Source organism: Triturus cristatus, chromosome 10 (genome assembly GCF_964204655.1).
Source record: "Triturus cristatus chromosome 10, aTriCri1.1, whole genome shotgun sequence".
Lineage (NCBI taxonomy): Eukaryota > Metazoa > Chordata > Amphibia > Caudata > Salamandridae > Triturus > Triturus cristatus.
This window is the reverse complement of record NC_140593.1, coordinates 967,944,815-968,088,993: the sequence shown is the minus strand read 5'-3', so window position 1 is coordinate 968,088,993 and position 144,179 is coordinate 967,944,815. Positions and strand designations below refer to the sequence as shown.

Sequence of the window (144,179 nt, the reverse complement as noted above, 5' to 3'; positions counted from 1 at the left end):
CCAACAGAGAAGCTCAAGATTTCAAATCTGAGGGCAATTGTGTGTTTTTCTTGTTTTAAGGAAATATGCAAAATTAGGCTTTTTTAATGCTCGGTTTAGCTTGAGCCGAATAGACATGGAATGTGCTGTCTGTTGCAAGATATATTGTGGCCCACAAAGAACAGAGGGACTTGGAGCAAACCCATTGCTTGCCACTGGTTGGCATTCCTGTCACTCTCAAATGACTGTCCCAGCTACTCAATCTTGTGTTTGTCCCTCCCATAGAGCATTGCTCCTTTATCATCTTTGATTGGCTGGCATCTCTGCTTCCAATGCTTGCTTTTCAAGAACTACTTTTTGTGTGTGCAAAGCACTCCATGAGAGTGCATGTGTTTTTGAACTGTCTCCCCCAAGTACTTTTCTCTGCCCACACTGGTCTTGCTCTCTGTCACCAGTGTGCTTCTCCCTACCCCTCCGTTGCACTCACCCGTGTGCTTGTCAGCATTGCTTGCCCACACTGTCCGTGTTGCTTAGTCCTACCAGTGCCCCCCCTTTTCTCTCTCCCGGTTGTTCCTTTATCCCACCCACGATGTCAGTGTTGCTTTCTCCAACCTCTATGTTGCATCCGCATACCTATCACCTGTCCGTGTGTGGCTTTTGCATTCACTCGCCATCCCCATAATGTTTAGGCACCACCACCCTCCATGTTACTTAGGAGTTTCGTTTTGCTTCCGCATCCGCCCGCCTACTCCCATGTTGCATTGGCTTCCACCTCCTGCTTAAAAAAAAAAAAAAAACACAAAATGCTTTTGCCCATTTTATTTAAAAAAACAGTGTAATTTTGTAAGCACTCCCATGTACAAAATAATGTGAAGAGCCACATCAAAATAAAAAAATTTAAAAAAAACATTTGGGGAGCGCAACGCGGGTAAAAACCATTGGTAATTCCAATAGGTCACAAAGACGAGACCTATTGTCTTTGCCAATGCTTGTTGAAAAGTGCTGCTACCTCTTCTATCAAGAGCCATTCATACCCCTGTGCTTGGTTTGCATATTTCCCCTTAAGTTAAAAATTGTACTCAGCAATCTGTAGTTAGGTATAAGTTCACAAATAAGCATAAAAGCGTACATGCATTTGGAGCAGTAACTGTTTCAGGTATTTTATTACATCCATTCATCTGAGGTTATTTGGTGTTATTATTGGTGCTACAGCTTAAGCTTTTTCTCAGGGATCGCTTGGATGGGGGATGCAGACATTATCACAGTTTGGAAGAACTGGAATAATCGGAGTTCTGGTCTTGCCCATGTCCTTTGGCACCACTAGACAAATGCTGCGAAGGTGAGTGGATTTGGGTGGGTCATGTCTGTAAGTAATCTCTGTTAATGGGCATACCTTTGTTGTTCCTAAGCCTGCACACTTAAATCTGCACCTTCAGAGATAGTTCCTATGCAGGAATCTTTAACTAAGAGATGCTGTAACAACAAACAATTTATCACTTGTCTGCTGACAATATTTGCTGCATAAGGTGTAGGTATTGGATTTGAACCTCTGCAAATGACTGGTGACAACTTCTTCTTATGCTCCTCTGGGATATGCTGCAACAAGGCCTTTGTATATACCTAAGCCTGGTGTTATGACTGATACAGAGGACATAATGCCTCGTGATAACTCCGGGCCATCTCAAACAACCAGTCCCTCGCCAGGGTATCCTTTACTATGCTGCGTCCCCTCTCTGACTCTACTCAATGGAATCCTGCTCTGTGTTCTTCTTCTGGATTCTTAACTTTGGTGGCTTTTGTGCATCCCGCCGTTTTTTTTTCGAGATGGTCTCCTTCTATACCAATGACCCGGATCCACCATATTGTCTGACTTTTGTTCCGTTCCTTTTTCCCTCACGACTCCTCCTGATGACCCTTGATAATTTTTCTCTTTTTGCTGGACTGATATATATATATATATTCCAACGTATCGATCGGCACACCAAAGCCACTTCGACGGCGGGCAACACGGCCAGGATGCCACTCCCAACAATTTCCAACGCAATCCAGTTTACAGTTATAAAGAAAACTCACTGGTGCCGTGGCCTCGATTTCAAGACGTGCTTTATTCAACGAATATCCCTACGCGTTTCGGAGTTTCAATCACTCTTTGATCACGGGCGGGGATACATTTAAAGGTGCAGCCTCCATTTTTCGTCAACATTTAGTAAACATAGAAAACATTTTGTCTGCTACATTGTTGCAATAAAGTTATAGTTCAACCTCATCGTAGTCAGTATATAAACAAAGCAGAAAATGCAATTCGCTTATCAATATTGACACCAAACATAAATATATGTGTCAACTTCATTTGTATGAAAGAAATGACACTGCAACCCAAGTGGGTATTTATATAAAATACAAAAAAAAAAAAAAAAAAAAAAATCCCGCGTGGGCTCCGCATCTACATTATTCCTACTTTTCAGAATCCTGATCCTGAAATGATTGATGAATGGATGAATAATAATCACGAATGTTCGTCAAACATGCTGAAAATATTGATAAAATACGCTGAAAAAGAGTGTAACAAGCTAAATGAAGAAAGTGAGGATATCGTTAAGAAATTAAAAGAACTGTATGATTCGGAGGATTTTGAACGAGAAATGGCTAAAATGAATAAAAGGTTAGAAAAAATAGAAGAGACTAAAACAAAGAAACTAATTAAGTTTGAAAGAGATGAAATGGATTATAGTAAAGGACAAATCCTGACGTTCAGTAAAAAATGTGATCATTTGAGAAAAGGAACCACTGAAACAATCAATCAAGAACAGGCGACCACCTCCAAAACAGTGACCGCAATTGTGGAGAAAGCGATGAATATATCTGAAACTGTGGACAGTGACGATGGTGATCCTCCAGAACCAAATGTGGTAAAAGATCGAATTTTAATGGAATTTACACTCATGGCGAAAGGAAGAGCACAGAATATACAAGCAAACAGCGAAAGCCCGGGCAGAGGTCGAGGGCGCGGAGGATGAGGAGGAAACAAAGCAAGGCTCGTCAACAGCAGTCTTCAAGACAACCCAGTGGGAATGCTAACAAGGGGTGAAGAAGGCCAAAAAATGAAGGAGAAAATGACTGTGGTAAACCTTTCTGATTACACTTTGTCTAAAACTGAACTTGAAGTATTGTCGTTGGGGGTTGTCCTTTTGTCCATCTTCCAAGTTCAATTACACAGAAACACGTATTGATTTATTTAATTTTGTTAGGAAGTTAAAGTTAAAAAAATGGTTTGCGTGGAACTTCTCAGACTGCTGTGTTTCTAGGGGGCCCCGGTGGTGTCGCCGGGCCTGGCCGTTCTGCCCTGCCCCGCCGCCATTTTGTCCCCGAGGGATCGATGTTGTTGGCCTTCACCGGAGCCTTTGCGGGCGGATGTATGTGCCCGCCACCGCTGCTGGGCTGACTCTCTGAGGGACGTGCTGATAAGGAGCCCCCTACTATAGCTTTCCATTGCTGTCTCGGATGGGCGCCCGCGGCTGGCGGTGCCCGGACTGCACCGCCATCTTGTCGCCTGCGACGCAGCGACTCTGCTTGCAAGGGGATCCCCACGTCGAGCGCTTGCCAGCGGCTGGGCATTCCTGAGGCGGCTGGACCTGTGCCCACTCATCGACTGCAGCGTTTGCGATGACTGGAAGAGGCGGCTCGAGGAAGGGGGACCGCACCCTGCCGGACATGCTTGGCAGGGCCCAGCAACTGCGGGACAGAACACAACCCTCGCCGGGGTCTTCCCGGGCCTTGGCGGATGTGACTGGGGGGGAGCCACCGGTCACGAGGTCCTTTATGGAAGAACTGTTTAGCTCCCTCAAAGAGGACTTCCAGACGCTGAAGAGGGAAGTGGCCAGCGAGGTCCGGGAAGTGCGTAGAGAAGTGGAGGGCCTTGGCGAGCGAGTTGAGACGGTGGAGACGGAGTCCCAACGTCGGGACGAGGAGATGGTCCATCTTCAACAGGACGTTCTCCGCCTCCGGGAGCAGTGTGTTGAGCTCCAGGCCCACTCTGAGGACCTTGAGAACAGGTCACGGAGGAACAACATCCGAGTGCGTGGTGTGCCGTCCACGGACGAAGGGACCGACTTGGAGGGCTATCTGCAAGACCTGTTCCGGGAGATCCTGGGGGAAGCTGCAGACTTCCCTATTCGCATTGATAGGGCACACAGGGTTGGCCGGCAGCGCCAGTCATCGGCACCCCCACCGGACATTTTGGCTTTCCTGCCCGACTTCCCGCTGAAGGAACGCATCATGACTGAGGCCCGCAGGAAACAACCCCTGACTTTCCGGGAGCGGCCTGTAGCGCTTTATCAGGACCTATCCGCCATCACGCTGCAGAAACGCAGGTCCTTCAGGATTGCCACTGACTTTCTGCGCGAACATGAGACGCCGTACTCTTGGGGACATCCCTTCCGCCTGATCTTCCGGTGGAATGGGGTGCTGCATCAGCTACGCTCCTTGCAGGACATTTGTGGGGTCCTGGGGCTTACGGCGGCGGAGGAGGAAGGGGCTACACCGTCGTGGAGGCGCTCAGAGAGACGGAGCCGGCGGAGGTCGACGAGGAGACAATCGGCGGCCAGCGCAGGGCGTCCCGATTCCCCTACTATCAGGGCGGACATGGCCGACGCTTTGAGGGCGGCGGCCAGGGACTCGGCCGGCTCCACCGGCGTGGCCATGACGGCCTAACACTCACTCCGGGGGGAGATGCTCTCAGCTTCTTTAATGCTGGGTATGGGGCGGGGGGGGTCGGGAGGGAGCGGATGGAGGTGAGTGGCTGAACGTCCACTTTGCTTTTTTCTACGGCCTTGCCCGTTTGGGGCTTGACTGGGACAATGGGGTGTTTAAGTTTGCATTTGGCTAGTTGCCATGGTTGTGTTTTGGGTGGGTGTAGGGGTTGTTCTGGGGTTGGGGAAGTCCCGTCCGATGTCGTCCATGCCCACGCTTGGTCTGTTTTGGCTTGTCCCGCGCAACTGCCCCGCGCGCCCCACCCGCTGATCCCTTGCCCATTGCACAGCGTTCCTGACCCCCGGGAGGAATGTCGGCCCTAAAGGTAGTGACCCTTAATGTTAAGGATCTGAATAACCCTGTGAAGCGCAGAGCGATCTTATCTTTGCTGGAGGGGACGCAGGCGGACATTTGCCTCTTGCAGGAGACCCACTTATTGTCCCGGGATTGCCATAGGCTGCGCTCTGCTAAGTTCCCCACCCAGTTCTTCTCCTCGGCAGCGAACAAGACTGCGGGGGTAGCCATTCTTCTAGCGAGCTCCTTTAGGGGGGAGGTTTTGTATAAGTATGCTGAACAGAAGGGGAGGCTTCTTGCGTATCGCATGCGCCTAGGAGGCAGAACGTTCACGGTCGGCTCCGTTTATAGCCCAAATGACCACCAAGAGCGTTTCTTGGACTCCGTGTTGGTGGATGTCACTGCTTCTCCCGACCGCCATGTCATCTTGGGGGGAGATCTTAATATTGTCTTCGATTCTGTGATGGACAGGTCGGCGCAGTGCTCCCCGCAGACGGGGGAACTGTCCCAGGCTGTGAAGGCCCAGATTGCGGAAATGGACTTACACGACCTTTGGCGCTCCATGCACCCCACTGATAGGGACTACTCTTACTTTTCACACGCACACCGAACCTACTCACGGCTGGACTATCTTCTGGTGAGTGGACCGATGCGCGCCGCCGCCACAGCGGCGGACATTGGGGTCCTGACCCTGTCTGACCATGCACCAGTCGCCGGCGTTTTCAAGTGGCCGGCGGCCTCTCCCGCTAGGGGGGTGTGGCGCCTTCGAGATACCCTTTTACACAAAAAGTCTGTAGTGAAACGCATTGGGGAGGTCATACAGGATTACTTAACTCACAATAGCAACACCGACACTTCACAAGCGACACAGTGGGCGGCATTGAAGGCAGTCCTCCGGGGGGAATTTATTTCCATCTCCTCAGCCGAAAATAGGGAGCGGCAACGGAAAAGGGACGAGCTGACCGTTCAGGTCCGGGAGCTTGAGCAGGTCCACCGTCGTACGGGGGCCCCAAGGGTGTGGAGGCAGTTGAAGGCTGCGAGGAAACTCCTGTCGGCACTGGATCTTGATAGGGCGGAGTATGCCGCCTTGCGCTTGAAGCATGCCTTCTACACTGGGGGGGACAAATGTGGTAAGCTCCTGGCGCACCGGCTTCGGGTCACGCGGCAGCGTAGCGTCGTGAAGGAACTGGTGGGTACGGACGGGGGGGTCGTTTCTGGGGACGCAGAGGTAGCGGAATCTTTCCGCAGCTTCTACGAGGCGCTGTATGCTGAGGAGCCCTCCTCGTCGCGGGACGCCGAAGACTATTTGGAGTCAGTGGCCCTTCCGGTGCTGGATCCTGCTCAGGCGGACCATCTGGAGCGGGATATCCATGTTGAGGAAGTGATTTCCGCTATAGCGCGGCTGAAGCATGGTAAGGCCCCGGGTCCAGACGGGTACACGTCTCTGTTTTATAAGGTTTTTTGCACGGCTGTGGCCCCTGTCCTTGCTCGGCTATTTAATTCCTTCTCCGAACCGGGAGCCATCCCACCGGATCTCCTGAATGCGACGGTCTCCGTAATCTCGAAACCTGGGAAAGACCGGGCCTTCTGCGGTTCGTATCGACCCATTTCGCTTTTAAATGTCGACCTCAAGTTGTATACGGGGATTCTAGCGTCCAGGCTGGGCCCGCACCTCCCCGGACTGGTGGAGGCGGACCAGGCTGGCTTTGTACCCGGCAGACAGACGGTTGACAATACCAAGCGGGTGACGCATGTTCTGGAGAAGGCCTCGCGGGTCCCGGGGGAGCGGATGCTGCTGTCCGTTGATGCGGAGAAGGCCTTCGACAGAGTTCATTGGCCATATCTCGAGCTGGTTCTCAGGAAACTGGGAATCGGTGATAAGTTCCGCACAATGGTATTCAACTGTTATAAGCATCCTTCAGCGTCGGTGCGGGTCAATGGGTGTAGCTCCGGTGGATTTGCTATCGAACGCGGCACGAGGCAGGGCTGCCCCCTCTCGACGCTTTTGTTTGCCCTCTACATGGAGCCGTTTGCTCAGAGGATTCGCAACAACCCGGATGCTATTGGGGTCCAGATGGGCCAGTATGTCCACATGGTTAGCCTGTATGCGGACGATGTCCTGTTGACCTTGGACGACCCTAGGAGGTCGCTGCCTGCTTGCATCCAGGAACTGGACACCTTTGCACGTGTGGCCGGCTTCAAAATGAATATGAGCAAGTCGGTGGCGTTAGATGTGTCCCTGGTTGCGGATACCAGGAGGGACCTTCAGCGGCTCTTCCCCATGCAGTGGTCCTCGTCCACGGTGCCATACCTGGGGATTCTGCTGGCGCCCACATTACCGGAGATGGTTGCGGCCAATTATACCTCCCTCAGCAGGAAGATCAAGGAGGAGCTTGGCCGCTGGAGCAAGGGCCTACTGTCCTGGTTGGGGCGAATCGCGGCGGTCAAGATGACGGTGTTGCCCCAGATACTGTATCTTTTTCGGGCCCTACCTCTCCAGCCCCCGGTGGGCTGGATACGACAAACGCAGGCTGACATCTCCCGCTTTGTCTGGCAGGGCCGAAAGCCGCGGATGAAGAGGGTCCTCTCCACGCTTGCCCCGGAGGCGGGGGGTCTCGGTATCCCGGACCTCCGTAAGTACTTTCAGGCGGCGCAGCTGCGATATCTGGTGGAGTGGAGCAGGTGGGAGTCCGACAAACACTGGCTTTTTCAAGACCAGGCAGTGGCGGGCCGCACCTTACAAGAGGTTCCATTCTTGCGCCGCGCGCATCGCCCCCCTAACCTTTACGCCTCTTTTGTTACGCGGGTCCCCCTGAGGGTGTGGGATGCAGTCTGCGAGGTTCGGGGCCTTACCACCTTCCCTTCGCCGTTCACACCCATAGTGGGTAACCCGGACTTCCCCCCAGGGATGGAGCCGGGAGCTTTTTCCCATTGGGTGCACGCGGGCTGCAGGGTGCTCTTCCAGATCTATGGACCGGAGGGCGCGATTCCTTTTCAGCAACTTCGGCGGGAATTCGGCCTGACGGAGCTGGACAGATTGCGCTACATGCAGGTTCGGCATTGGGCCCTCCAGCCCCAGGTGCGTGACACCGCTGCTCGTCAAATTACACCGTATGAGAGGTGGTTGGTTACCCGGACCTCCGATGCTAAGCTAATTACCGATTTGTACAAGTTCCTACAACCCCCGCCGTTTCACTATTATAACCCAGGGAGGGAGCGCTGGCACAGAGAATTGGGTAGGACACTCAGCCACAAGGAATGGGACAAAATTGCGTATCGGGCGCGGCACTCTGCTTATCATACGGGCCTTACGGAGACCTTTACTAAGGTGTCCACTTATTGGTACTACACCCCGGAGAGACTGTATGAAATGCATAGACACACTGACAGGGGGTGCTGGCGGGGCTGCGGGCAGGAGGGTACCCTCTCACACATTCTTTGGGATTGCCCCGTGCTGACCGCTTACTGGGAGGAAGTTTTGGACGAGGTGGATAAGCACTTTGAGATAGAGCTGCCGCGCTTTCCGGCGTATGTCTTGCTGGGCCTCCCCAATGACCTAATGTACCCACTGAAGTCCCGCAGGGGTAGGCAGATCGCGATTGCGCTGGGGTCTGCGGTCCAGAACATCCTTATCCACTGGCGCACCACCACTGTTCCCTCCATTACGGGTTGGTTGCATAGGCTCTGGCATGTGCTGGGAATGGAGAAGTTGTCGCTTACGGTGGCGGGGGAGACAGACCAATTTGAAGAGCTGTGGCAACCCTTCCTAGCGCTGCTGTCCACCGAATTCCGGGAGCTCACCTGCCCGAGGTATCTTAGGCTTCTTAGGCTGACGCCACCGGTGATACCGGCGGACTAGACTAAATGTGAGACGGGATCCTCCGGGGAAGGGGGTGCGGGCTTTTTGGGGCGGATAAACCTAGTGCGGAGCCATTGGACGGGGGAGTTGGGGTATTGTTTCTTTTCTTTTCCCTTTATTGGGGGGATGGGGGGGGTTGGATTGTGCTTTGTTGAGTTGCTACTGGCTTTCATTGCTCAGATTTGGGGTGTTAGATATGCACGCGGGGATTCAATAGATTGTATTTTTTGCCTTCATTTTTTGTGCTTTTCCTCTGGACCACCGAACTACCCTTCGCCAACCCTCCTGAGTTGCACCTTTTTCTTTTACTGTATTGTATGTAACCCTAACCTCCTATCCCCCTCCCCCATGTTTTGTTTTGTCTTAATAAAAATGCTTTAAACCTAAAAAAAATGGTTTGCAAATAGCAAGACACCTAATATTGAGAATGTAAGAGCTGATCCCTCAATATTAACAACACATGATATTGATACTTTGCACACGGTTTATGAACTTGGGAATGTTGAATCTTTTATTGATGATCCATTTTTAAACCTAATCAATACAGGTATTGATATTGGGACAAGTGCTGGGACGCATTTTAAACCAAAATCTATTTTTACACCCTGTATCAACAATGATGCTATTAATTGTTTTGAGAGAGGGATGATCAATGATTTGAAAAGAATTCAAAAGAAAAATTCAAATGTTGCACAAAATATGGATAAAAAACATAGAGAAGCATTACAGAATCTAGAAGACCGGAGAGATATTGTAATTAAAAAATCTGACAAGGGAGGAAATGTGGTCATCTGGTCTCTCCAGATGTATTTAAAGGAAGGTGAAACTCAATTGGCAGATAGTAAAAAATACTGTCTTACAACTAAAAATGCATATGATGTTGCTAATAAACAAGTGACAGACAGGTTAACTGACTGGCGAGATCAAGGCATATTAGAATGGGATGAATTCCTATTCTTATTATGCAAAGATCCAAAAATTCCAATATTGTATCTATTGCCTAAAATTCATAAAAATTTAAGATGTCCACCAGGCAGACCCATTGTGTCCTCAAGAGGTAGTTCCCTTGAGAATATATCAAAGTACGTTGACTATTTTTTGCAGCCTCTAGTGCAAGGATTACCCTCTTACATTAAAGATACAGGGGATTTTTTGAAAATCATTAATGACATTATGTGGGAAGACAATTACCTATTAATGAGTATGGATGTATACAGTTTATATACTAGCATTCCCCAGAATCAAGGTATAGATGCATGTAGATACTTCCTTAAGGGAAGATCTTTGTCTTTTTTGTTACATACAGAAATGATTATAGAAATGATCTCAATGTGTCTCAAAAACAATTTTTTTCTGTTTAACAAACTGCTATACAGACAGACCCAGGGGACGGCGATGGGAAGCTGCTTCGCCCCCAGCTTTGCAGGTTTATATCTCGGCTGGTGGGAGGAGCAGATTGTCAGAAACACCAGACAATATCATGACCACGTCGTCCTCTGGGTTAGATACATCGACGATATCTTCTGCGTCTGGAAGGGCACGGAAACTCAGGCACAGAATTGTGTTTCGGATTTGAATAACACGTTGAATTTACAATTCACCAGAGAAACTAACAAAAGCTTTATTGAGTTTCTGGATTTACGACTGGAAATTCATGATAAAAAGATATGTAGTAAATTATTCAGAAAAACAACAGCTGGTAACAGTTTGCTACATGCCACGAGTTGCCATCCTAAAAATTTGATAAATAGCATTCCATTTGGTGAATTGTTACGCGCTAAAAGAAATTGCAGCACAGAAGAGAATTATGTACTGGAAGAAAAGGTGATGAATCAAAGATTTATAGAACGTGGCTATAGCAAAGCTACCATTAATTCAGCTATTGAAAGAGTAGCTAAAATAAAAAGAGAAGACATGTTCATAAGAAAAGAAAGGGTGGAAACTAATGAACAGTTACGATTCATCACAACCTATCACAACAAAGCTTGGGATGTAAGAAAAAGTCTGAACAAATTTTGGGAAATTTTAAAAACTGATATCGATCTCAAAGAAAAGATAGGTAAACATCCCTCCATCACGTTTGGGAAAGATAAATCCCTAAGAGATGTATTGATGACCAGTGCAATAAAAGAAACTAAGAAACTAAATGTTATACAAGGTTTCTTTACTTGCAATAAGTGCAAAGCATGCAAATTCAGTCAAAGCTGTAAGACTGTGAAATTAAATAATGAAAGACCAGCGTATAAAATTTCGAAGCATTTGACATGTGATACTGAATATGCAATCTATGCACTTAAATGTCCATGTAACCAATTTTATATTGGAAGTACCATCCACAAAGTAAAGAAAAGGATTCTTGAATATTTTAGGGCTGTAAAGAATAATGACGAACAATACCCGGTAGCCCGCCATTTCTGTTTGAAACACAATCAAAATGTCAATCTTCTGAAATTCATGGTGTTGGACTGTGTTCCCCTTAGGGAAAGGGGGGGCAATCGAACATTGGAATTGAGGAAGATGGAATCGAAAATGATTATTAAATATGACACCACGTGCCCCATAGGTTTGAATCAGGATGAGGAAATGTCGATACATTTAAGATGAATTTTTGTCCAAATACTGCAATTGTCTTAACATGTTTTTAAGGGTTTTTAAAGTTTTATTAATTTTGACACATAGCAGTCTTCCTAGTTAACAGTAATTTTTGGTTTGTTGCAGGATTGAAGAAGATAAAAACAAGCAGTTGTAGCATTCTGAATAGATGTAAAGAAGACACCACACTAAAATGATTATCACTCACTGGAGTTATAACAATTTATGTATTTTTTTTTTTTTGTATTTTATATAAATACTCACTTGGGTTGCAATGTCATTTCTTTCATACAAATGAAGTTGACACATATATTTATGTTTGGTGTCAATATTGATATGCGAATTGCATTTTCTGCTTTGTTTATATACTGACTACGATGAGGTTGAACTATAACTTTATTGCAACAATGTAGCAGACAAAATGTTTTCTATGTTTACTAAATGTTGACGAAAAATGGAGGCTGCACCTTTAAATGTATCACTTGCACTTTGAATCCCCGCCCGTGATCAAGGAGTGATTGAAACTCCGAAACGCGTAGGGATATCCGTTGAATAAAGCACGTCTTGAAATCGAGGCCACGGCACCAGTGAGTTTTCTTTATAACTGTAAACTGGATTGCGTTGGAAAATATATATATATATATGTATTATATAATTGTCCAAGCCTAATTGCTGTTAAAATGTAATCCTGTGTCAATTTTCTATTTGTATATATAGAACTCTAACCACTAGTATATGTAGTAGACCTTTGTACTTACTACCATTCCTATGTGATTTTAGAGTTTTTCTGTTTGTATCTCTTCCTTGAGTGACTTTACAACTTGTACATGTGCAATTTTTTCCTGTTTTTATCTCTTCCTTGAGTGACTTTACACCTTGTACATTTGCATTTTTGTTTCTGTTTGTATCTCTCATGCAACTCATGTAATCCAAAGACCTTATGTAACGCAACTGGTTCTTTTGTAAAGCGCTCGACACTTTCGGGTAATGTTCGCGCTATATAAAATCGCATTAAATAAAAAAAATAAAGGAATTTGGCAGCAGGTTGGTGATCAGTGTTGCTGCCCTGGGGAGTCCCTTAGTAAAGAGGCTTTACCTTTCAAATTACGGTATGCAGGAGTTTGTATGCGGCGTACACCACCTTGTTGGCGAAGAGTGGACGACTACCCAGCCATGGAGCCACGTGATTAAGATGATTCTTTTATAACTCATTTCTAGACTGCTGGTATTCTATTGAGCCTGATGACAAGTGTCTGAGATGTATTTCCTAATGGCCAAAGTCTTAAAATATGTGCCCCGCATCAGGATTTATTGAGATGGCTTTGAACACAGATGGAGTGACGTCAAAAAGGAAGGCCAGAGCAGAGCTGCCTGAAGATACACACGTATCATTGTTATGACAACACGTACGTGACACTATGGCAAGTAACTACGCCATCTTTATTTGGGAAGCATTGCAACGTCAGAAAGCACCATTGCGCAATAAGAACAACCACACCAAATATTTGCACTTAGCATAAAAGGTCACTTTATTAGGCCAGGCAACATAAATTAGAATCTTGGGTACAATAAACATTCTTGGAACAAAAACCCCATTGTCATTACTCTTGAAACTTTTTGCTATCCAACCAAATATTCCCCACAAGACTTCTCATCAAAAATACCCCATGAAATGCACAATCCCAATCAACCTTTCCAACGCCCCTCCCCCACCCCAGAGGGAAGGATAAGCTTGTTCCAGACCATCCAACCCCCAAGAAAAAACGCCACCCAGGTAAACCAGAGAGTTTTTCTGGTCCCCCCCCCCTTAAACAAAAATTATGTTTGCTGCCACAACCTTAGTGGATATTAAAGGAACACCAAAGATTCTCGCACCAAATATCCGCCAATAGATCTCTCAACTCCATTAAATAGTATGCCTGGCCCATTTGTGACAAGTGCACCCAGTCTTCCCAGAAAAGATGATATTCCGCACCCGTGATATTAACATGAGCTAAAAACTTTATCCCCATTGCAGAACAAAAAAATTCCAGTTCCCGATTGAGTTTCCTGCGAGCCCTTTCCATCGCCGTGTGGTTGCGAGCTCCTCTCCAATGGGGCCTGTAAATAAATTCAGTCCAAGCCAGAATTGTACCTACCCAGTTATTCTTGAGCACCACCAAGTCCACTTTCATTTTCTTCAAAAGGGATAAACCGGACAATGCCACAAGATCATTTTTCCCCAAATGGATTATTAATAAATCAGGGAAACCTCTAGCAGAAGACAGCTGAGAGAGCATAGGAAATAAATCATCCCACTTCATCCCCCCTTTCCCCCGCCATACAACTTCATGTCCCTTGCTAGGCAAACTAAGAGCTCGGCCATAAATCTGCTGTTGGGCGAAGCTGGCTGACCACTTTACAAACGAATGGCCCACTATCCATGTCCGCCTCTTTGATGATAATGAACTTTTAACACGACCTAGCGGGAAAAAAACAAAATTAGTCCACATAGTAAATAACATCTCATTTCCTTACATAACGCGTGCAGCAATCAGATTTCCATCTCCCAAACTTTTTAATGTTATCCAAACCCCAACCCAATCTGTAGGCTTCAGTCGCTGCCCCTATCCGAAAAGGGTGAGTCCCAAAAAGTGCGGGTTTTTTTCCCCAACAATGACAAAGTTTTACATAAAACTGCCAATAGTTGTCCACTAGTAATTTTACTCCCATTCTTGTGAATGAATATGTCCCCACGTTGTAGGCCTAAGGAAACAAAAAATGACTCCCATTACTTCACTGGACAACAATCCTGCACTCCGCTACCCTTTAAAAAGATACAAGTGCCTCTATCCAGCTGATCAGTTTTTGACTTCCTCAAAAGAATCCTAACCTTCCCACCTTGCACTTGAATATCCTCTACCTGCATGCCCTTCTGATCCCGAAGACCTAACAACTCGGAAACTCTAAAAGCGCCAAAAAACAGCCAAATCATACAAAGTCTAAAACGTGGAACCTCCCACAAATCATAACAGCACACTGTTAACTGTTTTAAAATGTGTTGCAAAATGTGAAAAGTGATTGGCTCACGTAAGAAAAGGAACGTTCCCTCCCCAGACCCTTCAACATACGCCTTAATAAAACATCCCCCGTAAACTCCTGTCCCCACCACAACTGACTATGAAACGAAATGCCGGCCAATTTTCCTGAGATTGTTGTATGAGATAACCCCAAATTGACCAAATGCAAAACAAACCGTAACATAACCTCTCTGATACCCTCTGTAAAAAGAACCATTTTGTGAAACTTAACATAACTTAAAAACTCCAACCAGTGCTGACGATAACTGCGTCCAGTAGAAGGGGCTATAGAAATTTCCACCAGATCAACGATTCTCATTCCCCCAGCGCCCAGATGTCTTTCGGGATCGAAGTTTTGCAGCCATCCGCCCCCGGCGCCAAACTGCGAAATTTCTGCCAATTGAATCGAGACAGAGCATCCGTAATTGAGTTATTAACACATGGAATGTGTCTCGCTCGAAACACAATGTTTAATCTGAGATTTTGCAGCATAAAAACACGCAACAGGTGTAATACACGCACATCTTTTGCCTTTTGCTTGTTAATTAGCTCCACAACAGCCATATTGTCAGTATGAAAAAGAACATTCCTGTCCTTAAATTCCTCCCCCCAAACTAAAACAGCCACTATGAGAGGGATCAATTCAAGAAAGGCTATGCTTCGGCCCTATTGTAGCCAATGTGGAGGCCATTTTTCCGCACACCAACGACCCTCCCAAAAAATGCCGAAGCCATGCGCTCCGGAAGAGTCTGAAAAAATCTGAAAATGCAAGATGGTATCATCCTCCACAAAATATAGAGACACTCCATTAAAATCCTTCAAAAATTGCAGCCAAATTAGTAAATCCTCCTTAATCTGTTTAGTGAGCCTAATCCTGTGATGAGGAAGAAATGGCCCAGACATCGCCATCCCCAAGTGTCTACAGAAGGACCTGCCAGCACGCACCACGCGGCAAGTGAAATTCAAATAGCCCAAAAGATGCTGAACCTGCCTGAGCTGAACTTTTTCCTTGTCAATGATCTCCAATAAAAATTACCTAATCTCAGTCACTTTAGACGCTGGCAACCTAGCCATCATAAATTCTGTGTCAATTTCAATACCTAAGAATGTAAGTTTGGTACCTGGAGCCTCAGTTTTTTTCCGAGCTAAAGGAACGCTGAACTCCTCAGCCAATTGTTGGAAAATGTTCAGGCATCTGTGGCACTGATGTGACTGAGCTTTGCCAATAAACAAGAAATCATCTAAATAGTGACATACCTGTTGTGACCACTTTTTTCCAAAAAACACCACTGAAGAAAAGTACCGAAAATTTCGAAGAGTGCACATTACACCGAACAACCCATTGGGAGGACTCGGTCTATGTAAAAAGAATCATTGAAAAACATGCCCAACAGCTCAAAATCTGATGGGTGAATGGGCAGTAAACGAAACGCTGACTGGATATCACCTTTAGCCAGTCCCGCACCACTCCTAGCTGTGCGTACCATCCTCAAGGCATCATCAACAGATGTATAAGACACATTGGAGTCTGACGGGGAAATGAAGTCATTAATAGACTGGATAAATAGTATGGATAGAGAAAAAGCAGCAGAAGACTTATTCGACAGCCTAGCCAGAGGTGACACAGTGGGGCACTCTTTGACAGTTGGTGACATTTCACACACCAAGGAAGGCTTGAGAGATAAATTTATCAGATTAGAAAAACTGAAGAAAGCAGAAAATTCCAAATGGTGGGACGGAGCTACACTTAGACAATATCTTAAACTTGGTAGAATACCCAGGGGTCTACACTCCCAGATCCTACCGACTTAACGATGATTTGGAGGATGACTTACTCCAATGTTGGGAGAAGGAACTAACTTCCAACTCCAATAAACTAATGGAAATTCTAATCGAAAACGCAGATCGTAAAGTCAAAAAATTGCAAATGGAAATCAGTAAATTGCAATTGGAAATTGATGAACTACAACTAAAAGAAGCTACTGAAAAAAATGATATTCTAAATGACATTATACATAAACATCAGGATGAGATCAAACAGAGAAAAGCTAGGAAATTAAAAAGGGATGAGATTGACTACAAACAGGGGCGCATATTTACATTCGCCAGGAAATATGATCATTTGGTCGAATCAGACAACAGAGATAAGAACATGGCCCATAAACCAACTACCTTAGCCAGCTCAAGTTCCACCACCTCTTTAAATACTATCCCCTCCAGTGAGAGTGAAGCAGAACTGATATCATCCATTAATAACACTGAAAACCTTTTTTTAAGGGAAGTCAGGCGAATCAAAAGAGGCAACAGGGATTTGCCTCGGCGTCAGGAGGTCACACAAAAAAGACCAGGAGGGGCAAGAGAGGAGGGACAACTAGAAGACAGCATGAAATTGAGATCAGCAGACAAAAAGACCTAACTAGTAGCCAAGGACATGGTGTGGAGGTCATTAATCTAAGTGACCTCACGCTTACAAGTGATATGATTTCTCTCCTTAAAAAGGGGATGGGTTTTTGTCCACATAGTCATGGTGAAATGTGTAACATAATGATTGATCTTTTCAAATTTGTTAGAAAGTTAAAATTAAAAAAACATTTTTCTCTTTTGCCAACCACCAATAAAGATGTAAGTACACACCCCCATGATGTCTTTCCTGATTCGACTACTATTCAAGATATTCGTGATGCAGAATTACTTTTGTCATTGACTGACGATGATCGTGATCACATGTCCATTGAGGAACTACTTATGGACCATGATATAATCACAGATCTCAATTTGTCTAGTGGTCTTAGACCAAAATCATGTTGGACCCCAACCCTTTCAAGTGACAATAATATTGAAGTCTTCTACAAATTGGTAATGAAGGATCTTTACCACCTTGTAGAATCGGGAAACTATATGTCGAATCGAAATAATCATAACCTTACTAGCAAAGAACGTCAAGCTCTATATGATTTATCACACAACTCCAACATAACGATCAGGGAAGCTGACAAGGGGGGCAAGATTGTAATCATGAATACCAGAGATTACAATCAAGAAATCCAATCACAATTAGATGATCCTATCTGTTACACCAAACTTAAAGAAAATCCTATTGCTGCACTCTCCAGTAAAATTAATACTCTTCTGGTGGAGTGGCGTAATAAAGGATTAATTGACCAAGATGAATTTTTATACCTGAAAGTCGAAAAACCCAGATTCCCTTGCATTTACACCTTACCGAAAATACATAAACATCAGACATTTCCACCAGGCCGACCTATTATTTCAAGGATTGGTGGACCAACAGAGAAAATATCACATTACGTGGATTTATTTCTTCAGCCATTAGTCAAAAATCTTCCGTCATACATACGTGATACCAAGCATATTCTAAGTATTCTGGCGGATGTAGTTTGGGAGGAGGGCATGATCCTGGCGACATTGGATGTTATATCGCTTTATACATGTATCAGACAAGATCTGGGCATTAGAGCCATTGAAAAATTCTTATACTCTAGACCAGCAAAACAATGGGCACATGTTCAGATGCTCTTAACCATGATCAAACTAATTCTTAACAACAATGTTTTTTTGTTCGATCAACAGTGGTATAGACAAACTCAAGGAGTTGCGATGGGCTCCAGGTTCTCTCCTTCGTATGCCAACCTTGTCATGGGTTGGTTTGAGGAGGAGTGGATCTGGGGCCCGAAGGGATCAACATGGTGCAACTCCATCATTTATTGGGGAAGATATATAGATGATTGTTTTTTGATTTGGTCAGGTACAAATGATTCCTTCAATGTTTTTTGTGAATTTTTAAATTCTAATGATATGGGAATTTGTTTTACACACAACAGCAGCACCAAATAAATAGAATTTCTTGATGTGATCTTATTTATTAAGAACAATCATATTCACAGTAAACTACATCGTAAATCCACCTCATGTAATTCACTGCTGCACGCACAGAGTGCTCATCCCAAACAGCAAAAAGACTCAATTCCTTATGGGGAATTAATCAGAGCGAGAAGGAACTGTAGTGATGAGGCTGATTTTAATCAATGTGTGGATGACATGAAAAATCGATTTGTTGAGAGAGGGTATGATAGCTATACAGTGGATAAAGCATTAAAGAGAATTCGGAAAATTAATAGAGCTGACACACTAACGGACAAACAGGCATGTAATAACAAATCAGAGGCGATCAGATTAATTACAGACTATAATGATCTCTCCGTAGGGCTTAAGAAAAGCATGAAACGACACTGGCACATACTCAAATCAGATAAACACTTTGAGCACCAATTAGGTGAAGTTCCACTAATCTCATATAGAAGAGGTCGTACCATCAGATCCCTTCTTAGTCCGAGTTATCCAATAAGCAGATCATCAGAAAACTGGTTATCATTAAGTTGTAAGGATTTCCACAAATGTGGAAGCTGCAAAGTATGTGACCTAGCAATGGACAAGACAAAAGAATTTAAATATCCTAGAGGCAAGCGATTTACGATCAGTCAAATGATTAATTGTAATAGCAAACTTGTTATTTACATGTTGCAATGTAAATGTAACAAATTCTACATAGGAAGCACCATCCGACCTTTAAAGGTACGCATCAGTGAACATTTAAGAGCGATTAGATATAAAGATACAAGATATTCCACTGCAGTACATATCAATGATTGCTCGATGCAGGATAGCCAGAAACCATTTACTTTCTGTGGGATTGATAAGATCGAGTATGATCCTAGAGGAGGCAACACAGAGCTAAAATGACGACCTCGAGAAGCTGTATGGATCATGAAAATGAGAGCTGTTGAGTATGGGCTCAATTTAGATCATGAGCTACATTATTTTTTGGGCGAATAGAATATAAAACTTTAATTACAGTAGCCCCATTTGTGCAACAAGAAATATAGATACAATTACTAGCTGTGAACAATGGTATAATTGTTGACTTTGTATATATTATCACAAAAAATGAATACATAATGTAATGGTCAAGAAGTAATCATTGATTGCATGACATTTCACACAGTTATCGCTCACTGGATGTTGTAGATGTTTTACATGTTCTACCAATGAATCGTACCAGTGATCGACTGTTTTAATATGGTACTTAGATGGCTGAACCAGTTGTTTGACAAAGTAAGATATTCACAAATGAATTGTATTAGTGAGGTATTCAGGTAATTATGTTACACAAATGGAGAAGAAATATGTCTCATACCTGTTGTGTGATCAACCTTTATCCCTTTCAAATCACAAAGAATTTTGTTTCCACGATGCTAACACAGGGTGACAACATTTTATTATGTAAATATTCCAGTGGATTCAATGTTATCTTGTTAGTTACTTTACATTGCATAGGGGTCAATTTGGCCTTTTGCACATATACAATTTCGAATTTATTCTCCGTAATTTACTCATGGCACATCGCTAACACTATTGAGGTTTGTAATATTGCCAACTGCATCATGGCCGCCTTATGAGGTGGGTGTTTAATACACAGTCATTCCGATGACGTAGACGTAGTACTGGTGTCTACACTTATATTGGGGTCTTATTACTCGCGGAATTTTCTAAATCGAGAGTCATGCGGATATTTTGTGACTTGGCATATTTAATATTTGTAATTCTCCATACATCCAGTTCACGGCACATTTCAAGATTGTTTCTGTATTTGAGCCACTTCATTGTGATCACTGCATCATGGCCGCTGCATTAGGCTGATGCGGAAATTTACTCATGTTTGACTTTACGTCATTGACGCTGCACCGGTTTTAAATACTTAGACTTCCGGGTCACGTTACTCCGCACAATACTTGAAACTAGGAGTCATGTCGATATTACGTGACCACACTATTTGGTAAGTTATCAAATAATTACTCGATCCGCATTATACAATTGTTTGATCTTCAAAGTACGGCATAGACCAAGGTCTGACTGTTTGCTAATTTTCATACGGTTTTAGAGCGTCTGCTATCTATGGCGAATTCTTTTTCCTGATAAGGTTTCCACCTAATATTTGACCACGTGAGTCTGGTTTACTTACATTTCTTGATGGTGAATCGATTATGCTCACGTAATTTCTAACGAGTGAGTTCTAAATGATTGCGAATTATGGCTTTGGGGAGTAAGTAAAGATGACGTTTTGGAATAATAGGTGTTCAGTTTACTAATTTTGGCACGCGGTCGTCCATGCAGATTATGCACCCCAGTACTGTTAGTATCCGATTACAATTGCAAATGTCAGGATAGCATTTCAAGTTCATGAGTCCTTGAGTTACCATGCTTATGATGCACTGTGGTACTCATATATATACATTTTGTGATATTTATTTATACATATTCATATACTTTTCAGAACGGATAATTTTGAGCCCATCCATTTAATGCAAAGGAGATAATTGGCTAACGAAAGGTAGATACACCCTTAAAGTCAGTGTGTCGTGGTTCTGGGTCCCTGTTCTCACCATTGATATAGTTAATACACTTTTCTGGGTGAACAACACGCCACATTATCTTGTCCATTAAGGGACATATCTCTTGATATCACTGTATGTTAGCATCGTGGGTGTCTCAAACCTATGTATATATGTGGTAACTCTCAGACCACTTGTAATATATGCCACTCAATTGATGTGCTCCTCACCTTGGGCTCCACCTTTCTCTCACTATATGAGTGAATATGGATTGAGAGATATATAGACAATGTCTACTATATAGATAAGTATATTATGTATATCTATTCATTTTCCAGCCCTGAGGAAGTCGTGGGTACTCCCAGGCGACGAAACACGTGTTGGCTGGCTCAAGAATCAATAAATGAAGACTTGATTTCACATCCCAAGAAACTGCATCATATTATTTTGAATATATTGGTGTATACATGTTTGGCGTGCTCAGCTTGTGTTATATCATTAATAGACTGGCCCTTCAGCCACGATAAGTGATGGATTAGTCTAAATTCACCTGCCAATGTTTTGGGAACCAAACCCAACGGAGATATCATCAAATTCTTCAAAGGACAGTGCTTAAATGGACCTGCTATCCTGCCCTCCTGCATCTCCAAATCCAATTTCTTCTGCACCACTTGAGGCAACTCCTTCGCTGATTTTAAATTGTCAGACCATCTATTATAACGGGGACCCTGATAACCTTCCTTTAAACCCTCCATGAAACCCCAATAGATTTTTGAAGCGGAGTCCATATCAGGATACCCTTCCAACCACTGTGTCATGACCGATAACTTAATTGGGGTATGAGCCCCTTGAGATAAACTGCAGAAAAGCTCCCCTACCTCTTGGTGATTTTCCCTGATCCTCAAACCTTTGGTTGGCAAAACACTGGATGATGGCATGTTTCCCACCACACTGTGAACATTCGTGCTTAAACCTGCAAAATTGCCTGATGCAGGAACCTCGATTAAAATTCCAACAGGATCCCGTAACTGGTAGTTGTCCTCTTTCCAAAACACCCGCCCCAAATTGGGCAGGGCGAGGCAGAAAGGGCCGATAAGTAATTGGGAGCCCGCTTGCAGTATGCGTTGTCGCAGGCGTCTGAGACGAGGACATCCACTGCAGCCACAGTTCCTGAGGCTTATCATGGAAAAGACTTACTCTAGCACTAAACTCCTCATCATAGTTGAGCCATGCGAACCCCCCGGACTGTATATGTGCTTTGCGTATGTTATCAATATACTTAAACATTGCAACAGCCCTGTTCTGATGTTTTTCACAATAGACGCTTGCATAAATTAAAAATGCTGCCGTCCAATTTTCGATATTTTTTGGAACCCTAGGACGCCTCGAAAGCTCTCACTCTTCTTCCTTGGACCCCTCCTTTGCTTGAATATCCCTATGAAGGAGCTCGAATAAGTCTACAAATTCGTGGTCCCAAATCCTCTTCTTAGTTTTCTCAGCCAAATGAGTACCCAGGGGCATGGACAAACCCATGTAAGGTAATTTTTTATGCATGGGGTGAACGGCACCTGAAACTTGCCCAGATGAGGATTCAGACCCATCCAAAACCTGTTTATCAGTGCTAACCTGTTTATCAATGCTTGGCACCTTATTTGATCCCACAGCATCTGAACCCACTCCCACCTGTTCTGCAGATTTACCCACTGCCTCCCCCACCCCGCAACCCGAACCTTCCTTCACTGAGTCATCACCCACCCCCACTGAACGTACACTGGGTTTGTCCGTCAAAGGTTGCGGCCACGAAGACTACCACTGAGGCCTACCTGATGTCAATTGTGTAGCCCGCTTCTGGAACTCCTGGGGATCCTCTCGCCGTTGTTGCCCCCGAAGCCGTTCCTGCTCCGCTGTCTTGCCCGCTCGTGACCTCTGAAAAATACTAGCAACAACAGTTGACCCCGACCCCTTTGTAACCGCTACTTGTTCTTGACCCATAGCTCTTGTATCAAAAATCCCTTCATCAAATAGAAAACCTTCATGTATATTTTCGTCCACCCAACCTTGACCAGCATATTCATCAGGTATGACCAAATCATTATTACTCCCACTCGGCATTTCCCCGTCTCCCACCCCACCATCATAACAATCCCAATTGGTCACAGCAAAATCCGCCTTTGATCCGCTCTGTGACACAACACCCTTACCAACAGCCGCACCATGCTTCGCCTTCTTGTACTTGGACACGCCCGCCGCCATCTGCGGGACCTTGTAAGATGAAGACTTCCACCCGCTCGTGCCAGACACCGCTACCAACTTACCACCATCCCGAAACTGCGTGGCACTGCCCGTTGCCGAAGATGAAGGGTGGACCACTCAGGCAATGGGTCTGAGTGGTCCACCCAGACCCATTGCCCTCAACTTGGCCCTAATGCAGAGTCAAAAGAAAACTGTGAGAAACAAGAACGAGATTCCGGAAAAATAGATTCAAATCCTGAAGAATAATCAGGAGGTTCAGAACGTGACGTAGGGTATATATTGTGAGACAGTGAGTCAGCACCATCAAATTCCTGAACCTCCTCAAACGCTCAGTCTGTTAAATCAACAGCTAAAGTATTGATATTGTCTTGTAAATAGGAGTTGACATACTCCCCAGGCGGGCCCCTAGGCACCTGGGCCAAAAGTACCTCAGGAACGGCTCCCTCCCCTGCAGTACCCTGCACCGGAGAAAAATTATCGTTCGGACTATTGTGCTTTCCCGCTGCCAAAATTTGCACCCCCTCACTGTCATCACCACTGTCACTAGAATAATCCACCAAAACAGCAGAGCGTCCCTCAAAAGACACAGGAGGCGCAATATTAATGGAAGACATTCCTTGAAAATTAGCAATGTTTGTGAGCACCTTGCCACCGACGTGCGCTCTCTTAAAAGCTGATGTAGGTGCCGGCAAAACCAAATTTTCCTTTACCCCAATGTCATAAGAACCCCCCCTCCCCTTGCTTGACAGGGAACTTGTTGTAGTAAGGCTTCTGGAGGTAGTACCACCCCTGCCCAGTACTCTCCTCCTAGCACGCCCCATGCGGAGAGAAGATACCGCCCTCAACTGACCTGAAGACTGTCAGGAAGCGAGTGACATCTGGTAGCCTGTGACCTGCAGACTCCACTGCGACGCGCCACACGACCTCTATGTTGCAGCGACGATGTTTCCACCTCAGCATGACCCACAGCCCCTTGCGACCGGCACTTCGCAGGTAAACAAGCTGCCACTGCTTCCGAAACTCCTTGAGCTGACATCCTCTTCGGGCGTCTCCCCACCGCCGCTAAAGCTGTTGAAACACCAGGCTGCAATAGGTCTTCACAACCTGCGTTATAAATCATGCGCAATGCCTCCTTCACAGCCTCTGACTCTGCCATCCTGAAGCAAAGCCTGAAGAAAAAACACACCAAAACTAGCAGAAAATGAGGAAAATTGGCAAGGCTTGTGTCACAAAAACGAGAGCCTCCCAATCTCCTCACAGAAAAAAAAACACAGTTTTCCCTAATTGCTGCCTGCTCTGCTCGCGCTGCTAAGCCCCGCCCCTTGCCTGCCTAGAGCCCTCACACGCTGTGTGGACTGTTCCACGGCGTGAAATTCCCCAAGGGGACAGCTGCTTGTGCAGCGATCCCCTTGGGACCCCACTGCAAGGTCGGAGCGGAACCGCTTGGAGACTCACATACCATTATGACAATGCGTAACCGTGACACTACAGCAGTTACCGACGCCATTTTTCTTTGGGATACATAACGCATGAAGTACATGACGAACCATCTGCAAATTATTCTACACATTACAGTGATGCACAAACCTGATTTGGATTTTTTTTTGTGAATATGCTTTCTTCAGTGCATCTCCTGCAGCGTGTCTACCGTGATGCGCACACCAGTATGCAATTCATTTGTACGTGCTACACTACTGTAAGTTCTTCTATTACTAATTAATTTTGAATCATCTTCCCTGACACTCAGTGCATCACGGAGATGTGCACACTATATAGAGACTATTCGGCGAATACTCTATGCAGCATGGTTATTTCATAATATCTGGTAGTGTACAGGCATAGTATCAATTTAGGGACACTCCAAATATACATTTAGTGTCACATTTTACATCCAGTGAGCGTTCCCAACCTGTAACTTGTTGGAGTTGTAAAATAAAAATAAAAAAGGGTCATTATACACCTGTATGTAAAAGTTAGGGATGTAAATACTTGGGGGTAGTTAGTGTTGTGAGTTGTGATGACACAAGGAATGAGGATTTGTGTGATGACCAGATTTTGTGTGGTCGATGAAGATGGTGGTGAGGAATCTCACAAATTGGATGAACAGCTGTTATCAGCAGTTATTGATTATGACAAAGAAAGGCAGCTGGGTGGGATAGGTCCTAAGTGTGTGTTTGAGATTGATGGTAAACCTCTCTCAATGTTGGTTGATTCAGAAGCTGGGTAAACCATCATTTCTGAAGATGATTTTGGAGAAAGGGGAGCCTTTAAAAACAAACAATTGTCAAACCGAATGTGTGGAATGACTGGAATTTATTATTGTCAAAATTTCGTACAAGAACAAGAAAATTTGGGTAGAGTGCATGTTGCCAAAAAAGGTGCACCTTTGTTTGGTCTCATCTATCAGATTGCCATGGGCATGCAGTTGCATCCGTGAGGTCGTGAACAAGTTGTTCTGGTGACTGCTACAATGCAAGGAGAGAATATTATACGGTTTCCCAGAGGTGTACACTAACAAATTGGGGGAAATTGAAAGGATTCAAGCATCAGATCATATTATGTCAGGGGTGTCAACCTATGGCCCACAACGTGTGATTGTTTTGCCATTGGCTGTGAGGGATTATGTCAAAATTGAGATTAAAATCCTAATGGATGCTGACATCTTTGAGGATATCGATTCGTCGTTGGCATCGCGGTCGCCGGGATGACGTTGCGGTAGCTACTTAGACGCCGCCCTCATGCGCGGACGTCAGTTCTGCACACGACTCATCACGCCAGAAACGCAGAGCCATGCAAGACACTGACCATTGGTGCACAAAACTAGGGCCCTGAAAGGAAGTCCTTAACCCTAGAAATCAGTTCGCAGAACGGGGAGGATGGGTGGGGCGGTAAGGAATCTATAACTAATCTATGTCTCTTACAGATATATCGTTATCGAAGGTAAGTAACTTATTCATCTGAAAGAGACAATTAGTTATAGATCCTTACCTTAGAATAGATACCCCAGCAATACCAACCCCGGAGGTGGGTCTGCGAACCAAGTTCACAGCAGAAAGTCCTGGAGAACAGAACGGCCAAAGAAGCTGTCTCTCCGGACTTGGCTGTCCAGGCAGTAGTGTTTTGTGAACGTGTGCAGGGATGCCCACGTAGATGCCTGACAGATGTCATTAAGGGGGACTCCACATCCCAAAGCAGTGGTAACTGCCGTCGCCCTGGTGGAATGGGCACGTAACCCCACTGGAGACTCCTCTGCCAAGGAATAACAAGCTTTGATGCACAAAACAACCCATCTAGAAATGGTCCGTTAGTGCACGGCCTGACCTTTTTTGGCACCCACGTAGCCAACAAAGAGCTGGTCATCCACCCGGAATTGTTTTGTGCGATCCAAATAAAATGAAAGCGCACGTTTTGGATCCAGACGGTGGAGCCTCTCTTCTTCTTTGGAAGGATGAAGAGGCGGAAAGAAGGTTTAGAAGAGCTTGGAGCTCACTCACCCTGCAGGCAGAGGTGATGGCCACCAGAAAGGCAGTTTTAAAGTCAGAAGCCTGAGAGGACAGTTATGCAGCGGCTCAAAGGAGCGCACATTAGATACATAAGAACTAAGTTCAAGTCTCACTGGGGCATTACGAAGGGAACAGGAGGAAAAAGATGAGTAATGCCCTTAAGGAAGCGATTTACAACAGGGGACTTGAAAAGAGAAGGCTGATCAGGAAGCCTAAGAAAGGCTGAAATGGCCGAGAGGTAACCCTTAAGAGTGCCCAGAGCAGAGCCCTGCTGGGCCATAAGAAGGAGGAACAAGAGAACCTCAGAAAGAGGGGCGGAAAGGGGACCCACAGCCTTTGCTGCGCACCATGCCACAAATTTGTTCCATCTGCAGGCGTATACCGTCTTAGTGGAGGGACGCATGGCTGCCAAGATAACATCACAGACTTCAGTAGGAAGTTCGAAAGCTGTTAACTCTCACCACTCAATCCCCACGCAAGGAGGTGGAGGCTGGGCAGGGTCGGAGGAGGACCTTCCCCAGCTGCTGCGGCAGAAGATCCTCCCGAAGAGGCAGTCGGAACAGAGAATTGATGGCCATGTGCAATAGCTCGGGATACCAGATTCTTCGTGCCCAATACGGAGCCACCAGAATGACTTGGGACCGGTGGCGCTTGATCTTCTTCAGCACTCTGGACAGAAGTGGTATAAGCGGAAAGGCGTATAGAAGACCACAACTCCACTTGCGATGAAAAGCGTCACAGAGCGAGTGCCACCTTCCCAACGCGCAGAACTGCTTACATTGCGCGTTCTGTTCATTAGGGAATAGATATAAGCAATGCTCTCCCCATCATTGAAAGAGACCTTGCACCACCTCCGAGAAGAAGACGCCATTCGTGATCCATCAAACACCTGCGGCTGAGTTTGTTCGACCTGGAATTCAGCAAACCTGCCAGGTGTTGAACCACCAGGGATATGCCCTGATGTTCCAGCCACGTCCAGAGGTGGAGGGCATCTTGACATAGGGTCCATGACCCCACCCTGCCTTGCTTGTTGCAGTACCACATGGTGGTGGTGTTGAACACCTGCACTACTCTTTCTCGGACAGAGGGAAGGAATGCTTTGAGTGCAAGATGAATCGCCCGAAGCTCCAGAAGGTTGATGTGGAGCCCGGACTCCGCCGGAGACCAGAGGCCTCTGATCTCCGTCCCCCCCATGTGGGTGCCCCATTCCAGAAGGGATGCATCGGTCACCACTGTGAACTCTGGTTGGGGAAGGGAGAGGGCTCTACCGTCGACTCAATCCTGGTTTGTCAGCCACCACTGCAGTTGGAGTGCAGTGCCCGCCGAGATCTGGACACAATCGGACAGGTTCCCCGGATGTTGTGCCCACTGAAACTTCAGGTCCCACTGCAGAGCCCGCATATGTCATCTGGCATGGTCCACCAGCAGGATGCAGGAGGTCATCAGGGCCAGTAGCCTGAGGGTCATCCCGACCGAAACCCAGGATAGAGGCTGAAAGATCAAAATCATAGCCCGAGTATCCCGGACTCGCTGTTTGGGAGGATAGACCTGAAACTGCATCATGTCCAGGGCTGCTCCGATGAAGAGGAGCTTTTGATAGGGAGTCGGTGCGACTTTGGCACGTTGATGGAGAACCACAGCAAATGCAGGAGGTCGGCCAGTCTGGAGGTGGAAGACGACAGCCTGGGGCGAGGCCACCTTCAACAGCCAGTCGTCTAGATAGGGGAAGACTGGAACCCCTGATCTGCCCAGATGAGCAGCGACCACCGCCATCACTTTTGTGAACACCCGAGGGGCGCTGGTAAGGCCAAAGGGGAGCACGGTGAACTGAAAGTGCTCGTGGCCTACCGTGAACCGCAGGTAACGCCGGTGGACCTGCAGGACGGGGATGTGAAAGTAAGCGTCCTGCAAGTCCAGTCTCCAGGGTAGACAGGACCGGTGTTAGCATCAACATTTTGAACTTCTCCTTGACGTTCCTGAGATCCAAGATTGGACACAGTCCTTTGTCCTTCTTGAGCACCGGAAAGTAGTAGGAATAGCAACCACAACCAACCACAACCTACTTCTGGGGCAGGAACCCACTCGATGGCTCCGTTGGCCAGGAGAGCCATAACTTCCTGTTGGAGAATGGCCAGATGATCCTCCGACATGCAATGGTACTGAGGTGGCATTGCGGGGGGGGGGGTGTAGTCTCGGAGGGGAGGGAGTAGGCCCTTCGGACTATCTGCAAAACCCACCTGTCCGATGTGATGGTGCACCTGTGGGGGAGGTGATGGTGAATCCTGCGGCCCACCAGCGATTGGTGGCCCTGAAAGCTCGGACTAGGAGGGTTTGGAGACTGCTGCAGAGGAGGCGGTGATGGACTGGCCTGCTCGCTGGCCCCCAGAACCACAATGGTGGTTCCCACGTCCCTGGCCGCACAGGGGCTGAACAGCTTGCGCTGGCCTGTGGCCCTGGGTGGAACGTGGTGGGGCACCCCTTCCATAGCCATGAAAGGGGCAAAATGCAGACTGCGCAGGGCGAGTGGTGGAGAGGCCTAAAGACTTGGCCATAGCCCGTGAGTCCTTGAAGCACTCTAGTGCGTGGTCTGCCTTGTCGCCGAACAGGCGACAGCCATCAGAGGGCATGTCCATAAGGGTAGCTTGGACATTCCTAGAAAAGCCAGTCGACCTCAGCCAGGCGTAGCGTTGAAGGGCTACCGGCGTTAAAATCGTCCTACCTAGCAAGTCGGCGGTGTCCAGTCCACAGCGAATGGTAAACTTTGCTGCGTCTCTCCCCTCGGCAACTGCACGGGAGAGCACGGCCCAGGCCTCCTCCGGGCACTGGGGCAGCACCTGCACCACCGTATCCCACACAGAGTGGGTATAACGGCCCAACAGACATGCAGTGCTTACCAACCGCAGTCCCAAGCTGGAGGAAAAAAACATCTTCCCAAGATGGTACAGCTTTTTGGATTCCCTATCAGGTGGTGCGTTAGGGAAGGCGCCTTTGGAAGTGGAGGCTTGGATCACCAGGCTCTCAGGGGTGGGGTGTTGGGAGAGGAAAGTGGGGTCGCCCAGGGCCGGGCGGTGGCGTCGAGCAATCATCCTATCCACTGGAGTCCCTGTGTTGGGCCTGGACCAGGTGCCCAAAATAATGTCGGTGAGGGCTTCATTGAACAGCTGCAGGGGCTCCGAAGAGCTCACTGCCGGCTGAAGCACCTCTGTCAGGAGGTTAGTCCTGACCACCACCGTAGGTAGCTCGAGGTTGAGAGCCTCGGCCGCCCTACGCAACACCACTGCATAAGACACTCTCTCCTCCGTAGCCACGGTAGGAGGAGACAACATGCCAAGGTCTGGTGAGGTATCCAGACCACTGGCTTCCCCCAGTTCCTCTCTCCAGTCTGGTTCATAAACCAACTGGTCAGTCAAAGGGTCTCCAGACCCCTCCCAGCCCTCCTCACCCACCTCTGGTTGCCAATCTGGCCGAAAAGAACCAGGATAGAACAGGGGCACAAAAGTACCGTTGGCGCCGGATCCGGCGGCAGTCGACGCCGGTCTGGCTCCATGTCCACATCGGGGTGGACGCCGGCTGGGGACACAACCGGCGTCGGCTGCGGACTTGGTGCCAGTGGAATCAGCGCCGGGGAGGTGTAACCAGGTCGACCGGCACTGATCCGGATCCAGGCCTGGATCCAAGGGGATCCTGCGATGCCGGACCCGCCGGCGTTGAAGGCCCAGGGCCCCAGCCGTGGGGCCCAAAGGCACACCGGTGGAGTCAGGCTTCCCAAAGATGCCATGCATCGCTTTGTAGAAGTGCGAAGCTGGGCAGGGGTCGCTCTGGGTCCCGGGAAGGGAAGGAAACTCTAGGTCGACCCTTCAGGCTCCGCACGAGGAGCTGCGGGAGGGGCACCACCCGCATCCCTCATCGCATTGGCCAACCGACGGTGGGAAGTCGAAGAGCGATGATGCTTCTTCGACTTACCTGAGGAGTGCGAAGACTTTGATGAAGACTGGTGGTGGTGGCTCCGCGATTGACCCCCCGACCTCCCACGCGACCGAGACCTTGAACGGCGCGGAGCTGACTGCCAGGCCTCGAGAAGCTTTCGGGACCGCTCCCGCAAAGACTTCAGATTCATGGTCCGGCAGTCGGAGCACGACTTGGGGTCGTGGTCGCGCTCAAGGCAAAACAGGCACACGCGGTGCGGATCGGTCACCGACATCAGTCGGCTACAGGAACCGCAAGCCTTGAAACCGGGCATCCCGGACGTGCTCCAGGAGTCGAAGACTCAAACACAACGTCGACAAAGTCGACAAAAAGTCAGTTAAAAAGTGACTGGAGGTACCACTCTCTCCGGATCTGCACTGGCTGGCGCGGAAAAAGAAAGAACTGACGTCAGCGCACGAGGGCTGCGTCTAATTAACTACTGCAACGTCATCCCAGCGACCACGACCCCAACGACGAACGCAGGGTCGACCGACGCCACCTATCATGTCGGTCGGTACAGGGGTACTGCTGATGATCAAACTTTCCGGATCCAGTCTGACGCCTGGGGGTAATTCTCAGGTAAGGAATCTGTAACTAATTGTCTCTTTCAGATCTAAGTGTATTAGTGGCATACTTTAAAAATCCAGCAGGTTTGATTGGTGCAAAATGTGTCAAAGGGAGTTTGACCCCATAAAATTGGAAACTGCAAATGCATCACATTTGAGTAGTTTTATCACAACCTGCAAGACCCTGATTTTGACTGATGCTAGTGCATATGGTGTAGGGGCAGTTCCAATACAAATTCAAAATGGTGACGTAGTATTAGCATATGTCTCAGGTACATTGTTAGAAGTGGAACAATGTCATTCTGTAATTGAAAAGGAAGCTTTAGCGTTTTTTTGGGCTGCAAGGCATTTCAGAACATGCGTGTGGGGTATACCTTTTGTAGTCAGAACTGACCATAAGCCTATAATCAATATATTTTCTACCAAGGGATCATGTATAATGTCACAGAGGATTGCTAGATGGGTGGCAAACTTAAAGGAGTATAATGTTTTAATGAAATATGTGCCAGGTTTGGGGAATCTGTTAGCAGATGCATTATCTAGGAGCAAAGTTTTGCCGGAGGCACACAAGTGTTCAGGGGATGACTTACAGGAGTTTGGGTGGATTGCAGTTGTGGAGTGTTTTGATGAAAAATCCATTACTACTAAAGAATGGTTGGATGATGTAAAGGATGATATTCAATTGTTGGATCAGAACAAGTGCATTAAGGAAGGTTGCTCTGCTTGTACGACAGGCATAAGACTATGTACAGGTTTACAAAGAACTGAGTGGGATGTGAGAAGAGGGGGTAAGCTTATTCCTACTGTTCTGAGTAAGAAAGTTGTGCGGTCACCAAGTTCATCAAGGTAAAAATAAGACAAAAAGTAGGTTATGGGAATTGTTTTGGTGGCCAGGCATGGACAAGGAAGTGGAGAGTGTTGTTAAAGAATGTTTATTGTGTAGAAACAGTGACAAGATTTTGAAAACTAACACACAACCTATCCAGCCAGTCAGCTATCCTGTTAGTGCATGGTTGAAGGCGGCCATAGATATTATGGGTCCCATTGATATTTTAGGTCACCATAATAGGTTTGTCATGGTGGATTATTATTCCAAATGGTTTGAGGTTGAGTTTATGGGAGAGGTGTCAAGCAAATCAGTTATTCAATTCATGGAGAAATTGTTTATTAGTGAAGGATACACAGAAGTTGTATCAGACAACGGTCCCCAGTTTTGTTCTCAAGAACCTATTTATGTCAAAGAAACATTGGTCATTGCAAGACTGCAGTGTACAATACAATGGTGTTGTGTGTTCCCTGTGTGGCCCGTTGTCATTTTCCCTGTTACCTTAGTTGTGCACATTGTGGGCCGCATTTCTTTTACACACGTTACTACATAACCATGCTTGCTTTTGTGCCACATTGTGTTTTCATGTTCTGTTCTTTTCCTGACATTTAGTCTGAACACCATAGACAAGGTCAAACAACAATGCTCCTTGTTATTCTCTCTGGTCAGACACTAGCACCTAGACATAACACGAGAATGCAGCTGCTGTTTGTGAGCACATGTCTTATCATATAACTGAGGACAGGAGTTTTAAAATCACACTGAGCGAAGGTCCTGTAGCAAGATTTACTGCGTCAGCTGAGATGTAGAACATCCATCTATGTATGCTAAGGTAGGGGGTTCGCCACTAATCCCAGAGATATTTGCTATGTAATCATTTAGCTTCAGTAGAAAGGCGTGGAGGGGTTTTGGCTAATCTGTCTTATAACAGGACAGGGCTTTTTATGCTATATGGTCTGATAACCATGCTAACAATATTTTTGATATGCATTTGTTTTTGAATTGTGTCGAAAATACCATATTGGAGCACGATAATTTAAATAAATATCATAAAATTTCTTTGTATCTCTTGTTTATCTTATTGTGGAGAAGTACGAGAGTGGGAGCGAAAGGGTGTGTCCTGTTACAGCGATCCCTGAGAGGGTCGAGAGTGTTGTGTTCTGGGGTGTTAAGTCACTTATCTCTCTGGTAAGTTTAGGAGGGCAAGGGTGGCAATATAGCTAGCCAGACTCAGGCTCATAGATACCGAGGTGGTATGGTGACTCAGTCCCTACATACTGAGGTTCTATGGTTCAAAGCATAGTTCTGTTCCTGAGACGAATCCCTGCAACAAGGGCAAGCAGTCTCGTGAACAGGGTGAATAGGATTGTAAAGAAGAGCATTCAGGGGGCTATGGCCAATGGTAAAAATGTAATAGAACATGTAAACCAGATGTTTTGTGCATACAGGACTAGTATACATTGTACCACAGGATTGCTTCTTTTGAATTGTTAAGGAAAAAGAAACCGAAGTTGAATGTTTCTATGGGCTTTAGCAAAGGAAACCTACATATTGATGTATGAGAATTGCAGAAGAATGTGTGTAAAAAGCAAATGTTGTATAAGAAATACACTGATGAGATATGCAGGGCCAAGGAATTTGACTTTTACTGTGGTCAAAAGGTTAAGGTAAGGTAGGTCAGTATTTTCTGAACCTATGGTTGTTAAGAGAATAGGAAGAAATTATGTTGAGTTCATGATGGGTCAAGATGGAGTATAAGTCGACTGGTAAAGAATGAAGTGCGGAAAAAACAAAGAAATGAAATCTCCTGATATTAACGAGAAAGATATACAGGGAAAAAAAATACGATTTCATGGGAAGTAGAAAGAGGCTGTGACAACATAGCAATCCATGGATTTTGCAGTGCGAGTGCGTTCCTGTCAATATTGTCAAATATACTTATTTCATGTGGCTGTGTTAATTTTCTACTGCCACATGTATGCATTGTATTTTTTGGTTTGCTTGTTTTGCTTCTTTGTTATTTTGATTGACCATTTATTATTTTCATATAAAATGGAATTGTTGTTATAAAGGGGTAAAATGCATTATGATTGATGTGCTGCAATGTCTTGCATTTGGAATGTGGAGAGTTGGAACGGTTGATGTTTAAGGGAAAGAAATGCAGTTGGCAGCAAGCAGGTTGACCAGAGAGGCTGCCCTGGGGAGTCGCTTAATAAAGATACTTTACCTTTCATCTTACAGTGTGCAGTTGTTTGTATGTGGCGTACACTTCCAGTGGAACTACAGCAATAAGGAAATGTAGTGAAATTTGCAGTTCACTTCTGTGCGGCTGCTACTGCCTCAACCTTCTTCCACACAACATCCAGTTTCTTGCTCTCCATAGCAAGAGGAAGGATCATGGGTTGACTGGTCTCCTCCAGGCTGCAGTCATACTAGTGTAGTGCTGCATGCAGTTGATGTAGGTTGGAGCCTGAGATGAAGATTGATATTTGGTATCCACCGTGACGCACCGCCTGCAGTGCGGTGGATGGTGTCTTGAAAATCTCTCATCCCAATTGCAGAACTAATTAGAGCTTTGGGTGAATAGGGTTTGTCCCTTGCAGGTGTTTAAGAAGCCCTCCTCTTCTTCTAAATTCACTTTATACGAGTAAACAGATCTGTGTAGTAGGAGAGCGTTACTAAAACTCACTCAACTAGTGAGGATGGACATACCGGACAGGATTCCGAACCATCAAAAGTGAAATATGTCAGGTAATCCATCCACATCTGCACCTCCTCTTCACTGGAATTCCTGCATATCACTTACAAGTTCATGTAAGGGTGACACTTCATTCTTTTCAACTTCATATTGTGTATCAGGAGTAGTAAAGAAGAATGAGGCTTTTCCAAGTAGAGGGATACTCCTCCAGTGGGCTCTTTTATTTAGTGTTCCTAGAAATAGTTTATAGGCATTTTATAGCTTCAACAAGTGTTGTTTCAGTCTTTTTTTGTGCCAATTTTTCGGCACTAGCGGAGGTAAAAAAAAAAAGTTTGCAACATCCATTCTGTTTGACCAGCCACTAGATGGCGAGATACTGCAAAGCTAGGTTCATATTGCAATACTGATGGTAAAGGAAAAAGTGAAATTACAATGCATGTGGAGCTGAAGCATTGGTAGAACTCCCTACATACAAGAAATACAGCAGCAACAGAGGTAGGACTAGACTAGACGAAACAGTCATAAGTGTTAGGACGATGGTAATATGTAGCAGAAAGCGAATGCAGGAACCTGACAAGGAGAGTTGCCAGTCTGAGGCTGACAAAGTTTCTTATGCGAGACGTCTCTATTTTATTTTAGTCCCTCTAATTACAACTAATGGACGAGCTCAAAGGCAAAATTAAAGAAAACCCACTTCATCTTCACTTAGACAAGGGCCATGTAAAGAATTTATGATCAGGAACCTAATGCAAATGATGCATTTAATCGTCCAAATGTATTTTTAACACAGCCAAATTTCAAAATATAGAATGTCTGCAGATGAGCAGAGTGTAATATGCTAGTAATTACCAGTGCGACTGCAGGGAGGGGACATGACTCACGAGAGGCAAGTTCGAGTGAGTCATGATGCCTCTCCCCTCCCATAACAATGGTAATAAAGAACAAGTTACTTACCTTTGGTAACACTCTTTCTGGTGGATTCTCCATCTAAACGCAGATTCCACACCATGTGAATACCCCCCAGGCGCCAGATTGGATGTGGAGAATTTACCTCATGCTTCAGTAGGTGGCATCATGCGGGTTCGTGTCGGATCCGTCCCTCTCTAGATGTGACATCAGGGCCCCTACATGGTTGCCACCTCCGCACGCGGACATAAGTTTATTTCTGATATCTGTCCGCGCCGTCAGACATGGAGTCAGTAATGTGATTGTGCCAGTGTGCAGATTGCTAAAATGGAATCTTATTAGAATGGACTATAAGAGTCCATGCCACAGAACAGGGAATAGAGTGGGTCGGTGCATAATCTGTAGTTAAAATATCTACCAGAAAGAGCATTCCCAAAGGTAAGTAACAGGTTCTTCTGATGGTTAATTCTACCACAGATTCCTCACCTTGGAAACAGTTACCAAAGCAGTACCTCCCCAAGTGGTGGGTCAGTTGAATGGATCAGACCAGGTAATCCTAGAAGATGGATTGGTCACAATGCCCCTCACAGGAGACCTGGATATCTAGGCAGTAGTGCTTTCTGAACATGTGATCGGATACCCACGTAGCAGTTTGGCAGATGTCCATGATTGCCACCACATGCCAGCACAGTGGTAGCATCCTTTGCCAATCTGTGGCAGATTTTGATGCACAGGATAATCCATCTACAGATTATTCTTGTCTGCACGTTACCCTTTTTTGACCCAGGGAACCCCTTAAACAGCTGATCGGCCTCCAGCTGGTCCTTGATTTGACCAATGTAAGATCTGAGAGCTCTTTGAGTCTAGGTGATGAAATCTCTCTCTTCCTCATTAAGTGGAAAGGAGTGAAAACTTCAGAGAAAAATGCCTCTTTAGACCTGAGCCCTAACTTATCCAGAAGAAGGTGGTATACGGTTCCTGAATAGACAGTGCTTGCAGTTCACTCACTCGATGAGCGGGGACGTTATCGCTATGAGAAGCAGTCTTTAGGGTAGCAATTGGAGAGGGTAGCTGTGCACTGGCTCAAATGGGGTGCACATGAGAAAAGTGAGAACTGGGTTGAGGTCCCTCCGAGACATCACAAAAGGTGTTGGCGGGAACATACGAGTCAGCCCTTTTGGAAAATGCAGCAACAGGTGTTTTGAACAAAAACGGCTTATCAGGCAAACGTAAAAAGACTAAAACATAACTTTTAACTGTTGCCACAGCAAGACCTTGCTGAGCTAAGGATATGCAAAAAAAAGAGTAACATGTCAGAAAACTATGACTTTAAATGTTGGCTATTTCGGGAAGAACAAGGCAACAAACTTCTCACAGGTTACATTATTTTTAGTCGAGGGACACCTGGCTGCCAAGTTGACACTCACTACTTCAGCACGAAGATCACAAAGCCGTCAACTGCTGTCTCAATCTCCAGGCATGGACGTGTAGGTTGTTCAGGCTCGGGTGCAGGACCCTGCCAAACTGCTGCGACAGGCGGCCCCCCTGAAAGGGCAGTCTAGAGTACAGACACTCATAGACAGAAATTCTGGGTACTAAACTCTCCTAACCCAGTCTGGAGACTCTAGGATTACTTGGGCCTGGTCATTTCTGACCTTCGTCAGAACTTTGGGCAGGAGAGATAGAAGCGGGAAAGCATACAGGAGCTCAAATCCTAAACAAAACGAGTCTCCCACGAGAACCGCTTTAAATTTAAGTCTCTGTAAAGGAGTCAGATGTGACTTTGGCATGTTGATGGAAAACCCCTGCGATATCAGCAGGTGAAGGTGGTTCATGACTGAGGTGAACTCGCCTTTAGCAATCCATTGTCAAGGTATGGGGAGACTGGTATTATCAACCTCCCAACATGGGCAGCAACCACGCCATCACTTTTATAAACATCCGTGGTGCACTTTTAAGGCCGAAGAGGAGCACTGAGAGCATTTGTGGGCTACCCAAAACTGCAGGCAATGCCTGTTGAATACAGTACGTGGATGTGGAAATAGGCATCCGGCAAGTCTAGAAATTCCATCCAGTCTCCTGGATCCTGGGCAGACAGAACTTAACCCAAGGCGAGCATCACGAACTTGTCCTACCTGAGAAAGGAATTCACAGGGCAAAGATAGAGGATAGAGCGGAGGCAGTCCTTCTTCGGCACCAGGAAGTAGTGGGAGTAACAATTAGTCCCAAATTCTGATGCTTGCACCCTTTACTACCTTGTCCAAGAGAGCATAATATAGATATATAGATGCATACATTTTAACCCCAGTTACTCAAAAACTACTGAAAGGATTTACACTAAATCACAAAAAGCACGCATTCTAGACAACGTTCTAGCTTTCTACCGAATTTGGTGTTATTCTGTTTAGTTTTTTGGGCTGTAGTGTCTAATTTTCCTAGGGAAAAATCGCATGGGGAAAATGTATTTGAAGACCACCTTTTTTTCGTTTATATCCATCTGAACCTTATGGGGTCGAGCGTTATGGGATTAATCATTCATTTGACTGTAATTTTTTATCCTTTGTGTCTACTGCTGACTGATGTTGTTTGTTTATTGTTAAAAACAATAACATTGCTTATAAAAATAAAAAAAGACCACCTTTTTTCCTCAGCCCCCTCTTGACAGATCACCCAGAAACTTTCCTGGGAGGAGCAGAGGTGGATAAGACTTTTTCTGGGAAAGTTTCATGAAGATTCATTAACTGGCACCAACGTTTTTGGCAAACCAAAAAAATCCATATCTTATGGAAACATTGTCCGAACTAGCACTAGCGGCCACCACGGAGTAATATTGATATATATTTTACATTATTTTAGAAGCTCAAGTCTCCGTCATAACTTCTTTATTTTAAAGGGTAATCATTTTAACCGGTCAAGTTTTGTGTCACTTCAGTATCACAAATGAAATACACTCTATGATTCAAATCTTTTGCAGGGACTGCAAATGACATCAAATAGTTTGTTCAAGCTCATCGCACAGACTGCACAAGTCAAGTTTCCAGTTCTACATATCATCACAGTCCTTTGACCCAGTGGGTCTTTCGGTTGTGCAAAAGCGTAGCAGGAGGCATGTAAATAGTTTATTCTGTTACTTATTATTAAAACATCTCTATTAAAATATTAACTTTGGTCCTCGTTTGCATACAAAGTTTTAATGATGAGATTATAGACTTCAAGAGGCAGATGTACCGCCGCAATCTATTTACAAAGTGCAATTATCAAATTTGAGCAGATCTTCAAAGTTTTTTTAGCACACTTAATAATTGTTGCAATTTCATAGTATTAAGCAAAACATTATCACAGTTCTGGGGAACAAAGGGTGATCTGTTTCTTCAGGGAGACTGTTGGGCCATTCAACTCCAATAATCAAGAAAGATCCAACAAAAGATATGTCCGGAATATACCATGCTATGCACTGCCCTCCTCAACCCGTCAGTAGATACTCGCAAGACCATTATTCTGATCAACAGCATTGCGTTTAGTGAGTGAAATCCTCTTCCACCAACATGTCACTGCCTCTACCTTCTCGAATCTTACTCTTTTGCAGGTCATGTCTGTTTTGTCAGTGTGTGAGATCACAATTTTTGAATATTGTGGCTAGTCCAAGGTCCATTTTTCTTAAGAATGTATATTGTAGTTTTTAGCTCTACTGTGTAAATCACTACACATGGAGAGTGCAGTTAGGAAAGTGGACAGCGGTTTCTTCCGATTCATGTTGTAGAAAAGGGTTTCTTTCTTTCAATAGCTCAGATCCCAGGGTATTCGAACACTGCGGCTGCACCCATCCCAGTCCCGATGCACATGGAAACCACGCCATAGGCCCTGGAAAAATACATGGAGATGAAACTTGCATTAAAATATGCCACACATTGTTATTTAATTTACCAGCTTAGTATTCAGGAGGAGAACCACATATTAGCTCTTGCACTCTCTTCATTCCACTGCTTTACTACAGCATTGCTCGCCCGCTCCCTCCAAGCACAAAGCTACCATTATCCCCAGTTCTGCCTTCAATAGACAGCAATCACCCCTAAAGACATTGTGGTCTGTGCCAAGTTTTGCGTCCGCAAAACAATGGAACTATGTCCAAAAAGAGCAATAAAATTTGGGCGTTTTTCAAAAGGATTGCAGTCCAATTTCTCTGGGGCTTGGTTGTAGAGGAAATCCAAATAATCTGGATATGCAAGTTGACGCGGCCTTCTATAGCTGGCTGTTTAATTCTTATAGGTTGGTCCTCCGCCTCTTCTGTGTTGACTCCAGAACTTATACTTAAGTTGAAAGAACTCCAGCTCCTAAAGGTAGCACCCTTCAAATCAGGGCATATTTACATGTTCCACAGTCAAATGTGGTTTAAGCTGTAAACTAGAGACCACTCCAAAATGGCAAGTATAAGTATGCGGAACTGCAACTATTCTCACACCACCCTCCTACATGCACAGGAGCATCAAAAAAATTGGTGTGACATGGTTTCACATACAACACTAAAACACTTCCCACTTAGGCCACACTGCATTCACACACTTTCTGGACATTTATGCACCAGCATCTAATGCTTAAGCCTTATATCGCTCTTATTTTCCCTTTAACTCACACAAAGGAGCATTGCCAAAATATGATAATAGCACAACTCTTTTCCTCAAAAACACATTGCAATACTACCCATGTAGGTCATGTGACAGACACGTTATTCTAGTCAAAGCCAACCCGAACTGTAGTGTGCTACCAGTCTGCAAATGTGCTTCAGAAGCTTGTTAGGTATGAAGCCCTATATAAATGCAAGTATGAATAGGATACTATAACTTTTACAGCCTTTTCTGCCTTCCTGCCATTTACGTATGCAGTCTCTTCCACATAGATGTTCAGTCATACACTCTGAGAAAGAATCTACTTTGAAGGATAGGGTATGTGTTGGGATGGGGTTGTTCAATGAATGAAATGCGTGTGAAACTAATGGATTGGCTTTGTTTCTATTTGTCCTGCAACCAACCAAATCTAGTGTGTGCCCAGAGGCCTAGCCCTGTCCATAGAAACACAAGGTCGAGAACCTGTTCTGTGACCTGAAGGGGCACACAAAGGGGCCCTCATAATAGACATGGGACTACTGTCCACGTTCTGGGTTGATCACATGAAGTGTTGGTGGCATTCTGAATTTTTTAAATCATTAATCTTGACCAGGCTTTTTTGCTGTGACAGAGGTTTCCTTCTGCCACTTGTGTACGGTGTTATTGTAGTGTGCGCCCCCACACCCTTGTGCTGCAATTGGGTGTGCTTGACAAGTGTGTCTTTGTGTAGCAAATGTACAGAAGTAGGACTATGTGTGTTGAGAGTTTAAGTACTGGGCAGCGAGATCCATTTTGATGGGCCTTGCTTTACCATGGCACAAGATGGAGGGTGGATACAATCTCTGCAGAGTGTGGAAGTGTATTGACTGCACATTCCTTTGGCTGCAGGGTGGAGACCCAGACACTACATTTTTAAGGGTAGCACCTTTCCACCACTTTAAAAAAGTCCTTGTTAGAAAAGGGCCGCTGATTAGTTCCGAGTGTTGCCATTTGGTAAATGGTAGGTGAGGCTTAGGGTCTGCCTAGTGTCCACGGTGAGCTAATGAGACTACCTGGCCTTGCAGGAGGAAAGAGTGCACAGGAGGAGAAGGCCAGCTTGTTTCCAGCATGAGGAACTCCATAAGAAGCAGACTGCAAGATCGAAGCCTGGAGTTAACCAGTATAGTGAAGGGTCTCCTTAAGCAGTTCTCATTGTGAACTGCACCAAGACATTGAACTAAAGATCAACATCATGTCATCGGCATCCCTGCTAAGGCCCGAAACACTGGTGTTGGTGCTTCTGCTTCTGCTGCCTGATGTTGGGGCTACCACGCAAGAGGAGCCAACGTCTCTGGTGATGCGGAAGAACTGACCCAGCCTGGGAGCCCACTACTGCAAAAGGCAAACACCAACCAGAGATCTGACCCAGAGGATGCAAATTCTGCGACAAAGTACCAGTCTGGCTTAGGAGGCCATAAGTGCCCACTGTGCTGATCCTCGCCCAGCAATCTATGTTCTAAGTGACACTGCTGCTGTAGTCTCGCATCATTTAAGCAATTACTGGAGCAGGTTTGCAGAACGCACTTGCCAATGTCACAAGAGCTACATCTTCATCGAACAGGTAAAATGGGGCCTAGCTGATAAGAGAGAAAGTGAACATGGAGGAACATCAACCATAAGAATCTTATATTTTTTTGAGGAGCCTAGCGCGCAACCAAGATGGCCGCGTAGGTGCGAGGCTCCCGAGGACCTCCGCAACCTCCTACATTTATCCTGTATTTATCCTGCCTCGGTTGAGGGGACTGTGTTGGTGAGCCTGAGCTGAGGTGGTACCCGTTTCCCGTTCTCAAATCGGACCTCGGGTGCCGGAGTGAGCACCGATTGAAGTTTGCGCCCTTCTCCTCGCCGGACCCCGGATTTGCGCTGAGGGGTGACCTGGTGGCAAAGTGAACAACAACGGCGGGCTGGGCCTGGTGGGTCGCGTACCCCGCACTTTCGCTTTCACTTTCGCACCCCCTCGCCTTCTCTGCGAGTGAGATCTCGGAGCTCTTTGCGTTGGTGTGGCCTCGCTGGGGGACCCTGCCTGCCTGCCGGCTGTGACCCACCCCGCCGATCTGGGGTGGCCCCCCTCGGAGCTTGTGGCCCCGATTGCCTGCCCTCTACGGCGTCGCTGGTGAGAGTGTGAGAACGGTGGCGATGGCCACGAAACAAGATGGAGATCGATCAAAGACCAAGTCGACCCGGCGTGGCGCCGTACACCAGTCCAACATCATGGACCGCTATACCCTTCAGAGGGGATCTCCTGGCGGACCACACAAGTCCTCTGAGGGCCCTTCTGATGCTCCGGACTTGCCCACGGATCTGACTCTGCAAGACGTCATGGGCGCCATTGCCGAGATGAAGGCCTCGGTGGGCCAGCGGTTCGATACCCTGGCACATAAGATCGACGCGGTCCTCGTGGATGTTGGCCTGGTGAGGGCTGATCTCTCTAAGACCAACGACCGGGTTGATTCTTTGGCCCACACCGCATCGGGCCTCACGACTGAGGTGGCGGCCCTACAAACGGAGGTGCGCCGACTTCGTCAGGCGAGTGCGCTTATGGATCGGCGCCTTGAGGATTCCGAGAGTCGGGCCCGGAGGAACAACATCCGCATCATCGGGGTGCCCGAGGGACGGGAGGAACCGGCGGCGGATCTATTTGTGGAAGACCTGATCGCTACCCATCTCCAGCCTCGGGGACTGAGTACATTTTTTGCCGTGGAGAGGGCCCACAGAGTTCCCGGGGGAAGGCCGAAGGTCGGAGCCCCTCCGCGACCTCTCATTGCCCGGATTTTTAACTTTCGGGACAGGGACGCGATCTTGCAAGCCTCCAGACTGCAAGGGCCGATTAAGCTGGAAAATATGGAGGTGAACTTTTACCCTGATTTTACCCAAGCGGTCCAAAAGCAGAGACTGAGCTTCCTGGGCGTCAAGCGCCGACTTCGGGACATGAACCTAAAATATGCCATGCTCTTCCCGGCCAAGCTGCGAGTGGAGGTGGATGGTCGCACGCACTTTTTTGATCGTCCCGAAGCAGCCGGGGACTGGCTGGATACTCTGTCTGGGGATCGTGGTCGGGATGGCGGGGGGGGGGGGCGGCGGGAGGAGACGGCCCACTGGATCAAGACTGAGGGGTTGATATTGGGCCTCACTCTGGACGACTATGATGCCACTTTCGACTAAGCTTCTGTCTTTGTTCTTTCCTCTCCCATGGAGGTTGTGAGGCGTCTGGAAGGGATACTCTTTCCTCCTCTAGGGGGGCTAGCTAGTTTCATTATATAGGGGCGACAGGCACACTGCAAGTTGGGGGGGCTGTCCGGGCTCATGCAGGGGTGCAGGGAGGGGGGAGTTTTGTTGGGGCGGGTGGGTTGGGGTGGGGTGTTGTTCGTTTACACCACAAGGCAAATGTATCATTGTGTTATCTTTAAAGTGCTCTCTGGGGGACGAGCGATGGCTTCTGTTTATGATGGGGGGTAGGGGACTGAGTTTGTTGTCCTGGAATGTTAATGGACTGGGGGACAGGATAAAACGAGGTGTGGTCCTGCAGTTCTTGAAGCGAATTTCGCCCGATATAGTTTTTCTGCAGGAGACACACCTCATTGGCAACTCCTTTCGTGCTATGAATCGACGGGGCTACCGCCTTGTGGCCCATTCGGGCTTCACGTCTGGTTCAAGGGGTGTGGGCATTATGGTTAAGAACTCGCTCCCGTTGGAGATTGATGAGGTGCTCCATGACGACAGGGGACGCTACACGGTTTTGGTGGGCAGAATGGAGGGCAGAGTGGTCGTTTTTGTGTCAGTATATGTCCCGACGGGGCTGCAGACGACCACCTTTGCGGACCTGGGGCGCCTCCTCCTTGGCCTTCCGGAGGGGATTCTAGTGGTGGGGGGGGGGATTTTAATGCTGTGGTTTCCGGAACTGTGGACCGTCACCCCCCCTAGGGATCTCCCCCGGGCCCAGGCGTGGTTGCCTGGCCTCTTGGATACCTTGGGGCTGGTGGATTGTTGGCGTTTGAAACATCCCACGCAGCTCCAGTATACCTTCCACTCCGGGGTTCATGGTAGTCTTTCACGGCTAGATTATGTCCTGGTTCCGGCGGCTCATGTGGGGAGGGTGGGAGAGGTGAGCCATTTGGCACGGGGTATCTCGGACCACTCCCCGCTCTTGTTGCGCTTTGATATTCTTCCTAGGGGAGAGGGTAGGGTGGTCCCGATTAATCCCTGGTACCTGCGTGACCCCCACCATCCGCGCGGAGTTGGTTAAATCCCTTAAGCGCTACTTTGACGAGAATATGGGGTCTGTGTCATCGGCGGTCTCACTGTGGGAGGCGTTCAAGACGGTACTCCGAGGAGAGGCCCTGTCCCTTATTTCCCACTCCCGGAGGCGCGAGCAGGAGGAGGTGACCCGTGTTGAAGCTGAGATAACCGAGTTGGAGGGTGATCTAGAATGTGGGGTGACGGATAACAAATTACATGTTCTCCGACTCAAGCAAGCGGCCTATAAGGCCCTCGTCACGGAGGCGGCCAGGGGCCTCAGTAGAGAGCAACAGGGGAGACTGTATGATGTGGGTGATAAGGCTGGTAAATTGCTTGCGTGGTTGGACAAAAAGGAGAGAGCGAGTCGAGTTGTCCCTTTGATTGAGAAACAGAATGGTGTGTGTGTCACTGAACCGGAAGAAATTGTTTCTTGCTTTGCAGACTATTTCCGTGGGGTGTATTCCCCGGTGTCCTCCCGCTCTGAAGAGGATTCCCATGCCCTGCTCAGAGATATCGCGCTGCCTTCCCTTTCGGAGGAGGACAGAGTGTCGTTGGACGCCGCTCCAACTTCTGACGAAATTGCCCTCGCCAAACGCTCGGTCGCTTCCGGCAAGGCCATGGGTCCTAATGGTCTTCCCATCGAGTTGTATAAATTGCGACCGGATACGCTGGCACCACATCTCCGTGCTATGTTCCTTGCGGCCCACTCGACGGGTTCCCTCCCGCTAGACCAGCGTCTGGCTACAATTGTGGTTATCCACAAGGAGGGGAGGCCGCGGGACCGAGTCACATCCTATCGGCCCATTTCGCTATTGAATGCGGAGCCCAAAATTCTTGCCAAAGTGTTGGCCAATCGGCTGGTCGGCGTAGTGTGTGACTTGATTCACCAAGATCAGTCCGGCTTCATCCCCCATCGCAACACAGCGCTTAACCTGCGGCGTTTGCATGGGGTGCTCGCACGTGTCCCGTACATACGGGAGCCGGCCATCTTGGCGTCCTTGGACGCCACTATGGCGTATGACACACTGGAATGGCCATATATCTGGGCGACGCTCGCGAAATTTGGGTTTGGCCCTGGGTTTATCAGTTGGGTTAAATTGTTGTACTCTGGCCCGCTGGCACAGGTGGTCGTGAACGGTAGAGTATCGGCTCGATTTGAGCTGGGCAGAGGCACGCGGCAGGGCTGCCCGTTATCGCCGCTCCTTTTCGCGCTCGCCTTGGAGCCCCTGGCGGAGTGGCTGCGGTGGGAACCTTCTATTCGTGGTCTCCGCTGGACCCCCGAGTATGAGGACCGCGTATCTCTCTACGCTGACGATATTCTCCTATACCTGGCTTCCCCACGTAAGTCATTGATAGTACTGGTTGATGTATTACATTCATTTGGTCTTAACTCCGGCCTTGTCATCAACTGGGCTAAATCGTGCGTCTATGTTCTCTCTGGGGAGGAACCTATCCTTCCGCGGGGCTGTCCTATCCAGATCGCCCCACGGGGATTTCGGTACCTGGGGGTCTTCATTACCCTGGATGCGGAGGCCCGATATAGTCAGAACTTGCTTCCCCCCCTCCAGCGCCTGAAGGAGGATGTCGCACGTTGGAGGCGCTTGCCGCTCTCGCCGCTCGGCCGGGCGGCATTGTTTAAGATGATGTCGCTGCCGCGTTTCCTGTACGCTCTGCAGAACACAATGGACGTCGTCCCGGCGCGCTACTTCCGCGAAGTAGAGAGTTTGCAGCGCCGCCTGTTCTGGGAGGGGAGACCGCGTATTGCTCTGGCGAAGCTGACGCTCCCGTGGTATGACGGGGGGATTGCCCTCCCGGATATCAAGCGGTATTATTGGGCCTCCCAGCTGGCTGCGATTAATCACGGCATGTACGGGCCCGCTCTAAACCCGGCCTTTGAAATGGATAAGATGTTACTGCCGGGTGGTGATTATAACCGTGCGCTTTACTCCAGCTCGCTCGACGCACGTCTGACGGGGCCCACGCGTGTCATGGTACAAGTGTGGCACGCGGCTAATGTAGCGATGGGGTGGAAAGATCGTTTGACCCGGGCGTCGCCACTATACGCAGCTGAGCAGTTGGGCACCCTGTGGACTTCGAAGGGCTTCGAGAGGTGGGACATGATAGGCATCAGCAGGGTGGGTGATCTTTGGACTAGGGGGGGGATTCAAAACGTTCGAGATGCTGCAGACGGAATTCCAGTTGCAGGACAGGGAGTACTTTCGGTATATGCAGATCCGTCATGCGCTAGGCTCCGTCTTCCCGGATGTTGCCTCCATCCCGGAGTATTCCCCTCTGGAAGACAGAGTGCTAGATGGACACGTACCGGAAAGCACGATTTCACTAATCTATAAAAAACTTATTAATGACCGCGCGGGATTGCTAACTAGCCTTCGTGAGGCATGGGTTGCCGATGGCTTGGAGCTGGACGACGAGGACTGGGTCTCTGCGGTGGCCTTCCCGAAAGAGGTGGCCATACCGGCCCGCCTTCGCTTCGTCCAGCTCAAGATACTCCATAGGGTCTACGTCACGGGGCCAAGGCTATTGCGTATGGGTTATGCTGTGGACGGGCTGTGTAAGCGTGGGTGTGGTTCCTTTCTTCATATTTTGTGGGACTGCCCGGAGGTGGAGCGATTCTGGCGTGGTGTGCATGAGGTCCTGCGGGTGGTTACGCGTGTGTCGCTGCCGCCTGAAGCGAGGAGATGCCTTCTGAATGTGTGGGAGCCAACAGACTACTCGGCGCCGCAGACGTGGTGGGTGACTCTGGGATACATGGTGGCCAAACGCGACATTGCCCAACTGTGGGGTTCCCAGAGGTCGCCGACCGTCTCGGCCTGGAAGGACAACATGGACTGGTGCATGTTTCGGGAAAAGGTGGTGTATGTTGCGAGAGGTAAGCCTGGGACATGGGTGAAAGTATGGGGCCCCTGGAACGCCTACCGCGGGGGAATCTGTACCCCGCCGTTATTGCCCGATCCGTCTCCGGCCCCGTCCCCTTAGCCGGTTTATCGCCCCGGTACCGGGCACTGAGTCCACCTAGTCCCTGTCCTGACCTTTTCCCCCCCTTGATACTCCTATGGATTGGTAGGGTCCCCCTTCTAGGGGAGCACATGTTGCTGTTTCCGATTGTGGGTTGCCTTGTGGATTTGTTTTTTGTTGTTATTTATATCAAAAAGAAACCGTTATATGGGTTCCGGATGGTGTGGCTATCAACGCTGCTAACTCCTGTGCATTTCCCTTTGCCGCAGCATGTGCGCTATTGTTTGTACCATATGCTCCTTCTGTCTGCTAGCTAAAAAAAAAAAAAAAAAAGATTCTTATATTTCGCCCTTTTGAATACCTTGTGGTATGAACTGTTAAAGTGGTGTGCACACTAGCCAGAAGGGCCACCCAGAGTGAACTGATACCTAAGCCTCCTTGATGCCAATGAACATACTTCAGGGACTGTAGACATTAGGAGAACTTCTGGAGATGGGAAAAGGGAACCGTAGATATGTAAAGGAGATTCCAACCAAGTAACTTTATTCCTATTTGAACTGTGTAGTATTTCATTTTGCAAAGATAAGCACAAGGTTGGAAAATACATAACTGTCTTTAGGTTGACGTCTGAATACTGAGGCCTTGTCCCACACACCACCTCTGAGAAGCCTGTGACTGTTTGCCCTCGCTATACTGACAGTGCAGAAGGGGTCTAGTTGCAGAGCCAGTAGCCCCTGTCTGCCCTGTGGCTCCCAACATGAGATCTGCAAATAAAAAGTAACAGATCTCAGTAGACAGCAGGGCTAATCCTCAAGTCAGACAGACCTTATAGGCTCAAACAATAGAACTATACCTCAGATTACAAAGCCCTTACAGCTTCTAGCAATAGATCTACAGTCTGAGCATTAACAATCAATGTAAGGATAAATTGATTGTAAAGACCGACACAAGTATTTATGATAATGCCTTAAAAAGAGTTATCAATGTAGATGCTCATAAGAATCACAAACTAATAGCCATAACAACAAGCACTCTGGAACCACAGAAACTGCATCAGTAATGTGTGTTTGTGACTTAGTGGGAATCATCATTCAAGTGGCACGTTTTAATATAGGATGAAAACGCAACTATTTTCAGTTCAAACTACGCATCACATTTCAGGAACACACAGATTTTGTTATAAAATGCAAACTTTTTAGTTTGGGTACATAAACTCAATCTGTCTAACTGCCCTAGAACAAAACTTATCTTTTCTTAAAATAACTCCTTGGCACCTAAATGCCAGTGCTTCAGTTCTACTATATCCACAACTTTGGTCTCCCTCCAAACATTTGCATTCCACACAAGGAAAAACTATGCCTCACAAGACCATATATCCCAAACGTATTTAAGTGGTACCTGACATATGGGATCAATTTCAGGGAAGTCCACCTTAGGTTAGAATGACCTCAGAAGCACTGAGCGGCTACGATATACCAGGAATAGGCACAATAATGAAGAGGGTGCTGATAATATACCATTAACGTCTACCATTAGATCTAAGATGCCCACAATGCTCCAATGATGGTTACCTTTATCATAGTAACCAAATGCATATAATGCCCACAATATGCTATGCCGGACTACTTAATGCCAGGGTCGTTTGAAACTTGAAGGTTCACATTATCCTAAAGAGCATCATGCAAGGGCCACCACCATGCCTAGAATGTCCACAATATGCCAAGGAAGCTTCCATGACTAATATGCCCATCACAGCCCACCAATGTCATCGTCAACACAATTTACCACTTTCCCTTTGTTTATCTCCACCGCTCTCATTCAGTCACCAACATTTCTCAGTTGTAGCCTCCAATTCCCAGCTCCTCCTGCCTGAATCTCTACCTTGCTCTTACATCTCTCTCTCCTTTTTCTCATCACCTCAACCTATAATTTGCCATACTCAAACTGATGTCACAGACTTTCTCCCTTCCCATTTCATGTACTCTTTCTCATCTGCCTCTTCATTTAACCTCATCTCTCCACTCTTATTCTGTCTCAATCCATACTTTTCACCTTTATCAGCCTTTTAATCTACCTTGATTTATTTCCTCTGCCACGCTGCTTTATTTCCCAATTGTCCCTTTCTGCCTTTCTATATTTGTGTTTTGTTCTTTATGTATCTTTTACTTCATGACTTCCTTTTGCTTTCTTTCATATGTATTTCTATCATTCATAGCACTTTTCCTTCCTCTTTCATTTTTCTGTTTGTTTCTTCTTTCCATTTCCTTATCTTTCCATGCTTCCCTTTCGTTCATGTCCCTTCTATCTACATCTTCCTTATAATTTTCATCCATTTCTTTTTCCCTTTGATTTTTTTAATGCCCTCACCCTTTTATTTTTTTGCTTCCTTTCGGGCCCCTTTTTTATTTTACTTCTCCTGTTTCTTAATATCTTCTTTCTTTTGTCTCCTTTCTTTTGTTATTTTACTTATGCCCTCTTTCTTTCCTCTTTTCTTCTTCCCTTTTCTCTCTCTGTCCCCTTTCAAACAGGGCAATAATAAAACTGTTGTAAAAAACATACAAACAAAAAAAAACACATTTACCTTTTTTACAAACCATGGAAAGGCCTTATCCGAACCATGAACAAACTTACAACTGCAAAGGCAACCCAATCTAAAATAACCACTTTCCAGATTTTGCGCAAGTCTTTCTTTTCTTTCAAACAACAATCAAGAAAAAGGAAATCTATGATTAATAACAATACTTGACCCGTAATGTGACTACTGGTTGATAATCTGATTTACACGTATTCTGACACTTGGGTCAGTTTTAGGGTAGTAAAGGCTAATCCGGTATCACCATACTTTTAACAAGCCAAACGTTAAAAAAAATTATGCATCATGACACCCTTCTCAATTCGTCCTCACCGACATTGTGAATCCTACGGAAAATAATTTAATTTGCACCTAAACCTGAGGACTATATGGTAAAGTAGCTATTGCACAGCAAAAGCACTATTATTTTAGTTTATGTTGACAGTTCTTCAACGTTCTCTGAATACATTTTAAGGGTATACTCAGAAAAATAAAACAATTGTGGAGTTAACTAAAAACCAAAGTTACGGGCATGGGGTTTAGGCCACGAAAGAGTAAGTGGTACTTGGATGGAAATATCACAGACCACTGCACACAATATAGTTATTTGGGTAGAACTGAACACACTACTGAGTCATTAAGAAGGGGAAAGAAAATATATTAGAACTGCACTACTTTAAAAAACAAGAGAATAACAGTAAGCAAGGAAGTGCGTGTCAAAGAGTAACTCACCTCTTTCCTCTGCGCTTCAGTTCATTTAAGAGAGTGACAACCTGCCTGGCTCCAGTGCAGCCCAGGGGATGCCCCAATGCCACAGCTCCACCATTGGGATTCACCTTCTCTGCAGGAATTCCCAACTTCTCAACGCAATATACCGCCTATACGAGATATGTAACAAAGAGCGTTATACACAAGAAACAATAATGCAGCTTTTTCAATTAACAGGTCATTCTCCTTCCTTTTAGCTCAAACAATTTTACAGTGCAGGCCTTTAAAAGGTTACCTCTCCTTTACCCCACTTGCACGTTTGCTTAAAAGGCACACATTCACAGGATAAACTGTTAACAAATAAACACCAGGATCTACAAAAAAGCAAGATATATGGCAGCCTTTCTGTGTCAAGGCTACTCGTTTATACCTACTGCTAGCTACACCCCACAACTCTCAAAACAATATCTGACTGGAGGAGGAAGTCTGTGAAGGAAGAAAATAAAAGTTTCAAGCCACTGTGGTGGAGATGGCTTCAAGGGCATTGACTACACCGCAGAGGTGTTTGTGGGGAGGAGGCGGCAAAGTCGGCATGTGCTCCAGAACTAGTCTTCGGCGTGGTCCCCTTCAGCTTTCCACCCCGATTCCACCTAGGGGCTCCTCACAGAGTGGTGTGTGTGGTGTGGGGGATGTGTGGTTTGTGGTGATGTAAGAACATCGTTTTCTGACGAAACGCGTGTTGGCTAGATCTGAAGATGGAGATTTGTGAATCTGAAGAACTTTGAAGAAATAAATTGAACTGGATATAAGAGAAATTGGACACATTTCTTTCTCATATTTTCTGGTGCTCAGGAAACTGTGCTGATTGCTTCAGGACTGGGTGTTCTCAGTCCATATCTGCGGGCAATAGTGGCACCCACTTCCTTGGAGCACCTAACTTGGAAATTGCTCTTCTATGCACAAAGAGGGAATAATTAATGAGTTTGCGCAAGTGACCCTGCCACTTCTTCTGGTTTGAATTCAACACTGAAAGGCAGCAGCTTCATACTATTCTCCCACTGTCCCACAGCAAAGCTTATGTACGTCTGCCTGCCTATAGGCTTAATGTTCACATTGATTTACCGGTTTGGTTGCCCTATTTACAGGTAGAAACTTTCAATGAAAATAAAACATGAAAAAAACTTGGAGGATAGTCTCACCTGACTGGCAAAGGCTTCATTGATTTCATAAACATCCACATCATGTACACTTAGACCTATGAGAAAAGGACTCATTAGGGCGGTCAGCCTATCAGCGTCATTGTTATCAAATCGGTCAGTACAGTTCGAAAGTTAACACTGTGTGCTGCTAATAATGGACACAATGAAGACATAGCTCACAAGAGTATCACAGAAAAATAAGGCATGGTAGGGTAGGGGATAATTAACTGTATGATTAAAAATCATATAATAGTGCCCGTCAGTATCAAATGAATTTCAAGCAGTTTTCCCAGTTATATGTATATATATATATAGTAAACCGATCCCAAACTCCAGGAGAAAATGTACTTCTAGTGTTTGCCCTATCACCAGGTCCTGGCAATCTGACAACACATGCAAAGGGTATATGGTAAACATGTTATTTTCCCCGAATTAAAGCCCAGCGGCCTGTGCTTTCTTTTAATTAGATAGAACAATTATTTATTTGGCCAAATGCAGATATGATGGTCATTTTTTTATTTCTGCATTTAAGTAACTTTTGAAATCATCTCCTCTTGGGGGGTTAAATAACCTACTCTAGACAACGTTTTTGACATCCCTAAAAGAATCCATAGAAACAGCATGTTTAAATTAACCATTTTACATGATGAAGTTAGTTGGTACTTGATCTGCGGAAACAAGTTATCCAAGCTCAAGAAGCATAGCGTATGAATAATTTGGAACCAAACAATAAAAATTAATTGCAAGTTTATAAGCTAGGTTTTAATGCTGTTTGAAGGCACAGCAACACTATCTTACATTGATGTGATTTAACATCCTTGGGAACATACAGAATGACTTCCTAAATAAACATTATCACTAAAATGATAGATAAGGTGCCAGTATTTTTGCAGAAACTGGCAGTTCAATTGCTTTTTCTACTAATAGTGCAAAGCTACAAAAAACAGTTTAATTAAATGAAAACATTACAAAAAACAAAAGCACTGAACCTCAAGTGCGAGCACTATTAGCAAGTTATACAGACATGGGGACTACCATAGCAAGAGAGAGGGAAAATATCAATATACCGTCTCGATAAAGTGAATTTGACTGAACGGATTATGAAACAGTATTTTCTTTTTTATACTATTGAGCCTAATGGGAATTTAGGACCAAAGGAAGGGTTACAGGAGGTCTTGAATGGCATTTTTAGCTCACTTCATCCAATTGCAAAGTGTGTGGGATGTGTGTGTTTGGCAATCCAAAAGAGACCCACTGCTAGAAGCTCCTTGCCCTCGGTCCATGTAGGGAAAATTTGCAAAATTTAAAGTGGTCTTAAAACTGTGGCACCCAGATGGTTTAACCAAGAGACTTTAGTGGTACACTCTGGCAAGAAATGGTAGGCGGAGAGATTGTGAGCATATGGCCTTTCCTCAGTTCATCCATACCTCTAACAGGGGTATGGCAATCTCTAGTCAGAGCCGCTTCTTAATCAGCTGTCTCATATCTAGACCTAGGGAGTGCTTAAATAACACTACCAAGTTCCTTTTGACCAATATGTGACGTCACCATCTCTTTAGCTGGTTTCTTTCTCCACATTTGCTCCAAACACTACAGAAGTAAATATAAAACATATGTAAAAGCTACGCTTACCAGCCTTCTCCAATGCAGCAGGGATTGCAAAGGCTGGTCCAATGCCCATTACATCAGGCGGGACACCGACCACTGCATATGACCGGAGAATCCCAAAGATTGGAAGCCTCATCTGCTCAGCTTTCGCACGCCTGGCCAGTAGAACAGCAGCAGCGCCATCACTAACTTGGCTGGCGTTACCTGAAGATAATAAAGCACCCGTGTGAACATGGACCCTTACTTTCTAGACCAGATTTCTCAGGGTTACATCCCCCTATTTTGTAATCACAGGGAAAAATGCTTCAATTAATTGTTAGCTACTTTCTAACAGACTCAAATTTCTTGATATCAGTTTAGCCTTGGTAAATGGTTTGTGGTTTTAAGTGATTTACAAGGGTTAATAAACTCTTCACAAACCGATGCATACCTCATTTGGTAAAACTCAAATTGGGGTGGAAACTTAATGCAATTAAATAAATGTACAATCCATAAAATGACCAAAGATCAAATCCAGTCAGGCCACACCCACTCATAAAATCAACTCAATTGTTTAATACATTAAGAATTTCTTGTCAACATACCGGCTGTTGTGCTGCCATTCTCCTTGAAAGCAGGCCTGAGCTTCGCCAGGCCTTGCGTAGTCGTGCTGGGCCGTATTCCTTCATCCTGTTCGACTGTTATGGTTTTTGTGTTACCCTGATCATCCAAGACTGTAGTGGTAACTGGGAAAATTTCATTTTTGAAATTGCCAAGGCGTTGGGCTCTGAATGCCCTGATATCACAAAAAGTAATGATTAAGAACAATAAGGGCAAAACGATACCTATAAATCATCTTGTTCCTCAAATCAAACATCACAGGTGTCACAAGGAGAACAGCCTCAAATTAATCGCCTATTGTAGCTGTGTTCAGACTGTAATTCAAGCCCTCGATTACAATAGGGAATAGTGAAACCAGGAGGAATTTACAGGTTAATGAAGTCAAAGATAAAATTGAGGCCCTGCCACGTGGCTTGTTTTACTTTTCTTTCCTTTCCATACCTTCAACTTTAGCTCCCTGAAAAAGACATCAGAAAGTTTAAGTTGTTGTGAATGATTGGAGTGCAGGCAAGTAATTTTTCTTTATATCCAACTCTCCACCTATTCAACCTCTCACAAGCTTGTGAAGCAGTAATGGTATTAATGGAGTCAGCAAACAGTCTGGAGTACAGCCTCTCAAACCTCCGCATCAGATTTGGACCTACTGTCCAGGAAGAAGTGACAACATAAAACTTGCTGAGTAATAGGAGTGCAAAGAACTCTATGAAAAGCAAATGTAAGTAACTTTACTTTGATGGCACAGTGGTCTTCTGGAGAGAGAACCACTAAACAGACAAATGATTTTAGAATTGCAGAAGGTTATCCAATAAGCAGAGGTCGCTTTGTCATTTACAATGATTATTGGTCATGGGTGATTTTAGAAGTGTGCTATGTGTCTAGCATGTGGTCAGACGTTATGTCCATTATCACATGATTAGTGAAAGAAATTCGCCATAGGTGCATGGTAATTGATTACTTCATATCCACAAAGCCTTTAAGACACTGTCAAAGTGTTTGGATGATATCGTCAGTGATACCGTCAATGAAGGCATTTAACAGGTCATGATGGATGTGATATGTGAGGTCATAAGCAATGCGTGTCGGAGGCAAAAGTTACAGTTCCCTCAGAAAACAATAACTTGTGAATGTCAATGTTGGTTTGCTTTTTAAATGCTAATTTATACATCAGTTCAAGACTTAATGATTTTACTTAAACCTATACATATATATATATTTATTAGAAAAACACCTTAATGCTTCCTAGATGCCATGTAACAATTACTTTACACAAGAAGACAACTCTCCTAATGGTCACAATTCAGCAGGTAGATTTTAATGAGCTAACTAGAACATGTGCCCCCACCATCGCCAGTGTTGTCATCAATGATATTATTAGAGATGTTATCAATGATGTCGTCAGTGATGTCACTAAACAGGTCATGAGTGATGCAATCTGTGGTCATAAGCAGAGCATGGTGGGGGCAGAAGTTCTAGTTAGCTCAGAAACTAGAACTTGTAGTAGTTTTTTTTTAGTTTAAAATGCTACATTTTACCAGACGTTTTCACCAAACTAGAACATCACTTAAACTTTTGATTTTTTTCAGTGAATATTTGAGGTTTTTAATGCAAAGTAAAAAATTACCATACCTAATGTCAGAACCCATTTCAGAGGGCCAGTGTCAAGCTAGAGCTACTGGGCCCAACTGTGGGGATGGAGGCTTTTCCTACCGAAAGCCTGGCCTACTATGGATGCTTTACAACAGGGTCAAGTACTCCTTCAGCACTTTCAGTGGTAGCGCTGGTCGAGCAGTCCAAGACTTTTTGGGGTTGGGTGCAGGAATAAAGATACAGGGGGTTGAACACAGGCTTACAACTCAAAGTAGTATTTATATACTAACAAAAAGTTAAATATGGCATACACAAACTATGCACACAGCGCCCTGAGGCCAGGGCTCTAGTGTTCAACAGGCAGGCCCCGAATCCTACTTTCTTCTAACTGGTGGATATTCCCCAGTCACTATAGGTGACATTAAGGTTAGGCTCCACTAGCAGCCTGAGTTTTAGGAGTCATACTTCGACTCTTTTAGAGAAGTCAAAAGAGTTTCACTGCCAAAGCACTATCTGGCATACAATTTCCCCCAGGGCCTTCCGGCCCTTCAATCAATCTTACCCACACCAGCAGGGATTGCATGGCCTGAGTCTTCGAGAGCTTCTCACTCACAGGTGCGGAGGCTGCAGTGGCGGCCTTTGGTGAGTAACAGTAGCTAGCGGCTCTTCAGGGGTAGCGACTGGATGTCCTCAGGGATCCTCCAGAGCAAAGGTGAGTTTCCTTTGATCCTTCCTACAGGTGGGTGGAGATTAGACAGCTTTTGGTTCAGATATCAGTCAGGGCTCGGGCAGCAAGGGACACCAGTGTGGCATCTCCTTTCAATGAATGCGTCAACCAGGCTACAATCCTTGTCTTTTTCGTTGGCCCCCTCTGGCATTGAGGGTCAACAGTCCTGCTTCACACTCCACCAGCAGCCCAATCGGCACAGCAGCAGGTTCCTCTTTCCTGTTGCCCGCTTTGGCATATGGGGCCACCAATTCTCCAATCACACATGGACAGCGGACCAATCGGCATGACAGTCCTCTCCTCAATCAAGGGATCCACTCTGCAGGATGCCCCAAAGGACCTCCCACCCTTCAGCTATCTCCCTTTCCTCACAGGGCACACTGGTCCTGGCCAGCAAATAGGCACTGGTGCTCCAGGGGCAGGTGGTCATGATTTTCCCCTGGATTATGTCCCCTCACCCAGCTGAGAGAATGGTAGGCCTTAAACCTCAGACCTGGTCACACGCAGAAGACTTTTCTTCTCCTCGCACAGCCTGACTGAATGCTTGACAATTTTGTGAGCCTCAAGCTCCCCTTCTATTAATCAATTTCCAGGAATCCAATCTGATTTAGAGCCAGAGTCTTTGACGCTTGTGTTTGGGATCTGTTCTATTTGAAGTGCCCACTACTCGGTTCTCTCTTCCTCCTGAAAGCAGTCTGTAACAGCTGGAAGACTCCAAATCCGATAGCCCCACAACACAGGCTATGGGAGCTACTACTAGAGCATCACACCCAGATGTCAGCCACACATTTTAAACCTTAATTTCTCCATATCTACTGAACGATTTACAAAAAAAAAAGAAAAAAAAGAAATCACAAAAAGTACGCTTTCTTGGTAAAGGTCTAGCTTTCTGCCAAATTTGGTGCAATTCTATTTAGCCGATTTGGTTGAAGTGCTGTCTAAAATATCCTTAGGAAACTGCATCGGGAAATTGTGATTTGGAAGCCCACTTTTCCTCTGCCCCCTTGACAGATCACCTCCAAAACTTTTCGCAAAGGAGTTAAGGTGGAAGAACTTTTCTATGGAAAATTTTGAGAAGATTCTTCAGATGGGACCCACGTTATTAGCAAAACAAAAACTCTTCCCATGGCAAGTCTGACTGCCATGTGACAAACCTTCTATAAACATCCCTACAAAAAACACCAGCAAATTCAGCTCAGCTCTTTCCTGGAAAGTTGCAGGGTGATCCGTCACGCAGGCACCGAGAAAAAGAAGGTCCCAAAAGCAAATTTGTTTAACGAGCGCTACCGCAAAAACTGCTTTACAAAATCACACCAAATTTAGCAGGAAGCTAGATCTTGGGGAGCAGATTGTGCTTTTTGTGATTAGGTGTAAATCCGTTCAGTTTTTGAAAAATTGAGGTTCAAATAGGTTTGTATATCCGGACGGTTGGGTTTGAGTGACTTTTGTGAGATTAAAAAAAAACAAAAAGACCAATTTTCGTCCTTGGGCCAATTTTCTCCCGTTGGAGTCAGAGTCCTGTGGAGGTAGCACGCTGACTGGCTGCCAGCACTGAGCTTTTAAAGGCCCCGAGACCCCATTCCCAGGGACTAGCTTAGTTGCTGTGTCTGGGAAGCCTATCCCTGGGCATAGACATTTCCTTGCTCGCACTAGCACGGGCAGGAAAACTCCAGCCTGGCGGGAGTATTTTTAAATCTCCCGCTACACGGGAGCAAACATGCCCGCGCTACTGCAGGCAGGGAAAGCAAGTCTGCTCCGAGCTGGAGGAAGATTTAAACATGCTCCAGCTGGCTGGGAGCAGACTTCTGTCCTGTTTCCCTGTTCGCAGCAGTGCAGGCAGAGATAACGCTCCCGTCTGGAGGGAGCATGCATAATTAGTTGCTCCGTCCAGGCGGGAGCAATGCCAGCTCCTGCACTATGTGGGGAGCCTGCTGGGGCTCCAATGAGGCCCTCAACTTGTAGGAGGCACCCACCTCTGTCCCCAGGGTTGGGATCCCTGGGGCCCAAGAAGGCTCGAGAGAGGGGCAGCATGCTCCCTCTCCATACTAATGTATTTGAGCCACAGGAGCTGAGGTCCCTGGGGTCTAATAAGGCTTGGGGAGGGGTTCAGCGCAGCCCCAAATCTTTTTTATTGCTTTTGGCACTGGGTGAGAGGGCCTCCTGGGCCTAATAAGGCTCTGGCAGGGGGGCTGTGTTTCCCCCTACACGTTTGTAGGCAATTCAGCTCTCAAAGTGATCCCCAGGCGCTAATAAGGCTAGGGCCGTCACTTTTGTGTAGGATTTCGACCCAGGAAATGGGGTCCCTGGCGCCTAAAAGGGCTCAAGGAGGGAGGCAGCATGCCCCCCTCCTTCCCTGTTGGATTGGTTTTGGTCCCAGAGGATGGGACCACTGGCGGCCTAAAAAGGCTCTGGGAGGGGGGGGGGCGCTCACCTTTTTTCTGCAATTTGGCCCGAGGGTATGGGGTCCTCAGTGCCCAAAAAGGCCTGGGGAGAGTGGCCATGCCGCCCCTTCTCTTTTTATTGGGATTTGGCCCCAGGGATGAGGTTTCTGGGGCCCAAGTAGGCTCGGGATTCAGGGGAGTGGTGAGAACTTGCATGCCCTCTGCTCCTTAATTATGGAATTTGGCTCAAGGGCATGGGATCCTAGGGGACTAATAAGGCTCGGGGAGGGTGCAGCCCCTACCCTTTAAAAACAAAAAATACCCTGGGGAATGGGGTTCCCATGGCCTGAAAGCCAACCGTACACCGCCCCAGCTTGTTGCGGTTTGGCTGCCTGCAGAGGGGATGGCCACTTCCACGCCACGCACAATCAAAGGCTGTGTGTGTGGAGTGGGGTTGACTGCCTCTTGGGGAGGAGGGGGTTGTCTGCCGGCCTGGCCTTGTATCCAACCACCTACCAAGCGCAGCCAAATGCATTGGCTTTATGTATGGTAACAAAATATTAAAAGTAAACAAGAAATTCACTGGAAAAAAAAAGTTAAAGTTAAGCTATGGTTAGGGATTGTTATTATATTTTTCTTTACATAAAAAAGCTTGGAAATTATCTGAAAAACAAAACGTTTAATTGACGATATAGTTAGGTGAAATGGTCAGTGACGTAACAAAAAAAAAAAAATTCACCAGTTATAGTCAAAGCTAAGCATATCTTCGCCCCCGTCATGCGCTGCTTATGACCTCACATATTACATCACTCATGATATGTTCTACGACATCATTTATGACATCAGTGTGCTACGTCACTGTGTAACCTGCTTCTTTCTGTGCCTCGTATCTAAAAACAATTCACAGGCCAAGTAGCAGGGAGACTACACCACCTTTCCCAGATGTAAGCCCTGTGCTAATGTGGATTGGCAATCCAGTAGAGGATCCACACTTCTTGCATTCAGTCTTTTCCTTGCACACTTATGTAGCCATCATAAGTGTGTAGTTGATGAAGAGGAACCAGGTACTAGCATGAGTGGCCAGGATGGGCTGCCAGAGCCAACAAGGAGGGCCACAGCATTTGAAAAACCCAAGGCTCTACTATTATTGCAGGAGTCATTTTCCCATTATGTTGGCTGATTTTGTGGTGTAAAGGGCAAGTTATTGGCCTAACGTTACTGTAACTGCTGCAGCCATGTTTTCTTGCTCATGCTAGCCACACCTAGAGGAGATGCCCATCTGTGTCTCTTTTCTGCTTCTCATTCACATCTTGGCTTTCCGGGACATGAATGCGCTGATTGGCTTGCTCTGCCAAAAATGCTTACATTCTTATAACAGCGTAGTCTTCTTCCCTTCTCATGATCTCAGTCTCCAGACAACTGTATGCTCCTTTTTTAGCTATATCCATGTGTCTGCTGCAAAACCGTTCTGATACTACTATAAAAGCATGTCCCGCCACTGTGCCCCCAGCACACTTCGCTCCCACCTTTCTAGGGAAAACTGCATGTCTGAAACTGATTCACAGATCATTTTTCTTTGGTTAAAAACTTACAGACTTTGATTGGCATGTGCACAGATATCTTGTGCCTTAATTTACTGCCTTTTCGACCATTTCTGTGCAATAATAAATTGAACGGGGGCATCAAGCTCAATGGAGGAAAACATACAGAGCTGTCCAGAAACATACAGGGGCAGGATGGCACAGCTAGTCCAAACTCAGGCAAAAGATTTTTGGCCCAGCAGAATACCTGCTGCTTGGAAACTTATGACTGAATCTACAAAAGCCATCATGGATATAGTTCCATTTTAATATAGGGAAAATGTGTATATAAACTATGTACCATATCATTATTTTCTTACTTGCATGCTATCTCACACCCGAAATCACTTTGGTCATCTTACTTGAAAAATAATTGGTAACACTTACTTTTGATGGGAAGAGAAAGCAAAGGCATCTTGCTTTTCCCGGCTAATTCCAAACCTCTCTGCAACATTTTCTGATGTTATGCTGCAAAAACAATATGCAAATATATAACTGATAAAAAAACATAAGCAGGATCCCACCGTCAGTACAACAATCAGCAAAACCAATTTTGTAACTGGAATTTTGAACCAGCACTGATATAAGTTTGGAAAATCAATACTGGTTACAATGAACAGATTTCACTTTTTAAAGAAATGAGTTTGATATAAATTTGGACTCACACTTACCTCCTTCATAGATTGCATTGTAGACCCTTTTTTTTCTTTTTTTTTTAAACACACAGAAGAAAAGTGGGATTCTATATAACAAGCATTGTCATAGCCAATAGGTCTTGCCTTTAAAACCTTATAAGTGTTTGTTTATGCAGCATATTATCCAGGGAGCTGTGCGCCACTAGTGATTGAAGAGCTATACAATTACTACACACTGGGTCATGCAGTGTGATCCAGGAATACATGCTTGCCTCAGGCACATTCCAAGGCTATTTAAAACACAGACATAAAAACATGCACCTCGATGCAAGTCAACAGCACTATAACATTCTGTGTGCGACTGCATCACTAAAGTATTGAGCAGCCTATGAAAAAAAAGCATTGAAGTACTTTTCAATGGCGGGAACGTCTCATTCCCCCTCCCGCGCACCTCTATTCACCAGACACCCTTCTCCAGAGTTTTCCATTCAAAACACTGCTCTTACCATCTGTTTACCAACAAGCCCCCTGCCCGCTCTCTGTCCCAGCCCTCTGGGTACAGGGGCACCGGACAAAGCAACAACAAAATGCTCCCATTTTTCAGGTAGAGGGGAAATAATGAATAAAGAGGGGCGACATCAGCATCACTTAATATCCGCACATCTAAAAATGAAAAAATTAACCTGGCCTTGTATGTAACAGATGGTTTTGTAAATCGCTTCAGTACCTTCGGGTCAGAGTTCGCACTCTATAGAAATGCCCCCAAAAATGTATCTAACTTTGTGTAATATAACTGGTGCTAATGTAAAGTGTTTCTCAACACCTTTGCATAGCTCGAGATCACATTATATAAACAAGCTTCAGAGAAAATGCGACAGGACTTGCCCAAGCCTTGCCCTTAACGTGCTGCAAGGGTGGGCTGCTAAAGGTCCGGTGACCGAGGCTCACTAAAGCAGCAATCAGCGAAGCAAGATGGGATTGGGGGAAATCCTGGCACTTTGAAGTCAGAGAAATTTAAAGAGGCAATTATATTTTTTAAAAGTGTCTGAAATTTCATCTCAGTATTTGAACGGAATGGGGAGATTCAGTCACGGGAGCCGAAGCTGAACCACCGAAGATGGGCAAACAGGGACACGAGCAGGAATCAAAGTAAAAAAAATCCACCAAACGAACACAAACTCAGTAGCATAATGTTAACAGCAATTGGGCGATGCTCTGTGGGAAGAAACCAAGCACAAAAAGGAGGGACAAAGAGGATGGATTAACCATTAGCAAGCAAGCATTTCTGAAAGACAATCGAAAGGATGAATAAAAAGGCAACAGACAGGCTGTAAGGCCACAGAGTAAATACTGCATGTCTTGAAGAGACAGTGCATGTGCTACCTAGGCTTGACCTAAAAAGCACTACATCGTGTCGAAGAATCGGTTTTTGGTCTGCGCTTTTGAAGTAGAGTTGGTACAAAAAAAACATTGGGGATGGAAAGGCAACTGCTTCTTTGTACAAAGACGACCTATGTACGGCCAAAAGGCAATGTAAAAAACATGAGAGCATCTTTGGAAACACTCTTACTGTTCCTTAGCCAGACACAAATATAAGCAAGGTTTGCAGAGATATAAATCACTCATCAAAGACTCCAGGTCGCAGTATTATCATACACAGATTATGACATCACACAATCATTCTACGGAGAAGTTCCCAATCTATAGATCTTTAATGTATCCTGATGCCCCCTTTGCATCACAGTCTCCTACAACAACGTTTCACTCTACTCCGATTTCTTAATGAATAAAATAGCCAATTTGATTGACCTATCTTTACATCCTCTCTTTTCCCAATCTGTGTGGGTTTTAGACGCACTTTTAAAATGAACCACTTTTGACTCGATGTCACAGAAGGAGATTAGGGTGCTTTTAACCTCGATTACCTCTGCTTACCCATTAGATGGTATTCTTCCCAAAGCAGCACAAGGTTGATCACCCTCTCTCATACCAGATATGCATGCCATTTGCTCTCCATCACTGAAGTTTCGGACCATACCGGACAGATAGAAAAATGCCATAAGAATACTACTTCTGAAAAAAGCCATGTAAGATACTCAACAACCTTTGAATTACAGTCTATTTCCCTATTACGATTTCTGGCCAAAATCACAGAAAGATGTGTTAACCTACAACTCACTAACTTTACAGAATCTCATTCTGTTCTCTGTCACTTTCAATTCGACTTCCTTGTATGCATTAGCACAAAGACAGCGTTATAGTACGGCTGTTAAGCCTGTTTCCTATCGAAAATTGTTCACCTTGTGATAGAAAGCTGAAAGTTGGTGCAAACATTTGTCTTTGTAATAGTAATCATATAAGAGCAAGACCTCAAATGGATATTGCCTATGATGTCATACAGTCTAATCAAAATCCAAGCAAGCTGGTAAATATCAAAAAATTAATTTTAAATCTTTTGATTTGCTTCAAATGTGGCACAAAAGTTCATGTGTACAAGTCAGTGCATGTCATGTGCATGCCCATGTTGAATCTAGACTGATGTCAAATATAAAATGGATGCCAAAATAATGTAGAAAACTTTCAAAGTGCTTATAAATTTTATGGAATTATTCATACTTATTGACATTTATTAATATGTATTATATATTAATATGTACAATTCTATTTTTTTTCAGCTTCAACATGTCTTCTGTAATGCCTGAAAATGAGAAGCATGTCGAAACAATACCTTATTGCAACACCCACAACCAGTGGTCAAGCTGTCCAGCATGATAATTTTGCAACAAATTGGTCCATGTACATTCTTTGTCAGGAAAGCACTTCAGAAAGACTTATTAGCCCAGCAAATGCTACATGCAAATATTATGGGTTTGGATGTAGTGTTTTAGACCATAACCTAAAGAAATTTAAAGGACTGGAATGTGCAACTATGAATATTGAACTAGAAAATCTTAATGATGGTTCTGGCATTGAGCTGATATTAAGGACTTGCAATTCATTGTGGCATAACTTGTGTTTTAAAAAGTGTGACAATCCAAAGCTGCAACAGGTTTAGAAAAGAAAACAGTGATGCGGTCTACACGGTAGCCCATAAAACACATTCGGCATTTCCAGTCAGAAAAGCAATTTTCTTCTGTAATGAATCAGATACATCTGTAATGCATTAAGCTAATGTTTGTCAGTGTGCCGAGTTAGTTCAAGATACAGCACTTACTGTATAATTGGCTACGGGTGATATGCCCACACAGGATGCTGAATCCCATCATAAATGTTTAGTTGAACTCAGAGCACGTAGTGTACAAAAGAATAAAAAACAAATCACCTCAGTAGAAGGAATAGCTCTAGCCGAGCTTGCATCTTATCTGAAAGATTCGCGAGTGGGAGATGTTAAAACAATTTTCAAACTCTGTGACTTAGTAAACCTTTACACAAGCAGAGTAAAGCTGCTCGATTCCACTGCAGGTAAGGTCAAGTCGACAAGACTAAAAGATAGAATGCTCAGAAATACAAGAGGTTTGAAGACATACAATGAAGGAAGAGATGTCCTGTTAACTGTCGAAGAGGACGTAGGATCCGCATTAATATTTGCCTTTGACAAACCAAATTTTGACGCCATAAATATTGCTAATGCAGCAAACGTTGTTAGAAGGAAGTGATGCAGAAATCTGAAAACTTCAACGGGACATTTGGGGATGATTGTAGAAACCGATCAGTTTCGGAATCGCATCTTGTCCTTGTTAAAATTATATTTGATGGATCATAAGAGATCAGTATTCCTGTGAAGCAGCCACTACCAATATAGCACTGCCTATTTCCGAATTACCAATGTTTAACAGTGTAAATAATTCAAGAAAAGACTCTTCTTCAGTTCCTAGATATAACAGCAACAAAGAAACTCATCTGTCCATATACATTGCTCTTACTATACACAGTCAAACGAGAAATCGAGAACTTATAGGCAAGCTCCATAAACTAGGTATTTGTATTTCATATGATAAGGCTTTGCAAATATCTGCTGACTTAGGAAAAAGCATTGCACACTGTCTGAGAGTGAACAAGTTGTGTGCCCACCAAAACTGAAGTTGCAAGTACTCACCAGTGGAAATATTGATAACATAGATCCCAACCCATGTTCCTTGACAGCTAAACACTCCTTACACGGACCTGCAATAACTCTGACACAACACCCAGAACAAGAACTAGAAGGAATTGATTGTTTTATTGAGGTGATTAATCCGAATATGCCAAAGTCAAAACAGATTTCTAATCTTCCAGTACTGTATACAAATATCGAACCGGCTTCAATGAAGAATACCGATTATCACGTCCCATTACTATCTGTAGTAATTGATCGCCAAAGTGATCTATCACCTATGAATATAAATGGCTTGAAAAGTGATGCACAATGTTGAGAGTGAAAATATTTCTTCTGATGAAAACATATCTTGGACAGCATACCATATTTCACTGCTACTATCCATCAATAGACCACTGTCAACAACTGCATTGTTGCCGCAGTTCACAGAAAGCGCGCACTCTAAATCCATGGTCTTGTATTGCATGAAAGTCATTAAAGAGTCTTTAAAGAGTTCATTATCTCGATCCAGGACAAACACCCATTATTTCAATGGAACAACCTCTCTTAACCCTAGCAAAACAAATTCAATGGGATGTACCACGTCTATATAGTGAAGATACATATGTTGTGAGGATGAGGGGAGGGGAGAGGACTTCATATCGAAATGACTTTCTTTAAGTGCTTGGAGACTGGCTTTCGAACAATGGATGGACCAGGGTTTAAGTGCTTGCAGACATGACTACCATAGGAAAAGCTGATGCTATATTGAAGGTTTCCCACTTAACCTGTACACGTCATGCTCATCAAATTACTATTGCTCCGCTGTACATATTACAGAGGAAGGCTTATAAAAGTTATCTTGATGAAATAAGGGAATTTTCTAACTGGATTAGGTGGAAATCGAACGAACACCCACACTTCCAATTTTGGGCTATCAATATGGATCTGCTGATACTTTAACTTGTTTGTTCAATTAGATAGGGTAACTTTGATTTGCATGTACAAGTACTTGATCAGAGGGTTCCATGGATGTCTGCTACAAATCAGAAACTCTCAATGGTGGTCTGTCCACATTCGCAACATGGTGACACTAGCAGAAAGCTACCAACACATTCACTCAAGAGTTTTGTACAGGAAAGATGGTTGTCAATAAAAGCAACAGCACATTCTCATTAATTGCTTTAGATCAAATTCAGGTGCAGGAAAATGCTATCATCAAGAGAGATGGAGGTGCTGTAGGTCTGACAGAAAATCCAGGAACTCTCAGAATGGATGATATCTGGCCCTGAGATTTCCAGTGTTGTAAATGAATTTGAACAAGCATTCGTAAATGCAAAAAAAAACCACCCTTTGCCACAATGAACAAATATCTAGTGCACCCAAATCTTTTGCAAAAGATGTCAAACCTCTACTGTACACAGTTGAGGAAATCGATAATCAGTTATGGAGGAAAGCGGTGATCTAGTCTAGCTGGACTGAAACAAAGTTGTGCCTGCTACAGTTATCAAGTTGGTGAAAACAGCACATGAAATAGGTAGATCAAAATATAACCCCGGTTTTCATGAGGTGTTGCAAATGTGTTCGGAACCCATAAAAGATACAATACAAAGGAAACAACTTCAATTATTCAGCACCAGCCTGCGTCAAACTTCTGAGTCCAAAGACAAACTATCCTCGTTAGAAAGTATATGCAATCCATTTCCTACATTACATATTGGGTGTCAGGCAAGAAATGGTCATTTGGAAGAATTTTTCAAGCACGAGAATCTGTCTTTTCTGCCATCTATATCTGTGAATTTGAAAACTAAGAGAAGAACAGAAGTTACAGGTTTTGGACTGCATTGCCTTAAATACCACCATACACAACACTGCTCCAGAGGTGGATGCAAATATATTAGATGGGACAGATATAGTAAATATCCCACCCAAGTCTTGTAAATCATTTGATGATTATGCTTAGACACTTTTTATACCCTGCATAGAAACTCAAAACAAGGAACAAGAAATGATTGGTTCTTGTGTGGGATAAATATATTACTGGAAGCATCAAGCAAACTCTTAGAAAAAAAGAAAAAAAAAAAAAAAAGAGATGAGGGTCTTTGCAAGCGAGTTGAATCTAACTCTCCTGTACGCAAAGACAGGCATAGTTTACTTCGACAGGACGAAACCAAGACAGAGATGTATGGTTTAATGAGTAGGCATGTGCAACTTATTAACATCGAAGGAAAGCAAGTAATGGTCACCTGTCGGGATAAAGTTGCAAGTTACAAATCAATTAAGAATTTTTAAATCATATCGCCGTGCAATCATGCGGACACACAAGTTATGTTCATTCTTTCCATGCAGCAATTGAAGGTCACTCCAAAATAATAATTTGTACAGTAGATACCAATGTAGTTGTTCTTGCAATTTCTAATTTTAAATACATTTGATGTCAAGAATTATGGTTAACATCTGGCACAGGAAAAAAGTTCAGCTAAATACCAGCTCACAGTATTGCAGCAAGCTTAGGCGTTGATATATGTGAATCCACATTGGCTGCGAAACCACATTGGATTTTCATGGGGGGGAGGGAAAAGGGAAGAAAGCAGATTACGTCACCTGGATGGCACTATCTTCTGCTACTCCAGCATTTAAATTTCTTTCAGACCGACCAAGTTCTGTTGATCCTGTTCTTTTCGTAAATGTCGAGATTCACTGTACTAATGTATAGCTGCACTTGTCCAATGCATGAAATAAATGGTGGTCACCAATTCAAGTTTGCAAGTGTGAACAGAATTCTTGAAAACATCCCACCTACACAAGACACTCTTCTTCAACATGTTAAATGATCTGCGTACCAAGGGGGCGCCATGTTTGGGGTCAGACTTTAGTGCCCATGCAAGAATTGCCAAATGTAAATGATTTAGGCTGGAAGCAGATTGATGGAGTAATGGTACCACATTGGAAAACCATTCCGGAGGCATGTAATGCATGCAAATAACTTTTTGTTGTTGGTGCAAAAAGTGGTGCTGAAATCAATGCAAATGCTCAAAAGTGAGCCTCCCATGCAAGACCTTTGCCTTTGCAGTGGAAACTTATCAAGATTAAGACCGTATACAAACTCGAATCATTATTGTTTCATATTATAGAAATGTTATCATGGTTTAATATAGTGTTATATTGTTTAATTACAATAGAAACATTATCCAAATGTTCATAGTATGTGTTTTAAGGATACAAATTAAGCAAGTTATAGGTTTAATTTCGCTACAGTGTGTATTACTTATTCCTGGCGTCCTTATTGGCGGCCATTTTAATTTTTTATTGATGACATCACAGTACAGATCCAACGTGGGCATGCACTTGACATGCACCGATGTGTACACATGAACTTTTGGGCCAAATTTGACACAAATCGGAAGATTTCATATTATTTTTTTGATCTTTGTCAGCCATCTTGGATTTCAATTAGACTATATAACGTCTTAGGGAAGATCCACGTGGAGTCTTGTTCTTATTGAATTGAATTGACGGAACATTTGTAAAGCGCATGGTTACCCAGGGGCATCCCAGCGCTAAGACGCCAAGTAAGCTACGAGAAAAAATTACTGGAAAAGAAAAGTTTTCCGGAGTTCTCTGAATTTAACATGGTCAGGTTCAGAGCGTATGTGGAGGGGAATACTGTTCCAAAGTCTGGCGGCATTATATGAAAACAGTCGGCCTCCACTACGTGCACGTTTGATCTTAGGTACACAAATGAGACCTTTTTTCCCTGACCTGAGGGCTCTGTTGGGTACATAAGGTTGACTCCAGGTACGAATCAGAGGCGGGCCCTTTCCTGACAGTGATTTGTGGGTGATGCAAAGGGCTTTAAATTGTACACTTTCTTGGATGGGAAGCCAATGTAAGGTAGCGAGGGCCGGCTTAGCAGAAGAACGTTTGGGAATGTTCAGCAGCATACGTGCCACACAGTTCTGTACGATTTGTAATCTTTTAATGGTAGCCCGGGGGGCTCCCAGGTATAGCGCATTGGCGTAATCAAGCCGTGAGAGGGTGAGAGCCTGCACCAGTAGTCGTCTCGCCGCAAACAGGAGCATAGGAAACATCTTTCTAAACCTTCTTAGTAGTCCATAACAGCTTGCTGACACTATACGGGATTGCTCTCTAAAATCTAGATTGCGATCACTCCAGATTCCTAGACTCTTAACTCGGTTTTTTGGGGCAGGGGGTCTAGACAGGTAAGCCACAAGTGATCAATATTTGGGGGGCGGATTTCCCAAAGAGCAAGAGTTCAGTCTTGGATCCGTTAAGCTTCAAAAAGGAACTGCTCATCCAACTAAAAACTTTCTGGAGGCAGGTGGCCAGATCGGGGTCTAATTGGTTAATTTGCTTCAAGGAGACAATTGAGTATCATCAGCGTAAGAAACGACCTGTACCCCAAATGGGAGTACTGTTTCAGCCAACGAACTCATGTAAACGTTGAGCATCGTGGGGCTCAGGGAGGATCCCTGTGGAACCCCACAAGTCAACGGGATAGGCTTCGAAGAGCATTCTCCTTCGAAAACCGTATAGACCCTGTTTTGGAGAAAAGACTGTAGCCCCTATAGTGCCAGCCCAGTCACTCCGGCATGCCTCAATCTTTGTATCATAAGATGATGATTCACGGTATCGAAGGCCGCGCTGAGGTCCAACAGGATAAGAGCAGCGCAGCCTCCATTATTGAGGGTCTTCCTAATTTCTTTTACTGAAGCCAAAATGGCTGTTTCTGTGCCTTGTTGGGGTCTAAAGCCCGTCTGCGTAAAATGCAGACGGTTGTTATTTTCCAAAAAAGCTGATAAGATCAAATTGATGTGTTTTTCCGCTAATTTACTAACTCCTGGCAGCAAGGAAATTGGGCGATAATTCTCCCAATTGTCTGGATCAAGGTTAGTTTTTTTTTAGAAGCGCTTTGACTCTAGCATGTTTCCATTGTGGTGGTACAATCCCCAGTTTTAAGTGAAGTATTTATACAGTCAAGTATGACTAGTGACACTGCTTCCGAAATTTTATGGAGAACCGTGGGGGGGGGGGGGGGGGGGGGGGGAGGGGAGGGAGGGGGGCAGCATCTAATGGAGAACCCGATTTGAGTTCTTTAGGCAATCTTTGCAGAGTCTTGAGATCCAGAGAGTGGAATTCCTCCAGAAGGATGGTAGTAGAAGGATTGAGTCCATCATTTGATGCAAACATTTGTGAGACAGAAGTAGGAGGGAAGGAGTTATAAATGGTTTGTATCTTTTCTGCAAAGAAATCAGCAATTTGATCGCAACGCGATTGCACATTGTCAGTGCCACTAAGGGAGGTAAGAGGTGTGAGAAGAGCATTGGCAACTTTAAATATCTCACGTGAGGAATTTGCCGATAGAATCTTTCCTTGATAATAAAGAGCTTGAGTATTTTTAATTTCATTTTTATAGATTTTAATACCTTTACAGTGCTTAACTCTACTAACGACAGAAAAGTCCTTCCTCAACTTCTCAAGTTTGTTACATGTCTGTTTAAGCAGACGTAGTTTGTGGGAATACCAAGAGTTTTTTTTTTTTTTTTCCCCCACCTTTTCTGAAATTTCTTCCTTGGGGAGAACAGAATTCAGTGCAAGATCGATCCAATTATTAAAATTATCATTGGCAGTGATAGGGTTGGGATGAAATGGGGGAGCGGTGGCCTTCAGGTTGCTGGTAAAGGTGCCATTTACGAGCAATTTTTGTAGCTCTAACAGTTCGTATGTTAGCATCAGGTAACGTCCAGTTAAAAGGAAGTAGGAAGTGGTCTGACCATGTAATCAGAACAGCGTCCTCTACCAAGAGATGGTTTATGTTGGAAAAAATAGAGTCCAACAGGGGGCCTTTGGTATGCGTAGGACTGTTCACTTTTAGCATGAATTGGAACATTGCCAGTTTTCATCGACCAGTTCTTCTGTGGAGACTGATGAATCATCATCAAAATGCAGGTTAAAGTCACCCAGAATTGTAAAGTTAGGGGAGGCGCTGGCTAAATTTGCTGCCACCTCAGGTAAGTCCTTCTTAAAGAGCCCATGGGGGCCTGGGGGGATGGGGGGGGGGGGCGATATACCAAAACGTATATGTGGGAGCTAGATCAATCACAAAAGAAAGACTTTCACAATCAGGGACAGGGTTTGCATTTATTCTGCAAACAAAGTTATCCTTATGGATTATGGCCAGGCCGCCTCCACGCCCTAAATGGCAGTCAAGCCTTTGAATAGCATAGTTTGGTGGGAGAGATTGAACAACATCAAAGTCAGTATCATTACTTAACCACGTTTCAGTTAAGAACTGAACGTCAGGATTCCTCTCTTCGGGGAGTAAATAAATTTCTGTAGAACGTTTAGGAAGCGAGCGGCAATTAAGTAGCAGCATCATACACTTTTTTTCATTGGGAGTGTTATATGATTACTATTACAAAGGCGAATGTTTGTACCAAGTTTCAGCTTTCTATCACAAAGTGAACGATTTTTCAGTCTAATAGCTATACTATTAGGAGCTGAGACTAATGAATAAAGGTATGCTGCCCTCGTCCTCCTTGACCTCTTGGCTGCCTTCAAAACAGTCTCCCATAATATCCTGCCAACTAGGATAAGAGAGGCTGGTATCTCAGGAACCATGCTTTAGTGGTTGTCTTCTTTTCGGATTGGTTGTCTTCAAGATTATTCAGTGGCTTACTTTCACTCCTCTCATATTGTCGGTGTCATTGCTCAGGGCTCCTCTCTTAGCCAAACCTTGTTCAATATCTCTGTTGCCCCTTTCTCATTGCATCTCTTGGTTTGTCGATTTTTGCTTATGCTGATGACACACAAATTATTTTTAAAGTTAAAGGCCCCGGTCCAGGTTGTGCAGATACCAGTGTCAAAACTATCTACACTCCTTAGCCAATTGGATGAAAGTTAATTCCCTATGTTTAAACACAGATAAAACGGAGGCTCTGTTTTTCTGAAAACCGGAAATGTGGTACCCTTGCTGGTGGACCACCTCCAGTGGTACAAGCTCTATTTTAGCTACATCGACTAGCAATCTGGGAGAGATTTTTCACCCTAGCCTTTTGTTCAGAGTCAACTTCTCTCAACTCCTGTCAGAGTATTTTTTTAAGCTTACGGTTTTAAGAAAAATAACTGCCCTTCTACCTCCTACCACCAGAAAGATGTTAGTTCAGTCTCTAAACCCAAGTAGGTTGGTGTACAAAATTGGATTATTTTTTCAGAGGGGTGGATGCCCCATCCATACAACAACCAGAATCCTTGTCAGGGTGAATCACAAAAGTCACTAAATAAACCTGTGCTTAACCCTCTGGTAGCTTGGCACAAAGAAGTCATGCTCAACTTCGAGGCAATGTGTAAAGTATTTATGCAGAACACAAACATTCTTTAAGCAAAACCACAACACAAGAAAAATCCCAAACCAATTCAGAATAAAAGAGTAAAATGTAATAAATAAAAAAAATGACACACAAAATGAAATCAGCAGAACCGTAAATATTGCATTTTAAGTATTAAGTGAAAATAGCACTAAGCACCACTTACAGTTATATGGTTGTGCTAGTCACGTGTTTAGGCTGACTACGATACAGTGCAGGTCGGATACAGGAAGCAGGTTAGTCCTGTTGAAGAGTTACCTTCACACGTCCAGAGCGAAGAGTTCAGCTAATGTTGGAGGGGCTGTGAGGAGGAGGATGTTTTTGGCATAAAGAGCAGATCAAGCATCAAGGACGGTTGTTGCTGTAGTGCGGAGAGCCGGTCGTTGCTGGAGCTGCACATTGGCCGCGGCTGTCACTGCTGTAGCACAAAGTGCAGGTCTCCCCTTGCTAGTCATTGCAGATGGTTGCTGTCGACGCGAAGAGCAGGTCTTACCTGAGCTTTGCGTTGGCAGTCGTAGTGAGCGGCAAGGTCCTGGTGTTAATGGACATACTTGCAGGCATTAGGAGCCCACATTTCAGGATTTTCACCTTTTGCTTCAGAGGAGCTCTCCCTGATGCCAGCCAAGGGTCCAGGACTTAGGGTGCACATCTTGGGGATCACAACTCACTCTGGAAAAGGCCAGGAGCAGGGCTCAGGCAGGTCCAGTTGCAGCTGATCAGCTGGGTACTCGCAGGGAGGCCTTTGGAAGCTTGCTGTGTTCCTGTAGCTCACACAAGAAGTCAGCCAACTGACCTTTGAAGTCACTCTGGGTAGCCTGGGATCAAGGCAAGCAGGTTCATTCTTCCCTTTTCAGACAGCAAGGAAGACCTTCAAGCAGCAGGGCATTCCTTCTTCTGAATCTTCCAAAGGCCCAAGAGTGTTCTGGCGAGTGGTTCTAAAGGTTCTATTTTTATACGTGGTGCCAGCCACTTTGTGGGGTAATTCCCTGACCTACCCTCAAAACTGTTTCTGGTCAGTTGTTACCCTTCGCCTCGTCCTTGCTCCAAACTGTCTGAGGTGACAAAAGGCAGGGCAGGATTGGAGTCAGGAATACCCTGTCCCAGAAACACATAGGCCTCATTGTTCACTGTCTGAGACAAAAACACATTCTGAGTTGGGGAGGGGTGGGGGGGGGGGGGGAGTGGGGCATTAACTGGAGCAGGCAGCTAGAAACTCCTGGAAAGGCCTCAGGAACTTTGGGCAGGAAGAAGCTAACTTACTAAAAATTGCATTTTCATAACTATAATCTAAAATGAGACTTTACAATTAAAGAGGATTTTAAAATCCAATTCATTTGAGTGCAAACAGCACATCCCTATCTGCTCCCGATCTGAAGATATACTTATTAGATGTAAGACGGTAACCCAGTGTTAGCCTATGGGAGAGTTAAGTCGTACAACAGTGAAAATCTATTTAAGCAGTTTTTCACTTTCAGGACATGTAAAACGTAAACCCACATGTCCTACCTTTTAAATACAATGCACCCTGCCCCATGAGCCTTTAGTGCCTCCCTTAGGGGGGGGACTCGCAAGTAATTGAAAGTTTGGCCTGGCAAAAGTTTTATTTTGCCTGGTCGAAATGGCCGTTTAAAACTGCACTACCAGCTGCAGTGGAAGACCTGAGACAGGGTTTGCAGTGCTATTTTAGTGAGTGGCACAATAAGTACTGCTGCCCACTAGTAGCACTTAATTTACAGGCCATGTATACATTTAGTACCAATTATTAGGTACTTACAAGTAAAGCAAATGTGCAAATTAGGTGTAGTCCAATTTTACCATGCTTGAAGGAGAGTGCACAAGCACTATAGAACTGGTTAGCAGCTAGTTTACGAACCGACATAGGTCTTGCAGGCAGCCAAAACGGTGCCTCGTGCTTCATGGTAAAATCAGGGTCTAGCAGGAACACAAATCATTCTTCCTTTAAAAAATAAATAAACTGGCAGATACAACAAACTGTGTGAATCGCACCAAACAGACAGGTAATTAAAAATGCTGCTTTAAGAAGCAATTTATTGAATGCTGAGATCTGCATTATCATAGCGGCGGTCTTGCTTGGGCACAAAAGGAACATCTGTGTGGCCATGGTTGGCTTACCTACATGAAATTTGAGATGCAAAGTCTTAAATATTAGTTTCTTATCTCATTGGGAAATAAAAAGACTGTTTCTACTAATATACAATATATAAAATCCTGTAAAATATCAATGGTTTTAATTCAGTTATTGATCCTGAAGCAGGTGGGATAAAGATTAAGGAGCCAACAAAACGCTGCATTGACCCAATAACTTTTAAAGTATTTTGATTGTATACACTGGTTTTCTACGTTATTTGTGGATCAAACTGTGGAACACTATCACAAGATTTACGTGAAAATCAGTCTCTCCCTCACTTCAAGTCTAAACTGAAATTCCTTCTCATTAACAAATATTAAAGCACACCCTCGTAAGCTTCGATAGCTCCTGCTGCCACTATTAAAGCCTAGTCTAGCCTTAGTACCATTCTCTCGGGGAAAACCTTTATGCCTCCACCCCCTACACCACAAAGAAGCCGGTCTATAGCTACCCGTGAAATATCTCACCCATTCAACTCTATTGCACATCGCAGCTCACTGTGAATTATTGGTCTTATCCAAGTCTACTTACTCCCCGGACAACTTGTGCAATTGTAGAACAATTGAAACAAAGCACAGATGCACCACTCAATAAGAAAAATTTAAATCCGTAAAAATGACGGGCAAATGTATATACATTCAAATTCTAGTGTTTCTTTATCTCTTTTATTATTTCATTTTTCTTTTTTCAATGAAGACATGCGATGTTTGGCACGTGAGACAGCCGACGCGCTTCGTTCCCTTATGGGACTTCTTCAGGGCAAATAGGGAGGATGTAGTTCAAAAAGTCTTCAGAAACGATCATGTGTAAAGAAATCACGATTTTCCAGTAAAAGATACTCCCCCATCCATTGGGATATATTGTCACATCAAGTGCGTCGTACAGATTGCGACGACCACACACGGTATGGTAAATAGATGGTCCAATTGCAGTGAAATCACAATTATTGTATATATAAAAGTATCAAGTGTAATCTTGTCCCTCCACGGTCCTCAGGGACAAATGGAAAATCAAATGAACTCTTCTTTGAGAAAAACACGTAGACGTCCACTTATAATTCTAGTGGGCAAACCACCCCATTAAGGCGGGATAACAAACAACCCCGATAAGGCTGCGCAAGAGGACATATGTAGGAATCTTCGTATGAAACGGCAAACAAAAATGAAATTTGAGCTGCAAAGTCTTAAATATTAGTTTCTTATCTCATTTGGAAATAAAAAGACTGTTTTTACTAATATACAATATATAAAATCCTGTAAAATATCAATGGTTTTAATTCAGTTATTGATCCTGAAGCAGGTGGGATAAAGATTAAGGAGCCAACAAAACGCTGCATTGACCCAATAACTTTTAAAGTATTTTGATTGTATACACTGGTTTTCTACGTTATTTGTGGATCAAACTGTGGAACACTATCACAAGATTTACGTGAAAATCAGTCTCTCCCTCACTTCAAGTCTAAACTGAAATTCCTTCTCATTAACAAATATTAAAGCACACCCTCGTAAGCTTCGATAGCTCCTGCTGCCACTATTAAAGCCTAGTCTAGCCTTAGTACCATTCTCTCGGGGAAAACCTTTATGCCTCCACCCCCTACACCACAAACAAGCCGGTCTATAGCTACCCGTGAAATATCTCACCCATTCAACTCTATTGCACATCGCAGCTCACTGTGAATTATTGGTCTTATCCAAGTCTACTTACACCCCGGACAACTTATGCAATTGTATCTATGCTTCGCTACCTCAAAAACTGCACAGATAATGTTCCTAAGGTCCTCCTTTATTTTGCCCACGCGTGATGCAACCCAGAGTTAATAGTTGGCCATATCTTTGTTTACTTACTCCTCATGTTACCCATTGCAAATGTATCAAAGCATTGTCATAGCGTTCTATATTTATGCTATCGCTACCTTATTACTACATCAGCCACTGACGGGAAGACATTCATTTATTTCTCTTACATACTGCTATTTGTGTCGACCTCAGAAATGTATTGCTACTGTTTCTTATACACTCTTACGTATCACCTATGAACTGCAATTTTGCCTGTATGTCTACCCAAATATGTTTTATGTAAACTACATAGTTTAATACCATGTATAAACTGTGAAGTGCTCTGATGTCCTCGGGTCGAGCTAGCACTATATAAAACTCTACAAACAAATAAAATTACAATAAAATGTTTTCAATGATGTAGGTTGTCTAATGGATGATAAACTATATTAACAAATGTCACTAGTATTTTGATGTGTCATCCTGATCCCAAACCCTCCCAATTTTAAGTACTCACTTATACCGGATATGGGAAGTTAACTCTTGTTCTTGAAATTGGGTTCCTGGTTGCCTGGGAAATGAGCCCTGGTCAAGCAGTAACCACAATTGTAGTCATGGTAAGGCACTAGCAATTCCAAAATTAACATGTGCTAACCCTCTGGTAGCTTGGCACAGAGCAGTCAGGCTTAACTTGAAGGCAATGTGTAAAGTATTTGTGCAACACTTCAAACAGTAAAAACAGTGAAAACACCGCACAAAAATATTCCACACCATTTTAAAAACATAGAACTTAATTTAATATAAACAAGATCAAAACAACAAAAATCCAAAAATGTAGAACCTGAGAATTTGATTTATAAAGGGTGTAAATAAAAATAGTGCTAAAGGGTAAAGCACTAACTTGGGATATCTGGTCACACTGGACCAGGTAAAAGCCCAAAGTTCAGGCCAACCGTGATGGGGCGTGGACCGGAACCAGTGAGACCTGCTGAACAAAAGTACCTTAATCAGAGGTTGCGGAGAGTTGTGTGGTCAAGGATACGTCGCGCAGCAGAGGGGATGCGCCGGTTCCGTAGAGCAGCAAGCTGCGGTGCGATATCCCGATACGTCGACATAGAGGATCCTGATGATGGGGCTTGTGCTGCGAAGATCGGTCAAGGATACAGTGTGCAGTCGAGGCAATGTGTCGGCTCCGATGAGCATGGAAGCTGCAATGCAGAGTTTTGTCATCTTAGAAGCTGGCGTTGACAGGAATGCGAGGACCTTGCACAGGGAAGAGAGTCTTGCAGCGGCGGTTCCGAAGGAGATGCGTCGAGTCCGATCAGTGCAGCAGCAGCGATGAGCCAGTTTTGATCGGCGCAGCAGCTGTTCCGACCCGCATAGAGGCAGTGATGCGGTGGTTCCAATCTGCGCAGCAGTGCCGATGCACCGGCTCCAATCCGCCCAGCGGCGGCGGTGTGCCAGTTCGGCAGAGGATTCGTTAGTTCAGCAGAGGAAGCGCTGGTTCCGCTGGAGCAAGCACCTTAGGACCACTTCTATGGGTCCAGGTCTGGGGTGACACCACTTGGAAGGGCAGATTCACAGTGGTCATGTACACAAATGTATGCCCAAAATCATTGTGTGTAAAAGGGAAGGCAACTTAAGAAACCTGAGCATGTCAATGGTGGTGTTTCTTACCAGGCCTATCCTGACAATGCGACAACAGTGCCCCACACCAGGTAGAACAAGGTAGGAGTACACTATACACAGTACTTGTATGAGCGCATATATTCACTGTTATAGCAAAATGGTGAAATCATTTATACTTTTCACTGTTCTCAATTTGCTAATCAAGCTATTCAGTTTCTTTATACAGATTATCACAGCCCACGTATTTTATACAAGAATCACAATGCTTCAGTAAATATTGAAACACCTTGCTGGGTATTTCTCGGGTATTTCTTTGAGTATGCATGATAACCCAATCAAAAGAGTTCTAGATCTGTTACCACGATTCCTTTGGGGGCTCAGGGTTGTCAGGTTCAAACATTTCCCACACATTTGTTACCCTGTAAGGTTAGGGGTGCAGATTGTGCACTGTGGGCTTGCAGGACTATAGGCCAACATATCCTGAGGGTGTGCACGGATTCAGTCTGGAACAATCCTGACGTTAATGTTGTCCAACAAACACACCGGTTTCACCGGAGAGGTAGAAGCCGTATGACACCGTCGCTTTTTCATCCTAGGAAAGAAAGATTGATCTCGGTGTGCCTCTCAGTAGGAACCTCAGCATTCCACGGGGACCAGCTCAGTTCAGTACTTTTGTCTATATACGGGAAGGCCAGGCTAAGTTGAATTTTGGGGTCTCCTCGTCAAATTTTGTGGAAGGGCCTTATCAGTTTGTGTGAATTTGGGGAAGACTTAAATAATAGTGATAAAAAGCAGTATAACAAACAATCAATAATTTTCAAATGGGGAGGTGAAAACTTAAACTTCAGAAACAAATAGGAAACAGGATATCAAAACACATATAGGAAGAAAGAACACAAAACGCAGAAAAAACAGATAAGAGTGACTAACGTACCACTCGCCAGTGTGGATCCGGCTGGATCTAGGTCGGGAGGGAGGAGGAAGGGTGGCCCCTATCAACCCTTGGTATTTCCGAGACCCCAAGATGCGCAGCGCCCTGGTAAAGAAGGTAGAAAAAATTTTCAAGGACAATCAGGGAACCGTTGACTCGGCGGTGTCGCTGTGGGAAGCTTTTAAGACCGTGCTTCGGGGGGAGGCCCTCTCCCTAGTAGTGGCTGCAAAGAGGCGTAGAGATGGTGAGATTCTGCAGGTGGAGGAGGAGATCGCGGCTCTGGAGGGAGCGATGGAGGAGGAGGTTACAGAGTCCTCACTGCATGAGCTTTGTTTGAAGCAAACTGAGTATAAAGACCTGGTGACGAACGCCGCTAAGACCCTCAGTAGGGAACAGCAGGGCCGACTGTATGATGTTGGTGACAAGGCAGGGAAACTCCTGGCTTGGCTGGACAAAAAAGAACGGGTCAATAGAGTGGTGCCAGAGTTGACGGGAGAGAGGGGAGAGGCGATTGTGGAACCTGAGGGGATTGTAAAGAGCTTCTCGGACTATTTCTGTAAGGTTTATGCCTCTGCGTCGGATAGGCCAACCGAGGACTCGTGTGACCTCCTCCGTGATATCGAGTTGCCCTGCCTCTCTGCTATAGATAGGGACGATCTGGATGGTGACATAACGGTCGACGAGGTGGCGGGGGCTATCCGCGCGTTAAACTCGGGTAAGGCTTCGGGACCGAACGGCTTGCCGATCGACCTGTACAAGCTGTTCCCGGATAGGGTCGCCCCTCACCTGCGCGCCATGTTTTTGGAGGCGCGGGGGGGTGGGGCCCTCCCGTTGGATCAGCGACTGGCGTCGATTGTGGTCATACACAAAGAGGGTAAACCCCGCGATAAGTGCGCCTCATATCGGCCTATTTCACTTCTTAACGCGGAGCCGAAAATTCTGGCTAAACTCCTGGCGACCCGTTTGATTAGGGTACTTGGCGACTTAGTCCACCCGGATCAATCCGGCTTCATCCCGCACCGAAACACAGCGCTGAATCTTAGGCGTCTTCATGGCGTCATCGCCAGGGCGGGCACGTTGCGTGAACCGGCTATTGTGGCGTCTCTTGATGCCACGATGGCCTTTGACACGGTGGAGTGGGCATACTTGTGGGCCGTGCTGGCCAAGTTCGGTTTTGGCAGCGGTTTTGTGAGCTGGGTGAGGTTGCTGTACGAGGGGCCGCTAGCTAGTGTTGTGGTGAATGGTCGGGCGTCGACTCCGTTTCAGCTTGGAAGGGGTACTCGGCAGGGTTGCCCCCTGTCGCCTCTGTTGTTCGCCCTCGCCCTTGAGCCGCTGGCTGCGTGGATACGTTGGCACCCGGATATACGGGGCCTTCGGTGGTCGCCTGAACACGAGGACCGTATTTCGCTCTATGCCGATGATATCCTGTTGTATCTTGCCTCACCCAAGAAGTCACTTATAGTGGTCTGTGACGTACTCACATCTTTTGGTAGGAACTCGGGTCTTGTCATCAATTGGAGCAAATCGTACTTGTATGTTCTTAGTGGCGAGGTTCCACCGATCCCTAGAACATGTTCGATACAGATCGCCCAGCAGGGTTTCGTGTACTTGGGGATCTTTATCTTCATGGACTCGGCTGTGCGCTATGAGAAGAATCTGCTCCCCCCCTGACACGCCTGAGGCGCGATGTTGAAGGTTGGCGGAGGCTGCCGCTCTCCCTCGTTGGGCGTGCGGCCCTGTTCAAAATGATGTCTCTCCCCCGCTTTCTCTACGCCTTACAGAATACCTTGGATTGGGTGCCGGCCAAATACTTCGGGAGGTCGAAGGCCTCCAACGGACGTTGCTGTGGGATGGGCGGCCGCGAATTGCTATTGCAAAGCGGACGCTTCCATGGTACGACGGGGGCATTGCGCTCCCAGATATCCGTCGGTACTATTGGGCCACACAGCTGAGCGCGATCAATCATGGGCTTTATGGCCCTGCTCTCAGCCCTGGGTATGCCATGGACAGGTGGTTGCTGCGTGGTGGTAACTATTACAGGGCGTTGTACTCGCGATCCCTAGACTCGTCCCTCACGGGGCCCACCGCTGTGGCAGTGCGGGTGTGGAAGATGGCAATTGACTCGCTGGGCTGGAAGGATAAGCTCACCCTCGCTACCCCGTTGTTTGAATCGGAGAGATTGGGAAGGCTTTGGCATTCAAAAGGTTTTGATAAGTGGGACCTGATTGGCATCTCCAGGGTGGGTGATGTGCTGCATAAGGGGAGGGTGAAGTCCTTTGAGGAGTTGCAGACTGAGTATGAGCTGGGGCCCTCCGAGTATTTCAGATACATTCAGATGCGCCACGCCCTCCGATCAGTCCTCGTGGAGGGTGAGAAGGTGCCCGAGTCCTCTCCCTTGGAGGACCGGGTCCTTGATGGCCACATGCCCGAAAGCACGATCTCGCTCATATATAAGAAACTTATAAACGTCCGGGCGGACATGCTTCTGGGGCTGAGGGACCAGTGGACTAGTGATGGCCTCGAGTTAGATGATGAGGATTGGCAGTCAGCTGTTTCTTCCCCTAAGGAGGTCGCGATCCCGTCGCGCCTGAGGCTGGTGCAGCTTAAAATACTGCACTGAGTGTATGTGACGGGGCCAAGGCTGGTCCGCATGGGGTTCTCGGAGGATGGCCTGTGCAGGAGGGGGTGTGGTATGGTGGGTACTTTCCTGCACATCATTTGGGAGTGCGGTGTCATTGTGGAATTCTGGAGGGGAGTCCATGCAGTAATGGGGGAGGTGACAGGCATTGCTCTGCAACCGGAGGCGCGGTGCTGTCTCCTGAATATCTGGGGGCCCACTGACCTCGATGAAGCGCGGACCCAATGGGTGACACTGGGTAACATGGTCGCTAAGAGGGATATCGCGCGATTGTGGGGCTCCTCGGGGCCCCCCACACTGACTGCGTGGAAAGAGAACATGGACTGGAGCATGTTTAGGGAGAAGACAGTCTACTGCTCTAGAGGCCGCCCCCGGAAGTGGCACGCCATCTGGGGGCGGTGGAATCAATACAGGGGGGGAATATGTCTTGCCCCTGATCTGGAACCGCCCGAGGAACAGCTTTCCCCCTGACCTTCTTTCCAGCACAGACTGATTTGTGAATTATTTGGGCCTCTGCTGTCCCCCCTCTTCCTCCTTACACTATCTTGTAACTGGTAGATGAGTGGGGTCTGGCCTCCCCTCGGGGCTCTCACCATGGTTTTTTAGTGTTCTTGCCTTGCTGGGGTTTGCTGTGCTTTTTCTGTTTGTTTAAAATTGAACCTTTGCACTTCTCTTTGTAATTTACTGGGGACGCATCACTGTTTCTAATCATCGATGCTGCCGAACCTCCGGGCTGTCGGCTGAATAGCTGTGTCCTGATTTTTAAATAAAGGTTTTCCAAAAAAAAAAAAAAAAAAAAAAAAAAAAAAAGAGTGACTAACGTAAACAGTTCATCAGAAAGGGGGGCTTGTGGATGTCATTGGCTCCGGCCACCAAATTAACATATTGAACAGGTAATGCCAGAACTGAATTGCAAGGGCTGATTTGAGGCCAGTCTAGATGGGCTCACCAAAAATCACTTAGAATCATTAAAAATGATCAACAAACTAAAACCTCGGCCTGACAACTAGTGAGATAACCGGTTTACTTCACTGTGATCAGAAGAAATAGCACTAAGAGTTCTGCAGGCCCAATAAAAGCTGCCAGCTTACTGAAAACCAAACACTGCACGTCAATATCACACATTTCTTTATCCATCACACTGCTGAGTACTGTGGTGCGGTGTCCCATAACATAATAAGAACACCTCAGTGGCCATCACACACAACATAAAAACACTTCCTATATAGCATCAAGAGCAAAGGCTGCACCAATACACTGTATAACACTGTCAATGCAATTTTAGTTATTAAAAACTGGTATATTTACGAACAGAAGAAGTGCCACTTACCCCATAGGGATAATGCAGTCTCTGGCTTTAGGATGATCCAACATGCGGGAACTCACATCTCCTGGAGTTGATGCTGACCTGAGAGTCATGGATTCAACGCTGAAAAAAAAGAAAGCATTGATACTGCATGTTCTATAGTTAACAAGCTCTGAAACAAACAAAGAACATAAAAAGTGCTTCACAAAAATAGATTCCAGAATATGGTCTCTGGCACAAAATTGGTTCACAAAAGGTATAGTTTCGCACATTCAATTACATTTTGGATATATTTGAACAGAAAAGAGGAAAATGTTATCCTTTATGCACGTCCCCGGGTCAAGAAAACAGATATGTTGAGGGGCAGCGTGTATTCTGGTGCCTCTTGGGCACTACCTATACTAAGCAATGCATCATCAAAAAAAAGCTGCTTCAGTGATCTGAAAGGCAGTTGGAAGAAATATACCGGGATCAAGATCACTGCAATAAATCTATGCCACTTATTTTATCACAGTGGACCATTCTCACAAGTGTTGTAGCCATTTTCCCAATTGGAATTGTATTTGCTTATTAACATTAACCTTTTGCAATTGAAACTAAAATTCTGTGTGTAGTACATAATTATTTTCCTTGCATAGGCCGAAGTAGGTCTCATTTAGGCCTGGACTTTGTCTTGTTTCTTGGAGTAGCATGATATCTCATTGACACCACAACCAATGCCTTGTGATCATCACCGTTCGTTGTAATACTGTTTTGTATCTTTCCTAGTCTATTCTTGAGGACAACAACAGCCGTTAACCCATACCCGTGCTATGCTTATTATGAAGATTATCTGTCAGATAGCGCCAACAGCGACACAGGGATGGAAAATACAATTTGGAGTTGTGTTGGTTGAACAAAAGCTTCAGGAATCAGTGTCCAACCCTAGTGTAAGGCGTGCATGTTCTTGAGGTAAACGTTCTTATTACTATCCTGCAAGCAGCATGCTATGCTCCTGGTTAATCCATGGTTTGTACTTGAGAACTTTTTCTATTGGTTGAAAGATGGTCTGCACAAGTGAATAATTGGGAGACATGACTTCTACTGGAGAATTGCCACTTAGCACAGCAAGCCAACTAACCATTCATCACTATGACGCTTGTTCTTCTGCAAATCATGGAGGTAGAGGAGCGAGACAGTGTAGATACAAACCTACAAGCTGTGGCATGAAATGAAATGCAACAAAGATATGTCACTGGTAGTAAATGGTATGGAAAAACACAGCAATCGGGGGGGGGGGGGGGCGCTGTCCCTATTCCTTTTTGCCTTGTATCTAGAAATGCTGACAGCGAGTAGAAGAGTTACCCTCAGGATTAAAGGAGTGCAGCTGGGGAAACAACAGCATAAAATAGCCATGTATGCAGATGATGTGCTGATCATGTTGCGGAACCCCCTGAACTCTACCCCGGCCCTCCAATGAGAACTAGAAATACTTGGCCGGAATGCTGGGTGTAAAATGAATACTAAAATTCACTAATTATGAGCATCAACGCCTCAAACGATATGTAATACACTCTACAAATAATATTCCCATTAGCATAGACAGAACAAGATATAAACTACTCTGGCATCAAAATATTAATAAAGTAGCCAATCCAGACTACGCTGACCAATTGGAGACTGCCCACAGAGACTTGCAGAGTAGGCAGATGAGAGGGGATTATCTCGTTTGGGCCGTACCGAGGCGGTCAAGATGGCCTTCTTACCCAAGTCGTGAACAAACAAACGACGCCTTTGCAACCCCTAGAAGGTATAAAAGCCAAAATACAGCAGTATTTAGAACAAAGTATATGGTCAAGCATTAACACTTTGAGCATTAGAGAGGGGAGGTCTGGAGTTTCCTTGACTGATGCAATATTATTTCGCTGCACAACTTTGATGTATAGTGGAGTGGCATCGCCCGACCTCTAAAGAAACAGCGATGTTTTATGGACAGGGATACATGTGTGGAAGGTCCCCTGGATAGCCAGCAAGGTCAACCCCATATTATTCCCCAGTACTGAGAGCTATCATGGAAGCCTGAGATAGAGCCGGTTTCCGAGGGATTGACGACTTTCTCTTCAGCTATGACTCCCATAATAGGTAATCGTGAGTTTTCACCCGCTATGAAAGGGACAGCATACATAGAATGGCAGCTCACAAACTGTAAACGAGTTGGGGACTTCTACAACATAGAAGGAATCCATTCGCACTGCCATGAATTCTGGAGATTTCCTCCAGAACTGCAGGGGTGGGATCTAAAACCAACAGTGCATGGCCTTAGTTCAGTGCTCCCACTCAGTTAGAGATTCCCAATGGGCCGCAGTCCTAGCACGAACCCACCAGGCTATTTCTACGCAGGCAGAGTTTTCAGGTTACTTATCAGTTCTATCAAATGAGTTTAGGGACACAGAGGTAATCAAAACAATGTGTTCGTCTTGCCGACAACACACTCAAACATTGCTCGAAGAAATTGGGACTTGTTTATTTTAAAGGTCTTGATTTTGTGCAAATTAAATGAACGGTAGTGAATCAGACTGAAAATAAGATTGCAGTTAAAACTGCTGTTATTGAGGGAGCACCAGAGATCCGGGCAGCAAGATGGCCGCACTCCGGTGAGTCTGCCGGCCAAGATCATAATCCGCCATATATCTGAATCCTGAGCGCCCAGCCCCTCTCCCTTCAAGTGAATTTAAGGTCTACAGTTGTGACTGACATGTGTAGCCCTGCAATGGAGCAGGCGGGAAGATAGAGGCTCTACCCTGCTTCAAAGCATCGGCTGGAGATGCAAAGACGACGCTTCTTCCTGCTGTGGGGTTGCGGGAGGTGGCGTTTGGCCAGGTGGCACTGTCTGGGCCCCGGGAACAAGGCAATTAGGCAGCCCACGTGACTACTGGACAGCATGCGTGGGACCACCTCCTGGAGCGCGATGGGGCCCTGGCCTAGGGTGACTACATTGAGAGAGACGATTGGCTGAGGCCACGTGGGAATGAATGATATCAAGCGGCCTTGACCAGGGGAGGCCGCTGCCAATGGAGCTCGTTGGCTCCTCTCGAAGACCTCTAACCGCCCCTGGACGACTACAAGGAGGCTCTGCCACTGAACAGTTGATTGCATGGAATTTGCGGCTGCAGCATGGCCACTAGGTCAAAAGGGCAACACTGAAACAAACGGTCTGCTCATGCCCACAGAGCTCTGCATGACTGTACCTGGGGTGAGGAAGGACCTGCTAGGCCCCCTGTGCATAACCATCTGCCTGTTGCACTGGGCCAACACCTAGAAATAATGATACAAGTCATTTTTGGAGATGCACACACCCCAATGTTCTCGGTAGAGCAGGTGCAGTGCTCTTAGGAAGCACAGTCGCCCCCAGAGGGGCCTCGGTCCCAATCATAACACGCCTCTTTAACCACCGAGATTGGGACACTAGCCTGCGACTAGCTTTGGAGAAACGAGAAATCACATATCAAGGGACCCGAATATCCATCTGCCCAGGTTACACCCTAGCGGTGTAGGCCGTCCAATGAGAATTTTCAGCAACCAAGCGCATACTTGTGAAAGCTGGAGCACCTTACGCACTTGTCTACCCTTACAAGCTACACTTTACAGTGAATGGTTGCACCAAGTTTCTATTCTGATCCAAAGCTGGCTGCCAGATTCTTCGAAAATGCTGTTAACAATGCCACCAACTTCAAATGGAGACACCAGAAGCCACCTCAGTGATGATGACTAATCGCTTGGAGAGGTGAGGACCCACACCCATTGCAGTGCCCCATGACGAAACACCTGACCGTGGGCATGTTCTATTTGACTCCAACATGGACATCCATTCCAGGTCAGTCGGGGGCTCTACAAATGAAACTCTCTCATCCACCCTTCTCTAAGTGAGGGAATGCGACCGTCTGGCCTAATGGCCATCCCTGGGATGATTCCCAATGTAAAGCGGAGTATTTCTTATGTTAGTTGTATTTTGAGGGGATGGGGAAGGGGAGGAAGGGATCCAAATTCTTCAACAATGTTGGGCTGTTGGAGTGGGTGGGGTGGAATATTTAAACGTACCACACACAGGTACATTAGCACTACATTTGCATGGGACACAGACCACCTACTCGGTACTGCATCGTCGCCCTTTAACTCACCCCGAGGTACAGCAGTGCTCCATTACACTGAAGCCAAGATGCCCATGGTGAAATTCCCATCTTGGAACATTAGAGGCATGAACGATGCACAAAACAAGTGCTTGCCTACATCAACCGACATCGTGATGATATAGGCCTGCTTCAGGAAATACATCTAACTACCGTCACTAGGTCCAGAATACGAGCTGACTGGATGGCGGAAGACCACACTGCTCCATATTTAGCATATGCCTGTGGGGTGATATGGAGAGGGATCCCATGGCACACTAACAGGGTGGACTGCGACAGGGATGGTCGATATGTTATTGAGAGGAGAACGCTATATGGACAGACAACATAGCTATCTCTGTATATGGATCTAATTCTGATGACCCTGGGCTTCTGTTCAGCGTTATGGTGCTGCATACTCAGCCTCGGCCCTGGAGCCACAGTATGGGGGAAGTGGGTGGGACACTTTAATGTCATCTTAGACACTACACAGAGTAGATCTAGCAATACTAGACGACCGCATATGTACCCTGCACTCCAACTACACAGCACCACATCAGACAATGACCTGGTGGACGTGTGGGGACTCAGGCATACGAGGGAGACAGAGGTCATGTGTGTCACACACACAACACTTGGTCCTGCATGGACTACTGGCTGGTTACTAGGGATGTCAGCTCCAGAACCGTGAAAGTAGAGCACCTTCCTAGAACACTTTCTAACCATTCCCCAATATTCTTGGAGCTGACAATCGGTGAGAAATGAACACATGCATTCACCTGGAGAATCCATCCATGCTCGCTGCAAGACCATTTATTTCATGAGGAAACACAAACCGGAATCTTAATACTTAATCATTTGCTTCCAATCTGTCTCCTCGGCACAGGCCCACTATGGGAAGCTTTCAAAGTCATGATACAGGGAGCCTCCCTGAACAAATAAATGGGGGTCTTAAAAGCACTACGAACACAACGGCCCCCCCCTTGGAGAGTGCCATCTGAACTCTAGTACCACAACACTATGCAACAGGAGACAGGACGATGCTGGTTAGCATCAAAGCCAAACTCTGGGAATACGATGGCCTAGCTGATAGAGAAACCATATGGCTCAGCAAAGAAGCTACTACCCGGAGATATGGGAGGGTGATAGAGCTGGCAAGACCCTAGCCTAGCGTCGATGCTCCACAGGCCCTGGGCCAGCACGTCACCCAGATCGTGGATAACCATGACCAAATACACACCAACATTGATGACACATAGCAAATCTTCCTACAATTCCATCTCTCTCGCTTTACAGACCACTGTCATGCCCATCCCAGCACAACTGCACAGCTATCTCGACTCTATACAGCTACTGTGGTTAGATGATTAACACAGACAATACATGAACGTGCCCTTTACGATGGAGGACATACAACAGAAAATTAGCAGCATGCCTGGAGACAAAATGCCCAGGTCTAACGAACTGTCGCCCAGTGGCGGGTAGTGACATTTCAAAGTGGTGAGGTGTAAAAGTTGGGGATTACTTTTACGGAGCAAGTGAGAGAGCCCGACTAATACAAGGGCAGTTGGAAGTGGTCTTCCCCTGAGAACAATTTGAAAACAATAGCGTCAAGTCGTGCATTTTAAAACTAGTTTTTTAATAAAGAATTTTGAGGGAACAAAAGAAGGTATAGAAAGCAGTTCTGAAAGTGAAGTCTTGAAACATTTGGAAACATTAAAGATCACCCCATAGTGCATTAAATATGTTCAGAAGTTATTTACGCGTGCAAATCTCAACAGTGCAAAGATTTTTAATTATATTACTTGCACGCACTGCTGTCTCTGCACTGCATCTGGTTGGTGATGTACAGCCCAGGCCAGTTTCTAGATGAACCTGACCCAGCCCAACTGTCCTTCGTCAGCTCATGAAATCCTAATTACCAGCCATGCTTGATAAGTGACTGACTCAGCTATTGACAAAGAACAATGCCAGGTATGTGAATGACTGACTCCTTGCCAAATGTATTTGCAAACTGCCTCTTTCAAACTGTCATCTACAATGGGCTCCAGCAGCCTGTCCATCTTGGCAGATGGAGTTATCTAATGTTATTTTGGGTAATTTTTAGAAGGAGGGCTGTGTCTAGCATAGCACCTATGGGCAATAATGCCCGCTCCGTGGTGACTGGCTGGAGACCACTGTCTTGAGCATCATGCATGGAGCTTAACTACTTGCGGCAGCTGTAGAATGGAGCCCACTGTCCTGCCTGTTGTAAACACCCCTATTCCCATCTAGACAGATTCGCACACAACCTCTAGTGATGCAAGTGGTTTCTTAAATATTAGAGGAGAGCCTATGAAAGAGTCTGTTTGAGTCGGTTTTAGGTAACCAGCAAATTCCAGACTCGCATCGCTTCTCTTTCAGTACAGGGTTCTTTCAGCTCTGCTGAGGCACCTCAATGCCAGGATGCAAGGGCCTCTGATATTCTGTGCCAAGGGGTCAACACACAGCTCTGAAAATGCACATCTGCTGCTCTTAAACCGATGGTCCACAGACCGCTCTGCCAGAGCACCTCACTGCTGAGCAGCACCGACACTTTCTATTCCAAGCACATATTATCTAATCATATACAGACTATTTTCATCAATGTTTGTAAGAACTCCGAAGGTATGAAGTCGGAGCGGTTTAAAAAACACACAAAAATAATCAAATCAAGGAAAAAGTCCCAGAAAAGCAGCACCCTGACAGCCACATCTTACAGTGGACTTTGCACCCCATCCCATGAGATGCGATCCTTCACCAAGAGCCGTTGGGTGAGATCTGTTGCCCGTGAGGTTTGGGTGGGCGGACTCTGGGTGTCACATTCCTTAAGACCACAGACAGCGAGAGTAACATGTCTTGCGGGGTCACGTTGGGGTCCGCAAACTTCCAAATGCCCCATTTTCACTACTTGCACCGAGCCTGGCCAATGGACTGGGATGGGATAACGGATCCTGGCTTGGCCGCGTGGGACATTCCCAGTGGCCGAGACACCTCCAGGTCTGAATCCAGTTACACCTTGGTGGGACCCCGACAGACACAGAGGACCCTCCCTGCTATAAGGAAGTTCTTCCTAGACGGTGCATTCCTTACCACGCAAGCAGTGAGTGCAGACCTCGAGAGCAAGCTTCTGGATGTCTTCCTGGTTCATCAGCTTCGAGCTGCTTGCGGGTTGCTGTATGAATTGTTCCCGGATGCATCCCTGGCGCTTCAAGCCCTAGATCTACTACTCAAGGCACAGACTCAGCGTAAGCGAAATCACCAACTTAGACACCATTATGCAGGAAAAGACCCCTGTTTTCATACCTCGGCCAGGGACCTCTGGCAGCGAGACCTAGATACTGAACTTACAGATGAACAGTGGCTGTATTGCTGATTGCTGACAGGTGCACTCTCGTCCAACTACAGGCTTCAACTGATGCACTTCAAATACCTACACAGGCTATATAGCACTCCTACTCCACTATGCAAAATGAGGTTAGCAGAAGACACTAGATGCAAGTTGTGTGGGACTTTTGACACAGACTTTATACAGATGGCCTGGGAGTGGCCTGGGGTGGCGGCATTCTGGGAGATGGTGCTTGATATGGTGGACCACATTGTGGACCTCAAGCTCCCCAGGTCCCTGATTATATTACTATCAGGATATGTTAGATGTTCCCAGAGGCGTGCGCCCTCTCACTGCCACCCTCCTGCTCCTGGCCAAATATCGAATGACGATGCATTGAGTGGAGGTGGCCTGCCCTCCAACTTAAGGACTGGATACAGGACACAGTATAGTGTCATAAACAACTGGACAACTATTGGGATCTCATCTCATGCCACCACAGATGAAACCAAAAGATATCTGGGGCCTGCTTGTTACTTATCTGGTCCTTCATGAACATATGACCACGCCAGTCCAAACTACACCCTCACTGATGAGCCCGGAGGCAGACCCAGAGAGTCACTCGGACACCGATCCGGCGCGCCTTGCTGCAATGCTGAATGCCCCAGCAACAGTCTGATGAAATAAAGCTGAACAGCAGAGTCTCGACAGGCATTCTTGGCGTGGCAGAGAAGTGCGTGATGGGGTACACTGAGAGGGGAGACCACCCCAGTGCTTTTATCTAAAAGAAGAGGGCACTGAGACCTTGAAATAATGCCATGAACACCCGAGTGATCTTCAATGTCCTCTGTTATCTTTCATTATGCTGTTACTGGGAATGTCTGCAACACACAAATCGCAATAAAAAATTATATTATTAAAGTAAACATAGGAAACATTTCAGGCATGTTTCCAACCCTTACACTGATTTAATAGGCTAAAGCATTACATAGCATCCCTGCCTTTCGCGCATTTGGAATGGAACACACAGCATAGCTTTTAAAATAGCAGGTCAGGCTGTTTGTTATCAGAGTTCTGTCATAGAAGGGCAGGCTGTGCTTTAGTCAAGGACAGGAGTTTCAGCACAGCTCCATGCAGCCGGCTCTCCTGATACACCTCTCCGACTGCGAGCAAAGTCTGGATCAGGAATCAGCAAAGCTGCATGTCCTCTGGTAATAACCTATAGAGCGAAGATCTCTCCTAATCAATGGTCAAAAACCTGTAAATTTATAGGACTTTAGCCACTGGTTGGGTCAAATGTTTTAAAAACAAATCGGAGTTTGAGCCATTGTTATCTACTAAATGTAAACTATTACAGCCTCATATATGCAAGCTTAACGCCACATATTTACATTAAAGGACAGAGCTATGTTAGCCTTGAGCAGTTAGAGAGATGCCATGATGACAGGTGTGTAAACATAAGCATAATGGCGTATGATGTCAGCCTACAGTGAAGAGTTCCATTTTGAAGATAAAAATAGAAACAACGAATGTCTGCCGGCATAGGAGTTGTGCATCCAACCCAATCCTTCCCCGCCCCACCACTACTGCCCCGGAGCAGCTGCCACTGATCTGCAGCCAGACAGGCCATCACAGCAGTATGGGGGAAAAGAACAGGCACCGAAATATGGGGCTTGGCTCCACACGCTTTGGAAGCTTCTAGACAAGGAAAAGCTCTCAGCAGCCTTCGAGAACCGGAGAGACCACTTCGAGAAAACCTTGGGTCAGTGCCTTGACAGAACATGGAGTGCTCACCTGTCCCAGATATGTCAGCATCCTCTGCATTACCTATTCACAATGATCCTATTATATAACAGGCATACAAAGCCGGTCTGATTCAAACCTAGAGATGGGTAACCGTGGGCTGGGACAACATATATGCGAACAGTGATAAAGGCTTCATGTGATGCAGTCATTGATTGTATGGGGGAGGGAGAGGGGCGGGCGTTGACAGGTTCTTTTTTTTTTTAGGCTATGTGCACTTGAAATTTTTACATTAGTGCTCTCAACATATATTACAGGTTGCCTGAGCAAGACTGGACAGGGATATAACACTCCATCTGGAGTTTACGCATACAAAACAGCAATGATGGAAGTCTTGTTTACAAGCATTTCTGGCAACACATTTAATACAACCGATTGGTAAGCATTGTTTAGATTGCAATTGTTGAGCACATTAGCATGATGTGAATTTGGAAATCTTTGACAATAGTGATATTTGCTTGGCTTATAGGACATTTGGCCAATCACTTTGCAGACAAACAAGGAAATAGATATCAGCACTCACCTGAAAGATTTTCAGTACAGAAGTCAAATTATCACTGCAATATTTTCATTACATATAGATAAGCAATATATTACCATGAAATAAATATAAAAAAGTTCTAGCTTATGCAGATGATGTGGCAGTCGTCACAGTGGATGTAGTTAATATGATGAGACGTATTGAAATTCTGACGTCAGAATTTGGTGCCGTGTCCGGCTACAAACTGAATTTACATAAAGCACAAGTTCTTTTCACTGGTTCCGATGCTTTATTAGGGTTTAATACAGTCACAGAAGCCACTTATTTTGGGGTTAAAATTGCCTCGAATGTACAAACTATTGTTAACCTAAACTTTGATCCAATCATAATCACATCTAATAAAATGTTAGAAAACTTAGATTACCTACATTTATCCTTATACGGTAGATGTAATGTTATTAAGATGGTGGTTTTTCCTAAATTCCTCCATTTATTCCGCACGATCCCACTTCTGCTACCTAACTCAATCTTCACAAAGATTGAAAGAATGTGTTCTCGTTTTATTTTGGGGTACAAGAGGACAAGGAGAGCCTTTAAAAAACTTAGCTTACCAAGGGCGAGGGGGGGACTGAATATCCCTCAATTTCAGTATTATTATTGGGCGGCCATGCTCGAACATATGGGGATTCTGTTCTTTGGTACTCAGGCATATATAGACCCTGCTGTCTCTCCATCTATATATGAGCTTATTGTGAGTCCGGAAGCCAGATATATGTTCTCTAAATGTTTTGAGCCCAGTTACTACAAAAGAACCCGCTTTAAGATTTTGGTGGCCGCTGCTGTAGTTTGGTCTAAAATCTGTAAAGTTTCATTCTAAAGGAATATAATCGTTATATCCCTTTAGGAATACAAGGGAAACTCCCCTCAATTTTCTGTGACTACACTATGCGGAGATGGAATACCCAGGGGATCAGAACCATCGGGGACCTCTTCATAGATAAAAAATTGATGTCATTTTTAGAACTCCAAGAGAGGTTTGGGCTGCAACGGACGGACTTCTTTAAACATCTCCAAATCCGAAGTCTCTTAGATAATCTTGATCTAAGAGGGCAGATCAGCTTGGAAAAGAATTTGATCTTGGAATGTATAAAAGGAAGATGTAAGATCTCTCAACTTTTCAAAATAATAACAGTATCCCAGCAGGACGACCTTCTTTATTTTGAGCATCGATGGGAGAGGAGGTTAGGGATAGTAGGTGTTGATTTACAATCAGCACTGAACCTAGCCGACGCTGTTATTTTCTCAGGTAGTCTTAAAAGTCAATATTACATGGCCATTTTTGATTTATATTACTCTCCAGCGAAGATAGCTAAGTGGGGAACAAATTGAGGGGTCCTATGCCCTAGATGCACCCTGAGGGCAGCTGATCTGGTGCATATGTTTTATGACAGTCCTATGCTTACCCCTTTGCTCAATGAGATACAATGTTTTCTGAATTTAGGCCTTGGGGTTTCTGCTGAAATCACTTCTCAATTAGTGTTATTCGGATTTGAGTTTGGAGTAAACATTAGAAATCGCTCAACCCCCGAGAAGGCTATTCTGTATGGCTATTCTCCGTTTATGTATTACCTCCCAATGGTTAAGTCCAGACCCACCGTCTTTTTTCACATGGAAGGCTAAACTACTATCTCTGTATAATCTGGAAATCGCTTTGTACAAACTTAAAGCTAGGAAATTTGGGTTTGCACTATGGGCCCCAATAAGGAATTGGGTTTGATTGCCCTTTTTTCTTTTTTTTCCTCTTCTGTTTCTATGTACTGTTTATGCAATGTAACGATAACGGTTTTCTGTATGCAACCATGTTGTTATCATCAATGCTGATTTATTAAAAAAAAAAAAAAAGAAAGAAAGAAAAGAAAGAAATATAAATGTATATTGATTTATTCAGGACATGCAACTTGACATACACATTCATGAGATTAGATTACGTTACTTTCTTTTGTTTTATAGAACAAATGACCTCCTGGTGAAGGACCCGAGAGGTCCGAAGTGCATTAAGGATGAGATTTAATTTGTGATGAAAGAGCATATTGTGAATTCAATGAGAATGATGTATAGTAACAATGAAGTTGAACTATTGAAGTCTTCTAATTGCAAAGATGTTGATTAAAACAGATGTGGGAATTTGAAATACTAATTGGTAAAAAAAAATTATTTTCCAAACGTCTTTTTAAAGATAGTTTTTGGAGATTTTATTGGAACCCACAAGGAACTACAAGGAGTGCAGGTGAAAAAACTCTTACTTTGCCATAAGAACAGGGCGGTCTGGCAGCACCAGACTTTGAGTTGGTCTATCTCTGTGCGCAAACGCTGTATGCATATTATTGGCTGTACCCTCTACTCTATATGGCAAGTGTTATGGGAGTAATAGGTTACACCCACTACACCAGCCCCTCACACACTTTCCTCTATTGCTAAGCACCTTTAGCTCAATCACGTTGGCAAGACTAGCCACATTGGCTGTGCAGACCATGGGGACTGATTGCCTCCTCACCCTAAAAATCTGGGTACCGGGAAAGGCTGCTCAGGTGTTGCATCTTCATGTACTCCATCTTAATGTTTCATAATTATATGCACTAAGAGGTAGATTTGATGGATTCGCCAACATGCATGTCCCAAACTACAAGTCTCCAAGCTTAACCAAACCCTGACTTACACTTGCAGCTGTATGCAGTGAAACCATCTGACCCAATTTCATAATCCATTCTAAAACATAACATAGATGCTTCTGCACAAACCCAGCATGCACAGCACACAGAGGACTTACACTTCCCTTTGACTAAAAGATTATGTTACTAGCTACTCACTTATCGCCATTCTATCAACTTCATCTAAAGTCACCCACACCTAAAGTGTACTACACAATATTCAAATGCCATCACCAACTAAACACACAGTGAACAAAAGGAAAAGAGATAACAAAAAATATAAGACAACATATTGCTCAACCAGGTAAGCAGCCAATTATTCTCTCACATTGCATGACACCAGTATTGCACAACCCAAGACTGTAACAAACCACAGATAAAACTAAACTTTTTAGGGCCTGCCAATGTACAGCAACAATACCCTACTCGCCCTGACCCAACACCACCACAGGACTTTGTCTGTATGAGATAGGAAATGATGACGAACAACATAACGGCCATAGGACCCAGGCATGCTCACCCTGCAGCCAACACCAGCTTCTGACTCACTAATTCCAGTCTGCCAGAATAAGGGCCTGTTTTAGAATATGGCTAATGGAATTATTATTTACCATTCTAGCACATGGCCCACCTTCACCAAGGCGATGCAAGAAAATCTCACCTTCGTCAAGGCAGTGTGGAAGAAAGTCCACAAGCAACAGATTCGCTTTCTTATAAAGGTGGCACGCTTCATCTTCTTCTATGTTACAGCTATCATGGGGCATTATGCTGCTGCTTCTTCTGAGTCACACAAAAAAGCAGAGTAACCAACCTGCAGAAAATTGGTTTACATTTGACAGGCTCCTGCTACTCGCTGAGCGAGATGGCTACTGCAGCTGTCTGCCCATATATGAAGCAATGGACTACAGATGTTTCTCTGCTTGACTGGGCCCACATCTGTGTGCTTGCCAAAAAAAGCTGCAGCCTCAGTGGTGTGAGCTGTGGGCTGCAATGCCATAGGGACACACATTGTATCCTCATCTCAAGGGAGAAAGAGGCTGTGTTTGTTTTCTAATGTTTAAACCAGTGACGTGCAAATTGCCACACACAGCTGCAATATGCACATCATCAAAGAGTTGTATTTTATGCTGCCAAGAAAGCAATGATGACTGTTCTGGCAGGTGTTTTTCCTATTACCAGGGAGAGATGGACTACTAGGTCACGGATATGAGGCCACGTAATGCAGATTTCCAAACTCGTGCTGCTCATCACTGTTAATATAAAACGATGGCGTTTCTACTGTAGGCTGCGACCTGAAAATCAAAATGCCAATGTATGATCTGGCAAACAGCATAATGCTTCTGTGTAACTAACTCGGCCCACTATAAAATATCATGCCCAAAATGCAAAGTTCATATGATGCAAAACTCAACTGGGAATTAAATCTTCTGTTTTTGCAACAGATTCGCATGTGCATGTGCATGCGTGCATGTAGATGTTGAATGACAGTGATTTTTCAAAAAGGTTTAAATACATTTAGAGACTTGATTTTTATGATTATGATGCAGTCCATACTAATGCAGTGACACAAATCTGGTATAGACAAGGCAAACGTTATGGTCTTCATAAAGGCCCCATCCTGATGGAAAAACCCCCACACACCACTATTAGTGGGCCCAAGAAGACATTTCTCTCCTATATACTCCTGTGATTTTATGTAATGCGTACCTATAGGATGTTTCAGTCACTTGAATATTGCTTTCTTGTGTTCGCCAACAGTGTTAAGGAGGATGGACCATCCAGAAAAGAAGGGAATAGTGGAAAGATTTAATAGGACCATCGAAGAGAGCATGCAGCTTGTAAGGAGTTGTGGTAATGACTAACAAAAGATAGCTACATTGTCTGCAATTCTTTAAGTCACAATCCTATCTTGCAACTACTCTTTCCAATAACTCATGATAAAAGTATGAAAATTACTTTTTGCCATAACACAGTGACTCCTGTCCTTAGCCAGCTACAACTGGGAAGACACAGGACAACCATAAGAAACACTCCTCTAATTCCATTCTATTAAATCATCCACTACACCACTTATGTTTTTCTGAACTATTAACTGCCATTATTGGCCTCCAGTGGTACCACTCTCTTTACTGCAATAGAGCGATCCTGGCTTCAGTGAGAAGGAAAACCAGCCCAGTTGTCACAGACATGTAGAGAAAAATAAAAACACTTCATTGTTTAATTTGTCTTAATGTTCTGCTGCATAAAGGGTCACTGCCCCACCTCAGAGAAGTAAGTGGTTTTTACTGCCACTGTGTGCAAGCGCCATCCCTTACTTAGCTGATGGGTGAAAGTAAACCTGTATACTACATATCTGCAGGAAAAAAGGGCAAAGCATCATCCAGCACAGGGTACCTTAAAAAAGCACAACTCAGGAACACATAACTGCCAACTTCGGAATGCTGTATTTGTGGTTGTATTCTGGTAGTGATGGCCTATAAATGTATCATTCTGGTAGCTGCCCAGCTCCAAACATTCACTCAGGGTTCTAAGGAAAAAAAGAACTACTCAAACAAGAATGTATTTGAAAATTAGATGTCTCGGTCTACCATATGTTGAACAAACAAATTAAAAAACATTTTTAAAAAACGGAAATATACTTACCCGCAGGCCAAGCCAATGTCGTATGAACCATTTCTGATACCACCTGGAACAGAAGGAGTGCTCACATTTTAAAACCAAGACTAGTAACTTTTTCAGTGAATATGAGGGGTTATACATTTTCAGTGCTTCCACTACAACTTGCGTCTTACAATAAAGGCCTCTTGGCTGTTTGCTTTATGGATTAAGGAGACACGTTTACGGTTTCCTTTCTGGAGAAAATTCCTTTCTGGAGAAAGAGAGACGTCTGCTATCTTGTATTGAATTTTTTTTAAATAGACATAAGGAGGCTACACTATACCCTATAGATGCATGCACAGCGATGCATGCACACATACAGCATTCCGAGCAACCCAAGTTTCATGACTCATAACGGAGTATGCGTGATGACGCGTGCACACATACAGGTCATGGTGCTTTTCTTTAGTTGTTTCTTGGTGATACAGCACAACATCTGCTAAAAGCAGTTTTTCTGCTGGTGCTGAACAGCATTGGTAAAAAGCATTGGCAAAGTCTAACCGGTATGCGTTATTAGGCATAAGGTAGGCCCTATTGGCTTTTCCAATGCTTGCTTTAAGAGAAGGAACAGTGGCACAAAATAAGCAAACTACAAAATAATTTTATTTGGGCTAGGTAAAATAGTGTTCTTACCGGCTATATTGATAACAGCTTGCAAACCTGAGGAACACTGCCTGTTAACACAATACACAGGAACAGACTCTGGAAAACCACTAAAATACAAAAAGAAAGTCAGTCAGCCACTAAATCAAGCAAACCCAGACATCCCTTTCCACCATCATCAGCCAAAGTCATTCAGGGAAAAATCATTACAATGATATTGAAATCTCTTTCAAATTACGGTCATTAAATAAAATTCACCATCCACTCCCATCGCAGGTTTCTTTTCTTTTAATAAAGTATTCACTTGATCCTCTTTCTACTTTATGCTGGATCACCTGAACAATATTACCAACAGAGGGGTTATGGAGAAAACTTGGTAAAGTATTGACTGCAAGAATCAGTTCTTAGATTTGACCTCTCTTGACCATTGTTTAGATAGGTCGATTAATAAGTGATACAGGAGTTTTAAAAAAAGCCAATGGTTGAAAGTTATTTGAAGTTTTCTTCTGAAATGACAACAGACAATGATTGTATGGTATGCCGGGACATATATTTGTGGACCCTTCAATTTAGTAAATTAAAATGTGTTGCATGACCTTGGTTACAACGTCAAATACTGGATTGGAATTTACAAAGCCTGCGCAATCCTAAAGAAAAGTTTTTGAAAATAATGCTCACATCTGAACCTCAAATTTTTTAGCTTAGCTTTTTGAGATAATTTATATAAGGTAGAGAACAGACCATGCACCAAAGCGAATGGTGTTGAAGCTTTTATTGCCTCACCACTGTAGATGAGCTTAAACTACCACACTGGTTCCTTCCCAAATTCAGAAACCGCATAACAAGATCACTTGCTGACATTCTCCTTCACCCCTAAATCAAAAAAAAAACTCCTTAGGCTAGCACTGATGCACAATTAGGTCAAGGACGGCACCGCCAACGCTTCCTCACAATGTTACACTCTTCGATTATGTCCAATGCAGTAACATAAGCCAAATTCCTCATCGAAATGCATCCATAATGTCACTCCACCTATGTACTAGAATATTACTGTCCCTAGACTTTTTGAAAGGCCACTGCTTTCCTCCATCCACCTGGTTTTATTTAGGCCCATAACCTGACCAGAGGGCCCCAGCACCTGACAACCTCTGGCTCTCAATCCATTCATCAGTATCCATGCGATGGCCACATCATGCCCTCTGCTCCGCACTCCATGCCCCTGCACAGCCTACAAAAGTTTCTAATGTTTTGCCGTTGCTTGATCCAGAAAGGTTACGCCGTCCTTCCTCCCACTGCTCCGGGGTCACACCAGAAAAGCATCTACTCAAAGAGTCTTTTATGATAAATACGAAGGCAAAACTCAACCAGAGATGTACATTTAAACACTAAAGTCTGACCTGCGTGTTTTCTGTATGCACAAGAACAACAGCACTTCTATTACTGGTGTTGAACCCACTGGGGAATGGGAGAAAGAAATTGAGGGAAGAGGGGAAGCTTGCTGCAGAATGTGTTATACTTGTTCAAAGGAGCAAAAGAGTAAGATACAAGCAGATAAAGGGGGAAAAGGTGGTGGATTCAAATGGCTTACAATGGCTGGTTAGCTTGTACTGCCAGTAAAGTTTAGATACAGTCCAGTTGAAGGTTTGGGAGCCCAGCTGGGAAGTTGCTTGGAAAAGTTAACACCTTTGTCTATTATGTCTGTTAAAGCAAGATAAACTACAAAACTGTACATAGAACACATCTTCATACTCAACAAATACAAGATTCTCCTGTACAGAAGCTGGTTTGTTTTATAGGTTTAGGTGAACTAGAGGCAGAAAGGTATTGGACCACGAATATTACACAATGTGCACGTTTGGCTCCTATTTAAAAACTTGAAGAACAGCCTGTTTCTCCAAATCGCCTAACTTCTTAGGATTTGCATAGTTCAGCCTCAGCTAAACTGTGTGTGAACTCCATCAGACACACAATGAGCTCATTCAAACAATGTATCACAAGAATAGCACGTCATCAGATTGCAACGTAAGGGAAATGAAGCTATTTACCCCAGAAACTGAGCAACTCGTGCAACAAGGGCTCCGGCTCCAGGCTGCAAAACATTGCCTAGGTGTAAAAAGGAAGAATGGTTGAAACGTTTTAGTCTTGACAGGTTAACACACATACACAGTTCCAGAGGGCTACAAAGCATGCTAAATCTAGAGCCTTTCCAGGATATTTCAATACATCTTGGGCCTGTGTTCAGGAAACTTGGTAGCAAAACATGTAACTTCTAACCCTATTTCACAGTGGGTCATTGTCATTTAGGTGCTTCTTGTCCCCTGTTCAAACAATTGATGATGGATATATAGACAATATGTGTGGAAAATGTTCAGATGTAGTCACTGAACTTAGTTCAATTTACTTAATTTATATATTCTGGGCATATCACCTGCTTTTAAACATAGAGGCTCAAATATTTTTTTCTGTTTGGTCAAAGATCCACCCAAGACAAAGGACACTCCTTTGATCTACTTTGCGCATCAGAAAATACTGAGATTATTGATCCCTTTTACCATCACTAGACAAGGGGCCTGATTCACATATATAAACCAACAGTTTTAAGTTCGCTTTCTTTGGGATTCACAAACTACGAGTTTATAGAAAATTTAGACTGGAGATTCAGCAGTTGGGCAGAGAACTCGACCCATAAAAACATTGGAAAAGTTCTCCATCTCGACTGTGGAGTTTCCGCAGTCGTAAACTAACTATTAACTCAGTTTGTGACCAGCAAGAATAAAAGTAAACTTACACAAAAGCGTAAGCTCACCTTTGTGAATCAGACCCATGATCTATTCCTCGACAAGAGATCTGTTCCGTTCAAAACATTCAGAATAATCTGGAAACATGTGAATCGCCACGTCCTTTCCTCCTGGCTTCCAAGTGACCCAAAGATTTTACCATACTTACTGCCAGTGATAGCATCCTTCTGCATAGAACTCAAGAGTTAGAATGAACAATAATACATTTACTTGAAGGAAGCAGGACATAGCATTTTGGGTGTATCACAGGCCCCCGCAACGGCTCTAAAAGCTGCGCTGCCATTTTTAGCCCACTTGGTTTTCAGCACAGAAGTCATTGTCATCATCATCACATATATTTATTCGGTTTTCACATGAAAACCATAAGCGAACACACAAATATAACAGTTAAAACATCATGAAGCAAAATATAAAAAAGTTAAAATACATGTATGGCCATCACAATGACTTATCGGGAGAAAACACATCATGAATCGGAATAAAATCTTTCACATTTGAACAGCACCTGATAAAAAGAGTTAAAATAAGTGAACACATCAGGTAGTAACATTAAATAAAACAGAGCGGGCAAACTTGTGCAAAATATTTATCAACAAACAGAGGTGAAATAAAAGACTTTCGCAGTCTTTTGTAAAAAGTCCAAAACATAATAAAGTGCAAGGTATCCTGAGGTGAATGATTATCACAGCTAAATGGGATGGGAGCTGGGCCAAAGGAGTTGCCACAGGGGACTGCTATCAGATTATGGAATAAAATTAATCTGAAACGTATTTACCAAAACCAATGATGATCAGGCATGTTGTAAGGTATGGGGCGATTAAAAGAGTTGTCTATATGGGTAGATAAGATCTGACAGTTTTATCCTTGGCCACAGAAGGATCTCACACTTGCCCTCCAATTCAGATCCAAGAGTGGTCGTTTGTAGCTAATAATTCAGAGTGATAAAATAAATCTGGTTGCCCCAGCTTTGTAAAGCTGTCCTTTAAGTAACTAAGCCACGGAATGCTAATCATGCGATCAAGGGACAAACAGTCATGTAAAACTAAGCGATTAAGATGTTCGGCAGGACTTGTCTAACACAGATATTCAAAGGAGAAGGGTCGTGGCAACAAAATACCAAGTTCCTCATGATAATAATAGAGGATGTGTGTTGAGAGAGAAAAAGAAGTCCAATCAAAAACGTATTCTCTAAAACATGAAGCGAGGGTGGGTTTGCAAACCCCCAGATATCACTACCGTATGCTGCAATGGAAACACACTTTGCACTATAAACCTTTAACGTGGCCTTGATCAAAGTATGCCGCAGTCTAGACATGAATTCAAATAAGGAAGTAATATTCCTAGAGAATATATGTCCTCTAGCGGCTTTCAGGGGAGACCAGGATAGAGAGGAGCTGAACAAGACTTCCAGGTAAGGGAAAACAGCGACATGCTGAAGGAGATTACCTTTAATGCAATGGGGTATAGTCTTGATAGCCCAAGGTCCAATTACCATGACTTATTACTTTGTAAAATTGGTACAAAGTCAAGATTATCCATGAATTCCACAAATCGGCTATAGAGGAGGTCTAAACCCATAGCGGTCGGCATTGTCTGCATAAAGTAATGTGGGAATCGGGTGAGAACCAAATTTGGGCGTATCGCTACCTGGCCCAATCAGCGTCTTTTCTAAGCGATATACAGTGTAAACCAAAACGGAGCCAAGATGCATCCTTAGTGGACCCTCCAGGGTCAATCACAGAAGAGGACCAGGTGTACGGAATGGACAATTGCACTATCATATTCAAATAGAGAGGCAAAAGAGAGGGAGGAGCCTAGCGCTTGACCAAGATGGCCGCGTGAGCTCTGAGCTCCCGAGACCCTCGCGCCCTCCGTCGACTATCCTGTCTCTAATCCTGTCGGTATGCATGGCATCGTGTGGATGACCTGTCAGGGAGGCGATTGATGCTACCCGCGGTCGGATCGCCCACCGGGATCCGGACTTATGCCTGGCGGAAGATTGCGGCCTATCTCCGAGGGATGCCAGGGGCTAGAGTTGGCAGGATGCCCGACTTCTAGTTGAACAACAACGGCCAGGCGAGGTGTGAACTGTCGGACGGAGGTCCCCGTCCTTTCACTTTCGCTTTCTCTCCCTTTGTCAGCCCTGCCCCTGGAGAGCTCTTGGTGGCTTTATTACCCTATGGACGCTCTGCAGGCTACTCTGGTGGCCCACTGCAGAACTGATCACTCCTGATTCCTTTCATTGAGAGGGACCCGTCTTATCTGAACCGACCTGCTTGGTATCAACCATGTCGGGCAAAGCAGAGGTGGATCGGCTGAAGGCTAAGTCTACCAGGCGGGGAGCCTATACCTAAGTCAATAGTATGGACCGCTATGCTCTGCAGAAGGGATCACCGAGTGGGTCGAGCCAGTCGCCGGATACCCAGAAGGCGGCCTCGCCTTTGGCCCCGGAGCTCTCACTACAGGATGTCATGGGCGCGCTCGAAGGGATGCAGACTTCGATTGGGAGACAGTTTGATGCCCTGGCGCATAAGGTGGATGCCATCTTGGTGGATGTTAACCTGATCCGTGCGGACTTGGGCAAAACGAATGAACGGGTTAGGACCCTGGACCTCAAGACCACGGGCCTCACCGATGTTGTCACGGAACTGCAGATCGAGGTTCGTAAGCTGAGGACCGAGAGTGATCTCGCCGCCCGCCGGCTGGAGGACTTTAAGAGCCGGGCCAGGCGCAACAACGTGCGCATCATCGGGGTCCCGGAGTCCTCGGATGAGGCTTCGGTTGACCTGCTTGTCGAGGACTTGGTGCTTAATCATCTGCAGCCTAAGGGTCTTGGAAAGTTCTTTGCGGTTGAAAGGGCCCATAGAGTGCCGGGTGGGAGGCCCAAGGTTGGTGCCCCACCGAGGCCGATCGTCGCTCGGCTCTTTCATTTTCGAGATCGGGACGCTATCCTGCAAGCATCGAGGGTGACGGGCCCGGTCCCCTTCCAGAACGCGTCGGTGAATTTCTATCCGGACTTCACCCAGCAGGTGCAGAGGCAGAGACAGGGCTTTCTGGGGGTGAAGAGGCGGCTCCGGGAGAGGGATCTGAAGTATGCCATGCTCTTCCCTGCCAGACTACGTGTGGTGCACGAAGATCGGACATTCTTCTTTGACTCTCCTGTTATGGCCGATGAATGGCTGGACGCTTTGCCCCGGCGACGGACGGGGGAGGACATTGCCGAGGATGGGGACAGTGGCCGGGATGGGCAGGGCTGATATTTCGGAGCCGGTCTGACTAGATTTGGCTATATTTGAAGACTTGAATAGAGTGCAGCCAATGCGGAGGGCTGCGGGAGGACGAGGGGTGCTCTTTTCCTCCCTTAGGGTACTTTTTGTAGATTTTGGGTTTTGTAGGGCGACAGGCACACTGCAAGTTGGGGGGGCTTTGTAAGCTGCAGCAGGGGTGCAGGGTGGGGGGGGTTTCTGGGATTTTGGGTTTGTTGTTGGGGGGTTTATTTCTGCAAGGCATGGTGATTCTTTCCAGGACTGTTCCATGGTGGCTCTTCGGGTGTGGGGTGGGCCTCTTTACGTTTGAGGATGGGGGGTAGGGGTTTAAGTGTTATAAGCTGGAATGTTAATGGTTTGGGGGATCGCATTAAGCGTGGGATTGTTTTGCAATTCTTGAAACGGTCAATGCCGGATGTTGCCCTGCTGCAGGAGACGCATCTTATAGGTAATACGTGCTACGCTCTGAATAGGAAGGGTTATAAATTCATAGCACATTCGGGATTCTCCTCTGGGTCCAGGGGTGTGGGCATCCTAGTCAGAGCCTCGCTACCATTTGAGGTGGACTCCACCATTGTTGATGATAGGGGGAGGTTTGTGGCGGTGGCGGGGCGGTGGGAAGGAAGAACTTTGGTTTTAGTTTCGGTTTATGTCCCGCCGGCCCTGCAGGCCTCCACGTTCACAGATCTGGGTAGGGCCCTGCTAGATCTCCCGGGGGGTATGCTTGTGGTGGGAGGTGATTTCAACGCTGTTGGCTCCGGCCTGCTGGATAGATACCCGCCCAGAGACACAGGGGGGGCTCAGAAGTGGCTTCCAGACTTCCTAGACACGCTTGGCCTGATAGACTGCTGGAGGCTCCGGCACCCCACACAGAGCCAATACACGTTCCACTCCGGGGCACATGGTAGTCTTTCCAGGATTGATTACCTACTCACTCTGGCTGCGCATGCCTCATTGGTCTCCGAGGCGAGGCACATGGCGCGTGGTATATCTGACCATTCGCCAGTGTGGATCCGGCTGGATCTAGGTCGGGAGGGAGGAGGAAGGGTGGCCCCTATCAACCCGTGGTATTTCCGAGACCCCAAGATGCGCAGCGCGCTGGTAAAGAAAGTAGATAATTTTTTCAAGGACAATCAGGGATCCGTGGACTCGGCAGTGTCGCTGTGGGAAGCATTTAAGACCGTGCTCCGAGGGGAAGCCCTCTCCCTAGTAGTAGCTGCCAAGCGGCGGAGAGATGGCGAGGTTCTGCAGGTTGAGGAGGAGATCGCGGCTCTGGAGGGAGTGCTGGAGGAGGAGGTTACAGAGTCCTCACTGCATGAGCTTTGCTTGAAGCAAGCTGAGTATAAGGACCTGGTGACGAACGCCGCTAAGACCCTCAGTAGGGAACAGCAGGGCCGTTTGTATGATGTTGGTGACAAGGCAGGGAAACTCCTGGCTTGGCTGGACAAAAAAGAACGGGTCAATAGAGTTGTGCCAGAGTTGATGGGAGAGAGGGGAGAGGCGATTGTGGAACCTGAGAGGATTGCAAAGTGTTTCTCGGACTATTTCTGTAGGGTTTATGCCTCAGTGTCGGATAGGCCGCCCGAGGACTCGTGTGACCTCCTCCGTGATATCGAGTTGCCCTGTCTCTCCGATATAGATAGGGACGATCTAGATGGTGACATAACGGTCGACGAGGTGGCGGGGGCTATCCGCGCGTTAAACTCGGGCAAGGCCTCGGGACCGAACGGCTTGCCGGTCGACCTGTACAAGCTATTTCCGGATAGGGTCGCCCCTCACCTGCGCGCCATGTTTGTGGAGGCGCGGGGGAGTGGGACCCTCCCGTTGGACCAGCGACTGGCGACGATCGTGGTTATACACAAAGAGGGCAAACCCCGAGATAAGTGCGCCTCATATAGGCCTATCTCACTTCTTAACGCAGAGCCGAAAATTCTGGCTAAAATCCTGGCGACCCGATTGATTAGGGTACTCGGTGACTTGGTCCACCCGGATCAATCCGGCTTCATCCCGCACCGAAACACAGCGTTAAATCTTCGGCGCCTTCATGGTGTAATCGCCAGGGCGGGCACGCTGCGTGAACCAGCTATTGTGGCGTCTCTTGACGCCGCGATGGCCTTTGACACGGTGGAATGGGCATATTTGTGGGCCGTGCTGACCAAGTTCGGCTTTGGCCACGGTTTTGTGAGCTGGGTGAGGTTGCTGTATGAGGGGCCACTTGCGAGTGTGGTGGTGAATGGTCGGGCGTCGACTCCGTTTCAGCTTGGGAGGGGTACTCGGCAGGGTTGTCCCCTGTCGCCTTTGTTGTTCGCCCTCGCCCTTGAGCCGCTGGCTGCGTGGATACGTTGGCACCCGGATATACGGGGCCTTAGATGGTCGCCTGAACACGAGGACCGTATTTCGCTCTATGCCGATGATATCCTGCTGTATCTTGCCTCACCCAAGAAATCACTTATAGTGGTCTGTGACGTACTCACATCTTTTGGTAGGAACTCGGGTCTTGTTATCAACTGGAGTAAATCGTATTTGTATGTTCTTAGTGGCGAGGCTCCACCGATCCCTAGAACATGTTCGATACAGGTCGCTCAGCAGGGCTTCGTGTATTTGGGGATTTTTATCTCCATGGACTCTGCTGTGCGATATGAGAAGAACCTGCTCCCCCCCCTGGCACGCCTGAGGCGGGATGTTGAAGGCTGGCGGAGGCTGCCGCTCTCCCTCGTTGGGCGTGCGGCCCTGTTTAAAATTATGTCTCTTCCCCGCTTCCTCTACGCACTGCAGAATACTTTGGACTGGGTTCCGGCCAAATACTTTCGGGAGGTCGAAGGCCTCCAACGAACGTTGCTTTGGGATGGGCGGCCGCGAATAGCTATTGCAAAGTTGACGCTTCCATGGTACGACGGGGGCATTGCGCTCCCAGACATCCGACGGTACTATTGGGCCACCCAGCTGAGCGCGATTAATCATGGGTTTTATGGCCCTGCCCTCAGCCCTGGGTATGCCATGGACAGGTGGTTGCTGCGTGGTGGTAACTACTACAGGGCGTTGTACTCGCGGTCCCTAGACTCGTCCCTCACGGGGCCCACTGGTGTGGCAGTGCGTGTGTGGAAGATGGCAACTGACTCGCTGGGCTGGAAGGATAGGCTCACCCTCGCTACCCCGCTGTTTGAATCGGAGAGACTGGGAAGGCTTTGGCACACAAAAGGGTTTGATAAATGGGACCTGATCGGCATCTCCAGGGTGGGAGATGTGCTGAATAAGGGGAAGGTGAAGTCCTTTGAAGAGTTGCAGACGGAGTATGAGCTGGGGCCCTCCGAGTATTTCCGATATATTCAGGTGCGTCACGCCCTCCGATCAGTCCTCGTAGAGGGTGAGAAGGTGCCTGAGTCCTCTCCTTTGGAGGACCGGGTCCTTGATGGCCATATGCCCGAGAGCACGATCTCGCTCATCTATAAGAAACTGATCAACGTCCGGGCGGACATGCTTCTGGGGCTGAGGGAGCAGTGGACTAGGGATGGCCTCGAGTTGGATGATGAGGATTGGCAGTCGGCTGTTTCCTCTCCTAAGGAGGTCGCGATCCCGTCGCGTCTGAGGCTGGTGCAGCTTAAAATACTGCATAGAGTGTATGTGACGGGGCCAAGGCTGGTTCACATGGGATTCTCAGAGGACGGCCTATGCAGGAGGGGATGTGGTATGGTGGGTACTTTCCTGCATATCATTTGGGAATGTGGTGTCATTACGGAATTCTGGAGGGGAGTCCATGCAGTGATGGGGGAGGTGACGGGCATTGCTATGCAGCCGGAAGCGCGGTGTTGCCTCCTGAATGTCTGGGGGCCCACTGACCACGATGAGGCACAGACCCAATGGGTGACTCTGGGTAACATGGTCGCTAAGAGAGATATCGCGCGATTGTGGGGCTCCGCGGGGCCCCCCACATTGACCGCGTGGAAAGAAAATATGGACTGGAGTATGTTAAGGGAGAAGACGGTCTATTGCGCTAGAGGCCGCCCCCGGAAGTGGCACGCCATCTGGGGGCGGTGGAATCAATACAGGGGGGGGAATATGTCTTGCCCCGGATCTGGATCCTCCCGAGGAACAGCTTTCCTCCTAACCTTCTTTCCAGCTCGGTATGGTTTATGGACTTTTTTGGCCTCTGCTGTCCCCCTTCTTCCTCTTTACACTGTACTGTAACTGGTAGATGAGTGGGGTCCGGCCTCCCCTGGGGGGCTTCACCATGGGCTTTCAGTGTTCTTGCCTTGCTGGGGTTTGTTGTGTGTTTTTGTGTTTACTTAAAATTGAACCTTTGCACTTCTCCTTTCACGGTACTGGGGACGCATCTCTGTTTCTATATATCGATGCTGCCGAACCTCCGGGTTGTCGGCTGAATAGCTGTGTCCTGACTTTTGAAAATAAAGGTTTTTAAAAAATAAAAAATAAAAAAAAAAATAGAGAGGCAAAAGAGGTTACCAAAAGTCTATATAAGAATTGAAAAGGTCAAGCAGAATGCCATCTAGACTGTAGCACTTGAATGGCATTGGCATCACTAACCTCATCTAGTACAAAGGTGATGGGGGCATATGCATATTCCACAAAAGGAGTTAGGAGCATAATAATTAATTTAAAAGTGTTCGACCCGAGTCCTAGACTGTAGTGCAGGTTCAACAGCTGACCTTAAGATTGGGTGATTTGCAGTTTCCCAAAACGTAGCGCTCTCTCTGATGGGTAGCAGCCAGCAGCTGTTCTCAAATTTCCACTTCCAAAAACGCATCTGGTCCTCTATAGCACTCTTAAATGTGGCACAACATATAGAGACCCATTTATGATCTCTGGGGACTGACTGAAGTGCCTGCAGAAGACCTTGGTGAGCCCTAGAGCAATTATTATCGACAATGTATAGGGTCTGGGATTGTGTTTGTGCTCTTTGCCCGTTAACACAGTCTATACACTACAACTGATGAGGTTGAAAGAATTAACAATAGTAGTAGTGGGGGGAATTATCGTTAAGGCATACATCAATCTCAGTAGAACAAGTCCTAAATTGATCTCTATGGAAAGCTTCAGGTAACACTGTAAACCATTTCAATCGCCGTCAAAATGAATTGGGCACTTTTACCTAAAGTCCCAGCGAAAAAGGACTAGGAGGATTGTGGTCACTCAGGTACTCCAAGTTACCTTAAATTTAACAAAGATTTTATTCAGAAGGTAAGAAATAAAAAAAGTCGTCAATAATACCGTTAGCACCCCTGACAGTAAAAGTAGGAGTGTATTCTTCTGATGATAGAGCACAGTCAGGAGCCCAGGTTGAAAGCAGGTTATACTCTGCCAGGAAGGAATTCAAACGGTCTCCCTCAGAGTGTGCGAAAGATGCAAAGAATCCATAAAAAGGTCATCCCCACCACCAGATAGATTTAAACACCAATTCAAACAGGGACGCAAGTTAAAATCACCAGCTATAATGAAAAAAGCTGTTCTCCAGGTAGGATTTAGGGAGGGAATCGAAGAAACCCGGAAGCGTCGCAAAATGACTTGGTATTCCTGTCGGGGGGGGGGGGGGGAGCATTGTAAACATTGGCAATTAACAAGCTAGGAGAGTTCGCGGATTTCAGCAAGCCAGCAGCCAAATTTTACGAACCAGTATTAATCTTAGACATTGTGTGTTTTAAGTTTTAGTGAAACAAAAATTAAAAGACCACCCTTTGCCCTCCCATGACTGGTACGAACAGCCAGGACTGAAAAGGAAAAGAAACCATTAGGAAAAGAAAAAAAAAAAGCAGTTGTATCCCACGTCTCCTGTAAACACACAACGTTACACTTGGCAACAAAGTCCTAGAAAGCCTTGTGTGTCCTTTTTACCTGCGAGACCGGCAACATTCCAGCTTTGAAAAGAAACTGGGCCAGAGTTCACCTGATTAGGTGATTATGCAAGCATCTGAACCGTTTGCATCGCAATTGGACAGTCGCACAATGAGCGACTTTATCCTCAAGTAGAGGAGTAAAAGCAAGGGCTAAAGAGCCAAAAGGGGTGGCTACACAAATATTAGGCTCCTGGGACATCAGAGTGGGGGGAAACAGCATGTACAACACTGTCAGTACAACACAGTGCCATTACAACGAGGTCAGTACAATGACCGTGTTGTTACCACGCATACCATTACAACGCAAGTCATTACAACAACTTGCTGTAGGGGCCTTTAGGTGTTAAATTTTAAATCCAACACCTTCCCGACTGTTGCACAGACTGGAGTTGGAATAGTAAATTATACAATTCCAAACTCCAGCGCCCCCTACAGCAGGTCGTTGTACTGACCGTGTTGTAAAGGCATGCGCTGTAAACGCATGCAAAGTAACGTCCTATATTCCACAGTAGGGGCTTATTAACCCCTTCCATGCTCATGACGGAACGATTCCGTCATGAGCATCGGTTGAGCTGTGCTCATGACGGAACTGTTCCGTCATGGCCCCGCCCGCGCTCGAACCCTTCAGCACCACGGGGGAATCCGCGCAGCGCTGAAGGGGTTAAAAAAAACCTAAAGGAAACACAGGCATGTCTGTTGCCTGCTCCTTTCTAAATGGCAATAGGTCTCGCATTTGAGAGTGTTTAAGCTATTGGCATTGTAAATGACAAAGCCTTTTATTGATCCGTTTTGATAATTTACGCATAAATAAAAGGTAGTGTTGTTTACAATGCCAATAGCTCAACTCTTGTAAATGAGAGACCTCTGCCGCAATTGTGCCAGGCTGCTTGGAAAGTGAAAGCACACATGGCACCCTGAAAGTTGCAGGAAAGTACGTTATGTCTGCAGCAGCAGAAACGCATTAAAGAAAATAGTGCTGACAGACTAAATAAGACATACCATGTAACAACTGAAGTAAAAGGGCCAGTCCTTATGGGAGGTTACAAATGAAAACAAGGCGGTACGAAGGAGGAACAAACAAGCCTATTAATGAATCAGAAGCCAGAATTTACAAAGGACAATGACACAAGCCAATGAAAAATATGGGTGGAGAGTGGGCGGAGCTTCAAGTCCATACTTGAACACAGCATGCCTCACAGAGCAGCGCATGCACTGCCCAGGCTCGACCTAAAAACGAGGATTGGAATCTGCTCTGAGATTTGAGGGGTGACCCCTAGCTCTACATCAATTGCAATGATTTCTTCCGGAAGAGCCCCCACTGCTTAAGTGAGTAGTGTCAATGTTGGGACTGTTGCGAGGGCGTTTAACAGTAACAGCAACTGTGTCGAGTTTCGGCTTGCCCATGCAGAGTGGAATAAACCACGGAATAAACTAGAGCAGCGTAGTAGGAGGCAGCAGCAGCAGCACCTCCTCCCAGGAAGCAGAGAGAGCTGGGGGTCGTAGTCTCATTCCAGCCTGCAGGGAAGTGAGACAGTCTGTTCCAGTGCCCTGTGCTGCGGGAAAATCAAGGCACTTTTAAGCGGTAGGGCAGCTGCAGTAAGGCGGCAGCAGCACCTTCTCCCAGGAAGCAGAGAGAGCTGGGGGGGTGTAGTCCCACCACAGCATGCGGGGGAGTGCAGCAAAGTCTGTTTCGAAGGCAAACTTTTAAAATGATGCCTGAATAAAAAAATGGCACATTTCCTATTCAGTTGAACCACAAAATGTGTCTGACAGAATCTTTAGCCTTCAAATACTATGATGAGAGTGATAAAGAAAAATAGTTTTTAATGTTGAGTGCTAAATGCGACAAACTACTAAGCTACTTGCATGGCCCATCTGCCTCACCTGGTAATAGCAAGTTACTGTGGTATCATTGGCAAATTCTGCAATGCTACTGCCATTAGCAATCAAATAAAACCCTCCTCTGTGGCTAACTGATTCAGTCAGTCTTTTCCCGAGAATGGGATGTTCAGTACAAAATACTTTGCATTTTATGTTAGTTAATAAAATTTTACTCAATGTATACTGACTCTTATTTTTCTTTAATCCCTAGACTCATGGTCAATCTGTGTTGCCGTACTGAGTTTTGTACAGATGGCAGTTAGAATAAGAAAATCATTGTTAATTGCAGATGGATTTTAATATAAACTAGTGTAATTTTTAACATAGGTGTTAGATTTATCCTAATATTTGAACTTGTAAATTTTTGTATTATGTGCTTTTATTGTAGCTTCTTTTATGGTTTATGTTTAAACCGAATATAGATCAATTAAACTGAATCGTTTGATCACCAATAAAACTAAAACATTACAGTGAAATATTTCATTTAAAAGTATCTCCAGCACTATGGCCTTCAAGGTCAAACTTACTTCACAACAAAGTCAGCCAAGAGAACAACTAAAAACTCTAACAATCTCTGAAAAGTAAACAATCTCTTAGTCTGTTTCAGCAATGTAAGCACACTTGGCTTCCCCACAGATCCCCAGCCAGTCACTATAAGTCAAGCCTAATTATCAAAGAAAGGTCTTGTCTCAGATACACAGTCTATCATCTATGGCTCACTAGACTAGGGTGTGGCCACAATGACATTACAGTTTGCTCTGGTGAACTGCCTCTAGAAGAAACTGTCCTTTGAACGTAGGTAATAACCACCACTTCCCTAATTTGTTCTTTCCCTTTAAACCTTCGGAGGAGACAATCACTGTTCAAATCAAAACCTACTGGACATTTTCTATATTCTGTGACCGCTTCAGGTAATTTTCTGTGACCGCTTCAGGTAATTTTTTAGACAGGCTAGAGCGACCAAGTCTTTCGTAAGATCTGTTGACGGATCTTATGATCTTACGAAAGACTTGGTCAATCTAGCCGGTCTAAAAGAATTACCTGAAGCGGTCACAGAATGTAAAAAATATTCAGTGGGTTTTGATTTGTTGACAAGATTGTGCAGAACTGTTCAGAAGATTTCAATGTTGATCAAACTGTCATACTAACCGAACTTCGCAAGGCTAGCATGAGACACAGTGGCCTTAAATGTACTATAAAGCAAACACAAGGCGATGATGGACGGAACGCTGAAACTTTTCAGACACTCATCCATCACAAGTCATAGATCTGGGTAGAATCCATCATAGTTCTTTAGCTCACTTCGACACCTAGGTTCAGACCCAGCTTTATGCCAATCAGTCTTGACCCTGTGCCTCATGGGTACAGTCCAGCCCGAACTGCCATGCCAGGTCTTCCCTGAACCAGAAACAAGCATCCTGGGACCGGTTTTGGGTAACACCACTCATCTGCCAGGCTAGCTTGAATCCAGTGAGTGGAAAAGTGAACTAGGGATCCACGTCTGGGCATACCCTGCCAACTTAGGGCGAACAAAGCAAACACAAGGAGATTATGTACGGAGCGCTGAAACTTTTCAGACACTCACCCCCAGTCACAGATCTGGGTTGAATCCATCATTGTTCTTCAGCTCACTTCGCCACCTCAGTTCAGATACAGCTATATGCAAACCAGTCTTGACCATGTGCCTCATGGGAACAGTCCAGCCCGAACTGCCATGCCAGGTCTACCCTGAACCAGAAACAATCATCCTGGGGCCGGTTTTGGGGTAACACCCCTCAACAGCTAGGCTAGCCTGAATCCAGTGAGTGGCAAAGTGAACTAGGGACCAAGTCTGGACATACCCTCCCAATTTAGGACAAACAAAGCAAACACAAGGAGATGATGGATGGAGTGCTCAAACATTTCAGACACTCGCCCCCAGTCACAGATCTGGGTTGAATCCATCATCGTTCTTTAGCTCACTTCCCTACTTCAGTTCAGACCCAGCCCTATGCAAATCAGTCTCGACTCCCGTCAAGACCCTCTGCGGCTGCTCCTTCTCACTCTTTCTTCACTGTTCCAGCAGTCTTCAGTTAACTGCCTTGATACCGTGTTTTGTGGGTCAACCAAATTAGGCCTTAGTAGCTTAATGCTAGGGACTGTTGAGCTTGCACCTGTTCAAATCATGGCCTTCAAGCAAGTATGTGTCACAAAAACAGATTTCAGCAAAACTGGCTACCCTATTGTGTCTGGAATCTTGTTGCAGAGTCTCAGACGTGAGAGCCTTGGACATAACAGACAAAGTATTTACTCCGGACGGAGTGACCTTCATAATACTAGGAAAACAAAAATGTAATTAAAAAAATTGTCTCATATCCTATGTTTATAGACATTGCAAAGTTGTGCGTTGTTAGAGCAATAAAAGCCTAAGAGTCTATGACAGAGAAGCTGAATCCTCAAGGGGAAAGACAGCTACTCATTGCTCTCACTAAGTCTCACAGAGCAGTTTCCTCTCTTACTTTTCCCAGGTGAGGCAGATGGGCCATGCAAGAAGCTAGCATTGACATTTCCGTATTTGGAGCTCATTCAGTGAGAGGGGACATGGCCACTAAAGCTTTTTCTTCAGGAGTCCGCTTAGAGGATATTCTTAATGCAACGGACTGATCCTCTGATTCTACATTTAAGAGACATTTGCTAGCTAGTGAATAGGCATTCGTTATATATTAGACAACTGTTTCTCATCGGAAGAAGGAGAAGATGCCAGGATGGGAGAGCGACTCATGGGAAGAGCTGACTGTACCCAACAGTCTGTTCAGTGCAAGAACTCAAGGATGCAGTCATGGTTTCCCTATTCTTTTTTTCCTGAAAAAGAAGGGAGTGTGCCTGCTACCAGCGTTTGGAGAAGACCGATCGCCTCCTGAGAATGGGAAAGAGCTGAAATGTTGCAATTAGTGAGTCTGTGTTCCTTAGACTAGTTAGGACTCTGTCTCTCATTCACACTCTTGTGCGCCACAAGGATGTTTACTGGCTTCAAACTGAAAAGAATATTCTCACCTCTGCTGATCTCCATTGCCCGAGTGTAAAGGCTTCATTAATTCCTTAATTGGCTTAGCGGTTTCCTTTATGAAACACACTTGTTGCATATTCTGTATTCTTTCAGTAACTCCCGTTAATGTCCCATTTTATTTTATCTTGAAATATCGATTCCTTGATCAATTAATCTGTAGTGATGATGCTGAAATTTAAATACTTAATGAGCTAATGATTGGAGTTGAAATAATATGTTAATAAATCCCTTTTAAACTTACTTCCACTACTTGTTTTTACCTGTGGAGCCCCGTTGGTCTTCACTGTTTATGGAAATGAATGTACATGCTAGCTCCTTACTTTCTCTCTGCTTCAACTAGAAAAGGTTCATACAACCAATGGCAGGGTTTGTATGATGATTGTACCCGATGTTTGAAACTCAAGAATCCAGACTCCATCAGCAGAACACTCAAAAAGGTAACAGTACTATCTGTATTTGTGTTCATTTTAGGTCTGCCTGAGAGAAACTATAGAATGTGAACACAACTCTCCTCTTTCAAACTGGATTATTTAAGTGAAATTCAGTTTTAAAGTAATCAGTAACTTGGATAAGCAACTTTCTGATATCAGGCACCTGACCATGTCCTGGAATGTAACATAAAAGGAATATTTGAGTGAGGTGTTACATGCAATTGAACATGTGATTATTCAGACACAGGCAGAGCTGTACTGAATTTAGAAAAACACTTCAGAAGAATGAAAGAAGCCTGGAAGCAAAGAATAATGGCAAAATAAGGTCTGCTGAGTCAATCATCAACTTTAATTAAAATAGATCACTGATAAAAACAGAATTTACTTGAAATGAGGGAGCGGCTTGGTACAATCTCAAACCAACCCTTAATTGGCCTTCTGCACAGTTATAACCAAACAATAGTTAGCATACTCTGTCTCCTCTTTGTGCAGTGCTGATATGGGGGAACTGTGACATAAAATTCTGCACCGCCTCTCTTTTTAGGTTGAATGTCTACTTGGGGACATTGTGAAAGCTTCTCTGGGATTGCATTCCGCCGATTGCTTACCATTGGTTTTGTAACTCACATTTGTTTGATTCCTATTTGCTGACTTTATTTGTTTTAGGCTGTCCAGCTTGAATTTGTCCCTCCTGTGGAGCATTGCCTATTTACTGTATTCTTACAGGAGTGTTCGCTTTATGTATAAATACCTTTAAATCTTGTTCTTATCTCGTCACATTTGCTGTGCATGCAAAGACAAAGGTCAAATGTCTGGAGTGGTCTTCCAGAGAGCTTGGTGTTTACTTTTCTTTCTCTGACTTCAAAGTGAGAGGATTATGTGGCAATCTTGCTGTGAAAGGAAAGGCTTTTTTCTAGCACACAACAACATTTAAATGTCTGTAAAAGAACTGTGCAGATATTTCCGAGTATATCAGAATTAGGAAAGCACAAATGCAGCACATTTTTGGAATTCTGAAGTGTTTGGAAAATAAATATTTTAATGCAACCAACAAATCAATATACTAGTTGAAGACTTTTCCACACATTATCGTTTGTGCGCTGTATACTTTTAGGAGTATAACTGTATGTCTGTGCACATGTAATAGTCATTTCAACTGAAAATGTTTTCTCTGTAATGGCAGTGGGCTACCACACCATGCATACTACATACTATGCCACTCCCCTCTACTACCCACAATGCTCCTCCACTCTATGACATGCCACTCCACGACATGCAACTCTACACCGCTCCACTCTAAGGCAAACCATACCGCTCCACTCTACAACGCACAATTCAACTCTATGACACCCCACTCTACAACCCTCTATGCTACGACACTCCACAACACTACCTCTATGCCACTCAACTTTACACCACTCTATATCACTCCAATCTACACCACTCGATTCCCTCCACGAAACCACATCCCACCCAATGCCAGTCCACTCTACTCTACGCGACAACACTCTACTCCACTGTACGCAAATCAGTCTACACCATTCCCCGACACTTTACGTTCCTCCACTCATTCTATAACATTCCACTCTACACCACTCACTTTTAGCCAAGCTGAACAGCAGCCATGCCGGTGTGCAACATGGATAAAGAACACTGGCAAAGCCAACAGCTCTTGCATAGGCGAGACCTATTGGTTTTGTTAATGCTGGTTATATACTACTTTTTTGCTAATACTTGTCGGACGACTAAGTAAACATTTGAGCAAGAAGTGACATTTATGAATCACAACCATCTGTTTTTAGGCATTTGTGGTCCAACTGTCTTTTGGATATTAATTCGTTGTTGCCCTCTGATGGAAGTATGTGACATGGGAAGTCAGAAATCACATGGTGGATGTGCTGATTGGTAATGTAGATGTGCAAACGGTTTTCAACATTCTAACTCATTTTCTGCTACAAATGAATTCAGAAAAGAAATAAACCAAACATCAACCCAAGAAAAACTATGTTAACAATGAGATTCAATGAGTTATGTATAATTCTCAGTGAGAGTCAACAGAGTGAATACTTGACTATAAATGTGGTTATTAACTCGTAAACTAAACGTTGCCCTGAAGTCACACAGGTACAAGCTTGTTGCCCTGTTTCCCCCAGCCTTTCTAGGTTATCCACAAGCCAAGGAGGTGGAAGAAAGCAGGCAGCACTCTGCCTTCGCATACTGCCACATATCAAAGCTAAACAACATGCCTCTCAGACAGTCCGTCAGCACAGCGCCGGCGCTCTGCTCCATGAAGAGCAGAAACAGCTTGAGCAGGGAGAGGGAGGGAAGGGCTAGTGAATGGAGAGGGTGACTGGTTCAATTTTTATATGGGAGGTGGTGCGGTGTGTCATGCTGGGGATAGTCTGGGAGGGCGGCAGGATATCAGATATAGATTTTTAAATCTGGGTGAGGAGGCTTAGCCAGAAGGCGGTGAGCAAAAACTACCAGGTGTAATATGAGACCATATATCATCTCATATGGGTGAGGTCATGCTGTGTATGGATTTTCATAATTCTTCTATCACTCCATAGCTGATGAACGCAAGGAATGAGGATGAAATGTAGAGGCCATATACATCATAAAAGTATACATATGTACCTGTGAATAAAATATATATATTTTTTTTTTTATTTTTTACTTCAGGTATTCGATTGACATAATAAACAATTTGAGCTTCACTCTCGTGCTTTCAACGTCACGCAGGACTCCTTGATGTAAAACAGCCGTTATCCACAGATAGCAATCTATATTTCTACACATTACACTACACTATCCTGGGAGAGAGGTGACTGTTTTTAATCAGCCTAAAAACGAATAAACCTTACACTTTCCATAACAGAGTTAGGCAGCAGATGTGATCTCCCTTACCACTACAACCTTCAAAAGGTTATTGCTATGAAACCTCTTTGCGTGTATATGTGTTTCACAAACAACTAGCATAATATAAGATGGTATATCCCAGCACAACATTCGTCTTAAGTTCCTCCCAAAAGGTCTACAAGCAACCAAAATTACATGTATATGTATATAGGGTATTTATAACCCCTTCGCCGTGGGGGTAATTCCCCCATGGCGCGCGGGGGGGGGGCGAGTCGTCCGCGGTGCTCGTGACGAGCCCAGCTCGTCATGAGGCACAGTGGAGCTGTGCTCCTGACTAGCTGAGCTCGTCACGACCCCGCCCACTCATTGATTCTCCCGCACAGGCGGGGAATCAATCGTGCGTGGTCGGGCCACGGCCGTTATGACGAGCCCAGCTCGTCATGAGCACAGCTCCACTGTGCCTCATGACGAGCTGGGCTCATCATGAGCATGCAAGCGGTTAGAGTGCAGACCTAGCTAGAAAGCAACAGACAGCTGAATAGAAGGGCAAAAACCTGGTATTGTAAACATTTACAAAGAGGCAGAGACAGGTGGGGACCTAACATTTGGTGACAGTGTTCTGTAAAGAAATGTGTTCAGTTTTTTAATTTTATTTCCAGGACGATTGTGGCAGTTCTGATGTTGATGGGAGTTAGTAATGGGATTCCTGATTGGCTGAGGTATGTGCCCAGGCCAAGCAGGAACCACCACTCTAGTCCGGGTTAGCCAGATACACACCTAAGGATTACCTGTGCTCACCCTCTGGTAGCTTGGCACAGAGCAATCAGGCTTATCTAAAGAGGCAATGTGTAACGTATTTGTGCAACACACTCAGGCCGTAACACAATGAATACACCACAAAAAGACTTCCTCCCCCATTTTAGAGAATTAGGTTATTATAGTCTGAACAAAACAAGACCAAAACGGCAAAACCCAATGTATAGAAGTTGAGATATTTAATTTTAAAGGAATAAATGCAGAAAAGCGCTTAGAAGCAAGTAGCACTAAAAAGGTTACTTTAGGTTGCGCTAGACCAGGGCGAAGTCAGAGTTCAGGCTGACAGCGCTGGAGCACCAGCCACCTACAGGACCCACACAGGCCCCGGTGAATAAAGTAACTTTCCTGGTCGAAAATAGCAAGATGAGTCGATGTCGAAGTCAGGTGCAGGATATGTTGATCTTCTCCACACAGTGAAGGCGATGCATAATTTTGAAGATGGGTGCCGGAGTCCAGAAGCGTTGAGCGACATGCCAGATTCTGTCACACAGTTGAGGAGATGCGTTGATCGCACCAAGCCGCAGCGGTGGCGATATGCGGTCTGATTCATCGATATTTGGAGGCAAAGCCCTGGTTCCTAGGCGATGCACTGATTTTACTCCTGCAACCGGATCGATGGGCTGGTTAGGTAACATGCAGACAGGAGATGGGCCAAAATCTGTGTTGCGAGTATCTGGGCCACTTCCAGTAAGTCAGGTACAGGAGCAAGGGTAGAGACTTTAATATTCCTGAGTGCAAGGGTAGAGACTTTAATATTCCCGAGTCTCAAGCAGCAGGATATAAGTCGACAAGCCCTTGGAGATCACTTGGAGTGAAAGCAGAGTCCAGCTCTCCTTCAGCAGAGTTAGAGAGCAGCAAGCATCAGGGCAACAAACAGCAAAACAGGTCTCCCAGATCAGCAGTGCAGTGAGAGGTTTAAGCAGCACAGCAGTTCTTCTGGCAGAGCTTCAGCTTGAAGTCCAATAGTGTCTGATTACAAGGGGTCAGAGACTCTGTACTTGTCCCCAAAAGTGCCTTTGATGTGGGGGTGGACTTCAAAGCAGCTCTCCAAAGCGTGCAAGTATACCTTTCAACCCAGTTCTGTCTGCCAGGCTGTGTGTGTGTGGGGGGGGGGGGTAATTAGGCCTTGGGGACAGTACACGGTCTATTCAAGTGAAGTGTTAGCCCCTCCCTTCCATCATGCCCAGGCAAGGTCATCAGAAGGCAGATGTTTGTAGATTGTACTCAGACACACCAATCATTCCTGGGTGGTGGCTGTCTAGAGGGAATGCACAAAGTGTAGCTGTCACCCACACTAGACGTGAATTGGAGAAAGGCTGTCAGGCCCACAAAGCAGTAAATGTAGATAAAAGTAAACTTTCCAAAAGTGACATTTCTAAAACAGTTATGCTCAATCCAACTTCATCAGTTAGGATGTTTTCAATACTATTCCAAAGATTTGAAACAGCCACACCTCTATGATCAGGAATTACAGCATAAAAGTATGTTAAGGAATTCCCAATGTTAGCCTATGAGAGGGGCAGACCTCACAGTAGTTAAAAATGAATGTGGGTGTCTGTCACTACCAGGACATGTGAAGATCAAACACACGTCCTACTTTTTACTTACAGGACACCCTGCCCTTAGGGTTACTTTTGGCCTACCTTAGAAATGACATATGTATTGAAAGGGGGGGTTAAGGCTTGGCAAGTAGTTTTAAATGCCAAGTCGAATTGGCAGCAAAGTGCACATACAGGCCCTGCAGTGGCAGACCTAGGACAGATTTAAAAGGCTACCGATGTGGGTGGCACCATCAGTGCTGCAGGCCCACTAGTAGCATTTGACTTACAGGCCCCGGGTATAGGTTATACCACTTTACAAGGGACCTACCAGTAAATCAAATATGCCAATCAGGTATACACCAATGTCACCATGTTTAGGGGAGAAGCCCATTCACTTTAGCACTGATTAAAAGTGGAAGCGTGTCAGAATCCTATGGCCAACAAAAAGAATCAGCAAAAACAGGTGATAAAGGCAAAAAGTCTGAGGAGAGACCACCCTAAGAATGTCAGGTCTAACAATTGGGATGCTGTCAAGATCATAAGTGCAAACATTTAGAATGCCTGCCTTCGGCTCTTTTAGTTGCTGGATTTTCTTGAGGAAGCAGTTTAGCACATTCTAGTAGTAAGGTATGCCAAAGTTGTTGTGTAAAATTTTAATTCATAAACCTTTCATTATTTCTAATCCAAAAACCCTAACAGCCACGCTCGTATCAATTAAAAAGTCACCAATGTCCTCCTATGACACCTGCCCCATCCTGATCCATGTAAACTGGACACTGTCCACCTATATGTAACGGGGTACATGTACCAATGCAGCAAACGCATTAAAGAGATACAATAAGCTGCAACTTAGTGATATTCTGTGGAGTATAACAAACCTGAAAGAAATATGATGCACCTCTGTCACGCGGCATATTTTAGACAAACTTAACAAAATGTGTAAATCCACATATCAGATTCAGCACCCCCCTACTACTCCCATTTACTCTGCATTATAATATCAAACCATGTTACTTAATGTTTTTTAATCAAGAAGGCAACATTGCACTAAAAAATTCTTAAATAATGTTTCTGACCATGCCTCCTTTGGCAGAAATTTGTGATAGGACAAGGAGGTTTAGCATACACAGGAAGTACTTTCCACTACAATTTCCAATAGTAAACAGTTTTTAGAAATGGCAAAAATCAGTTTTAACAGTTTTTCTAAGCACTCCTGTATAAATAAAATACCAGTCAAACGCATAAGGGATTCAAACTTGCAATATAGGAAGTTGAAGGAAAGGAAGTACATACCTACACAAACATCACCTAGTTCCGCTGCCTCTAGGTGGACATCCTTGAGGACAGCAGCCATGACAGCAGCGAGGAGCTCATCTGGAGTAGTGTCCTGTGAGGGAAAATAAAATGCTCAGCACAGACTGCCTTCTCTGGAAAAACAAGTCATGCTTTCTTGCAAAGTTGGCTTGTTAACAAAGGTTACAGCACAATCTGGGGCTACGTCTGTGTCATCATCAATAAAACCTACTTTTAACAAGGGATAGACAGGTATCATTTACTTCACTTTTTTTTGCAGCAAGTGTGATTTCTGCTGCTTCGTGCCCCTTAGGACCCATTGCCACTTATAAGGATAAGAAAAATAACGACAAACGTGTATGTGTCACCACATTCACACCAATTTCCAACGTGGTGAAAAAATGTATCAACAGGCATTGGCCCACACTCAATGCTGGCAATCTAAAAATAGAACGCCCCCTTTTTGCTTTCAAAAAGAACAAGAGCATTAAGGACCATCTAGTCAGGGCCGCACTTCCAGAACCTAAAAGGGACCCTACCCTTAGAACCTTCTGTAATCTACCACCCCTAGTAGGCCATTTCAAATGTACCAGTTGTAGCGTTTGTTGTCTCACATTGGACACTAAAACATTTGTGCATGGGAATATTAACATCACCCTGAGTAACTTTTCCACTTGTAACATTAATAATGTTATATATGCCATAACCTGCCCTTGTAACCTGATCTATGTGGGGCAAACAACGCAAAAAATCAGAGTCCGGATTTGCCAACATAGAAGCAGAATCCGCTGTAAGACCGCTAATGCACCTCTTGTTGAACATTTTACGCAACTCAATCACACTGAGGACGACATGACATGGCAGATCATCAGCGTGATCGTACAGTCTACAAGGAACATGAACATAGCGGCTGTCCTCAACAAGGAGGAACTAAAATGGATAATCCGCTCTGATAGTCATCACACAGGACTGAACCGACTTGAGGACTGGTCCAACTTACTTTAAATCCCTGTTAATTCTCTATTGTGCTGTATACTGAGCCTTTTGCAAATAATGAAATGTCCATTTTACCCACTTGTATATACTGAGCACTCCTTTACTTTTCCATGCCTGTTGTACCCAACTCCCCTTCCTTTCCAAATTCCTTATTCTATACTAAATTCCCTATTCTGATCCCCCTCGCTTCCCCCTCTCTACTACACATATCTCGTTCTCCTGGCCCATGTCCACACCTATTCCTTCTCTTCATTCCCTTTGCATCACCTCACTTTTTTTTCACCACTCCCCTTAACACACCTCACATGGGTAATACCTATCCTCCCATCATGGCCACCGTTTTGCCTCCTCTTTCTGTACCTCTTCTCTCTCTACTACTGGGCGGCACTATTTCTACCACTGTCCGAATTAGGCCCTCCCAGCGCTCGCACTCCACGAGCCCTCACTTCCGTTACATCGTCCACACTGCTGGATCCCTTATCCCGGAACCGTGCAGCATCAATTGGTGAGTCCTCGCCGCCTTCTATAGACAGTGTCCTGTGGCACCCTACCTCACCTACTCTGCTCATTACCCTTAATCCTTCCCGCAGGTTATCCGCGTTTTACACGCCTCGACCTCGGAACACCCGACTCATTCGGGACTTCACTTTAACGTTCTCCGGGACTCAGAACCCGCATTCGCCCGATTCTGACGAGCCTTACCCACGCTTCACTCCGGGATCTCTGCGTCCTACCTGGTAAGCCTTCGCAGCACCCCCGCCTCATTTCTGTAGCACCCCACATCCGTTCAACTTTTCATTCATCCTCCGCTTCCTCGCAGATCCGTCATGACCAATTCCCGCCTTCTCGGGACTCATTACCCTTAACCAGGTCAGGTCCTGACGCCGTTTACTCTGCTCTGACCGGGCACAATTGCGCCCCTTACCTCTCCACCTTGTGTGGCAGCTACTGGATCCCCTTCAATTTTGACTCCGTAAGTTTTCACAATCTTCTCTCCTTCTCACTTCCCCTCTCCCATTCACTGGTCCTTTGACCACTATAGGGATACACCCTTCTTCCTTCCCTCCTCATTTTACTTCTTACCTTAGGATTCACTATTCGCAATTTTCTCACTCTTCTCCTTCTACCCAACTCACCCTCCCCCGCGCCTTTTTATTGTTAATTTTAACCTTTTCTTTCTCTTAAATTCTGCAACCGTAATTACTTCTCTCCCCTCCCTACTAGGCAACCCCCAGGTAATCTTGAAATCCTCCTGTCCTGAAGAGATCCCATTATTCGCACAGGGATCGAAACGTCGTCGACAACCATTTCTAAACTCCGTTGCATTATTATCTGAAATGTTGGAGTATGAAATGCTTTACTGACTTTTTGTTAATACTTATCTTCGTGCACCAAAAAGTCACCTTTTAATCACTTGGGTACCGGAAATCGGCTGATTTCCCTTTACCCTGCCACCAACTCACTCACTGTTCAATTTTTTCCTTTACTATTTTATTGTAATTTACTATTATTTTTTGCATTGTCTTTAAACATAAAACCCAATTTTTCATTGTACTAATTGCGGTATGTCACTTTATTCTGTTTGAATGGGACCACTGTTCCTTACAAAAATGTACCTACCCTCGGTCCCGTCTGACTCCTAGGGTCTCCTTGTTTCTTTAACTCGCCATTGCCACTTACCATCACCCCAGACAGTTTCTGCTGGGACCAGAGGCACTTTCTGTTGAAAATGCAGTCTGAAGCTTAAATACCAGCCAGTCTAGCCCTTCAATTATATCAGAAAGAGACTGAAATATGTTTTTGCTACAGTGATGCATGTAAAAGCACCAAGGCTGAGATTCTTGAACAGTTTTGAAAGAGCGACATTTTTCAGCTCAGCACATGGTCATACAGCCTACAATTCCTCAACCAATCACACATCCATCCATTACCCTATCTGAGCCACAAACACAACCCATTATGTCCCACTGAGCTCAGCACATGCCGTCTTGAACACTATAAAACCTAACAGCCCACCTCACTATAATCACTGAGCCGAGCATGTGTTCGTACATCTAACCTTTATGACCAGAACACAAGCACCTACAGACTAACAGACTTCAATTTGACTCATTGATGTTCATAAATTCTACCATACTCAAGCAGCCCATTAGAGCATGAAATATACTATCTTTAATGACTTGGCTCTTCATACCCTCACATGCAACAAAGCATTACTCAATCCAGCACACTCCTATATCTTGCCATAATCCTTCTTTAACTATTAATGAAAGCTCTCTTAAACCATCAGCTATTCCTTATGACTTTTTCCATACAGCCAAGCGATCCGGGCTTTGTTCGCACTGCCGGTCTGTGAGAGGCCGGCTTAGTATATGATCTCTGCTAATGTAAGTGGGCACCCTGCACCAGTCCAGAAAACCATTATGGTGATTTAGAGGTCTTAGACAACCATAGAAAGCTTTCTATGTGGTAGCTGTGGAAAGCAGTCTTCAGGCTTAGTCCAGAAGGAGTGTAAAGCAGCTTGTTTTCCCAGAATGCAATCTTATATGTATAGATTAAGTGAAAAAGAACCACACAAGGTATTTATAAAAATATGTATTTATTATATAATACTCTCTAACACATACAAATACCTTCTACCCAGAGATATGTACAATGCCCACAATACATAGAATGGAAATCAAGTAACTAGCACAAAATACACAGTGGACTCCTGGGGAGGTGGGGGGCCAAACCTTATACTAAGAAAGTGGTATCAGAAACAACAACTTGTGTCAAGACAATGTCTAGAGGATGTAGAAGTGCTGGGAACTCAAGAACCCACCGAAGGTGAGAGACTAGGAGCCCCACGGGGATCGTGTGCAGTGTGGGAACACAACCACGTTCTCTGTACAAATCAACGTGTAAGTCGCTGTTGCAATTTTAAAGGAAAAGGACCGTTCCCAGTGAACCTTGAAGAAACCCTGTGGAAGGTAGAAGGTTGGAGAGCCACCTCACCTGTGAATACCCTAGTACCCACGTTACCTACACCAGGAAAGCCGGGTGCACAGGTGTGAATTAGTGTCAGAAACCGCAGTCAAACCCAAAAGAGCACTCCAGAAAGATGCCACTTCTGGAGAAGAAGAAAGTGGCCGGTGGAATCTGAAGGTGGATTCAGGATGAGAAGTACCTGCAACCAGAGGGGACAGAGTCTATGTCACTCAGGAGTGACCCGGAGACCTGGAAGACGAATGGCCACTGATGTCGAGTGTTGCAGGAGATTTGACGGTGACCTTGACTTTGCAGCTGTGAGGACCATGCAACGCTGAGGAAGACCAAGACCAAGAGCCGTGCACGTGCTGTACCACGTCGTCTGTCGAGAGCAGAGGGATCGGTGACCCTCGGGAGAACCGAAAAGCCTCGGCAGCTGCAACCAACGTTGACATCAAAGAAGTTGCAATGTCGGGACTAGCAAGGTTCAGGGGACTCACTGTAGAAAGATGGCTCTGTATATACTATGAAAACTGCTGGTGAACTGACACCAGTGTACTGAGTGCACAGCTGAGACAATGCAGAAAAAAAATATATCACATTCACAATCTCAAAATGAGTAGAATTAACGTGAGCTTTAACTCTCTAGAGCAACAGTCTACTAGACAATAAACCCAAAGTTTTTGGAAAAAACTCTTTTTATGAGTCAATCAAAAAGGAACAAAAGAATTGCACATGGCATCAATGTTAAAATGACATAGAAAACAAGAATACATTCAGTGTGAAAACTGCACAATGGCAATAAAGTTGAACGTCAATTCATGAGGAGGTGCCCAATGCATTTCGGGATGAAAAGCATCCCTTCTTCAGGGGCAGCTGTGGAAAAAAGAAATTTCATTGAAACAAATGAAACTGTGGAAAATCTTTGTCACAATCACTGACGCGGGTACAAGATGCATCGTTGGTGGGACCATGGAAATGAGCAGCTAGTCTGAGTCAAGCCAAGACAATTCAACATGCACACTGCATGGAAATGGAAGGGAATAGAAGCACACATTAAGCGTGTGTGTAGAACGCAAGCGAACCCATAATACTAAGGAGAGCATGAGAGGTTGAAATTGTGCGCAAAGTGACAGCAATGACTGAAAGGAGTGTTCAAATAAACGTGAAAGATAGCTGTTGTGCGCTGATAGTGGACATCCTAAAACATGAACCAGATTTCAATGGGCTGTTCTCCACAGATCCAATTTTTGCATACACTCGCAGCAAAAACATTAAAGACATGTTGTCATTCACTTCTACAGCCAATCCTGACCAGTTTAACCCCTTCGCTGCTGGGGACATTCCGCTGCAGCGCTGGGGGGGGCAGGGGGGCAGCGCGGTGGGCCTGTGCTCATGACGGAGCCGCTCCGTCATGAGCCACAGTTGAGCTGTGCTCATGACGGAACGGTTCCGTCATGACTCCGCCCAGTTGCGTTGTCCCCCCGCACAGGCGGGGAAACAGCGCCGCGCAGGCGGAGCGGCCGCCAACAGGATTGTCATGACGGAACCGTTCCGTCATGAGCACAGCGCAACCGTGGCTCATGACGGAACGGTTCCGTCATGAGCGGGGAAGGGGTTAAAGGCATGCAGAGATGCCACAATTGCGTTAATTGTCACAATGTCATTACTGGTAACTCCATTCACCACCCACGTTCAGGTAAAACCATCAACCTTAGATACACTGGCACCTGTGACAGTACCAATGTCATCTATACCATCAAATTCCCTTGTGGTCTATTGTACGTTGGCAAAACCTCGCGCAAAGTGAAAGTCAGGATTTCTGAACACAAAAGTTCAATCCGCACTAAAAGCCTTAAATCTCCTTTAACCACACATTGGTTAGAACACCATCACACCATTGCACAATTGAGATTTACCATTCTTGAAATGATGCCTTGCAAAACGTTAGTCAACACTGAGAGGCTATTAGCGCAGAGAGAAGTTTGGTGGACCAAGTTCTTGCAAACCTTGTTACCCCATGGGCTCAATGACAAATTAGAAATGCAATGTTTTCTGTAACATTCTTGTGCGCCATTGTGTCTCTAGCACCAAGCTAGCCTGGCACAGGTAAGCAATAAATACTTTACAGTAGTAATGCAGTTTGTAAACAGTCTGAATTCAAAATTGTAAATGCACTTTGGTTTGACTTACAGTATGGTTTCAGAGAAATACAATCCTTTGTAAATAAAGTACATAGACTTGAATGGACTTTTTAGTAAAATTCCGGTTAGTTACTTTTGAGATTACTTTTCTTACTCAGAGTAGTATACCTATATACTACTCTGGGACATTTCCTGTAAACAGGTAAGTAAAATCGTTTTTGTTAGTTAGTGCAATTTTAAAGAATTTCTTTAGGTTTTCATACTCCACACTTAGAAACCTTCCTAAGAAAAACAGTCATCTTCATCAACAAACTTTATTCGGTTTTATGGGTAAAACCATAAAAGTCAAACAAACCCGATTAAAAACGTGTTCAACAATACAGATTAACAACTGTTAATACATCAAATTACACCAGGTTTATAATTAAAATACATAGATTACAGTGCAGAAATTAATCACAACTTGACCCGAGTCTCAGGGCTGCCCTTAAAAAATGAGGAGTGTACAAAACAGTATCTGTAGAAAGAAGTTGTAAAAGGATAAAAGCTGGTCTAACCCTCCTGAAACCAGCCTTTTTCAGGAAAGGGATAATAAATAATTTTCTGGGAATATCATAAAAACTGCAGAACATTAAAAAGTGCATCATGTCCGGAGGAGAATCTCTGTTGCAGCCACAGGGCATGAGACACTGACCTCTATGGGAGCCACATGGTAGAGCCAAGAGATAGTGGAAAAGAACGAGCTGAAACCTCGTCAATAAAAAACTATCATAAATGCTTTTGAGCCCTAAAAGATATGGTTTGTGGTTGACATCGTTTTTAACATAATGTGCCTATGAACACTGGACTTGCACAGCTCTACTTCCTCTCTTTCGTAACGGCTCCTTCTTGAAAATCACTCTTTGGCCCATACACAGTCCCTCTCCGGATTAGTGAATAGTTCTGCTCTGCCTAGCCTCAAAAGGCCTACTCTTATGTACTGAAGCCATTGAATGCGCAAAAGATGGTCAAGCGAAAGTCAGTCCTTTAAGCTGTGTTTACTAAGTGTATTTTCCTGCTTGGCCCAAATACTGAGCCATAATGCCAGGGGACGAAAAGCCAATTCATCCAAGAGGAAAGGCATCCCAAGTCTTCATGCACAACGTACAAAGAAATACTTTGCGGCACAGAAAGGGCCCGTCAGAGGGAAGAGTTTTCGGCTATTTGCAGGGCCCCTACCCCAATATGGCTCCAGATCTCGCTCCCTTAACTGGCCTTTCAAATACATTTTCCTTGGTAAATCTTCAAGAGTGCCCCTATTGGTTTCCCTCCCACTCTGGTGGCAAAGTTAAAAACAGCGGCAGAAGATTTCACTAGTTCCCCTTTCTTCCGAGTAAGCAAGGGGGACCAGCTCAAGGAGTCATCAAACAAAACCCCCAAATAGGAAAAGACGTTAGTCTTGGGAATTGGTGATGATCCTCGCTTAAAGGTAAACTGCTTTGCTGGAAGAGGTCCTACCTGCATAATAAACGATTTTGAGTGATTAACAGTCAGGTCCAGGTCCTCAATAAAGTGAGCAAAAGAACTCAATAAAAGATGTAGGCTCCTCGCTGTCCTCACCATGAGGACCGTCTCGTCTGCATATAGTAGGACTGGCAGACTGTGCTTGCCTACCTGGGGACAATCGGCTTTTGTGGCCAAAAGGGCCTTCTCTAGAGAGTTAATATACAAGTTAAAAAGGAAAGAGTGCTAGTATGCACCCCTGACGCACCCCTCTCTTAATGTTTATTTGCCGGGTAACCTTCGTGTCTTTTGTATAGCGAACAGCCGCCCTTGAGTCTCGATGAAGGTCCTTGAGAAATAAGATAATGTTACTATCAATGCCAACGGTATACATCAACTGCCATAGCTTAGACCTATTGACACAATCTAATGCTTGGGATATGTCCATGAAGGCTAGGGTTATGGTGCTGGAACGCGCCACAATATACTTGGTCAGAACCATGTACTGATTTAAACATTGTTCCACGGTGGAAAGTTATTTTCATCGGCCCAAGATACAATTCTACCCAGAACAATGCGACCCACCACCTTTACCATAGAGTCCAGAAAAGAAATGGGCCTGTAGCAAAGGAAACTGTCCCGGTCTCCCTTTTAAAAAAAAATCAGGGCAATGATCGACAAGACCCAAGAGTCTGGGCGTCCGACCTGGATTGCAGTATTAACCCCTTCAGTGCCCCGCCCTTTCCCCCTGCTGTGCCGGGCCTTTCATTAGCGGGCGGGGTCCATGACGAGATAGTCTCGTCATGGAGCACGGTTGCGCTGTGCCCATGACGAGACTATCTCGTCATGGGCATAGAAGAGGTTAATGACAGATATGAGAACCGGTGTCCAGGTGTCTACATGGGTGATGTAGAGTTCAGCAGGGATCCAGTCAGGCCCAGGGGCCTTATTTTTAGACAATCCTATAATACCAGCCCTCACCTCCTATGTTGTAAAACAAGGTCAGCCTTGCCTACCTCCCTTCCCTCCCTCTGTGTTAGCGGGATATCCGACCGAAAAATGCCCTCAAAGTGGTGTACCCAATCGTCCTCTGTAACGTGGGCATCGAAATAGGTACCATTAGCCCCATATAGAAAAGGACCATTAACGATGCCCCGGAACTTTGAGCTATTGCGCAATGTGCTAGCCTCGACTAAATCAGCCAATGCCTCCCCCTTCAAGGCAGACTTATGGGTAGCTAAAGCATCCTTATGTGCTCTTCATAGGCATTTAACTGCCATCTGGTACCGCGGCCTAGCACCCAGAGCCTTTCTCGGGGTTCTGGAAGCATGGGAACACGCCGAATCGAACCATCTTGAGCCTAACTGCTTGCGGCCCCCACCTGGGGCCTGTAGTAACTTCCCTATAGCAGTAGACATTTCCCCAAATGAGTCCATAATGAGCCCTCTCTTTAAGCTTCTTCCTGCTTCTCCCACTTTTATTGGGGGTCCCGCCCCCCGCCCCCCTTGGTGTTACTGTGTGCTCGTGACCAACTGGTTAAAACACAAACAGGAATGTGGTCACCGTGTAAACTCACCTGGACAGAAAAATCAATGACCAGAGTAAAAAACAGGGTGGATCCAAAGGCAGAATCAATAAAGGACTCACACCCTCTACCAATATAAGTAGGCGTAATATCAGTTTTTCTTGGGGGTAGTCAATATTATCCTATGGAGGAAAATAGTGTTATCGGTTTTGAGGTAAGTATTTGGTAGTGGGAGTTGAGGTTATGGGGGTAGAATCAGGGGTCCCCCGGGGTCAAGGATGCACTCTAGTTACACCATCAGGGGCACTAGGGCGGCTGGGTGCAGATTGCTGAGGCCCAATGTTATCCAACGGGGGATAGGGGGCCTCTGGTTGGTGCCTGCTGGCAAGCAAGCCACTTGGTTGTGGGAGCAAGGCTACTGGACTTTAGCTCAGGGCAAATGGGGAAACAAAGTAGCACCAAAGGTGCACCCTCAGTGGCACTAGGGCGGCCGGGTGCAGGGTGTGGTTTCGACGTCGAGCACCCTGTTGGTTGCAATGGGAAACCTCCGGTTTGCAAAGGCCCTGCAGGCTTGGGGACGAAGGTCTTCTGGGTGCGACCACCACTTCGAGAGGTAAGTTGGGAAGTTAGGGGTTGGTTAGGCACTGTCGGTTTGGGCACCTAAGGCCGTGCAGGGGTGCCTTTTGGGATCAGATCTTCTTACCAGCTCCTGCTCGCGGTTGGGGGGGGCCTTCTGGATTTAGGCTGCTGGCGTTGTCGGCTTGAGGCAGGTCAGGGGTCACCGGATCTCGGGCCAGGATTGACAGGGTGACTTCCTCGTGGTGTTTGCCCACTCGAGCTCAGGCCGTGGATGCAGAGTGAGGCGGTTTCGCGGTGGCCTGCCAGAGCCAGAGGTGGCAGATTAACAAATCCAGTGTTCACGGGAGACACAGTCTTGGGGGATGAAGGCAGGCAGGTCCTCCGGGATTTTCGAGATTGCTGGCTGCAGGACACACTGGGATTTCGCAGGAACAGGTTCGAGGGGGGAGACATGCCGGTAGGTCTGGGGCCAAGTCAGTGGGCGTCTTCCTGCTGCATGGTTGTTCGGTCCTTCTTCTCCTTGTAGTTTCTTCTTGTCTGAGGAAGCAAGGTTCAGGGGTGCCCTTAAATACTAGATTTAGGGGTGTTACAGTTAGGTAAAAGGCAGGGACCAATGGGTCCCTTCCCTGGGGTGGGTACACCCCCTATTATGCCACCCTCCAGTAGGAGGGGGTTATGAGCCTGTCCCTGGTTGGCTGAGTACCCATATCTGCAAGATGGAGGGGACTTGTGGTTCACCTTGTCTCCCCCACCTGAGGGGTGGAGTTGGCAGAGGTGGGCACATCTCTCTTCCTCACTTGGTTTTCCGCCGGTTCTACTGCCTAATGTGGGGGTCAGAACCAGTGGGGACGAGTTGCTGAGAGCAGCAAGTGGCCTGGAGAAGCTCACAAAGGCGGCAAGCCTTTGAAGCTTCCCCTTCGTGAACCCTGCCCATCCCGGGGGAGGAGGCATGGCACCTCGTCCCAGGATGCGCATTGTTTCAGGCTCCAGAGAGCAGCAGGCTCTCGACCCAGGGGTCCAGAAACATGGCTGGTGGTGGCAGCTGAAAGCAGCCACTCTGCCTGGACACTAGTGGTACGTTCGTTTTCAAGGGGCATCTCAAAGATGTGCATTTTTCATTAAATACCCACTGGCATCAGTGTGGGTTTAATGTGCCGAGACGTTTGATACCAAACTTCTCAATTTTCAGTGTAGCCATTAGGATGCTGTGGAGTTCGCAATGACAAACTCCCAGCACCATATACTTTTAATGGCAGCACTGCACTGACAATGTCTAAGAATGGCCTTAGACACTGTAGGGAAACAGGGCTCATGCCCCTGTACCCTCAACACTGGTATAGTGCACCAAGCTAGAGGAGTGACTGATCTATGCCAGGGCAGTGGGTTGTAGGCATGGCACACAGAGATGTGTGCCATGTCTACTCTTCACTTTGTTCTGCACCAAAACACACAGCCTGCAAAGGCAGTGTGTGTGTGTGTGTAAAGGTACTGGGGCTCTAAGGGTGGCACAAAAAGTACTGCAGCCCTTAGAGGTCTTCCCTGGTCACAGTGCCCTGGGTACCTGTGGTACCATTTACCAGGGGCTGACCTGTGGCTAGAGATGCCAATTGGGTTAGTTTTGGGGAAAGAACACAAGCCCTGGGAACTGGATTGTCAGGGACCCAGGGCACATCAAGTCAAAATGCATCAGTAGTCTGGCAAAAAGTGGGGGAGTAACTGCAACAGAAACTCACTTTCCTACACTCACCACAAGCATGGGAGTCTGGGCAGACCCTGAGCAATCAGGAGAGCCCAAAGGAAACAAGTGACCCTAAACAGGACCCACAGGCCGGAGGCACTGGAGTCACAAGAGAACCTCGAGCAGCTCACCAAAAGATGGAGACCACGGTGCAAGCAATGCAGTGTGGGCGAGGATTCTAGTTACAGGAGATGCTTAAGATTAGGGCTACTTGGAGCCCAAAAATCTTGGTGGAAGGAAGCCAACAAGCCTTTGCAACAGCAAGTCAACGCGGTGCACAGGGGTTCGGTTCCTGCGGCTCCCACATGGGAAACTGGCCTCAAATTTGGCGAGAGGGCAGGGCACACCTCGAGAGCTGGGGAGAACCACATGTGTTGTTGAACCTTTCGGAGTCCGCAGGAGCTCAGGATCAGCAGACTGGTCAGCTGGGCTGCGATGCCTGCAGATGCATGGAAGTAACTCCTTCACTTCAAGGGAAGATTTCTTCAGGTGTCTAGGATGCCCACAGGCCTTAGAAGGTTCCTGTATGGTGCACAGGCACGGATGATACAGCACACTGAAAGGGGGAGATGAAGTCAAGCCCAGACGAAGTCCAGAGTGCCCAGACGGTAGAAGTTGAAGTGGTGTCTGAATTTAATCTTGTCCCACGATTAATCTAGGGACCCACTCACAGGTAAGCCCTAAAGTACCCTAAGGAAAAGGTTAGGACGATTTAGGGGACCTTCCTAGGGAAGGGTTAGGACAGGGGGAGGTTACTCCCATGTCCTTTGTCCAGTTTTGCGCCAGAGCGAAAGCCAACGGCTCCCGGCTGGTTTGAACTGGACTATGCAAGGGGACACCAAACATGCCCCTCATGCAGACTGAGTGCCAATACACTAAGTCCTGTCTAGAGGTGGTCACACTTCCCTGTGACAGGTTACCTATTGTTCTGCCTTCCCCTGCTTGAGCTTGGGCCAACCGCAGGAGGGCAGAATTGTGTCTCTGGTAGACAGCAGCCATGTTGTGCTGTCCAGGGCTGGAAGACTGGTACCGGGAGCACTGAGAGCTTAACGGAGGTCCATTCCAGTGCTTGGAATCATACTCCCACACCGTTTACACAACCCCTCAGTGCGTACACACCTAACTTGGAATGGTGTGCTGCTGCTATGCTCTCAGTAGAAGCATAAGTAACAGTTGTCGTATGGTGTGTCTAGCACTGGTCACCTGAGAAACCAGGGATAATGCCTATTTGAACACTTTTCAGACACCAAGGACTGGAACAACTACAAGCCTGGTCTGTCTCACAAACAGGGCTTTGGAGCAGTTTTTGTGTGGCAGTATTGTATTGCCTACTTTAGAATCTGGAAGTAAAATGATTCCTTACAGAGTAAAATCTAAATTCTTATTCTGATGAGGGAATTATTAGGTACGCACAAATATAAATTTTAAACCATGCATAATCTTTTGGCTGTGATCTATGCTTTTCATTGAGTTAGTGTTTCACATAAAAGAAAATATGTATTTGCACTTCATCCTTGTAAAAGCATGCAGCAAGGACAGTAGAGTACGTTCTTGCATTTGGATATTATTCAAGACACCGAGCTGGAAAAAACCATAGGAAAATATGAGTGGAGGCATGGAGACACTCCTGTATCTCTTGTATGCCCTATTTTGTAATGTTAGAAGTGAAAGACGTTCACACTAGCTATCGGAGTTTCACTCACAGTAAAGTAGACTGAGTGCTAATTGCCAGTGCCCACCTTTTAAGATGAAGACGCTGCTGCACAGCTCGGGTAAGAGGCGCTTGTCTACTTGAACACATGTGTGAGTGTTGTGCGTATGAGACTACAGGCTTGCAGAGCCGGGTGTCTGCGCACAGGTAGTCTGTTGCAGATATGACTCTTCTAATATGAGTGGACATTCATAGTGTAGGTCTGTAGTTCTAAATCAACGCCTGTGGTGCTTGCACTGTATTACACACTGTAAATTACATACTCCCTAAACAGTTTAGCTCCACTTAGGCCATCAGTGTCCAGTGAGGTATCAATCTAAGGATGAACAAGCACCTCAAGTGTAGATTCACATTCCCTAACATCCTATCCACACCAATTATGGTACTTTAAGATTTGCAAAATCTTCTGACTCCGCTCAGACATAGATTTCAGGCCCTTTTTATCTCTCTCCAAACTGAGCCAGGTTAATTACTCTGCTCCACAGAATAGAGATCAAAGGCCTTTCCACAAAATACAATGATTAACAGTGCTTGACCCAGTTCATGGGAAAGGAAGGGGTGTGTAGGACATGCATCTGTTAGCTTGTCACACTGCACCAGTGCAGGGACAGCCCAGGCCCACTGGAACAAAGGAGGAGGCCCAGACATATGGAACCAACACAGGAGGGGTTCACCTTTGAAGTTTTGGTGGGAAGGGATCAGGCAGCTGTGTCAGCTAGTGGCGAGCTGAGGCACTCACTTGAGTGTTTTTCACAGACAACTTGAAGTCAATGTATTGTATTGTGGCAGAATGCTGTGTCAGAGGGATGGGACAAGGGTGGTTTACTGAAGTGGCATCCTAGGATCAGCCCTGCACAAGGGAGACACAGAGGAGAAGACACTAGACCTGGGACCAATGACAGTGAAAGAATTCCCAGCAGGAAGAAAAAGCCGCTAAGGCACTACAAGGATGGACCTTTGGATTTTGAATCCAGCTGACACCCAGGACAAGGATGGGTCTCCTCTGGGCTAGTGGCACTGGCCCCCTTATGCCCCTGAGAAACAGTTTGTGGGGTATGGGCCTGGTGTGGGACACTGAATATTTCCCCTGGACCTTCTGTGAACTGGCTCTTGACTTTGCTGACACACAAGTGTCCTTCGAGAAGCCAGGATGCTCTGAGACCTAGAGAGTCCAGCAAAAAGGGTGTTTTGCAGGCTGTCTGCGGAGGAGAAGCGCAAGATGCTCCCACAAGCAGGAGAAGAGTACCTGGAAGCAGACAGAGGACACGTCTGGCACAGGAAAACAGAAAATCCACCTCCCCTTGAGAAGCGGATGCTCTAGGTGACCACCAGGGACTAAATAACACCTCACTTGTTGAATAGGCCCTATCGGGCCAGAGATACAGCCCAGTTCCCCAGGGTATCGGGGTAGGGGAGAGAATGCAGTAAATAATGCATCGCCAGCTTTCCTAAAATACAACCCGGGAGGGCAAAGCCCCAGCAGTTGGCACATCATTCTAGTTTTTCTTGGCGAGGGGCATGCGTGGGGCCCCTCACTAAGACCCTTTATGCCCCCAGTGGGCCTCATCTCCTGAAAGTAAGGGCACCGGGAACGCTTTCTCCCAGGATCTGCAAGGAGAGCTCAGCTTCACCATGGGCAGGGGACAAGGTGCAGCTCCTGCCCGTGGACAGGAGCAGGATGAGAGCTTGCTTACGCCACGGTGGAAGCAGAACAAAAGATGCCAGCTCCCACACGCTGCGAAGGAGATGCACTTGCGGGGATCATGCAGGAGCACCCAAATACAAATAACTGGAAAAGGCCAAAAAGCAACAGACTATCCCCTTTTGGGCTCGCAGGAAGCTGCTCATTTGATATTCCCCACTCAGGCCTGGATCACCTCATAATGCCCCGCGAATGAGCCAATTTGCATACTAGCTTGCTTCTGTGGTGCACTAGAATGAGTAGGAATTATTTTAATCCAAATTATTTCTGTATTCAATATCGGTCCACAATGTTAATCTGAATGATTAATCATACAAAATAGAAACAATAGTCACATGTGTAATAAGAATAAGACTATTCTTTTACTTAATTGATGTATAAATTATATTATACATGTTTATTACACACAATATATCCAAGCAGTATTTACATTTACATCATTTAAATGTTGTGCACATGTCTCACTCTACCCAAAGTGAGCTACAGAGCAACGATGGGGTACCGGAGCACAATGACGGGTGGCTCTACTCTGCTACCTATGTACGGACTGTTAGAGTAAAATACATGACTTTTAAAGGAACTGTGTGACATTATGTTATTGTCAAGCCATCACTCAGACGCAAATACTGCCTTCCTTCTGGGATACAACAGGCTGCTTGGAACATTTTACTCAGAGACTGCCTGAGATGAACCACCTTTTAAAGGTCCCTGCCCCCACTGGTAACTGCTGGTGCCAACTACCATCAATCACCGAAACAAACAAACTGTTTCCCAAACCCCTATTTGCCAATATGACCTAGCACACTCTTAGGAACAGATTTAGTAAAGACTTGTGTTGCCCTTGTGTGACGCAAGTGGTCGCAAGGCAACATAAGTCCATTAGTGGGATTTACTGAGTCACGCGATGCCACCCTGCATGGCGGTGGCGGTGTTGTGTGTGATATCGGTAATCATACAAAGACGAATGGCCTTAAAACCGAGGATTGCTTTTGTGAAGGAAAGTATTCCTTCTGGCACACAAAAAATTCCACCTACTAACGCAGGCACTATGCATCATATGCAAGGGTGCCTGTGTTGGTGTTACGACACCACAAGTGCTCCAGTGCTAGGAGACTAGGAGACAGCAGAAATGCACCATATCTTTGTAAATATGACATTTCTTCTCACTCCCTTTCGCGCAACGCAAAGCAGCAAGTCATCCACAAGTACCCCTCCACCCACAGAATGCAGAATGCTGTTGGTAAAAAATTCTGGACTGCCTGATGGACACCGAATCATTTCAATGCAACACCATTTAAAAAAGAAAAGACGTTCTCCCATTTTTGTAAATCCATATAGTGCATGTTATCCCTTGTCATGGATAGTAAGCGCTAAATAAATGCAATTACATATAATAATATAATATGTGTCTATTTTGCTTGGATGGACTCAGGCTAACAGTGGGTTGGGAACAGGGCAGAGATTGCCTGTCAATCACAGATTCTGCCTTGGTCATTGCAGTGTTATTGGGCAATCATTGGCTCGCCTTTAAAACAATGAGGAATGCTGAAGCACATGGCCCAACACAGCCAGAGCACACACTACGGGGTCTTTGAATTGGTAGATTTAGAATCACCGGCCTCTTCTTTAAAGATACTTTCCAGCAGCACAAAAACAGAACCTTTCTTTCTAAAGAAAAGAAAATGTTTCCCCAACAGTACTCTGCCCACGCGCTCCCCGAGACCAGCACCCATGAAACTGCAGCCCGGGCTACAGCATACAAGTGGGGGATGGGTAGGCTGCTGGGGAGTTTGGGGAGGTGCTAAAGCCCTTTTAGCCCAATGGGGCATTGCTTGTTAGTGCTATATAAATGGGAAAAAACACAAGAGGGAGGAGGGTGGGAAACAAAAGACTGTGTTGCAAGAGGGGTTAGGTTAAAGAGAAGGAGGGGGGGGGGGAGGATGATATTCCAAGAAGACCGGAAAGCAAGAGGAGGGAGGAGTGCAGGGGTGAAGGAGAGGGACTGCAGAGGCATGTACTTTCTAAGACTGTATAACAAAAACTACATATATGAAAAAAAAAAAAAAGTCTACCGCAAAGTGCCTGTGGCCAGTGGAAGGACACTGGCCACTGGAAGCACTTTCGCCATGCTCCATGGCAGGGACGAAGTCTGAAGCGAATACTGAAGCCCAGAAGGAAGTTGGAGGCAAGGAGGAGGTGCTGACCAAAAAAAAACGAGAGCGATGTGGGAGCCAACCAATGGAAAGTTAAGGTAAGTAATGGGCGGGCTCTAAGCCCCTTTTAAGATTTTTTTTCTTCATTAAAAGAGATTGTGCAAGCGCTGTGCATGCGATACCTAAAAACGACATGCATTATTACAATATTAATAATGAAATAAATTAAGGGCTCTTAAGCGAATAGAAAAGCACAGGAGGGGGAACACCTTGAACAAATACTCTATAAGCAGATGATTTTAATCACGTTCATATAATGTATGCGCAGAGACCTGGGCCTGTCATCGACAATGTGATGTCCAGGACTAGTTCTGTGGCAGTGGTGGAACTGTGATCATATACTGCTAACCAGATTTGACCCCGGTCACGTGAAATTCAGCTATTATGTGAAACCCAGAACTGTGTGCTGACTTCCTGTGTGTATGCAGAGTGTGAGGTTAATATGCGTGCAGCACGTGTATGTAGGAGTATGAGCAATGAGAAAATGAGTTCCATTTTGGAAGAACCTGGTTTACTATGGCACAGGGAGGAGAACGAGGACTGCTTCCCCAGACAATGGAAGTGTACTGCCTGCATTCCTATGGCTGGATGATTGAGATCCAGAGACTGAAGCATGGAGAACTGAGAAAGGGCTACCTTTAGAAATACCATGAGAACTTTATTAGCAAAGAGCTGCAGATTAGTTCTTCCTATGCACTGCCATTTATCGGATGGTAGGGGTGATGGGTGAGACTACAGTTTCTGTGGTTGAAAAAAATTAGTTTCTAGGTCTAGCCTGCCCCAACTACTGCTTCAGAGAGGCTGGTGACATTCAGGTGCAGAAACATCACACTTGGTTGGGCCAGTGTTGTAGGTGCACTAATCTAGAGAGAGACCCAGTGCCACTTGCCATGTGAACCACTACTTTACGCAAGAGCTGTTGTCAGGAGAGCAGCCTGAGAAGGATACTTTAAAGAGAACCACCCCAAACCGGTTCTGAAGTTAGAGACTGTGGATACACATCCTTCTTCTAGACCATGTGTATAAAACTGGGACCCAAACCAGCCTGCTTTGTTTCCATCCCAAGTTCTTCATCAGCAAGGAAAGATGTGATCCACAGAGTACACGAAGGCCTGCTAAGTGACCTAGGCTGGTGTCTGCCTCACAGCCAGTCTCTAAGAGAGAAGGGAACAATACTTGATGTCTGCACTTTTGGCTTGGGAAGGGGGGGGGTATGGAGTTTGCCTAGTTCCTAGAATCCTGCCTAATGATAGAGGGAAGGAGCCTGTCCGTCCCAGCTAGAGGGCAGACTATCCAGGAGGAGAAAGAAGCCCAACATTTTCCTGGGCTGAGGAACACTCAGAAAAAGTGGACTGCCTGAGAGAATGAAGCCAGGAACAACCTGTGCTGCAAACGTTCTCCTGGTCTCTCTCCACAGTTCCTAGAGAGAAGCATAAAAGTCTATGTACCTACACACATCGACTCATGGCAAACTGCATTTGCCTTGCTGTTGCATCCGCCAAGCTGTGTGTATCAGTCCAGGTCGGGACTGCATTTGCTGTGCCCAGCGTTAGCCCGGGTTAGGATGCGCCTGCTTCGACATGTGCTTTGCCCGAGTTGGCTACAGCTTCCTTGTTCAGGGTCCACGTCAGCCCAGAAACTGCTAGAGCGGCAGAGGGTGCATGGATGGCCACGCCAGGTCCCGTCGAGTGGCATAGAACAGTCCCAGACAGCACTCTGGAAGAAGAACTGAGCCTCACCTGATCTCCACAGCACCAGCTGTGGAAGCTGCACACAAGCTCTACTAGCCCCCACCTGTGGTGGAACTGAATTGCTGAGAACACGCTAAAGGGAGCGCAAATACAAAATACTGATTTACTATCCACTGAAAACAGAGGTAAAGAGAGTGAAATGACTGCGCATCAGACTTGTGGGGAAACGTAATCGACCTAAAAGACTTAGGGCCTCATGTAGGTAGCATACAAGTTACCACTTCTTAAATACCGAACGTTACCGAATCGGTATTTAAGAAGTGGTAACTCGTATGTAGGTAATCCTTCGGTAAATATTACCGAATCGGTAAAATTACCGATTCGGTAATTTTACCGATTCGGTAAATTACCGAATACAGAAATGAGCCCCCTACATCTCAAAAGCCAAAATACCGGTCGGTAACGGTATAATTACCGAAAATCGGCCGTTACCGACCGGTATTTGGCTACCTACATGAGGCCTTAGTCATGCTTATTCCGAAGTTGCTGGGGGACAGATCTAAATGGGATCACCTGGGGGGGAAAGGGGTAAGACATGTACTGGCCACAAGGGAATCGTACTGAGTACAGCTGTGTAATTAAAAGTACTTTTTTTACCAAAAGGCAAGCACTGGGTTGGCTATTAAAGTTATTATGTCTGTTGCTTGATTGTGGAGTTCTGAGATGGGGCACCCTCACACTAACTCCTAAAGTAGCCCGACTGCTGGCTCTCACTACCCTGACAGCCAAGTGGTGAAGGGGTTGCATTTGGCGCAGTTTGCACAGCCATAGTGGGACAGACCTCTGGACACTTCAACCACCACGGTTCTTGACCGGTCACCCCCACCTGTCTTGTAGCCCCTTGAACAAGGACTGACATGGTTTGGTTTTGATGAGCTTAATGTACTAATTTAGCTCATGACAGAACTTATGAATCTGTTGTTAAATGGGAGATTTAAGCAGATTTTCATCCAGAGGAGGTACTGTAATCTAACGTATTAAATTAAATCAAAGGCTGAAGAAATAACCTTTTTTAATCTTGATGAGTGTTTACATATTTTACATGACATTGATTGCGTGATATAAATGCCACATCCTGCAATCGCTTGCCCCTTGGCTCGTATGGCAAAGTTAGACTCCAAGGCTTCTGGTTCGTCTTCCCGTTATTTGGCTGGCTTACCCACCTCTATAGTGACTGAGTAAAGGATATGCAGTGAGAGAGTTCTGATGTGAGTGGAAGTTTTGCTGTGAGTGAAAGTATGTAACATAAAGAGACGGCTCTGCAATTACCTGTGACAACAGCGGGTGGCAGCTAGTGACGTCTCTGCAGTAAGTAGCAGTAGAAACAATTTCAGCCTTGGATTACCATAATTTGCGTGACAATATTATCTGGTGCTCTTCATCGAGTGAAGTTCAACTTCCACCGAAAACTGTGGCTCGTCCTCACGGGGTGTCGCAGTAGCGAGAGCCTCTAAAGCGACTGTTAAAGGGACTGAGGTAGTGAGTGACTGCCACCGAAGGGAAACTCTGTAGCGAATGGCATAGTAGAGGAGGTCTGCAGCAAACGAAGACTCCGCTAAAAGTGAACAGCTCCTCTGCGGTGAGCAGAGACTCCCAGCCAGTGCTTGGGAAAGGATGTACGGGTTCGAGCCTCGGGGTCGGTTCAGCATCCTGTTATTCAGGGCAAATCATTTAATCTTCCCGTGCCTACCAAAAAGAATGTGTCGTTGTGTAACGTAACTGGTGCACATTTAAAGCGCTCCGATAGCTTTGGGTCCAGTTCGCGCTATATAAATCTGCAACAAAAGTGACTGCCGTAGATACCTAAGTGAGTGGGACTATGCATGGAATGACAAAGTCTCTGCAGTTAAATAAAGACTGTGAGAGGCACTGAATAAGCAGTGGTGGTACTTTACCTTGAAGGCGCCTCGCTTGGCTTTGCAGATGGCAGTGCGTCGCCCGTGCACCACCACAATGTCATCGGGACTGTCCCTGCGATGAAGAGCTGAGCAGGGCGCAACCTGCAATGAGTTCGTTCGGGTTCCGAGTGAGCCCTGAACCCCTGGAAGGACGTGCCCGAGAACCACGCTGAGCCGCTGCATCTCGCAATGTGCTCTTTAGCTCCTCTCCCTGACAGGTGCTCCGACACTGGCTGGAACCCTTATTAAGCAACACTACAGGTGTACTCTGCACCCATCGCGCCACCACTGGACCAAAGGGCAGGCAGTAAGCTTGCCATACACAAGGACGAAGGACTAGGATAAAAGTAAGCAAGAGAAAGCCCCAGTAGAAACAAAGAAAGGATGGGACCGCAGAAAATAGTTGTAATAAACAACTAGAATGCTAACCCTTCGTGACAAGGAAATGAATCTGAACGAGAGAGGAAGCAAGGAACCCAATGCTGCTGAATGCTAGCGGTGGAACTCATCTAATTTCCTATGGAAGAGTCTACAAGAAATTAGCTGGAGTCGACGACTGTGCGTGTCAAGTTGTTTAAGTGTGACATTTTCTTCTTAGTGTTTTGTTTGCAAATTTATAAAGCGAGAACTCGACCCGAAGGTATTGGAACGCTTTACATGAGCACCAGTTATGTTACACAAGGATACATTCATTTTTGGTAGGCACGGAGAGATTAAGTGATTTGCCCCGAATCACAAAACGCTGAGCCGAGGCTGATGCTCGAAACCGGTTCTCCAGCTCCACGGTCAGCAGCCCTAGCGGTAAGACCACAGCCTAGTCTCTGTGTTGATCGATGACATATCAATGCCTTCCGTGTGACACTATATAGTGAATTGAAATGGCTCTACTAAATATAGGAAATTATCTATTTTATGAAATGTAACAGTCTAGCAGGAGAGGATGTGA

At 45.5% G+C, this 144,179-nt stretch overlaps 1 protein-coding gene across 1 annotated transcript; it reads right to left on the bottom strand.

Moving 5' to 3' along the window:
• Positions 1-38,525: 38,525 nt before the first annotated feature.
• Positions 38,526-143,568, bottom strand: LOC146796344 (3-ketoacyl-CoA thiolase B, peroxisomal-like). Its single transcript, XM_085628868.1, has 12 exons — positions 143,231-143,568; positions 122,525-122,618; positions 100,790-100,847; positions 98,775-98,854; positions 98,127-98,169; positions 83,025-83,123; positions 60,862-60,942; positions 54,184-54,374; positions 53,624-53,803; positions 51,992-52,047; positions 50,817-50,962; positions 38,526-39,521 (listed from the first exon to the last, which is right to left on the bottom strand). The coding sequence occupies exons 1-12, from the start codon at positions 143,414-143,416 to the stop codon at positions 39,446-39,448; spliced, it is 1,290 nt and encodes a 429-aa protein (XP_085484994.1). The 5' UTR covers positions 143,417-143,568; the 3' UTR covers positions 38,526-39,445.
• Between the last annotated feature and the right edge of the window lie 611 nt (positions 143,569-144,179).

Coding starts and splice junctions, on each gene's coding strand:
- LOC146796344 (XM_085628868.1), bottom strand. CDS start 143,416: ATGCAGCGGCTCAGCGTGGTTCTCGGGCACGTCCTTCCAGGGGTTCAG. Junction 98,170..98,774: donor AGCTGTTATCAATATAGCCG/GTAAGAACACTA, acceptor CTTCTGTTCCAG/GTGGTATCAGAAATGGTTCA. Junction 50,963..51,991: donor ATGAAGCCTTTGCCAGTCAG/GTGAGACTATCC, acceptor TATCTCGTATAG/GCGGTATATTGCGTTGAGAA.